The sequence below is a fragment of the Primulina eburnea genome, chromosome 12 (genome assembly GCF_022965805.1).
Source record: "Primulina eburnea isolate SZY01 chromosome 12, ASM2296580v1, whole genome shotgun sequence".
In the NCBI taxonomy this organism is placed as follows: Eukaryota; Viridiplantae; Streptophyta; class Magnoliopsida; order Lamiales; family Gesneriaceae; genus Primulina; species Primulina eburnea.
The window spans coordinates 34,789,783-34,925,580 of record NC_133112.1 but is presented as its reverse complement, the minus strand read 5'-3'; the positions used below and the strand labels follow the sequence as shown (position 1 = coordinate 34,925,580).

At 32.7% G+C, this 135,798-nt stretch overlaps 14 protein-coding genes and 1 pseudogene across 20 annotated transcripts; 10 read left to right on the top strand and 5 right to left on the bottom strand.

Annotated features, from left to right (window-relative positions):
- Positions 1-718: 718 nt before the first annotated feature.
- LOC140807279 (uncharacterized) lies at positions 719-4,547 on the top strand. The gene is made up of 5 exons (XM_073164068.1): positions 719-1,145; positions 2,181-3,114; positions 3,635-3,730; positions 3,823-3,959; positions 4,216-4,547. The coding sequence occupies exons 1-5, from the start codon at positions 889-891 to the stop codon at positions 4,388-4,390; spliced, it is 1,599 nt and encodes a 532-aa protein (XP_073020169.1). The 5' UTR covers positions 719-888; the 3' UTR covers positions 4,391-4,547.
- An 835-nt stretch (positions 4,548-5,382) lies between these two features.
- On the bottom strand, positions 5,383-8,923 carry LOC140808165 (glycerol-3-phosphate dehydrogenase [NAD(+)] 2, chloroplastic). Of its 2 annotated transcripts, none has more exons than XR_012112829.1 (9): positions 8,505-8,923; positions 7,838-7,974; positions 7,578-7,683; positions 7,202-7,403; positions 7,020-7,107; positions 6,644-6,791; positions 6,024-6,173; positions 5,785-5,947; positions 5,383-5,673 (listed from the first exon to the last, which is right to left on the bottom strand). XR_012112829.1 is itself a non-coding variant. In XM_073165213.1 (9 exons), the coding sequence occupies exons 1-9, from the start codon at positions 8,865-8,867 to the stop codon at positions 5,659-5,661; spliced, it is 1,359 nt and encodes a 452-aa protein (XP_073021314.1). In that variant the 5' UTR covers positions 8,868-8,922; the 3' UTR covers positions 5,383-5,658. The 2 variants fall into 2 exon arrangements, 1 of the variants encoding a protein (XP_073021314.1); XM_073165213.1 differs by having other exon boundaries at positions 5,785-5,934; positions 8,505-8,922.
- Positions 8,924-31,009: 22,086 nt separating this feature from the next.
- Positions 31,010-35,086, top strand: LOC140806559 (uncharacterized). Its single transcript, XM_073163108.1, is given in 4 exon segments — positions 31,010-33,046; positions 33,419-33,818; positions 33,820-34,749; positions 34,751-35,086. Coding segments are annotated over 4 exon segments (2,844 nt in total). The 5' UTR covers positions 31,010-31,658; the 3' UTR covers positions 34,877-35,086.
- Positions 35,087-46,599: 11,513 nt separating this feature from the next.
- On the bottom strand, positions 46,600-48,262 carry LOC140807961 (RING-H2 finger protein ATL74-like). Its single transcript, XM_073164928.1, has 2 exons — positions 46,803-48,262; positions 46,600-46,765 (listed from the first exon to the last, which is right to left on the bottom strand). Exon 1 carries the CDS (start codon positions 47,468-47,470, stop codon positions 46,886-46,888), a length of 585 nt encoding a protein of 194 aa, XP_073021029.1. The 5' UTR covers positions 47,471-48,262; the 3' UTR covers positions 46,600-46,765; positions 46,803-46,885.
- Positions 48,263-54,226: 5,964 nt separating this feature from the next.
- Positions 54,227-57,085, top strand: LOC140808221 (transcription factor RF2b). The gene is made up of 4 exons (XM_073165290.1): positions 54,227-54,796; positions 55,535-55,667; positions 56,052-56,136; positions 56,345-57,085. Exons 1-4 carry the CDS (start codon positions 54,327-54,329, stop codon positions 56,719-56,721), a joined length of 1,065 nt encoding a protein of 354 aa, XP_073021391.1. The 5' UTR covers positions 54,227-54,326; the 3' UTR covers positions 56,722-57,085.
- Positions 57,086-65,545: 8,460 nt separating this feature from the next.
- Positions 65,546-67,329, top strand: LOC140808035 (expansin-A4-like). The gene is made up of 3 exons (XM_073165030.1): positions 65,546-65,752; positions 66,277-66,589; positions 66,678-67,329. Exons 1-3 carry the CDS (start codon positions 65,614-65,616, stop codon positions 66,979-66,981), a joined length of 756 nt encoding a protein of 251 aa, XP_073021131.1. The 5' UTR covers positions 65,546-65,613; the 3' UTR covers positions 66,982-67,329.
- Positions 67,330-69,224: 1,895 nt separating this feature from the next.
- LOC140808177 (uncharacterized) lies at positions 69,225-71,937 on the top strand. Of its 4 annotated transcripts, XR_012112830.1 has the most exons (9): positions 69,225-69,470; positions 70,000-70,048; positions 70,142-70,244; positions 70,340-70,435; positions 70,530-70,604; positions 70,809-70,878; positions 70,992-71,066; positions 71,179-71,250; positions 71,542-71,937. XR_012112830.1 is itself a non-coding variant. In XM_073165230.1 (8 exons), the coding sequence occupies exons 1-8, from the start codon at positions 69,348-69,350 to the stop codon at positions 71,614-71,616; spliced, it is 663 nt and encodes a 220-aa protein (XP_073021331.1). In that variant the 5' UTR covers positions 69,225-69,347; the 3' UTR covers positions 71,617-71,937. The 4 variants fall into 4 exon arrangements, 3 of the variants coding, with proteins under 3 accessions (XP_073021331.1, XP_073021332.1, XP_073021333.1); XM_073165230.1 differs by lacking the exon at positions 70,992-71,066; XM_073165231.1 differs by lacking the exons at positions 70,992-71,066; positions 71,179-71,250.
- Positions 71,938-72,563: 626 nt separating this feature from the next.
- LOC140808068 (reticulon-like protein B16) lies at positions 72,564-76,308 on the bottom strand. Of its 3 annotated transcripts, XM_073165083.1 has the most exons (6): positions 76,171-76,308; positions 75,947-76,090; positions 74,989-75,169; positions 74,759-74,900; positions 73,607-73,676; positions 72,564-72,815 (listed from the first exon to the last, which is right to left on the bottom strand). In XM_073165083.1, exons 2-6 carry the CDS (start codon positions 76,086-76,088, stop codon positions 72,646-72,648), a joined length of 705 nt encoding a protein of 234 aa, XP_073021184.1. In that variant the 5' UTR covers positions 76,089-76,090; positions 76,171-76,308; the 3' UTR covers positions 72,564-72,645. The 3 variants fall into 3 exon arrangements, with proteins under 3 accessions (XP_073021184.1, XP_073021182.1, XP_073021183.1); XM_073165081.1 differs by lacking the exon at positions 76,171-76,308 and having other exon boundaries at positions 75,947-76,164; XM_073165082.1 differs by lacking the exon at positions 76,171-76,308 and having other exon boundaries at positions 72,564-72,812; positions 75,947-76,164.
- Positions 76,309-77,764: 1,456 nt separating this feature from the next.
- On the top strand, positions 77,765-81,752 carry LOC140807336 (UDP-xylose transporter 2-like). The gene is made up of 7 exons (XM_073164145.1): positions 77,765-77,907; positions 78,488-78,672; positions 78,769-78,836; positions 79,307-79,439; positions 80,671-80,832; positions 80,921-81,190; positions 81,316-81,752. The coding sequence occupies exons 1-7, from the start codon at positions 77,787-77,789 to the stop codon at positions 81,430-81,432; spliced, it is 1,056 nt and encodes a 351-aa protein (XP_073020246.1). The 5' UTR covers positions 77,765-77,786; the 3' UTR covers positions 81,433-81,752.
- Positions 81,753-82,914: 1,162 nt separating this feature from the next.
- Positions 82,915-85,244, top strand: LOC140807185 (superoxide dismutase [Mn], mitochondrial-like; annotated as a pseudogene).
- A 115-nt stretch (positions 85,245-85,359) lies between these two features.
- Positions 85,360-88,222, bottom strand: LOC140807184 (uncharacterized). Its single transcript, XM_073163923.1, has 6 exons — positions 87,597-88,222; positions 87,173-87,373; positions 86,988-87,081; positions 86,554-86,754; positions 86,362-86,424; positions 85,360-85,885 (listed from the first exon to the last, which is right to left on the bottom strand). Exons 1-6 carry the CDS (start codon positions 88,178-88,180, stop codon positions 85,748-85,750), a joined length of 1,281 nt encoding a protein of 426 aa, XP_073020024.1. The 5' UTR covers positions 88,181-88,222; the 3' UTR covers positions 85,360-85,747.
- A 4,864-nt stretch (positions 88,223-93,086) lies between these two features.
- LOC140807274 (21 kDa protein-like) lies at positions 93,087-93,919 on the top strand. The gene has a single exon (XM_073164062.1). It carries the CDS (start codon positions 93,147-93,149, stop codon positions 93,744-93,746), a length of 600 nt encoding a protein of 199 aa, XP_073020163.1. The 5' UTR covers positions 93,087-93,146; the 3' UTR covers positions 93,747-93,919.
- Positions 93,920-98,459: 4,540 nt separating this feature from the next.
- Positions 98,460-99,282, top strand: LOC140807458 (21 kDa protein-like). Its single transcript, XM_073164305.1, has one exon. It carries the CDS (start codon positions 98,514-98,516, stop codon positions 99,111-99,113), a length of 600 nt encoding a protein of 199 aa, XP_073020406.1. The 5' UTR covers positions 98,460-98,513; the 3' UTR covers positions 99,114-99,282.
- A 3,741-nt stretch (positions 99,283-103,023) lies between these two features.
- On the top strand, positions 103,024-103,794 carry LOC140807459 (21 kDa protein-like). The gene has a single exon (XM_073164306.1). The coding sequence runs from the start codon at positions 103,067-103,069 to the stop codon at positions 103,664-103,666; it is 600 nt and encodes a 199-aa protein (XP_073020407.1). The 5' UTR covers positions 103,024-103,066; the 3' UTR covers positions 103,667-103,794.
- A 9,365-nt stretch (positions 103,795-113,159) lies between these two features.
- LOC140807126 (alpha-galactosidase 3) lies at positions 113,160-119,634 on the bottom strand. Its single transcript, XM_073163831.1, is given in 16 exon segments — positions 113,160-113,593; positions 113,964-114,104; positions 114,466-114,524; positions 114,698-114,788; positions 115,115-115,197; positions 115,287-115,351; positions 115,802-115,885; positions 116,013-116,078; positions 116,151-116,209; positions 116,636-116,708; positions 116,848-116,896; positions 116,899-116,950; positions 117,246-117,280; positions 117,359-117,415; positions 117,757-117,815; positions 119,239-119,634. Coding segments are annotated over 16 exon segments (1,293 nt in total). The 5' UTR covers positions 119,451-119,634; the 3' UTR covers positions 113,160-113,485.
- Between the last annotated feature and the right edge of the window lie 16,164 nt (positions 119,635-135,798).

Here is a 135,798-nt window from a genome sequence, read left to right as displayed (position 1 = left end):
AGTGACTTCGGACGAAAAAAGACAAAATTTTTAAAAAAAGAACTGAGTTATATTTTGACAAAATTAAAAGACTAAAATCTAAAATATTTCAACTTACCATACTAAAATTACAAATTTCCCAACATAAAATGAGAAACTACATAATAATAAAAATACCTAAAGGTAGTGGGAGTTTGCTTACGTGAAGAGACAATGGAAGATAAGTTGAATACACGATCTTCTTAACAATGGGTTTGATTTTGATTTTTGTCTAACCCCAAATGGTTAAAGATTAAGGCAGAGTAATTAAATAAGATAATCTTCCTAACTGAATCCATTTGAATTTTGAAATTGTTATATGTACGATGGGTGTTGCAGATTGAATTATAAAATACATTACAAAATTATTCTTTCATTTTACTTGGAAAACTCTTTCAAAAATACATTTAAGATATTTTTGTCATTTCAAATATATTTCATAATCCAATACGTAATTCTTATTAGACAAAAACTTGTGTAAAACGGTTTCACGGATCGTATTTGTGAGACGGATCTCTTATTTAGATCACCCATGAGAAAGTATTACTTTTTATACTAAAATTATTACTTTTTATTATGATCCGTGAAACGGTCTCACATGAAACTCACCTATTATACATGTAGCATGATCGTTGATTTTTTTAATTATAATTTTAATTATTTTATTAACTTCATCAGTTTCATTAAATAAGAGGCACCGATGATGATGTCAAGGGAAATGAAAATGACACCTAAATTTTAGCAGATCGTCATCTGCTCTTATATTATCGACAAATCACCCTCCACTCCCTTTTTCTTCACAGATTCTTGATACCCATTTCATTTGTTATTTGCATTGATTCGGACGGCGGAGGAAAAAACAGTGGGGAGATGTTCTTTAGCAGAGTGATTCCATGTCGAAAAATGGGCATTTTTGTTGGGGTTTTGCTGTTGTTTTGTACGTTGAGCAAAAATGGGGTGAGGGGTTCGATCCATGAGTATAAGAATGAGAAATTCATTCCTCGCTTTGATTCCTTCTTTTTCCATGGTGGGAGTGAAGGGCTCTACGCTTCCAAGATTCTGGACCCTTCTAAAACCGCTCCCGCTGATGATAAAAATAAGCCCCTTAATGGCAAATCCTTCATCAGGTATAAAGATTTACTGGGTTCAACTTAAAATTTGAGTGAGTTTTTGTTTGTGGTAAGTTTTGCCCTTTTTATGTTGCCATTTTTTTAAAAAAATTTAGCATGATTACTTAGAGGTATGTAAATGGCTTTTAGATGTCTGGTTTTTTTAATCTCCTAGTAATTTAGAATGTGTTTTTTTTTCTGGTGATGTGTGTGTGTTGTGTTAATTGTTTTGATTGATCTCCATGCATTGATTTGATCTCTATTTACATTTCAACTGAAAGGTCTGATTATGAAGAAGATTCTGTTTTCCTTTCCCTTGTGTCGGATTTGGAAGGTCAGTAGAAGTTTAGTGTACCAAGATTGATGAACGTTTTCACTTCATAGGGTTTTAGACTGTGAGTTAAAATGAGGATCATAAATAATGGTGAATTTGAACGAGCCGCATTTTGGCATATGAAAGTATTTGATTTGTGGCTCGCTAGCTGGACAGTTGACTGTTGAGGCAAGTAATCTTCCTCGCAGATAGGACGAGACCGCGTGGAGGAAATGGAGCTGAGAGTATGCTATAAAACATTTAGTGTCCAGTCGTTATTTGTTTAGATTTGTCGCAATTAATTCGTTTGTCGGTTTTATGTTGTCGTCACTTAGGTGCGTCTTTGACACATCATTAGGATTTTCTATTTGGAACTTAGGTTGTTACGGTTAGTTTATTGGAATTTTCATGTAAACATTTGTTCAGTTGCGAAGCAAGACGTGGCTGGCAGGGCGCCGCCTTCCTCCATCTTTTAAATTCTTCTATATGTATATATATATATATATATATATACACGAAAATGTGGTTGTGTCCCCTTTCCTCCAAGTTTTTCAAGTTTTAATTGCATCTACCTTTGTCTAACTTTTGGCTTCGCTACTGTTCCTATTGGCCTGCATTGGAGCCCAAAACCATGATTGCAGTGCTTCATGGTTGTGGGACCCGACCATATGGTTTTTAGTTCTCTCTTGCGATACATATTTAAAACTGTAACCTATTTTCGCATATACCACATGCTTCAGGTTTGAGTCGATCACATTTAGGAGACCAAAGGACGTCGCCAGCAAGCAAAATAACATGCATTCAAGTACGGGAGTGGTGGAGGCCATAATAGTGGAGGTCAGAGATAGAGATAAGATTGGTGGTAGTCATATAGGTTCCAATGCAATTTGTTGCAACCCTACTCTTGCCAAGGATGGGTTTTGCAAGGTGGGAGAGGTTATCATCCGCCAAGACCCTAATAACCCAGATTGGCCGAAAAGGCTACGAACTTCGTTTGGGGGAATAGATGTTGTGGCTAATATGGATCTTCAAACTGTTGAGATAAATAAAACTGGGATGTATTATCTTTACTTTATGTTTTGTGATCCAGAATTGAAAGGAACAATAATAAATGGAAGGACCGTCTGGAGAAACCCCGAAGGCTATTTGCCTGGGAAAATGGCACCACTAATGACATTCTATGGCTTCATGTCTCTAGCATATCTCGCTCTTGGTCTCATATGGTTTGTGCGATTTGTACAACACTGGAAAGACATTATACTGTTGCATTACCAAATCACTGCTGTAATTGGTTTGGGAATGTGTGAAATGGCATTTTGGTACTTTGAGTATGCAAATTTCAATGCTACTGGAAGTAGGCCCATGGGGATTACGCTTTGGGCAGTTACCTTCAGTGCTGTTAAGAAAACCGTCTCTCGGCTTCTTCTCTTAGTGGTCTCGATGGGTTATGGTGTTATGCGACCAACTCTTGGAGGCATAACCTCGAAAATTATTCTTCTTGGTGTTGTGTATTTTGTGGCATCAGAAGCCCTAGAGCTTTTTGAGCATTTGGGAAATATCAACGACTTTGCAGGAAAAGCCAGGCTTTTTTTAGTGCTACCGGTGGCACTTTTGGATGCTTGCTTTATTCTTTGGATCTTCTCATCATTATCTAAAACTTTGGAGAAACTTCAGGTATTAATGTCAGCATCCTTTGGTGTTGGTCGCCACTGCATGTTTGGTATGTGTGCATTTATTAATTCATTTATCAGGGATTCTGGTTTCGGGCTGATAATTTTCCTCTCTATCATTTGCCCTTCAATTTTTCGGCAAATTAGTCTTTGATACTTCTCTCCAGGCTAAAAGAATGATAAATCTGCTATGCATCGAGTGTCCGAGTTTTGCTTAATCTGTTGTAAAGGCTATTTATGCTGTTCAAAATACTTGTTATTGAAATAAATTCTCTTTAATTCTTCTACGTTCTTGTGTGCAAATCATCAACTTTGTGATCCTTCCCAGACATTTTTCCCCTTTTCTTTTGCTTTATTTAATTTTTTTTTGTATCTCAATTTTGATCCTTTATTGAAGTGGAAAGAGCGTGAGTTCCTTGTATTCATAGTGGGAATGATGGAAAACTGCTGCTGTTATGTCCTGTATAAAGTATATTAAGTTGCTATAATTCTGATTTAATTTTGCTTCTTGAATTCCGTTTAAGATTCGAAGAAGCATGGCCAAACTTGAGCTTTATCGAAAATTTACCAATTCTCTAGCAATATCAGTTTTGCTTTCCGTCGCTTGGATCGGCTATGAGGTAATTCTCTGTTATATTCCCCTCCCCCAATTTTGTTTAATGTTATAGTTACTAAATAAACTTGTGAGAATCAACTAATTTTCGCAATGCAGTTGTATTTCAATGCTAGTGACCCTCTAAGCGAACTGTGGCGAAGATCCTGGATCATCCCTGCATTCTGGACCATACTCGCCTTTTTATTATTGGTGGTTCTATGCATACTCTTGGCTCCTTCTAATAACCCAACTAGGTAAGTTCTATGTCCTTTCTATTTTCTTTTCTATTCATAATTTGTTGGGAAGCACCAATTATCACGATTTTCCTATATACCACATTGTCTCGTCGATCTAGGCATGGTGTTTTGGCTTCTGACAGTATACAAATTTGAATTGCCATCTTAACACTTGATATTATATTGGTTTTAGATGTTTTGAGATCCACTTGATTTAGTTCATAAAATGCTCATAAAAGGTGTGTAATTTTTCTCTTGTTCGTTTAAAATATAGGTATGCCTATGAGACTGGTGATGATGAGGAGGAAGGCATAGCTCTAACAAGCACAGCAGTACTAATGGCCGGAGACATGGCGTCCAAAGTGGAAAGAAAAGATAGGAAGACATCAGTTGCAGCAGATAGTGTCTTTGGACTTGTCGAAGATCTCGAGGAGGACAAACGAGAGTGATAGCTCTTGTCTAATAGTTTCCTTCAACTGCATCATCTTGTTCATATAGTATGCTATACCAGATCCTCCTGGGCCTAGATCTCACCTCCTTGTAAAAACTAAAGTTAATAACTTGTGATGAATTTGATACATGAAATTACCTACCTTTGACCCCTTATGTTTGTGGTACTGCATCATTTTGTTTTTCTGTAGGTGGTTTTCTCAAATCGCTGGAATGGCTCCTTCTGTAAATCACTACCAAAATGACTAAATTTACCCCGATGAATACTGCTGTTATTTCAATCCTGGATTTTTGTAAGATGCCGCTATTATCTGAAGTATCATAGTGTCTTACAGCATCCCCTTGTCTCAACATAACATATGTTAAACAACTGTCAGGATTATCATGTGTATTCGCCTATGTGGCATCGAATGGCTCCGCGAGATATTTATCTATAATTTTTTTGTAAAACGACAATGATTTTATTCTATTATTGATATAGAAGCTGACATTATGTTTTAAATTCCCACAGGTCGCTCATTGAAACAATTGCATGTTAGATTTACAAGGCCATACCAACATCACAATGTTACCATAAGTTAAAAGAATATTTTTTTGGCACATTGTTTGTTCTATTACTTTTTTTATCCGTTTGCTCGTTCTATTGTCGCCATGACTTGAACAAAAATTTATGTAGAGTCAAGTATGGATTCCACATATTTTGATCAATTATAGTCGTCGCATGAGCAACGAGGAGAATACGTCACTGTAGTCTTTCAGTAATCATAGTAGATTTAGTTCAACTTACCTTGAATCCTTACATTATTTCCTGATAAATCCAATTATCAAGATTACATTTTGGAAAAGAAAATTATATGGGATCAATGCTATTTTAATCAATAATAATCGTTCGATCAGCAGTGAAAACAATACCTGCGCTATAGCATCTCATTAAACTTAGTAGTACATGAGATGAAAGAAGGTTCAATATGGTGTCGTATAATGCATCAAATCGAAAATGATCACGAATTGTTCTTCAATTTTCATGTGCACCATCCAACTATACAGCAGGATACCACATTGTATAAATCGAGAAGCCGATATTTCATGTTCTATACATCTCTTAACATTTTCCTTTACAAGATGTACAAACAACATGATAAGATTCATTACAAAATGTAGCAGAAAAAAGTTGACCGCAGGTCTTACTCAAAAGTTAGGATTTCTTCAAGCCTAATTCGTGTACTTCACACAGAAAATTATGTGGAGTGGCTTGCTAGCTCTTTTACTAAACTTCTTCAACCTACAGAACAAAAAATTAAGTGCTTTCGTGTCATAGACCACGACAATGAGAGTGGCAACAATCAAATCCTGGAGGAGTTGTTACATTCATAAATTATGTTCAATAACAAACCTGTGGGAGATTCATAAGTTCGAAAACGGCTTTTGTTGGTGTCAGTTCATTGTCAACAATTCGAGCAACTGCTGTCAAAACTGGCATTTTGACTTTGTATTTCTGTGCTAATGCAATCACAGCTCCTGCAGTGGAGACACCCTCAGCCACCTACAAGATATAACTGTTAAAACTGCTATGTATTAGCAAGAGTTGAAATATTGCTTGGCTTTGCTATGCAACCCAAAAATTTTCAGCACCTGATTCATGGAACTGAGTATATCATCAAGCTTTTCCCCGGATCCAAGACGAACCCCGACTGTTCTGTTTCTTGAAAGATTCACGAAACATGTGAGCATGATATCTCCAGTTCCGGATAAACCAGTCAGTGTTGTTGACTTGGCACCCATCTGAAGTGAGAGAGACATATCAACATCGAATAGTAGATATCTTAGCGACTTACGAAAAGTTTAGAAGAGTTCAGTTGTCACAGAAAATGGGACCCAACATACGTGAAGAAATACTCCTCATATATCACATACAGTTGGCTATCCATAAAAGTCCCTATAAATTTAATGTAGAGCCATACATATTTCGGAACATCTTCTGGTTTATGCCATACAGAGAGTGATTTTTTTTATATACCACATACTAAACTCTCGGACAGATAGCAAACTATGAAGTTTTCTTAACTATCACTTAGCCAAGAAGACAGATATCTCGGCCATATGCTTACTTTTAACTCCTGAAATAACCAATGGTACAAACACATGTTGAGAATGGAAAATTATATTCACAAGATGATTCCAAATACCTGTTCGGAAAAAACTGCATCAAAGTACAATACCAACAATGCTCGGGTGGAAAAGAGTCAACTAACCTTTGTTGCCAACCACCTTATCTCAGAGCAACCTTGTGCAACAAGAGCTGCCATAGAATTATTGCCAAGATTTAGTCCTACCACAATCCCAGCAGCTATTGCGAGTACATTCTTAAGAGCACCCGCCATTTCCACACCTATAACGTCACTGAAGCATCAGGGGTTACTGCTGGGCAAAAAGCAATATGTTCGTGAACATGTTTTCACACTTCCTATCAAAACATAAATAAAACCCAACTTTTCTCAGTTCTCACTTTTCATTTGGTTTGGCATGAGGACATACTGAACTTGAGTGTGCATGTTCGAATGTTCCAAATGAGCCCTATGAAAATTTGAACAAACAAATACAAGGTGATATTTGCTATACAAGTACTACCTTGATGTGTTGATTCTCAAGGTTCTCGAAGCAAGAAGTTGCTGAACAGCATTTGCCATCTTTTTGTCTTTCGAAGCCACAACCATTGCTTGCAAACATAAAGCAGTTTCTCCATTACTTTAAACCAAAACGTGAAACATTGATTCTGCAGAGGTACAGTGACTCGAAACCTAGGGAAGTACCTGTTGGCAACTTGTTCATCAACTCCAGCGCAAATGAAGGTCCTGACAGAACCACATAGGGCTGGCGTGGATTTCTCAGAGATCGAGGGATTATTTGAGACATCATTCTATATGTATTGAGCTCTAGACCTTTGCTGAGAGAAATGAAAGGTAAGCCTGGATCGACATAATCGGCAATGCTCTCGAGGAATAAGGCACTGAACTGCCAATAGGATAAACCAAAAACAGATAACTGTAAAAAATAAGGATATTTTGTACGACAAAATTCAAATTTTAGTTCAACCGTGAAAACTGGACTGCATATTGAGGTACACTCTCATTAACAACAGAATGTTAAACGCGAGTAATTGAAGTTTGATGGGATCTACAAAGAAACCTGGACAGGCACAGCATGGAAGCAAAAGTCAGCACCCCGCAGAGCATCTTTGACATCCGTTGTTGCAATGATGTTTTCTGGCAACTTGTGTTCCGGAAAATACTTACTGGAACAGAAAAAAATATGGTCGCTAAAGTAGAAGAGGAACATAAGAGGAGATGGTTTATAAAAATAGTTTCACACTTTCACCTAAATTCAGGGATTTGGGGAATTGATTTTTAAACAACTGGATAATGGAGAACTAGCATGAGAGTATTTACCAATTTCGATGATTGTTGTTTATTGATTCACAAATTTCACGGTCTCGTACAAGTATATTAACTTCTAGCTGAGCCTTTTTATCAGCAACATGGGCAGCCATAGCTGTTCCAAAAGATCCCCCGCCAAGCACCACCACCTAATGCCAAAATAAATCAAGACACGCTGAGTCCTTCATTCAAACCAAAAATCCTATCAATAGGCATGACTATCCCGATCGGAACTACCAATAGATTTAGATATTTCACCAATATTGGAGAACACAAAACATGAAAGTACCATCACTTCTTACAATGCATAAAACAAAATACACTCCATTAAGTCACATTTGATATATCTGGTTTGAATTTTCGCAGAGGCCGACGAGATTAATGCTGCTGCTGAAGCTCAAAATGGGTATTCACAAAGAATGACTAGAGAGCCTGATTCTTTACTTTCATACAGACTGCAAGACAATGCAGTTCTTTCTTTAAGCATTTGATTATAAATATGTATCAAACCAATAATTGCTGGTCGACAGCCCTTAGGCTAAAAAAATAAGAAAATGGTCCACGAAGTGCCATTCATAAAAAGCCAGCCAAAAAGGTACAACGAAAACAGATGGACAAAAGAAAGTTCGAAATTTTCCCAGCAGGAAATAAAGAATTTAAAAAAAAAAAGGATTGAGACCTTATTGGTGCGTTCAAGAACGTCGGACTTGGCCTTCGACCTCCAAGAACGGGACCAGCGGACCAGCTTCTCCCACGCCAAGCCAACAACCTTGCGCCGGTCCTTGCTTCTCTCAAGCGCGAGATTATAATCATGTCCAGAAGTATCAGCCGTAAGCGGAAGTAAAGGCGACGGCTCTGGTACTGAGTCGACAATTTCGTCGCCAGCGGCGCAGAGGTGGAGTGGGGTGGCATTGGTTGGAGTGCGGAGAATAGGTAGGAAATAATGTATGGGTTTTGAGTTATGGGGCTTGTAAGAGTTATTGTGGGCGGCGGGCAGTGTCGTGGAGGGTGAAAATTGCGGCGGCTCGAGCAGAGAAGCCATTGGTGAAGCTTGAATTTCTGGGATTTTTGGGGAGTTTTTTATCCACACTCTTCCCACGTGTATGTTGTTTTCTAGTGGGAACATTTTATTATTCATTATTTAATACTTTTTTTTTTAAAATATTATTTAACACTTTAACGCAGCGTTTGGTTGGACGGATTAGGTGTGATAGATTATTTTATAACATATAATCTTGCGTTTGGTACGATTTTTATTTAACCAGCTCAATCCTTCCTATGAGTGATTAGGTGGTATTACGTGTGATAAAATAATACATCCTTCCTCCGTAGGATTATTAATCCCTCTCCTCTATCCCTACTCTCTTTCCAATTTTATCCTTCTTCCTTCATCGCTATTGAACCACCTCGGCTGCCGGACCGCCGCCGCCCTCGCCGGACCTCCGCCGCCCTCGCTGCCGCCGTCGGAACACCGCCGCAGGACATACGCCGGACCGCACCGCACAGCCGTCGTCGGACCTTCGCCGGAACGCCATCGCCGACTCACCGCCGTCGTCGGACCGACGTCGTCGCCGCCACGTCGGCTGCCGGATCCGTCGCCGGAGTGGAAGACGAAAAAAAAAGAGGAAGGGCAATTTTGTCATTTCATCAAAAATTTCAAAATTATTCTACATTTAAAAATCTTACCAAACATACTACCATATATTACATATCTACGACAATCATTTTTTTTATCATTTACATACTAATCATTAGTTTATTTTATCATACAACCAAATACAGCCTAAATTTACGTAAGGATTGACAAATTTTAAATTCATAGATTTTATCTTAAATTTTAAATATTATTTTTTACATATTTATATAATATTGTATATAAATAAATATAAATGTAAAATTCACCTAATAATAAAGTTGTTTGAAATTCATAATACTTTATACAGTTTTGATATTCTGCACACCTACCGTGCACACCTTTGTGAGCACCGATGAGGTGTCACTCACCCATTGGATGCGTAATTTTTCTATATTTCATCACATCCAATGGGTGAGTGACACATCATCGATGCTCACAAAGGTGTGCACAGTAGGTATGCAGGATATCAAAACTAATACTTTACATTATTATTTATATTATTATTATGTAAATTAATAAGATTTGAATTTATGATTTGATCTACTATTTTATTATAAAAAATAAAATTATTCCAAATTTATTATTTTCAAATTCATCTCAATTTTCAATTTTTTTATTAAAAATTATATCGCTATACGAATATTAATAATAAATTGATATTTATTATCATAAATGACTTAGTTCGTACATGCTTTAATTAAAAAAATCAATGTTAGCTCTAACCTAAATTGCTAAGTCCGACTGTTATGATTAAATTCAACTATATATACATTTTGAATAGACACACATTAATTTTTCAAGATTATTTTATTATTAAAATTATAGTATCATTGGTTTTATAAAACAATTAAATCAAGTACTTCGAAAACAAAGAAATACATTACACTTGCACGAACATAATATTTATAAACAAAAATTTATGTGAGACGATCTCATGGGTCGTATTTTGTGAGACGGATCTCTTATATATGTTATACATGAAAAAATATTACTTTCTATGCTAAAAGTATTACTTTTTATTGTGAATATCGGTAGAGTTGATCCGTCTCACAGATAAGATTCATGAGACCATCCCACAAGAATCCTACTTATATTCATATATTATATTGTTATTTTTTGCTCATACTGCTAATGAGTGATCTTGTATAGCTTTGGGTTTAAACGTATAACTAGAGATCGGAAGAAACATGTAATTGGAACACTACAAAAAAGATGCTAGCGACAGTCAAAATCATCACTCAAATCGTCGCTAATTAAATTAGCAGACGGTTTTGAATTCCATCTGGAAGTCGATTGCCGTCTTGGTGACGGGTTTTTTAAGAATATTTTCGATATTTTCAAAAACATACAATCGATTTTATGTCTATTTTAGGAGTGATTTTAATGAAAAAATGTCGTTAAATTTAATGAAGAAATTAAAAACCATCGCTAAAATAGTTTTAATTTAAAAAAATCTTCGCTAAATTCAGCGACTAAATTAACAAATGTCGACGATTTTTGTGAAAAATAATCGCTAAATTTAGAGGCGAAAATAAATTTTTTTGCCGTTAATAACGATAGTTCTTTTTAAAAAATCATCGTTGAATTATTTATTTTAATTTTTTTAATACTAAAATAATATTTATAATTAATGAAAAATTTATTTTTAATATTTAAAATTAATTATTAATATGTTTTTATATAAAAAAAATGTTCATTAATGAATCTGAATATGTATCAAACATTAATAAATTAAGTTAAAAATTTTCCAAAAATTATCATCAAACTAATATATATATATATATATATATATATATATATATATATATATATATATATATATATATATATCAAGCAAATCTAATTGATATTATATAAATATATATATAATATAAATTTCAACTTTGACTAATATATAAACTAAATTGTGCAATAAAGATGTATTCAATTTCATATCTTTGCAAATTGTAAATCAACGGATTATGTCACTCGTTCATATTGCAAATTGTTCTTCCGAATGAATTAAAAATATAAAATTTTATAGAAGTTATCTAGGCTTCAATATTTCAAAAAGAATAGTAACACAATCAAACATGAAGCAAAATTCGAAGATTAAATTAAATTAAGCGACGTTCTGGGAAATGATTCCCTTCAATCCCAATAAATATAAACTTTAGCTACTAAACATCGTCATGAAATTATCAAAACAATTATTAAAACAAAATTCCAAAACCAAAAGTATTAGAGGAAATCATGCCCATATTTCTTTCATTTTTTTTTATCACAATCACCTACAAAGCAAACCGAAACACACAAGAACAGCCAATATGCATAATATAAATAAAAAAGAACTACAAATAAACACAACATAAACGATTACCACAGTTTTTAAATCAATACTAACAATAGAAACAAATTAATTTAATCGTCACTAAATTAGCAACTGTTTAGGTGAATTTGTCGCTAATTTTATCACGTTTTAAAAATCGCGATATTTTGCCCACTGTTTACAAAAAAAACATAGAAAAATTCAATTTATCCATGATTTTTTGAAAATCGTCGTTAAATAAAATTTTTTTTTTAAAATGAAAGTGTATTACAACTGTTTAGCTACTAAACAGTTTAGCTAAACGATTACCACATTTTTTAAATGAGTACTAACAATAGAAACAATTTAATTTAATCGTCACTAAATTAGCGCATGTTTAGGTTAATTTGTCGCTAATTTTATCACGTTTTAAAAATCATGGTATTTTGCCCACTGTTTACAAAAAAAACATGGAAAAATTCAATTTATCCATGATTTTTTGAAAATCTTCGCTAAATAAATTTTTTTTTTTTAAATGAAAGTGTATTACAACTGTTTAGCTACTAAACAGTTTAGCTAAACGATTACCACAGTTTTTAAATCAGTACTAACAATAGAAACAATTTAATTTAATCGTCACTAAATTAGCGACTGTTTAGGTTAATTTGTCACTGTTTAGCGACTGTTTAGCTACTAAACATCATCATGAAATTATCAAAACAATGATTAAAACAAAATTCCTAAACTAAAAGTATTAGAGGAAATGAAGAACAGAACAAAAGTCGCGTGAAAATTCTGAGTTCCTCCTGCCTCCTCGACTCCGGTCTTAATTTATCTCGTGCGATGGCTCTCTACGGTGAAGTTGATATGTCAAAAATCACTAATGATGCTCATAAATCGTATATTTGGGCTTCCATGTAGGTAGGAATCAAGAAACATGGAAACAAATAGATCAAATCATGTTTTATCGGATCGCGCTAGGGTGGTCAAAATCACTCGTCCCAGCGCGAGCTGCTAGCGTATTTTCTTTACTTGAGCGCCTTGGGGTGTCCAAGATACCAGCTTTAGCGCGAACTGCTCGACGTCCATGATTTATTTTCCAGTCGTATGTGCCATGGGGCAGTCAAAACTACATGCCCTGATGCAAGCAAGCTTTGCACAAATTTCACTAATTTTCATCCTCAGCGAACTGGGACAGACAATTTCACCCATCATAGAACGCAATGCTCGAATATCTAGCCCATATTTCTTTAATTTTTTTTTTATCACATTCACCTACAAAGCAAACCGAAACACACGAGAACAACCAATGTGCATAATATAAATAAAAAGAACTACAAATAAACACAACATAAACGATTACCACGGTTTTTAAAGTAGTACTAACAATAGAAACAATTTAATTTAATCGTCACTAAATTAACGACTGTTTAGGTTAATGGGATGCTGGTCTTGGGTATTATTCTAAAGTTATATTCAATTATCCTTATTCATGTCACTCCTTTCAAAAATATTAGGAACCGTAAAAATAAAAGTGGATTGTTGAATTCATATTTGGAATTAATAAAAAAAATTAGGGTAATATAATTTTAATCAGAATCATAGCACCATACAAAAAAAAATCAAGTCCGTTTAGGGGGAAAAATCCTGGTATTTTAGTTTAGGCAAAAACTTGTGTGAGACGGTCTCACGGGTCGTATTTGTGAGATAGATCTCTTATTTGGGTTATCCATGACAAGGTATTACTTTTTATGCTAAGAGTATTACTTTTTATTGTGAATATGTGTAGGGTTGACCCAGTCTCACATATTAAGATCCGTGAGACGGTCTCACATGAGATCCACTCTTTAGTTTATTTCATTTTGTAAATAAACCAAATAAATACTTTGAAATAACCGGGTTTTCATTAAAGAAATCTTTTAAGTAATTCGGTTTGATCGATTATCTTGATTTAACTAAAATTTCGTTCAGATAGATAATATAAAATTCACAAAAATATATATGAGATTATCTCACGGATCAATTTTGTTGGACAATTTTTTTAACCAACCGGACCCTAGTACTCTCGTTCTCAACAATGACTGGCCCATGTTCTTTTGGGCCAGCTGTAGCTCGATCTGATTTGGGCTCTTTTGCTATACTTGGACTTTTAACTATTGGCTCGATTTTATTTTCTTTTCGTTTGGGGGGGCAAACACCAACTTCATATGCTTGGATCAACAAATTAACATTGATCAATATATATATAGACATAGACGTGTGAGATTATTTCATGAAAAATATTGATCCGATCGATCTTCTCGTGAATATAAACATGTGATATTGTCTCGTAAAAAACTTACTCACGGCCAGATATAAACCACACAATTTGGGTCAACGACGACTATTTGATTATTAGTGAAGATAAAATACATCCATTAGAACTTCTCATTAATCATTTATACTCGTCTTCATGAAATCGCGGGAGGACATAGTCATACGTACTGATTACATCGGGATTCAATGGTTAGTTAACCATTCCATTTATTATTTGTGCGGACCAAAATACTATTTTAAATAAAATGAATTCTACATTAATATCATTGCTTTGAAATATGGGAAAAAAATTCTTTGTCGCAGTGTGTCTTTTTTTTTTCTTCTAAATGAGTTTGAATTTTACCCCATTGGCTGCATCACGTGGACCTACCAAATAAACATATTCGAAGCTCGATTCGAAACTCGAACTTTTATTATTTTCGATTCGAACTCGATTCGAACTGAGGCTCGAGTTCGAATTCGATTCGAACTTTTCAAATACTAAATCGAATAATTCGAATCACTACTAGAAATGATGAACGTGTTCGGTTCGATTCGATTCGAACATTGAATATATATATACATACATACATATATATATATATATACATACATACATATATATATATATATATATATATATATATATATATATATATATATATACTTAATAATATTTTATTTATTTTTTAAATATAATGCTAAGGTTCGCGAACAGTTCGTGAGCAATCGAACAATATAATTTTAGCTCGAATTCGATTCGAAAAATATTCGAACATGTTCGAGTTCGGCTCGAATTCGAACCAAATATTATTCGAGCCGGCTCGAAAAGTTCGTGAACGTGTTCGGTTCTTTTACACCCTTACTCAGAACTAATCAACATATTTTACTAATTCAACTACATATTCTTTGCACCATTTTTGTGACAATGCATGTGTATCAAGTATTAATGTATTATACCAAAATAACATCAATATTGTTGTTAGAATCTAATTTCTACAAATCAAAACGAAAATGGATTTCCAACTCGATAGTTTTTCTAATCTATTAAGCAAATACGATGTCAAAAACAAAAACAAAAATGAAGAAAAACTACTGGAAGTTAGGAAATAAACTACCGACATAATTTATTTTTACAATAATATGTAGCCTGTAGGAATTTACAAAACATGAAAATATAATAAAACTTGATTAGAAACACTATAAATTGTGAAATTTGCTAAAATCTGGAATGACAATATAAAATATTCATGAACTAAACTAAGAAATTGTAGGACCGAGCGCTTGCCGCTTTACCAAAAGTTATAGCTAGTAGTAGTGGTGCAACTCAAATCTTTTAAACCGCACAACAGCTCAAGCACCACGACAAGCGCTTTACCAAAAGTTATAGCTAGTAGTAATGGTGCAACTTAAATCTTTTAAACTGCACAGCAGCTCAAGCACTACGGTTCGATCGCTCTACCAAGCAAGGACAATTATTGCACCTAACAGAAATCATACTAGAAGTTTGCAAGAGTTCTGCCACATGCGTTGTGTTCTTTGAGTTGTCTTTCGATCTCTTCCTTTTCTTCCGCTTCTAGAGAATTATTTCTTTTAATTTCTTCCATGATTGCAACCACGATCTCACCTGTTTGAATTCAATTGATGGGCTTTCCCTGTGTTACTTTGCCCACTAAAATTTTTCGGGCTTGGACTTTTCACAAATTTGGCTAATTTTATTTTTATCGTAAACAAATGTCCTTAGCAAGCATCGACCCAATGAACCAAAACGTTTGTATCTAATATCAACGTCTTTCTTTATATAACTCGTGAAAGATCATAAAAAAAATAATTTATAATCTATAACATAATTATTTTTTACTCAATTATTATAGAATTTAAGTCGAACTTAACAAATAAAATACATAAAATCTTATATTTCGTACCAGTTCTAAAAATCATGAACATATGATAGCAAATAGAATATTGGTAAAAGGGGGGATAATGATGAACGGTGGACCTCTTGAGTTTTAATGGAATTTAAAGCATGATGGAGGAAAAAGGTGGAGGATTCCTTTTAACATTTCTGTACCCACTAAATAAATACTCCCTTCTTTCTCTTCATAGCCGCCACCCACCCACCCACCTACCCCGCCCATCATACCACCCACTTTCCTCCATTTCTTCTTTATTATTTTATTTATTTTATCTTGATGTTTTATCATTTTTCTCTTTCTTACTGCCCTTTTTTCCGGTTTATGTATATAGTATATCCAAGTTTGGCAAAAATTTATCAGATACGGTCTCACGGGTCGTATTTTGTGTTACGTATCCCTTATTTGGATCATCCATGAAAAAATATTATTTTTTATGTTAAGAGTATTACTTTTTATTGTGAATATCGGTAGGGTTGACCCGTCTCATAGATAAAGATTCGTAAGACCGTTTCACAAGACACCTGCTCTCCAAGTTTTTAACAAATAAGATTTTTTTTCCAAAATACTTGAAGCATAAACATTGCATGTGAGAAAAATTAACGATTAATTCGAAATCTAGAAATTTGAGAGGGTGATTATTTTTATTTGAATGTAAAATCGAAAAGATATGTGTAGATTGTTTTGGATTGAAAATTGAATAAGTGATGTGTGTTGTGAAAAAGTAAAAATTTATGGTAAAAAGTAAAAATCTCAAACACTCAAAATTTACCAAACTACACACTTTATAATATTTTTCTCTCTACTCAATTGTGTTTTTCTTCACAAATGAGAGATCTATTTATAGGAAATCTTTACACATAATCCAAAAATAAAATACATCATTACCTACATCATCACACACTAATTTTCAATATTCAACACCTATTTTTCAACATTCAACATTCACATTTTCAACACAAATATTTTTCACATTTTAAATAATATTTCAACACTCCCCCTTGTGATGATGATCATGATACGATGATGTCTTCATTACGTGTTTTGTACTGCCTCGTTAAAAACCTTACTTGGAAAAACTCATTGGGATAAAAACCATAGTAAGGGAAAAAGAGTGCAGTCACGTAAACTCCCCCTGATGTTGACATGAACAATTCTTCACAAATTTCGTAGATTGCGCATCCCAATATTATATATGTGCTTTCTGAATATTTACGTAGGAAGTGTCTTTGTGAAGAGATCTGATGAGTTTTCACTTGATTGAATGTGACGAACATCAATACATTTATTCTTCTCAAGCTCCTTGGTGAATGCGAAGAATTTAGGAGGAATATGTTTAGTTCTGTCGCTTTTTATGTATCCTTCTTTCATTTGAGCAACACATGCAGCATTATCTTCATATAGTATCACAGGTTTCTCATCGAATGATAATCCGCATGAGATTTGGATATGTTGGGTCATTGATTTTAACCACACACATTCACGACTTGCTTCATGTAGTGCAATAATCTCAGCATGATTTGATGAAGTAGTTACGAGCGTTTGTTTCTGTGAACGCCAAGAAATTGCAGTGCCTCCACGAGTAAATACATATCCAGTTTGGGAACGTGCCTTGTGTGGATCAGATAAGTATCCAGCATCAGCATAACCAATCATACTTGAATTAGCATCTTTTGAATACAAAAGTCCCAAGTCTGTCGTTCCTCGTAGATAACGGAATATATGTTTAATTCCGTTCCAGTGTCTCTTTGTTGGATATGTGCTAAATCTTGCCAACAGATTTACGGCAAAAGATATATCAGGCCTTGTACAATTTGTAAGGTACATAAGGGCACCGATGGCACTTAGATATGGTACTTCTGGACCAAGAATATCTTCATCATCTTCACATGGACGGAATGGATCCTTTTCTATGTTTAATGATCTAACAACCATTGGAGTACTTAAAGGATTTGCTTTATCCATATTAAAACGTTTAAGGATCTTTTCTGTATAATTTGTCTGGTGAACAAACATTCCACATTCTTTTTGTTCAATTTGTAAACCCAGACAATACTTGGTTTTTCCAAGATCCTTCATTTCAAATTCTTCCTTCAAGTATGACACAACTTCTTGAATTTCCTTATTCGTTCCAATGATGTTTAAATCATCAACATATACAGCAATAATTACGCATCCGGATATTGTTTTCTTAATGAAAACACAAGGGCATATTGAATTATTTACATATCCCTTTTTCATCAAGTGATCACTTAGTCGATTATACCACATTCGACCTGATTGCTTTAACCCATATAATGATCTTTGTAATTTCACAGAATAACATTCCCTGGGTTTTGAACTTTGTGCTTCAGGCATCTTAAATCCTTCAGGGATTTTCATATATATATTACTATCAAGTGATCCATATAAGTAAGCTGTAACAACATCCATAAGACGCATTTCTAAATTTTCAGATACCGCCAAGCTAATCAAATACCGAAACGTAATTGCATCCATCACGGGAGAATACGTTTCTTCATAATCAATTCCAGGCCTTTGAGAAAAACCTTGTGCAACAAGTCGAGCTTTATATCTTACTATTTCATTTTTCTCATTTCGCTTTCGAATAAAAACCCATTTGTATCCAACAGGTTTTACACCTTCAGGTGTAAGGACTATAGGTCCAAAAACATTACGTTTATTTAGCGAATCCAATTCAACCTGGATAGCATCTTTCCATTTTACCCAATCCTGTCGATTTTTACATTCACCAAAAGATTTTGGTTCATGATCTTCATTATCATTTATGATGTCGATTGCCACATTATAAGAAAATATATCATCAATTTCTTCTATATCTTTTCGGTTCCATATTTTTCCAGTATTAATGTAATTGATAGATATTTCACGATTCTCGTCAGTTTGTGGTTCTGACAGAACATTTTCATCATCATGTGTTTCTTCAGGAACATCATTATCTATTTTGTGATCATCATGTGTTTCTTCAGGAACATCATTCTCTATTTTGTGATCATCGTGTTTCTCTATGAATTTTCTTTTTCGAGGATTTTTATCCTTGGAACCGACTGGCCTTCCACGCTTCAGGCGTTTAATGACATCATGAGTATTTTCAATTTGTTTCTTTGGAATTTCAATTCGAGCAGGGGCATTTGCAGCATGTATATATGATTTAGTTACCCCTTTTGTGTCTGCAAATGCATCTGGTATTTGATTTGCTATTCTTTGCAAGTGTACAATTTGTTGTACATCATTTTCACATTGTTTTGTTCTTGGATCCATATGTAACAATGATGATACATACCACGTAATTTCCTTTTCGGTATGTTTCTGTTCTCCGCCTAACATTGGGAAGATTTCTTCATTAAAATGACAATCAGCAAAACGTGCTGTGAACACGTCGCCTGTCTGAGGTTCAAGATATCGAATGATTGATGGACTATCATAACCGATATAAATTCCAACCTTTCTCTGAGGTCCCATTTTCTTTCGTTGTGGTGGTGCAATAGGCACATACACCATACATCCAAAAATTCTCAGATGAGAAATGTCTGGTTCTTTACCAAATGCAAGCTGCAATGGGGAGTATTTATGATATGCACTTGGTCTGATACGAATTAATGCAGCAGCATGTAAAATTGCATGTCCCCATATAGAAATAGGGAGCTTTGTTTTCATAATCATTGGTCTAGGCTCTAGCAATCATTTGCAGACGTTTAATCAATGATTCAGCCAATCCATTCTGTGTATGTACATGAGCAACAGGATGCTCAACAATGATTCTCATAGACATACAATAATCATTGAAAGTCTGGGAAGTAAATTCACCAGCATTATCAAGTCTAATTTTCTTGATTGTATAATCGGGAAATTGATTCCTCAATTTTATTATTTGAGCAAGTAATCTTCCAAATGCAACATTTCGAGTTGACAATAAACATACATGTGACCATCTGCTGGGGGCATCAATCAATACCATAAAGTATCTGAATGGTCCACATGGTGGATGGATTGGTCCACAAATATCACCCTGAATACGTTCAAGAAACATTGGTGATTCAGTTTGGATTTTGGTTGGTGATGGTCTTATAATAAGTTTTCCGAGAGAACATGCTTTACATTGAAACTTATTATTCTGAAAGATCTTCTGGTCTTTCAATGGATGACCATGTGTATTTTCTATAATTCTTCGCATCATTGTTGAACCAGGATGTCCTAATCGATCATGCCAATTAATCAATATTGAAGAATTATCAACTACCATGTTTGATTCAATTGGACTTATATATGTATAATGCAATCCAGTAGGTAGCATTGGTAGTTTTTCAACTACATATTTCTTTCCTGATTTATATGTGGTAAGACACATATATTTCTCATTCCCTTCATTCATTGTTTGAGTATCATACCCATGGGAATATATATCATTAAAACTCAACAAATTTCTTTTCGATTGTGGTGAATATAAAGCATCATTGATCAAAACTTTTGTACCATTAGGTAACAAAAATTGTGCTTTACAACAACCTTTAATCAAGTCTACAGGACCTGATATTGTATTCACCATTGTTTTTGTTGGTTTTAGTTCCAAGAAATATCTTTTATCTCGGAGGATAGTGTGCGTTGTACCACTATCAGGTATGCAAACTTCATCTTTGTTCATAGTATTTTCCATATTTGAACTTCAAAAAAATATGCAATGAAATAAAATTACCGACAATACATTTATAAAAATACAATACATATGCCAAAATATAACACACGATAAAATATTATCATACAATTACATGAAAAATAAAATGTTTTACATATTTATTCCACCCGCAAATTGATCATTGTCTGAGAAATCAATCAGAAAATCTCCAGCATCAAAATGAGTTGAATTACTCAAAGGTTCACTGTTTTCAGCGAAGTTGGTCTCCTTTTCTTTCCCCTTTATTGATTCTTTATAAAGTTTGCAAAGGTGCTCAGGGGCTCGACAAATACGGGACCAATGTCCTGGATTACCACATCTGAAACAAGAACTTTCAAATCTTTTTGAGTGATTTTCATTTACACTCATGTTCTCTTGATGCCTTTTCGGTGGATGATTTGAGACGTTCCTTTGAGATGAGTTATTGAAGTAACTATCTCGATTATTTTCAAAACCACGGCCGCGTCCACGACCACGACTATTTCCACGTCCCCGACCATGTCCACGACCACGACCACGACCTCGATTTCGTCCTCGACCAAAATCTTGTCTATAACTTTGATTTTGGTTGCCAGATTTAAATTCATTTTTGCTTACGACATTTGCTTCAGGAAATGCCGTTGAACCAGTAGGTCGTGCCTGATGATTTCTCATTAATAGCTCGTTATTCTTTTCCGCCACAAGGAGACAGGCGATAAGTTCAGAATATCTCAAAAATCCACGCACTCTATATTGTTATTGTAGAGTTATATTCGATGCGTGAAAAGTGAAAAATGTTTTCTCAAGCTTTTCCAATTCTGTAATCTCGTGCCCACAAAATTTCAACTGCGAGATTATTCTATACATCGCCGAGTTGTAATCGCTGACTTTTTTAAAGTCTTGGAATCTTAACGTATTACATTCATCCCTAGCGATCGGAAGTATAACTTCCCTTATATGTTCGAATATTTCTTTTAATCCCTTCCATAAAGCCATGGGATCTTTTTCAGTCATATATTCACATTTTAATCCATCGTCGAGATGTCGACGCAAAAATATCATGGCTCTTGCCTTTTCTTGTGATGTGCATATGCCATTTTCTTTTATGGTCTCATTTAGACCTAATGACTCAAGATGCATTTCTACATCGAGAGTCCATGGCATATAATTTTTCCCAGTAATGTCAAGAGCGATGAACTCGAGCTTTGTCAAGTTTGCCATGGTGGTACTAAAAATCACGATGCATTTTATTAGTTAATAAATATTGCAATACAAAGTAACGGATAAACAATAAGTACAAGTATTTCTAAAAATAAAGAAAACGCACGAGGAGGATATTCTCCGATAAATACAAGACTCGTGAGTATGATAACCAAAATAATTAAAAATATCCTTGAGAAAGCCATCTTCTTTTTTTCTTCGAAAAATTTGATGATGAATAATTTTTAGAGAAGAAGAGAAAGTTGGAGTGATTGAATGTGTTTGTGAGATGATATTTATAGGGCAAAAACTAGCCGTTTGTTATCGTTTATGACCGTTGGTGTACAAAAAATAAATGTATGTATTTGTATAATTTTATGGTAATAATATGATGTATATAATATTAGACATGTTTAAATAATTATGTATATCATATCATAATATTATAATGAGTGTCATAATTTATTTTGTTTAAAAACCTTATAGGCTTTTATACTTGTCGTATCCCTTACCGGGAGTGTGGGATGTCGTCTTAACATCCTCCCAGGATTTATAACAAGTTTATGAAAAATTTATTTTTATTATTTCTAATAATAACATTATATTGTATATTAAATAAATACACAATAAATAAATAACAGTAAAATAAATATTATTACTTTTTGTTTAAAAACCGTATAGGCTTTTATACTTGTCGTATCCCTTACCGGGAGTGTGGGATGTCGTCTTAACATCCTCCCAGGATTTATAACAAGTTTATGAAAAATTTATTTTTATTATTTCTAATAATAACATTATATTGTATATTAAATAAATACACAATAAATAAATAACAGTAAAATAAATATTATTACTTTTTGTTTAAAAACCGTATAGGCTTTTATACTTGTCGTATCCCTTACCGGGAGTGTGGGATGTCGTCTTAACATCCTCCCAGGATTTATAACAAGTTTTATGAAAAATTTATTTTTATTATTTCTAATAATAACATTATATTGTATATTAAATAAATACACAATAAATAAATAACAGTAAAATAAATATTATTACTTTTGTTACCTTTTTCTTCTGTTTGGAGCTTGGAATAGTATGTAGGACTTTTAGAGCTTCGTGCTGATAACGTGTTGTGAAAAAGTAAAAATTTATGGTAAAAAATAAAAATCTCAAACACTCAAAATTTACCAAACTACACACTTTATAATATTTTTCTCTCTACTCAATTGTGTTTTTCTTCACAAATGAGAGATCTATTTATAGGAAATCTTTACACATAATCCAAAAATAAAATACATCATTACCTACATCATCACACACTAATTTTCAATATTCAACACCTATTTTTCAACATTCAACATTCACATTTTCAACACAAATATTTTTCACATTTTAAATAATATTTCAACAATGAGGATTTATTAATTAAATATCTAATGTATTTGTACGTAAAAAAAGAAGAAGATATAAGGTATATATTGGAATTTTTAAAAAAAAATATTCAACAACATATGAAAAATTAGTCACTTTAGAAAGTTTAATTTTAACTAATAGTATAGATAGATAATAAAATATATAAGATCCAAAATATTCATCTTGCCATTTTCGTGATAAAAATATTTATTGAATTTGTATAATCAGGATGTTCCAAATTTATTAATTTATCCTTTTAACTTGTGTAGAATCCTTAAAATTTGAGATACAATAAGATTTGATAGTTTATTTGAATACTAATTAATTAAAATTATGCCATAACGAAGTTCAAATTTGGCACGATGCTTGAGCTTATTGGATTTTACACAAAATTCATCAAATTTTAGTCAGGGATTATTTGCCATCATTAAAAAAAAATTATTCTAAGTTTTTTTTTTCTTCTTAAAACACTTTTTTGCATGTTTTTAAAACTCGGATTCTGTGTTAACTTCTGCTTAATTAAATTCAAATCTAGTAGCTAGTGAGATGTTGATTCTACTTCTAGAAAAGTGATTCGGGTAACAAGTTAGTATTATAAACAGCTATTTATAATAATAAAAAAAAAACTACATGTTTCAGAGTTTCAGCATTTCATTTTTATTTCCAAACATTATTTTTTTTTATAATTTATAAATTTAATTATTTATTTAAAAACATAATTGATTGCAAACATCGTCTTAGCCTCTATCGATACTCATCCAAGTGTTCACTTACAGTCGGACATCCTCTGTTAAAGGTATGAATGGAGTAAGAAACTACATGGATTGAAAGAGCTTCTCTTTTGATTCTCATCCCATTTTTAGGATACAAACTACCTCAAACTAGTTACTTAAAAGGATGTCGAAAATATTTTGTATGTTGTCGAACATGTATGCGCAAATATTTATATTTCGGTAACATAAATAATATTTTTCACTCATTTCTCTCTATGCATAAATATATTACACAAAAACTCTTGTGAGACGGTCTCATGGATCAATTTCGTGATACGAGTCTCTTATCTGTGTTATCCATGAGAAAATATTACTTTTTATGCTAAGAGTATTACTATTGTGAATATCGATAGGGTTGACCTGTATCACAGATAAAGATTCGTGAATCTCATAAGAGACTTACTCGATATATTAATTAAGATTTTTTGTTTTGAGCCCCACGAAAGAAATAAATTAATTCATGTCCTACTGTAATTAACCTGAATTATATCATTATAATAGAAGCCTCACAAAAAATCTCAAGCAATACCCCTACACGATTGTTGGACAAAGTTAGTTGTTCATCACTTTGCTAATCCACAAACTTTTGGTCCTCCAACAATGAATGGATTTTAGACGAGACATCGTGATTTGAGTAGGTATTTTGTGAGACAATTTTACGAATCAAATTTTTTTAGACATGTCAATCTGATTCATAATTACAATGAAAATTAATATTTTTAGCATAAAATATAATATATTTTCATGAATCAATCGAATTGAAGATCCGTCTCAAAAATTGACCCATAAAATAATCTTATCTGAGTTTTTTTTTAATATAATTTGGAATATAAATTATAACATTCTCATTGCCCAAAAAATGCATTAAGTAGGTTTGGTGATGTGGTCCATGTCCCTTAAAATTTCCAAATTTAAATCGCCAGTGGACCCACTCATGACTCGCAGCTCATGTCTCTTCTTTAACATATATTTATCAAAATATGAATATTTTGTTCTATTTATGACACAATTTGTTGAATTTTTTTGTAGAAAAATTAATGTAATGAGTATTTTTTTTAAACAGTATAATTAAAACTACAAATGCAGTAAGTGATTCAAAATCTCATTTGTAATTAGGGATGCAAGGAGCGTCACCTCATGAACATTTTGAGCTGTTTTGAAAATTATTTGATTCGTGTTAAAAAAATATTTAATTTTGTTAGAACTTTTACTATGTTCAAATTATTTTCAAGTCAACCAAGCTTAAATTATTTTGGTCCATGTTTCATGACCGCTTGTGAATTCTAATATTTTATTAATACAATCAAACTATATATTACATAAATATGTTTCGAACATTTCGATAGTCTTTTCAAATAATAATTCGATTAGTTTGCAAATATGATCGAATATTAGATCTCTAATAAAGACACAAATATTGAACTATTCGAGAGTTGAGCAAAAATTCGAGCGATGAATTTTCCTCAGTATTTGGTTTGATTATGTTTGTTTATATCCCTGTAGAACCAATCGCTTTTCATTTTACCAAAAGTTATAGTCAATGGTAACAGTCAAATATTTTAAATCCCACAACAGCCTAAGCATCATTATTCGATTATTCTATCCGCAAGGACAATTATTGCACCTCAACAATCCACCTCTCATAACCTTGATTTTAATATCAATTGTATGATCAGACGCTTACTACTAAACCAAAAGTTATATATGTTAGCCAATGCGTAATTTTATTTCCTTATACTTATGGCAGCACGAAGTTCACTTGCTTATGTGCTAATGGGTAGGTCATGTCCACGAGTCGAGGTAAGTACGTGTCTAACTGCTGATGATGTCTTATATCTCTCAGAGATTGGTATTACCCCTTCCTTAATATCGGCCATGTTTGTAGGTAAAGATCCGGTGTCATTCTTTTACGGTCCACCTAGCCAACAGATCAAACAATGCAATGCCAGCAAATTGACTCACGAGAACTTCCAGGATATCACATATCTCAGTACTACCCTCGCTCACGCACGTTTAATATAGAGATATGTTTATTGGAAGAGTTGAACTATGACATCGCTATGATATCAATTGTTAGGATCGAGCACTTGTAGTTTTACCCAAAAATATATCTGATAATAAATCTGCTACGCAGATATTTTAAGTCGTACAACAGCCCAAATGTCATAGTTCGTTTACTCTATCAGACATGACAATTATTGTATCTCAACGATCGACATATTATGAATAATATATATATATATATATATATATATATATTATTTTCATTTAAAACATTTGTGAGTAATTAATAAATTAAATGACAAAAAGCTGCAATTGATAAGACGAGACTAAGCGAATGTTATGCATACTTTTGAAGGAGTTAATTAAAATACAATCGATCGTACTTCAGAGGAGCAAAGTGAAATTTGCCCTAAGCATTTTTCTGGGTCCATGAATTTTCTTGGAGAGATGTTACGGTGTTTATATATTGAACTATACCGGATCAAACTGCTAAACTAAACTAAACTAAACCGCATGGTTTGGATCAGTTTTTATTCAGTTGTGATCGGAATTGGTTTCATAATCAATCGAACCGAAAAAATCAGTTTGGTTCAAGTTTCAAACTATATATTTTAATATAAAAATTATGTAATAAATTTTGTTAATTTAATACAATTTTTCTTGGATATAAACATATTTATTTGATTTTAATTTTTATTTCATTATCAGTGAATCTCTATTAGTCCAATTACATTGATGATTTATTTATTGCAAATTTAAATGGAATCCCATTAATTGATAATTTATTTATTTATCAACAGAAAGTTTAAAAATAAATTTATAAAATTTTGATAAATTAGATTTTTAATATTAAAGAAACAATTTTTTTAATAAAAATCTCTTATTTATAGAATTTTTTTAATATAAAATATTTTAAATATATTTTGAATAATTTTCTCGAAAATATACACAATATAAATGTGCATAAATCGACAATATATATTTAAATAAATGTTACTTTATAAAATTTGGGAAGAATATTTAAAATTTGTGAGCAAGTTATAAAAATTTATTAGTAAAAATAAATTTTTTTCCTTTTATGATTCAAATCCCATAAAATCTTAATGAAATCTAATCAAATTCTACCAAATATCAATTTCATTTTGCAATTTCATCTTTTCCAAGACTAAACTGATATTTACAATTCCAAATCTCGCCGAATTTACTTGAATTTCACGTTTCAGAACACATTTAGGGTACTACCCCACGTATGCATCTAAAAGTGGATATTTATGAATACCACAAAAACTCATGTGAAGTCTTACGAATCAATTTTGTTAGACGAATATCTTATTTAGGTCACCCAGGAAAAAATATTATTTTTTATGCTAAAAGTATTACTTTTATTATAAATATGAGCATAGTTGACACGTCTCACAGATAAAGATCTGTGATATCATTTCACAAGAGACGTACTCTAAAAAAACATGTGATCCAATAAAAAAACCAATGGACCATACATATATTGATAAATATTCACACTTAAATGCATCCTTAAAATAGTATCCTAAAGGGTCGGGGTGAGGGACGCCTAAGATGAGCGATTTCACTTTTTGGAGCAATTAAAATAGTACCCTAAAGACATCATCTAATTTCTCAATTAATTATGGATAATACTCAAATGAATTATGTCTGAAACAACCTCTGTTTTCCCCAAATGTTAAACTTTGTTATTTTCCTAAATACATATATAGAAACTTCTTCTTCTTGAAAAAAAAGAAGAGGAAATTTGGCATTGTATTATTTTTCTAAAATAGCACACAAAAGCTAAAATTTGCAATAAATAAAACATTACACCATTTTAGTTTTTAAATTCAAAAATAAATTTCTCATATAATTATATTTTTTCAGTCTTACACAACGAATGTGTATTAAATGTTTTTTTAGAACTGTTTCCTACCTATAAAAATTAAATATATCAAATCCTCACCCTTACAAAATAAAGTTATCGGACAAAGTTAAGACTTTTTACTCTATTAAATTAAAAAAATTGTGAATTAACTCTGTATTTAATACACACGTTGAAATGTTGGACGTCGCACTCACGACTCTTTTGCGAGTGGGATGACCTACACCGTCTAAAGCGTAACAACATGACATATTATCATCCAAATGAGTGAGTCTCATGTGAGACCGTCTCACGGATCATAATTTGTGAGACGGGTCAACCCTACCCATATTCACAATAAAAAGTAATACTCTTAGCATAAAAAGTGATAATTTTTCATGGGTGACCCAAATAAAAGATCCGTCTCACAAATAATACCCGTGAGACCGTCTCACACAAATTTTTGTCCATCCAAATAGTGGCATCCTCTTATATCCATCCATAGATTAGCATGAGATCCTACACTACTACAATATGAAAAATAAAGTTTTGCATCGCTAAAAGTGGTAAGTGCTTAATCAAAGATATACATATTGTGAAATCGCTCTAAATTTGTTAGGATCAAAAAATAGTTCAAAGGAAGGGAAATAGATTTTTTTTTAAATTTCTTTTAGGACTTGAGCTGATTTCAGCATTTATTAGTTGTTAAAATTATTTCTTGAAATACTAAGTTTAACTAGATCACTTCAAATGATTTTAAGTGCAGAAAATGATCAGAATAAACTTAGTGATAAAGTATAAATTCAATACAAACAGCAATTAACAAGACGGTTAGAAATAAACGAGCTAACATGATGAAATGTGTAAAGTAAATGAGACAAAATTTATCAATGTTCATATATAAATACTCATATGTTACACGATCTTCTACTTAGGAAGAAATCCATTAAAAGACTTTGGTTTTACAACGTTTTGCATGTACTTATTTGGACTAGGACTATCGTTGTCTAAATCGAAACTCTAAGTGATATCTCAATATAAATTTGGTTGTTTAAGAATCATCGGTTAATCAGAAATCAATACAACGACCAATGGTTATCTTCGATGGTTTGGAGTTGGTAGGGTAGCAAAAAATGATCCTTAAAAGATATGATATAAACTGATATATGTATGCTAAGTGAGAAGGAGTGTGCTCTTAGTCTTTTATATATATATGCTGATTGAAAGCTTGAGTCTTGTTAATTGAATCATTGTAATCTGTATTCTGAATCTACTTATTTTTACTTGAAAAGCTCCAATGATCGGAAAACTTTTCAACGATCGTCTGTATTAAGTCCGACATAATGACATTGTCAACTTCTCTTCACTGTAAAATGTAATAAATACTTCTTTGTTTTTTACGTGTTCGGCTCGTAGATTGTGAAAGTTGATTGACTTTTTTACACTTTAGGAAACTTTTATGTGAATCAGGAGTTAATAAGATATTATGCAATAATACTTTAACTGATAATATTGAACGACTTGAGTTGGATTATCCATCTCGATTAGGAATGACAATGGGATGGGGGTGCCATTTTTATCTTCATCCCCGTCTACATACCTGTTATGTTCTTCGCTTTTTCGGGTTCGGGGAAACCATGGGGATGAAATCCTTATCTCCGTCCTGTTCTCATTTCAAAAATATTAACTGGGCTGGATGAGAGTGAATCTCCGAACCAAAACTTATTGCTATCTATTTCTATTAGTGATAATATTAATATTAATAGTATTATTATTGTTAATAATTTAAATAATAAAAAAATAATATATTATTGATATTATTATTTTCGGAGTGAGTTCGAGAATGAGAGATATCGTTCTCATACTTGTGTCAAACTATTTCGGGGATTTTAAAAAACCTTTGAACCCAAAAAAATTGGGGACCACTATCACCGTTTTAGATATTTCTCATGAGACTCCAAACCCGTGAGAAAAATTAACATCCTCAATATCGATCTGCTAAAGTTTGGCCACTTGTAATGTGATTAGACTTGTGCACTTTACTAATGACACGGTCTGGTTAGCAAACAAATGACCTTCTAATAATTTATGCAGCTTGAGCTTCTGATACAATGTTAAGAGGTATGACTTTGTCCAGCAGCGATGGTCTTGTAATTACATAAAAGTAGTTGACAGCTAGACATGAAACAATTCGAGAGTGTTTTTGTTATTGCCAAAACTTATGGTGATTTAATCTTAAAAAAATTATTATTCGATATATTAAGAACAAATCTAAAATAACATTTTGACTCGGTCCCGACTCGGGAAAATATGTTAAATTTATAAGATAATAATTTTTCTCAAGACCTTATATAATATTTTAGACTGTACAACAACAAAAAACGCTATGACTCGATCGCTCTCATAACAACACAATTATTGCACCCTCAATACTGTTGTTATTTTATTTTTCTTTAAACTTAAATTTAGCTGGATTTCATCTCTAACTTTTCTATTGAACTCATACATGCAAATGACTTGAATTTACATTTTACAATGAATTTTATTTGGTTAGTCCATACGATGAATATTTTTTAGTTATTAAAAATATGAATATCATTTTTTAGTTTTATTTTATATAATATATGTAGAACAAAATTTATTTATTATATGAATTCTAAAAATATGATACGAAGATTAGTAAAATGCAATGATTTTTTAAAGCAATTTCTATTGTATTGTATGTATGTATATCAATATACATCCCCCAAGCACAGGAGAGTTAACATGATTTTGGGTGATATGAGTTGATATATCTTAAAATCTCAAGATCGATCGTCGTGTGAAACATATTTTCACTTCGATGTTGTAAGAATAACGTGGATGTTGGTATATGACATCATCTCTTTCGGATCGATTTAACTCCTTGGCTGATTCAAGAGGTCTTTGGGCTGATATCGTGAGGTTTATTACTATTGCAAACTTTATTGGAAAAATATACATGTATGAAAATTGGGTTAATCAATTTCCAAATTTCTCGATTTCCCAACTGACTTGGGTTGAATTCATTTTACAAAAAGCTCCACTCTTAATATTTTTTGTTTTTTTTCCTAAAAGAAAGAAAAAAGTATGCCAAATCGCTGTCAAACTAAATGTTAGATAGATAAAACAGAGATGGATTTAAATGCTTCACTGACTTCCGTTGGCAGTAAACGCCATTCTATCCTCCACTATTCCCGGCGTACTCATCGGTGAAAGCTAAAACTCTGCTGAATCTCTTTTCTCAATCTTTGATCTCATTTCTTTCCATCTTTAGATCCAAACTTCACCTTGTCGCTTGCTCGCGCCACCCAAGTTTGTTGTTTTCGCTATACCGACGCTGTGTTTGCATTCTTGTAGTAGTGTTGCCACTTGGGACATTTTTCATTATGTTTCTTGGGAGGTTTTGGGGGGTTGTCTTGTAGTATTGTCGCTGTTTGGTTGGCATTATAAGCTGTTTTTAGCTTCCATTTTTCTGGGTTATCTACGTTTTTCTTTCAGGTCGTAGTTTCTAGCCGTTGAGAGTCATATCTCTCGAATTAGGTGTGTGGGTACGACGGTTTCGAGAAAGGTTGGTTCTTGAACCGTTTGGATGCTTTTTAAAACCTGAGTCGTTTCAGGTGCTAATTAAAGTGGGAGTATTTCGCAGTTAATAGGTCTCTGCTTTTCTCAGAAAAGGAAACAAGTACAAATAGTTTATTGTGTTTGTTTCACCGAACAATGCGTTGAGTTTTCGGCCTTCCTTCTGTTGATTTTATGAAATGAAGATCCTAGTCCAAGTTTTACTTTTCCTTTGTTTATCACCGTTTTTGGTGAAATCTTTGAGCCCATCTTTAAATGATGATGTTCTGGGCTTGATTGTGTTCAAGGCTGATGTTATAGATCCAAATGGAAGGTTGAATTCTTGGAATGAAGATGACGAATACCCTTGTAAATGGGATGGAGTTACGTGTAGTCCCAGATCCAATAGAGTGACTGAGCTTCTTCTTGATGGCTTTGGGCTTTCAGGAAGATTAGGCAGAGGTCTCCTTCAATTGCAGTCTCTGCAAAAGCTATCTCTAGCAAAAAACAATCTTACAGGAAGCTTAAGCCTCAGTTTAGCGCAGCTTTCTGATCTGAGAATCTTGGACTTGAGTGAGAATGCCTTATCCGGTTCAGTTTCTAGTGATTTCTTCGGCCAATGTGGTTCTTTGAGATCGATATCACTGGCTAACAATCAGTTTTCAGACCAAATTCCCGACAGTTTAGGGCCGTGCGCAACACTTGTTTCGGTAAACTTTTCGGGTAATAGGTTTTCGGGCTTGCCACCTCAGGGGCTTTGGTCGTTGCCTGCTCTTACGACACTTGATTTGTCCGATAATATGTTGGAGGGTGAAATTCCAAAAGGCGTTGAAAGTTTGAGCAATTTGAGTGTTATTAGTTTGAGGAAGAATAATTTTTCTGGTGGAGTTCCTGACGGAATTGGGAACTGTTTATTGTTGAGGACTATATATTTAAGCGAAAATTTACTATCCGGGGCGCTTCCTAGCACAATGCAGAAGCTTACACTATGTACTGAACTAGTTTTAGGCAACAATGGATTTACAGAAGAGGTGCCTGAATGGATTGGAGAAATGAGTAGCCTTGAGGTGCTCGATATCTCCGGAAATGACTTTACTGGCCGAATACCGGATTCTATTGGGAAGCTTAAGTCTTTGAAGATTCTAAATATTTCCAAGAATGCTCTATCTGGGAGCTTGCCTGAAGCTATAAGCAGCTGTGTAAACCTTCTAGCTTTCGATGTTAGTAGTAATTCATTAACGGGGAATCTTCCTTATTGGGTATTCAATATTGGTTTAGAGCAACTTCTAATTTCTAATAACAGATTGAGTGGAGACTTTGGTAGTGTTTTTTCTTCGTCAACCGAAAATTCTCGAAAGAATCTGGTGATTTTGGATGTTTCCCAAAATGATCTATCCGGTGAAATTCCATATGCTATTGGGGATTTAGCCAGCTTACAATTCTTGAATATGGCACGGAACTCATTCAGCCGCAGCATTCCTGAAAATATTGGAGGATTGAAGATGTTACGCTTTTTGGATTTGAGCGAAAATCAGTTGAATGGTAGCATTCCTATCACAATCGGAAAGTGCTCTTCCCTAATGTTTTTGTAAGTTTTCTGCTCAATCTTGGAACGTATTCAGAAGTAAAACCACTTGGTTCTCTGTCGTTCTGTCTGTTTGAGCATTCTTTGTGGCTGTAATAAATAATCTCATGTATAGTTTAGAAGTTTTGAGTAGTTTAAGTTGATTGAATATCTGTTTCTAGCATTTTATTTCCAGGTTTGTCGCATCATTTGCTTTATACATGCTAACCATAAATCTTCTTGCCATTTGCCATCTAGATTCCTCCCGGGATTGAAAATATTAGACTAGGATAAGTTTTTGATAGATCACAAACGATTCTATGAGCTAATGTGCATGTAGTGTTTGTTGCAAAAATTTTCTGATAATTTCTTTGCGGTTTTGACCAAATTTGCCAGGTCTCTTGCTCATAATGAAATAACCGGCGCGGTTCCTGCATCCCTTTCTGATCTTATTTACCTACAAATTGTCGATCTATCCTACAATGAGTTAACAGGCAACCTGCCGAAGCAGCTGGTAGATCTAGTACATCTTCAGTCATTTAACATTGCACACAACCAGCTACAAGGCGAACTTCCTTCTGGTGGGTTTTTCAACACTATTTCACCTTCTTCTGTGTCTGGAAATCCAGGACTTTGTGGGGCTGCAGTTGGTAGAAGCTGCCATTCGGTCATGCCTAAACCAATTGTACTCAATCCCAACTCTACCGATGACACATCTGACATCATCCCTCAAAGTTTTACTCGTAGGAAGAAAATCCTAAGCATATCTGCTCTAATAGCTATTGGTGCTGCTGCCTGCAATTGTGATAGGTGTAATTGCTATCACTGTACTTAATCTTCGTGTACGCGCATCTGCATCTCGCTCTGCCGTAGCTCTTGCTTTTTCAGGTGGCGATGACTTTAGCCAATCTTCTTCTACAGATGGCGATTCTGGGAAGCTCGTTATGTTTTCTGGTGATCCAGATTTTAGTATTGGGACACATTCTTTGCTCAATAAAGATTGCGAACTTGGTAGAGGCGGATTCGGAGCTGTCTACCAGACCACACTTAAAAATGGGCGCTCAGTCGCCATCAAGAAACTCACTGTATCGAGTCTGGTCAAGTCCCAAGACGATTTCGAAAAGGAAGTTAGAAAACTTGGGAAGATTCGCCATGGCAATCTTGTGGCACTCGATGGCTACTACTGGACACCATCACTACAACTTCTTATATATGAATTTGTCTCTGGTGGGAATCTGTACAAGCATCTGCATGAATCATCTGCTGGAAAGTACCCCAACTGGAACGAAAGATTCAACATTCTTCTCGGTGTGGCTAAAGGGTTGTCACATTTGCATGAAAGAAATGTCATCCACTACAACTTAAAATCGGCCAATATACTAATAGACAGCTCCGGAGAGCCAAAGGTTGCAGACTATGGTTTAGCAAGGCTTCTGCCGTTGCTAGATCGGTACGTTTTGAGCAGTAAGATTCAAAGTGCCCTTGGTTACATGGCACCCGAATTTTCATGCAAAAATGTGAAGATAACCGAAAAATGTGACCTGTATGCGTTTGGTGTGCTGGTTCTTGAGATAGTCACAGGAAAAAGACCAGTTGAGTACATGGAGGATGATGTTGTAGTGCTATGTGATATGGTTCGAGGGGCACTGGAAGGAGGAAGCATTGAGGAATGTGTTGATGGGAGGCTAGAGGGGAAGTTTCCATCAGATGAGGCGATTCCAGTTGTTGAAGTTGGGCTTGATTTGCACATCACAAGTGCCTTCAAATAGGCCTGACATGGCAGAAGTGGTTAACATATTGGAGCTTATTAGACATCCCTCGGAAATCCATGGTGAATCCGCAGATCTTTGCTGATTTGCTAGAAGTCAAGCCAAGGCATTGACAATGGCCGCTCGGTGAAGAAGAATCCGGTCAGTCTTTCTTGCATTAAGTATTGTTTTTTGTTATCTAAACAAATTTTTTGATGATTTGGTTTAAGTTTATGAATTGTATTCAGTGTATGCTTGGTTTCCGGATTCGATTTCACCAGCTTCTATTCGAAAATCTGTTGGATATTTCTTTTAACCGAGTCTTGATTTTTTACTACTGTTATTTTGAGCTGAGTATGATTGTTGCTTGATTGAAGCGACTAATCTGCTTCATTCTTTGCTAGTTTAGTTTTGTGCATAAAGTATTTATCACTTCTTGTTTTTCTAAATCAACACTTAATGCAGTTAAATTTTGTGATATAGAAGTATTTCATAGATACCGCGGATGTGTTTCTTTGGTTGAGTGTATAGTATTCGGTAGAAAATTTTAAGCATTTTGATGGCTTATAAAATGTTGTAAAAACTAACATATCTCTAATGTTATAATAACTTTTCAAATTTTAACGAGACAGATCTCATAATATATTTATGTGTAGGTTTCTTTTGAACGATCTCACGGATAATAATATATTACCGAGTATATTTTTTGTGTAATGGTCTCATGTATTTAGATTCGTGAGATAGGTCGATCATTTCTCATAATATATTTATGAGTAGGTTTGTAATGCACATGGGCTGTTCCCGATCGGGCTTAAGTCCCCTCACGGTTATCCTATTACCCATTACTCATAGAACTTCTCCAACCCAGACACCGGCTGTCAAGATCTATATAAGTCCAGGAGGTCTTGGGTTCTAATCCTGGGTAGGTAAAAGCTCCGGTGCCTGGGCTGGAGAAGTTCTATGAGTAATGGGTAATGAGATAACCGTGAGAGGACTTAAGCCCGATCGGGAACAGCCCATGTGCATTACAAGGTTTCTTTTGTACGATCTCACGCATAATAATATATTTATGATCATGTTTTTTGTGCAATGGTCTCATGTATATAAATCCGTGAGATAGGTCGATCATTTCTATATTTACAGTGAAAAATTATATTTTTTACTAAATCAGTATATATTATATACTATATTTTTGACATAAAAAATATTATTTTTCACCCAAATTATCATAAATTATACAATATTTCTTTATAAGACAAATAAAATAATGAATTTTTGTAGTGAAAAAGGATATTTCAGACACAAAAAATAATATTTTTATGGGTTTAATATTTTTAATTTAAATCAACATGTATTACATAATATTTATTCGTAATCTAAGTAGCAACAAATTATAAAGAAATAATATTTTGGATATAGTAACAACAAAATAATATTTTGGATATAAAAAATAATATTTTTCATGAGTCGAATACTTTTAACTCAAATAAACATATATTAAATAATATTTCATAATTTAACTAACAAATAATGATACTTTTGTAATGAAAAATAATTCTTTTCAATATACAAGTGATACTTTTAATAGGTCATGTCAAAAATCTATTTCACGAAGTTGACTTAAGAAAACATCTCATAAGAATTTTTATGATAATGTTATTATTCACAACATAATATGATTTTCTAACTACACCGATGATAATATTTATCTTACCGAATATATCAGTATCATGAAATTTTATTATTTTATTTTATCCAAATATCGTCAACACATTATTTTTTAAAACAACACCTCAAAAAATAAGAACTTAGAGTTTACAAGCCTCTAAAACGGATTATATTATAACCCATTTAAAAATATGTTCTGCCTTCTCTTATAGTACGGGTTAGATCTTCTTTTCAATTCAAGAAAGATTAACAAGAAATGCAAAAATTTGTGTGAGACGGTCTCACGAGTCGTATTTATGAGACAGGATTTCTTATTTGGGTCACCCATGAAAAAAGTATTATTTTTTATGCTGAGAGTATTACTTTTTATTGTGAATATGAGTAGGGTTGACCGTCTCACGGATTATCCGTACACGGATTATGATCCGTGAGACGGTCTCACATGATACTCACTCAACAAGAAATTGAATGATCGAGATTTGACTCATAGATGAACATGTATATATATATATATATATATATGTATATAAATTGTTTATACTCTTGAATGGTGGCACGAATATGTGGCTTTAGAGATTCGAGTCTCTAGAAATAGTGTTTTAATTGTTCATTTATGGGAGTTTCAATGAATATTTTGAGTTATATCTAGAAAGTATCTTAATTGAAAAATTGTTGAGAATCTTATAATATTCATAAAACAACTAAATCTTATAAGATAAACTTTATGATGATTAAACATGACAATAGATACATCCATTAGTAGGTGCTATTCAAGTTCATTATATATATTTTTATTTTATTTAATAAACGTTTGTACTTGCATTTGTTTTGGTTAATATATAAGATTAGATAAAGATAAGTCATGTTGTGATTATTAAAGTGAGTGTATAGGATATTGGATAATAAGAAATTGGTATTGATATGCTTATTTTGGTTGATTTTATCCTTTTACCAGTATTCTGTGCAAGTACGATTATATAATAGGTTCTGTGGTAACTATTTCGTATTCATTTTCGTTTTTAGGAAAATGATTAATTCAAATTGTTATATAAGTCTATTGTAGCTCATTATAAATCTTTTTAAACTTTGATTTTTAACTAATGTGATATAAAGATATTACAATCACATATTCTTCAAAATACGACGCCTTTATTGTGGCATGTCTCACGATCCACTAGCTAGAGATGACAATTTTTCCCTCGGATTCAGGACCTCGCGGAGAAAATCCGAAACGGAGACGAGAATCTCTGTTTTTCTTGGTTCAAGAATTTTTTAAATCTCCAAAATAGTTTGGGTTTGATATGAGTGTACTATCCTTATTCCCAAATATGTCTCGAAAATAATAATAATAATAATATTATTATTATTATTTAAAAATATTAAAAATATTTTTATTAAATAACACCGATATTAATAACAATATTATTATTAATATTGATATTAAATTAATATTAATTTTATCATTAATAATAGAATAATAATAAGTTCGGGGTCGGGGATTTCTGCTCCAGCCTCATTAATATTTTGATATAAGGATGGAGATTTGATGAAGATGAAGATTCGATCTTCGCAGGTTCGGGGAAAGCAGAGATCAAGAAGGTATGAGTGTGTAAATGAAATTCGAGACTGAGATGGGGATGACAAACCCGCTCCGCCTCCGCCATGTTGTCATCCCTACCACAGATGGTGGTGTCATCCCTAGAAATCGTCTATGGTGGTGTTTTTTCAAAAATAATATTTCAAAAACATCATGAATGATTGAGTTTCACAAAATCACCGTAAAACTCTACCATCAATGACGGACGCTGCAAAATATTGTAGCATCCGCCAATAAAGACATTGGATGCAATGAAAAGCTACAGCAACCTTTTATGTGATTCTCAGCTTTCTACGATTCACGACTTAAATGAATAATTCATGATAAATATTAAAATTCTTCTCGCATTTCATATCAGATTTCATTGACTCTATATTTCCAATTGATCCAATCCATTTATAAATTGTTTTTCTTTATAAAAATTTAAATACACGATTCTATATATCTAATTTCTCTAATCAGTTTCATGGATACAATGAAGGTTCTATTATATTTTGGTGGTGATATTATTATTGGGAACCAATTGATAGAATATAGTATTTAACATGTGATATCGGTTCGAGTATTACGATCTATTAGTTTATTGGAGTTAGTTTAAATTGCGAGTACGAAGTTAAACACTAATCCAATGAAGTTTACTATCAAAGTGTTAACTAAATATTCATTCATAGAGAAATCCTTTTGGAATGAAGTACTGTAGATTTACAATGAACGTGTAAATAGGTCATAGAGAATTTACTGCCTTTAAAATGTGATAGTCGAAGCTCATATACTAGAAAGTCGAGACATATGTTGTCATTATTTCATTGTATGTGAATATCTACTCTAGTCACCAGCAATTTTCAAGACCCAAATAATTGAAACATTTTGTAACATGATTGTTGCCTCGCCACATTTAAATATATTGTATGTGGCTCATGGAACCAATGTTCAACTAGAATAGTAATAAGATGATTATAAAAAAATAGAAGCCACATTTTAAACACCATATTATCTCATTATATTTTAAATACGTCAATACATGATTGTGTTTATTATTCCAAGGATATAACACTCAGATAAAATTATCTGAACGCTTCATTCGTAAAATATAAGCAATTTCAAAAAACACTGATGATGAGATATGTGTAGTTTGTAAATGCAGAACACTCAATTTTGTGGATCTTAATTTGCAAGCATCCTGTGACAAATAATATTAAAAAAATAAATTAGTGTTAAAAATATTAATATTTAATACAAATAAGAAATAAATAAAATAAATATTACTAACTAATTTATTAAATATAATAATAAATTTAATAATTACCCATACAAATATTAATTGTGAATTTAATAATTATTTATTATTAAATTATGAAATGATATTTTATTCTTACTTGTTTTTTTTAAAAAAATATTAGTAATTTAATTAAATCAAATTATTTAATAAGCGTATGTCCGTGTTTAATGGACCTACAGCGTGCAGGTCCATGTCTCACGGACATGAAATGCGATATATTATATTATATTAACATAATTATTTGAGAGTGAGTTTCATGTGAGACCGTTTCACGAATCATAATCTGTGAGACGGGTCAATCCTACCCATATTCACAATAAAAGGTAATACTTTTAGCATAAAAAGTAATACATTTTCATGGGTGACCCAAATAAGAGACCTGTCTCACGAATGCGATCCGTGAGACCGTTTTACATAAGTTTTTGCCATTATTTGATGCGTTTGAATCAACTTCTATATATTCTCTTTAGTTTTGTTCCGATTCAGACGACGTAAGTAAGATTTAAACATTTGCGTAAAATATTATTATATTGATAACTGATAAGTGACCATATCATAATTATTTTTAATAATTATTAAGTTTATTGTTATATTTAATAATACTTATTATATTTGTCCTAAATATTAATATTTTTTAATACTGATTTATGATTTATATTATTTGTTATTGGATAACAGCAAATCTAGACCCAAAAGATCCGAGTGTTCTGCATTTGCAAACAACACATATCTTATCAGCAATTTTTTTTGAAAATGTTTATTATAGTGTACGAGTTAATCATTTAGATAACCTTGGCTGAGTGGTATATGAGAAGAATATACATAATCGTGTGACGACGTATTTAAATCATATGATATTATATAATGTCTTACAATGCGACTTCCGTGTTTTTGATAATCACCATGAGACACATATGTTTCACTTTAGATGTGGCGTGACAACAATTACGTTTGAAAATGTTTCACTAATTTGGGACCTGAAAGTTGATGGTGACTAGGGACTGGAGTAGATTATTCATATATAGTGAAATAATTACAACATATATGTCTCGAATTGCTTGGATGAGCCTATACCATCCTATTTTAAAAGCAATCACTTGTCTATTGCTTCATTACATGCTTATTGTAAATCTATAGTGATTGATAATGATAGCTTGGAGGTAGATGTTATTAAATATAGTTGATGTGTGACGTTGATGAAATAATGTTTTCAAATTATCAAGGAAGGTCAGCCAAATTTATGTTTTTGCAAATACTCCAGGATATTGATCGAGTGAAATCCTAAGTCGGGGCGTACGGTATTAGCTTTTCTTTATAGTGAGTTATGTAATGCAATACATATAGGAAAGTCTATTATAGTTGAGCCTTTATATATCTCGCAAGTATATATAATGTATTTTGATTATGTATTTATATTTTGATTATTACGTATAGGAAAGTCTGTTGTAGTTGAACCTTTATATATCTTGCAAGTATATATAATGTTTTGATAATGTATTTATATTTTGATTATTTAATATATAATTTGGTTTAATTTTAACTTTATTTATTATTATTGATAGATATAAGCCTGCAACATGATTGAAATTTTCAAGTGAACATTTGTAGAAATATGAAGTCTACGAAGGCCTTTTAAAACACTATTTAAGAACTCCAACATGTTGGTATCATCACCCAATGATGCAACCACCATCATGAGCTAGAATTCATTTCTCCTTTGAAATTCCAGCCAAATACTTGTGCACCGAAATGTTTTTGTTCTTGCCCGCCTCAACTATCGTTTCAAACTTATAAATTTTCCATTGCATACCCGCTTTCCAGCATAATCTTTCAAGTGCACGTCTTTGAACTTAGCACTAAAATTTTAGTATACGTCTCTCAAACAAAAACAATATAGACTTCAACTACTCGTACAATTCCCTTATGCCTATCAGAAATTAGGCACATATAATTTACATCACAAACAGTTCGGCCGAGATTCTCCAAGAACCGTTTCCATGAGTTAGTTTCTTCATTCACATTGGAGAAAACTAGTGGTTGAACTTGATTATCACATCCAGACTTACAATGATCAACATTTTATGCTTATATTGTGCGTACTAAAGTGTACAATCGACACTACTGATTTTGCGATAATGTTGGAACTCATTTATGCACAACTTGAAAGCCCAAAAAACATAGTTCAATATTTTTCATCATTTAGTTGTTTGATCTGATTTGATTTCACTCCACAATTATTCTCAAATTGTATTTTAGGCAGAGAACATATATATTTTTGGAAATAGTTTTACAAGCTCTCATCTGTACCATAAACAATCTTCATCATGCATTGAAAACTTCACCATGAATTCTTATACGAGATTAAATATTCAAATTTATCTTTCACTTGCTTAATTATATATTTAATCTCGAACCAAAGATCATACCGTAAAATGCCCAATAATGTATTTGCCACCATTTCACTACTCAAGTTGCGATGATCTGTACTGACATTAGAAGAGATACATGTATGCAGGGGCTGAGCCAGGAATCTTAAATACCTGGGGCTGGCTCCATCATGTGAAACAGTAATAGATTCAATTAAAATTGAACCGAATATTTTAAAATCGAATTAACTGAAATTTTTTCTTATAACAAACCGAACCGACCGAACTTTACTACGAAAACCTAACAAACCAAATCGAAACAATCGATTATTTCGATCAGTAACACAATTAACCGAAATTTTATAATTTTTTTAAAATAATCGTGTTTTAAATAAAAAAAATTGCAATATAAAAATTAGATTAAATAAATTTACATTTTATTTATTAAAAAATATTTTTAAATATAATACTATTGTATAATAAATTTTACTAGAAATTATAATATTTATATATTTGTAAACTTTATTCGACCGCTCTACCTAGTAGGGATAATTATTGCACCTCAACACCGAATCGAATTTTGAAATTAATTCATTTCGATATATTATTTTGGTTGAAATTGATATTCTATTCAATTATAGACTGTAATTGATGTTTTCCCGTTATTTTTTGATATATGTTCTTTTGGTTTAAAAATAACTTGACAGTTTTATTTTCTTCGTTCTCTGGGTTGCTTAACTAGAAAAATTCAATATTTTCAAAATTTTATAACAAAGAATTATTTTTCAAATTTCATACTTATTCAATTTTCGATTATTATAAATTGAAAAATCACAAAACAAGTCCAATACTAATTACACATCAATAATCATTATACATTTCAACCAATTGATTATTATTTCGAAAATATGCAACAATAGATTTTTAGATTAAAAATTCAAATTCCAAAATTCATATACATCATAAGATAATATTATTGCAACTTGAATAATCACATCTAAATATTCAATATAATTTTAGAGTCGTTGAATTTTTTTTTATCTCAAAGTTGCATAATTTCATAGCATACGACAATAAACAACTCATAAACAGTAATGAGTTATGATTTATGAGAATTATTTTATTTTTAATTTAAAAACATGAGACTAAAAAAATTAAAAAAAAAATAAAACTTATAAAAAATTTGTTTTAATTTTAATATGTGCTGAAAATATAAAATATAAAATTACTATTTTTTTTTATAAAAAAGTAGGTGGGGCTGGAGCCCACCCTAGCCCCTAGGGTGGCTCCGCCCCTGCATGTATGTGACCCACCATATTTCGTTAATTTTTTATATCCGCCATCGACTTGAAAGAAGCTCGAAGACCCCATCAACATGTAACCATATATGAGGTGTTTTTGCACCATAATTTTCACAAAATATGTGTGCTCTCAACAACACTATTCTCTCGTCTGACAACTCTAACGTAGTAATTTTTCATAGATGCAATCAAATTAATCTTATATTTAAAAATCATGTTTACATATAACTTTCTTTTTCTAGGTTATAATAGCTAGATCACAAATCATAAGGTATACCAATAGAATTAGGAATCTCCTCCCTTAATACATTATCAAAGAAACATAGCATCTCAGACATGCCTATCTTAAATGGTACGACTTTTTTTTTAACGTGTCGCTAGGTGGTTCGAGTGATGATGTCCCATCATAGGAAATGCACATATATTCTCTTTTCTATCATCATTTATCTCATCTTCATCGTTATCATGTTCTTCTCCATACTCAGCATATGACATCTTGGTTTCAGTATCTCTCCTAAATGCATCGTGATTATTGTCGCCAACACCTGAAAAACGATCCTCCGTATCAAGTGCATCATCAATTGGATCCCAACATGCTCCAACATTTTCAGCCCAAGTTGATGTTGTATTTACCGAACATGTGGGATTTTCTTCGGACGTACATTTGATATATCAATCACACAATCCACTTTCATGCTCCAAATGTATATTGCTTAATCCTTCAGTGACATGTGAAATATATGATTCCACCTCATGAAAACCCCGTAAGTAGAAGTGCCTGGTTGGTTATTGCAACCATCTTCGGCGACTTGTGGAATGTATGATTCAGGTTCATTCATCCCGAAATCTTAGTTAATTGGCTATGTTTCTACATACAAATGCAACATTTGCGTATTTTTACATTGCATTATAAAACTCTAAAACCTCGTTAACATGTACTTTATTCCAAAACGATTCTATGAAAAAATATTTAGTTGAAATTATGATAGTAAACTTCATTGGATCGATTTTTAACTTCTTACTCACAACTTGAACAAACTCCAATAAACTAATAGATCGTGATACTTAAATCGGTCTCACATGTGAGATACTATATTCGACCGATCTGTTCCTAATAATAATATCACCAGCAAAATATAAGAGAACCCTGATTATATCCACTAAACTGATTGGAGCAATTGGAAATATAGAGTTTACGAAATCTGAGAAGAAGCCCAGTCTTTATGATGAACTATTCAGTCAAGCTGGGAATCGCGGAAAGGGTTGTCCAAGATCTTGCATCTTTTCGCAGTGCCCGCCATTGATGATTGAGTTTTGCGAGAATTTTGCAAAACTCCACCATCCATGGTACTTTTGAAATATTAATTTTTTAAAAATTTTAATTTTTAAAAAGCTCAACAGGAGGTGGCCCTGTAATATAGATATTTGTTCCAAAAGAAGAGATGACTCCCAATGACATAACACCTTCCCTTATATAGCACTTATTTCTCATTTTTAAGGCTGGTGACCATTTATGATACCATTTCTCATTGTTCACGATGGCGACCATTTCTGATACCATTTTGTCACCTTCACAAGTCGAGGTATGAATCGAAGATTATGATATTGATAAATAATAATGAAAATATGATTTTTGCGCAGGCTGAAATCAGCAAGGTTTGTCTAACCAAACATCATGATTTGGTTCAATCTAATTGACGAACACAACTGAATGATTAGCTTAGCTGACGAGCTCAACTGACAGCAGACCTCAAAATTAGTAAGACTCATGAAAAGTGGTTAGCAAGGCGAAAATAATCGTTTTAATATCACAAACAATACAAAAACTTTCCAAACAATCATATTCTTGTTTGTAACGTATATATCATTCTTGGAACCTATAAATACAACATCTTGACGATCAAATACAAGTTTTTTGGAAGGAGATTCAAAGCATGGACAATTTACATGAATAAATTAGCTAGAATGAGAGCAAACTCAAGTGTGATGATACATTTGAGAGATACATACACTATAATGGATTAAATCCTCACACAATCACTCACATATATACATGAAAGTTGAGCTTCAAATTTAGATGAGTGAGTCTTCACATAAAGACATTAAAGATTATGTTTGTAGTCTTGACATAATAGACATTAAACATTATGCGGATTGTGAGATTGTAGCCTACAATCGAGATTGTGCTAGGAGTTTCAATTAGACAACATATATGTCTTAAGTTGAACTAGGTTTGTATGAGGAGTTGTATAAATAAAAAAATTTTCTAATAGATCCTTCACAAAAGGAAGAATGAGTGACACATGAGTTGTTTATCTCCTAACATCTATAAACAATATCTTTTCTATTTATTTATTGCATTTAGTTATTGCTATTGTTTTTAAGATGGATTATTGAAGCATTTTACGTATTATATTCAAATACCCAAAATATTGCACAACATTATTTGATAAAATGCTTCAATAAAAAAACTCTTACACATATTTTTTAAGTGTTATACTAAAATATTTAATCCATTTCTACTAAGTATTATTTTGAGTGTCATCCGCTTGGTTTGAAAATCAAACCCGATTTAGTTAATCCGCGTTCAATATTTCAAGAACCGAGCTATTATAACTTAACAATTTATCTCTCAATCGATCCTATCACTTTAGAACAATGAATTAAAATTGAAAATGTCTCACAATAATGAATTGTGGATATTGGAAATCGAAATCATAAATCATAAATTAATAATAAATTTTAAAATTGCGGAGCTTTAGTTAACAAGTAGTCAAACCAGTATCTCCCGTAAGTGATTTCTATACTACATGATTGATATGGAGCTTTAGTTAACAAGTAGTCAAGTACCCAAAACGCACCGTTGGAAGTTTTCACAAGATTTTGGGGAAATATTTTGCTAAAATTTTAATTAGTTTCAAGAACTTAAATATTACAAAAATAAAATCTATATTGCTTTTTTCTCGTTTGATTAAAAAATTTACCATGTTGTCCTAAAACTTACATTTTGAGTTAGTTCTATCAAAGTGCTTGAAGCTTCATAATTATAACCATATCACATAAAGTTTGGCTAAACATGCATTTTCAAGTACCTTTAACAATCAAGTTATTTACTTTCAGGTGTCAAATCCAAGTCAAGTAAAAATCGTTTCAAGTATCAATAATGGTTCACAATAAAGTAGAATTATAGGTGAAGTGGACATAGTCCTCTTTTTGGGTAGTAGAATTAGACGGTCTTTTAAGGACACGATCTCTTCAATAATTCTCAATTTAAAGATCAATTTAAGTAGCATTGTAAAATCTATCGACCAAATCGAATAAATTATTATTATTTTATTTAACCAACCACTCTAATTTTTTTTCAAAAAGAACCACACTAAATTGACGGTCATAAATTTAAGATTTGACAAAAATTTGTATGAAACGGTCTCACAGATCGTATTTTGTGAGACGTATCTCTTATTTATGTCATCCATGAAAAATGTTACTTTTTATGCTAAGAGTACTATTTTTTATTGTGAATATCGGTACGATTGACCCGTCTCACAGACAAAGATTCGTGAGACTGTCTTGCAAGTGACATATTCTTAAGATTTATAAAAAAAATTATTAAATTAACAACCGACTTTTCAAATTAAATCGATTCGTGCATATTAGCATACACGTTCGAACCTATTGGTGCATTTACGCTTAAGAAAAGAGAGAAAAAAAGAAAAACACTACCAATGCTCAAACAAATTCACATGACCATTGATTTGTAACATTTTCATCCAAATTATACAAACTTGAAATAAGTGTATCACGCCGTGTTAACCAACAACATCAATCTTGTGCATTTTAAGCCCATGATTTTTCATTATTTTTTCATCTGTCCAAGTCATATTGATCCTAATTTTCAATGCAATTACACTTCTTCAGCAACAGGAACATCACCCTGCCCTGATACATTTCCCGCCTGCCTTCCACCCGCGACCTCAGCCTCCACCACACCACCCAATTCCCCCGGCTCCTCTGCCACGGATTGTCGGCAAGTTGGGCACGACGAATGTGAAGCCAGCCAGATATCCACACATCTAACATGAAAACAGTGGTGACATTTAGGAAGCACCCTTATTTTCTCCCCATCCAAGAAATCACCTAGGCATATGGGACAGTCGGTGAATGCTACCCTGTCGCCTGAACCATACACCGCCACCGGAATCTGGCGGATGGTCCCCTTTCTTAGGCCTTTCCTACCAAAAACAGGCAGTGTTTCATCGGTTATGTCCAAACTCATCCTACTAAAACACCTCAGCACACATCTTACAATAGAGTTTATTCCTAGAGCACATATCAACGCACACAACAAGGCTGCAAGTATAATCACCATATTGATATCGAAATTCACCCCTCTGCCACCCCCATTGCGGCTTCTATCACCACTATTCGGCGGTGCGCCGCCATTTTTTGCATCGAGGAGTAACCGATGGAAACAAGGATACAGATTCATTACAATCGAATCACTGCAAGTGAATAATCTCAACCCCGAGCAACCGGACTTTCATTCACACTATTTTAACTCCCCTTTTCAACACTACCACACAAGTACAGAGGCAAATCGAACCACAAAAAAACGGATAGCAAAGTATTCATATATGTTATATAATCACTTATTTTCTTTCTTTTTTCCAAATTTCCAATCCCACTTGAATCTTGAAAAGTCTACTCGACGCTACTTTCAAAGCTTAGAAAGGCCCAAAAAACAAGCTTTTGCAAGAACTGAGAAAATCTATGCAAGCACAAAACCACCCACTCTTGCTTTGTTTTTGCTTCTTTTCCACTTGAGCAATTGTTCAAACATGTGGTGCTGATTACGCAAACCTTGTTCGGCCGAATGGATAAGAGAGGAAAAAGGGAAATCTTCTGACAAGCAGACTAAAAAGTAGCCAAATCAACCAACCCTCGTACACAAACTTCTCAAGAATCAAACTTTGATCCCACCAAACAGACCCAAAAAGGAAATCCCCCAGAATTGTAGAGAGAAAACTATTAGACCTCACAAATGCTGCACCAATAACTCAAGGCCGACATTTCTTTTGCTCCGAAGTATCTTTCGTCGAACAAAGAAAGACGAAGAACTTCAGCTTTTTGGAGATGTTCGTAGGATTTAAAGATGCTATAAAGAATTCATGGTGCGAAGACAGACACTGTACAAGAATGAAGATACCCAAGTGATAGTGATTTAACGTCAGTGGTCATTTTAGCTTAGTTTTTCAGTCTTAAACTTGAAAACTTAGTTTACCGAAAGATGGAAGGAATCTTGTTGATCAGCTTGATATTATCGACTTTTATAATAAAAAATAATATTTTTTTATAAAATCGAATTCTCACGTGTCTTAATCTGTGAGATGAGTTAACCCTACCCATATTCACAATAAAAAGTAATACTTTTAGCATAAAAATTAATACTTTTTCATGGATGACCCAAATAAGAGATACGTCTCACAAATACGACCGTAAGACCATTTCACACAAGTTTTTGTCAATACACATTAATTTCATAAAATTAATCTACGAGACAATTAAATTAATTTTTTTGTTTTTACAGAAATTTCAATATTAATCTTTTAAAAAAAAGTTGTATATAGATTTTAATATATAATATTTTCAAAGTTTTAAAATTGTCATATTATTCGTATTATATGCTTATATGGCCTACTCAAAATTTAAACATTGTCCCACTTGTATAACCATAGGTTTTCTAAGATGAACACTCTCGGAGATTATGGCATGGATGGATGAGTTTTTGCATTTACAAATGATAATAATAGATACATTATTCCGCTCTATTGAACAAGATAACTTGAAATATTTTTAGAATATGTCTCTTGTGAGACGGTCTCACGAATCTTTATCTGTGAGATATACAGTCTCACAAAATACGATCCGTGAGATCGTCTCACACAAGTTTTTGTCATATCTTTAAGGGTTAATATCTTTTTTGGTCTAATAATTTTTTTATTTTGAGATGTCAGTCCACTAACTTTTCATTTTTGATACATTTTTCAGAGTCTTTTTATTTTTTTGGTCTTGATACATTATTTCTTCATATTTCATTATTTTGGTCCATTTTATCTCAAACTTTTCAAAAAAAATGATGTGTGCCTGATAATTTATTTGATTAAATAACTTGATCCCACTCAACAACAATGATTATCTTAGCTTATTTAAAATAAAAAATGTCAAAGTTTGGCACCAAATCCTTCTCCCACTCTGGCACTCTTTCCTGTGTATTGCTTGTGAAGCTATTCCACAAGGCCCATGGATTTATCATTACCAAGATTTGATCTTTAAGATTTGGTCTTGAGGTTAGATCCTACATACATGTCATTTTTCTTTGAGGGAATCTTATTTCTTGCATAAATTTATATTATAATTTATATCATCACCAGCCATGACATAATGACAAAAATCAGTGGATTATCCATTTGATATATTCAAAAATTAACTTTTATGAATTTAGCACATGTTGGACTTTATCTACTTTTTTTCGATAATTAAGACTTCTACGATAGATTGATATAATAAATGTTACTGATGTCTGGTCTCTACTGACCATGTCGCCAAAATCTATAACAAAATAGAACATGAAGTCTTGTTGGATCCATATCAAATCATCCAACTTAATATGCCATTGCAACTTCTCAAATGATATAATTCTAATATATGTTGCAAATGAGTCTCACATTTTTGGGTTGTGATTTAATATGTGAGAGGGGTAAATGAGTAAATTTGCCAAGGCAGGAGACAAGTCATGCATATCCTCAAAACTGATAAGACTCCATGCAATTCATGTCATGTCTTCACCAACTTTTCTAACATTTAATGATCAAAATTAATATAGTAAGTCTCTTATGAGACAATCTCACAAATCTTTACATATGAGATGAGTCAGTTCTACCGATATTCACAATAAAAAGTAATATTTTTTTCATGGATGATCCAAAAAAAATATTTGTCTCACAAAATACGACCTGTGAGACTGTCTCACACAAGCTTTTGTCAAATTAATAAATACATGACTTTAATTATTAGTTGAAAAAATAAACCAATATGGAAATAAGTTGGAACCACCATCATGTATCTCATAAATTTTCCTACGGATACTTAAAATCTATATTAAATTTTATATCTACTGGAATATATGTTAAGAAAGATTTCGTGTATAATTATATTGGTATTTTGAAATATATTTTTTAAGTGTTCCTAAAATATTTCTTTTTGACAATAACTATTGTTTGTATTGTTTTGGAAAGATCAACAAATCAGCGCGTGATGTCCGAAACACCAATATAGCAACACATGAAAAATCTCATTCATTCAAGATTTACATAACTCCAATTACCGAAAGCTTCCATGTTTTATTTAGAGATTTCTGGTCAATTTCGTGATTTTCCGACTTGTACTTTGTTAATTGTCCCACATCGGTTAGATAAATAACCTTTGAGTGGTATATATGAGATTGGATAAACCTCCCCCCTTGAGCTAGCTTTTGGGGTTGAGTTAGGTCCAAGTTCCAATCTTAACATGGTATCAGAGCCCAGATTTCACTGTTATGTGTTGGACTGTCTATAATTAGACCACCCGTTTTGCCCATAATTGGGTCATTTGTAAACTTCACGCTTCAGATGTTCATTCCTGGACGTGAGAGGGGTGTGTTAATTGTCTCACATCGGTTAGATAAATAACCTTTGAGTGGTATATATGGGATTGAACAATCTTCCTCTCTTGAACTAGCTTTTGGGGTTGAGATAGGTTCAAGTTCCATTCTTAACATACTTTTAAAATTAAATTTTGATGGCTTTTTCAATGATGCATGGCTGCCGAAATATCGATACGACAACACATGAAAAATCTCATTCATTCTCGATTTATAACTTTCACGTTGAATATTTTTTGAATTCCAACATATCATTACCATATTTTGAAAAACTAAAATGATAATTATTTTTTCTTCGATCGTTCGAAAACCATGTCTTTGAAATCTAGACCGACATTTATTTATTATATTTTTTTCAATATGATAAAAAAATATTAGTTTACTATCTATTTATCACAATATAATTTTTATATAAATATAATTTTTTTAAAAAAATTAATTAATAAATTAAATTAAATAACCTTCTAATAATAAAACGTGTACCAAATACAAAATTTATTAATAATAATTTGACTTAAAAACAATTTATGTTAAGGGTAAATTTGACTTTTTAACTTCATCATGTACTAATTTGTCAATTTATAAATATTTCATATACCAATTAACTCATTTACAATAATTCATATACTAATTTATCAATAGTTCTTATATCAAAATAAATTTTACTCTATTATTGCTATGCATTTGCTCTTGATTAGAAAGCCCGATATAGCTCGTTACGATAGTGCTTAATGGTAGTTTGAAATTTCCCACGAGTAAGATAGTCATGCCTCCTCATTTGGGATGTAAAATTAATTCCATTGAGTGCATTTATTTCAAGCTTTATTATTTTTCTCTCGATAATATTTATTTTATCCATTTTTATATTTAATGGGGCATATGATAAATGATTAAATAACATTATATATGTAGAGAAGAATAATATGGTAATTAATCATCCTTATTAGGGGTGGGGAAAAACCGAATTTTCGATATACCGAGGTTATCGTACCGAAATATCGAATTTATCGAAATTTTGGTATATCGAAATTTTCGGTATAATAATGGTATGAAATTTGAAATTTTCAGTATATACCGAAATGCTAAAATAATATATATAAATTAAAATATATAATATTTTTAAATAATAAAGTTAAATTTTTTAAAAAATATAAGGTATTTTTTTAAAATATTTTTAAAAAACATTTATATCAATACCGTACCAAAATAAAAAATTAACTTCTTTTTGGACTCATCATGTTGGAATGGTCCAAATAAAAAATCAGTGAAATAACTCGACTTATAGTTGAGAATTTAAAATGTTGAAAGTCTTATATTTGTCGTCTAACCTTACAACTAGCTAGAGAATTGGATGCTGGGTCTCGAGTTGTTAAAAAGTTGTCAGGCTTCAGAAATCACACAACCTCATACATTGTTGCAAAGATAACGGATGAAGAAGTCACATATATTACGGTTGAAGTTTATTGGTGTTCATTGATGTTTTGGATCTCCAGACACATGTTGCAGTTGTTGTTTATTATCTTGATGGATTTGTTTTGTATATAACTTTCCTAGTTCCTTTGACTGTCTTGAGGGATTTGTTTAGAATTGGTGATCACTGTATTGGAATTACGAGAGAATGAAATTTTTATATATACTTATGGTATGATAGTATTTTACCGATACCGTACCGAAACTTCAGCAGACTAGCAGACCGAATTTTCGATACGATATATGATATCCAAAACTTCGATACAGTATACCGTATGGACCACCTCTAATAGCTATAACAACTTATACGTAGACTTGATAATGATCCTTAACTTGAAAATTTCCGTTCTTAAATTGATTATTCCAATTTAAAGGTTAACTGATATCACTAAACACATAAGCAATGTCCGACTCCACATCAGCATTTTCTGGAGCCACAACAACATTCCGGTGAAAAATGACTAAAATTGAAAAACATGTAAGTTACATAACTAAAATCGTGAATTAATCGATAACATGACCAAAAATAAGAAGATATATATACAATGTATAAGATAAATAGTGTAATTTTCTCAATATATAATATCTATATTGCAAAATATCATTGATATTTTCTTGAGGTGTATTAATTGTTCATGTTAAGATAGCGATCGAATCGTCACGCTTGGGCTGTATATGATTAAAAGATTTTGAGTCGTACCATACCACTAGCTATAACTTCTGGTAAAACGAAAAACACTTGATCATACTGTTTTGATTTTGAAACCAAAACCGAAAACATAGTTCGAAGGGTTTCGATTCGATTCATGATTCCAGAACACTTTGGTCGGGTCCAACATACCATACAAACATGTGCGAGCGCGCACACACACACCCATGTGTGTGTATATATATATGTATATATGTATCATGTTGGTTCACGTGACTCTCTTGCTGAGATCACGTGAAATCATTCACTCATTAATATTTTTATGTTCGATTTTTAAGCTTTCTATCAAAACAAAATATTAAAGTGCCCAAAGCGTCATTTAGTGCAACCATCTTCATTAATGTCATGTATCGTATAATGTAATATGTGCAGTATATTTTAATACTCTACATTGTATTATACAATAAAGAAAAGTAAGCTTTTATAAAACAATTATAGGCTATAGCCTACCATGCTCAGCTTCAGTTCTACTATTATTGAAGCTAAAAATTAATTATATTATATTATTTTATATTTTTATTTTTATATTATAAATTATTTATTATCGCATCTAATGAATATATTTATTAACAAGCTGCCAATGATTTATAAGCTTTATTTATCTTTGTTTATACAAATTTATTTTAAAAAATAATTAAATTAATCTCAATGTTTATTATTATGCCCGAATTATGCTTCGATCTATTTTGTCTTGCATCTTTCTGATATTTTAATTGGTTTTTATTTTGTTTCCATATTTAAACTTATTTTATATAAATCTCGTGTGAACACTACATTCTAAATTATAACAATCCTATATATATTTTAAAAAAAAAACTAATGTGAGATCGTCTCACAGTTAAATTTTGTAAGACAGATCTTCATTCTGACCCAATCAATGATATTTTTTATGTTCATATTATTATTTTCCATTGCGCATATAGATCGAGTCAATTTTTCTCATGGATATAGATTCATGACACCATATAACAGTGACAAAAACTTGTGTGAGACGGTCTCACAGGTCGTATTTTATGAGACTGATCTCTTATTTGGATCATCCATGAAAAAATATTATTTTTTATGCTAAGAGTATTAATTTTAATGGTAAATATCGATAGAATTGACTAGTCTCATAAATAAATATTCGTGAGACCGTCTCACAAAAGATCTATTCTATAACAGTAGACTTATTCGTTTGAGAAACTTTTTCGAATCTTGAAACCAATTTTCAAAGTAATTTCTTTGTGATATTTTCTTATAATTAATTTTAGAGCCTTTTTCTAACATTTAACGAACACGATTTATATGATTCCTCCAACTTTAAAAATCAAATTTCATAATAATAATAATAATAATTTACTGTTTATTTTTTCGTCAACTGCTATCCTAAAAACAAAAGAAAAAACAGTTACTCCTCAAGTCCTCCCACCAGTCTTTTCACTACTCAAACCTTTGAACTACTCTAATCAAAATCCGTGTGCACAAATGCAAGATCCCAACTCCAAGCATTCTCTGAACCAACTGCCGCCGTTCTCCGCCGCAATGAGGCCTTCCCACCACAGAAGGGCCCACTCCGAGGTGAACTTCCGGCTGCCGGAGGACCTAGATCTGGTGTCCGACCCTTTTGATGCGCCAGCTGGGAGTTTCGAGGAGCTGGGATCCGAGGAAGATCTGTTTTCCACTTACATGGACATTGAAAAGCTAAGCAGTGCCGCCTGCGCCGTCGGCGGATCTGGGGTCGGAGAATCTTGCTTGGGCAATGCCGGCGGAGGAAGTGTCCCCCGCGAAGCGGAGGAGGTGGAGAAGGCTGGCGGTGTCAGGCCGAGGCACAGGCATAGCAATTCGGTGGATAGTTCGAGTTTGCTGATGAATGAGAGTAGTATCGAAGCTAAGAAAGCGATGCCTCCTGATAAGCTTGCTGAGTTGTGGACTCTTGATCCTAAACGGGCCAAAAGGTAGAATCTTTCTTCTTTTTTTTATTTTGTTTCTTTTATTGTTTTCTCTTTGATTTCTTCAATGTATGAGTCGAATACCAGTGGGATTTAGTCGTGTATAATTATGGGGTTATATTGATCTTTGTGAATCTTGTGCTTGGTCTACCAAATTGACGACTTGTTGCAGCAGTTTTCTTACCGTATTTGCTTTACTTTCGAGGAAGAGTAGCGCTCGCGGGTTCCAAAATAGTTAGGCAAAAACTTGCGTGAGACGGTCTCGCATAAAAGCCACTCAAATAGTTAATATTTGCTTTTGTCAATGGTAACGTTGTAAAGAAACGGAGCTTAGATTTTTCATTGGACTGGCTACGTGGCAATGGCAAAAATTAAATGGATTCATACAATGCATCAAATCTTATGTCTAAATTTTTGGAGATGTTAATCAGAACTGAATTTTTCTTAACGTATGCTCATGATCGTGTTGCGGACATTTTGGCGTGCGAATGATGTTCTATTAAGGAGATGTTGAGTTGAGTTTCTGATTTAAATATTAACTTTGATGTATTCACCTTATAATCTCAAGTTTTGATAGGATAGGTCAGGAGACAAATATTCAGGTATTCTTTGTTTAGTTTAGTCACCGGCGAATGAAAGTCGGACAGACATATGTGAGTCTCATTCATAGAAACACACAAACTATAATCAAAATATGTCACGCATTGCTTAACATTAGTGTAACAGATTGACCATATTATGCAGGATTTTGGCGAATCGGCAATCTGCTGCTCGATCAAAAGAGAGAAAGGCTCGCTATATATCTGAACTAGAGAGAAAAGTTCAAACCCTTCAAACTGAAGCCACAACTCTATCCGCGCAACTCACGTTGTTCCAGGTGTTTCTTCTATTTTAGCTACCATGGAACTTAATGCTGTTGATTGATGAAAATGTAAATTGAATGGTGCAATTCTATATGTTACTTTGTTAACATTAGAAGTTACTGTAAATCAAACCTTCATGTTTGTGGGGTGACATCCAGCTGGAAAGATCGAAGAAACACAGAAGTTCTTATACCGAAAACAATGTCTTTTGATGTTGTTTTATTTTGAATCAGAATATGCCAGGTTTCCACTTAAAACAGCTCTAAGATTCCATCATCCACCATTTAAGTGCCAACAAGCTTCCATAACATACATGATCGTTCAATCCCGAATACCAATGTTGCTTTCCATCCTATATATAATTTCATGATTATAAACTGAAATACTTTGTCTTGCAGCGGGATACAACAGGGCTGAATAATGAGAATACAGAGCTTAAGCTTCGGCTACAAGCCATGGAACAGCAAGCTCAGTTACGTGATGGTAAGCAGTCCCTCAACCAGGAGTGAACTTTTGGATTCATTTCCTAGTGATGAAATAGTTGGTTGTCTGAAAATACAATAATATTTCAAATAGCTGTGTATTTGTCCAGTAGGACTGTGTCCCCGAATCTTGACTTGTGTCCATAGTACTGCTCTGCGTTTATTTTTACCGATGAAATCGGTTATAATAATAGATCATGTATTTGCAGCCCTTAATGAAGCCTTGAAGCAAGAAGTAGAAAGACTCAGAATCGCCACTGGAGATATCTCGACCTCCTCAGACACATTCAGCTTGCCAATTTCCCATGCTCCATATAACTCATCGGCCTTCTTTTCGAGTCAACCTCAGGCTGGTACAAACGATCTCCGAAATTCACAGATGCCACAGTTTCATTCCCTTCCGGCTGGCATGTCTGCTCACCATTATGCAATGCTCTCCACAGCTCAAGTACAGGGTCTTACCGACTCCTTGCACCACGATTCTCTCGGTCGTTTTCAAGGTCTCGATATCAGCAGCAGAGGTTCTCATATTGTCAAGTCAGAAGCCCCTTCGATTTCCGCCAGCGAAAGCAGCAGTACGTTCTGATTCGGGTCTTTTCCAATTTGCTCAAGTTTAACATCCCGAATCATCATTTTTCTCATTCTTTTTCCTTTCGTTTTAACTGGGGTCTTAGTGTATTTAGGACATGTTGTAGGTTCCTTGGTATTTCTGTGCTTTATAACTTATTCGTTTGATTTGAAAAATAATCTTGGGATACAAGTTCGTGATAATGTTGATAGCTTCGGTTCATCTTGTGATAGTGTATCATTTATCGACTGAGTGGGGCTTGGTCTGCTAATCAGTATGTCATTTGTAATGAGATTTAAGACATCATTTTGTCTTAGTCAAACTATAACATTCTGTGTCGTAACATCAGTAACTTTAATGTTATCTTCCTATGATTTTCCCACATTTTGTGGATAGTCTCAACAATACTCGCATTCCCAGAGATTGAAAATCTTCTACTGATCTGCATTCGCGAAATTCGTCGACTCGAAAGCCAAAACAGTTACCTGGTGCTCTTACTCCTGCTGATGGAGCTGGTGTAACTATCAGAGGTGGGATCATGGTGGATCCAAGATTTTGAACCTTGTTATCTTTTCTATCCATTTATCTTCGGTGTCATGAATCTTGGTTTCTTTGATGCGTTCGTCATTAAATTATATTAGTACTTGTGTGTGCTACATAAAATTATTTTTATATATAAAAAGAAAATTAAATTTACTTAAAAGATAATAATTTATTTAAAATATAATTAAAAATATTATTTATTTTATAGTCTTAATAAAAGGATCGAAAAATTTAAAACAAAATTATTTTAGGAAAATAAAAAATCAATAAAATGATACAATGATTGTTAATATCACAAAATTACACAAAATTCTGTCACTAAGATGATCTCTCGCTTAATATGATAGTATAGTATAGATACATACTTTTTTTAAAAAAAAATAATTTATTAGATACAAATTACAGTTTAAATTCAATTTTTTTATATATAAATTATTGTTCAAAATTTCTAAAATAATGTAATGTTTATATTTTTCAACTTTTAATTTATTTGATAACAACAATAGCATATAACAATTAATATCAAGCATATTACCGTTTGGAATTGAAAGATATGGATACCAATTTTTTTTAATTTGAATTGTTACCGAACTCGAGCCAAATGCCAGATGAAACAAAGACATGAATTATAATCTTTCGCACCGAACGATACCTAAGATTGATAATATACTAGATTTTAATGTTACAGAATGTGACTCTCAAAAATTATATTCATGAAAAGGAGACTTGTGAAAAAAAAAAACATTGATTTTCTTATCCAATGTAGAAAACTAGTAAAATAATGATATCAAGCAACATTATGTAAGAAGGAATCCCCTTTGTCTAGGGCACAAAATGGCCTTTGGACCACTCAATAACTTCCCTTGTAACCTTGCAAGGGGCCTGTGGATGCCCCTTCCCACCCCAAATCACAATCAAATTGCACATGGCAGACATAAGAGCCTTCAACTCAATTTCATCTGCCTCACACACACACACACACACACAGACATATATATATATATATATATATATATATATATATATATATATATATATATATATATATATATATATATATATATATATTATATCACACACAATTCATACCTTACGTTACATTACGTGAGACCGTCTCACGGATCTTAATCTATGAGATGAGTCAACCCTACTCATATTCACAATAAAAAGTAATACTCTTAGCATAAAAAGTAATATTTTTTCATGGATGACCCAAATAAGAGATCTGTCTCACACATATGACCCGTGAGACATTCTCACGCAAGTTTTTGCCTAATAAATTTCAAATAACGCAATTGTCGGGAGAATTTGAAATCCATCATAATTAACATAAAATATTATATAAACGTGCGAATGTGAATTTGAAGTTCATGGTCTTACTGATATAAAACAACAAATATATATTCGATCAAATTCATGAATCCAAACGCTAAACATATAACAAGTTATGTCAATTAGTGATGGAATTAGGACGATATTAAAGATCGTTAATCCACAGGGAAAGAAACTTTGAAACAACTGATATGTATGACAATAATTTTTGAGTTCCGGGATAACACGATTTTTTTTAAAGAATGAGATAACATGATTTCGATAATTTTTAGTCGGCGACAAAGAAACTAAGAAAAAAACTATGCTGTTAACTTAGTCATTGTCACGCCCCGAGCCCGACACGTTGGTGACTTGAAAATGACCCTATAATAACTATTTCGTATCGTCATCGCTTTACAAACAATGATTAGTCCAAATTGTAAATAACGTCTATTGTGCAGTCACGCAGGCGCGAGACCGAACTCGAGACGTGACAGCATATTGGCTACATAAATTCTTTTTATATTAGAAAGAAAAATTAAATTTACTTAAAATAATAATTATTTAATATATAATTACAAATATTATTTATTTTAGTCTTAATAAAAGGATCGAAAAATTAAAAATCAAATTATTTTAGGAAATAAAAACCAATAAAATTTGTCACAATGACGATTGATCGCAACACAAATTATTTAGGAAATACAACCATAAATAATGATATCAAGCAACATATATACGATGTAATCCCTTTGTCTAGGCACAAAATGGCCTTGGACCACGGAATAACTTCCCTTGTAAACTTGCAGGGGGCCTATGATCCCCTTCCCACCCAAATCACAATCAACTTGCACTGGCCGACATAAGAGCCTTCATCTCAATTTCATCGGCCTCATCACCCACACACCTACTATTAACTTAGTCATTGTCACGCCCTGAGTTCGGGCCCGCGTCTGCGTTACTGCACAATCGCCCCTTAACAACTATTTCGTATTCGTTCTCGTTTACAAAATGATTAACCTAGTTGTTATAGAAAGTCTATTGTCCATTCACGAGAGTGGGTCCGACCGGGACGTGACAGTCAAATTGTGCTTTGGCTTTCTTTTTTCAGCTCGCCTGAACATTCTTCAACTTTGTCGTTGGAACTAAAATGAGGATTTTGTTGAATGGAGAGAAAAGGATATGATTCCCTAAGTACATGCACCCAATGATGCTGGTCTATTTATTGTTTCCTAAAAAAAAAAACTCAAAAACAGAGTTTTACCTAGCTTAGAAATGAGGAATCACGTTTTAGTTGGATAGGAATCGGATTCTGGATTGCTTCACTTAATTTTCACGATTATGCAGATTTTTGGACCCATAGGCTCGCGAGACTCGTGCGTATTTTCCTCACTTTTCCGAGCTTCGGACAACATTACACGACAAATAAAAATTCAACCAACATCCTAAATGTGTACACGTTTGGAGCTCTTTTGTAAGAGTGTCAATTCAAGTGGATTGAGTGGGTTGGGTCGGGTTGAGCAATAGTACTATTCAAAAATTGCTCATCAAACTAATACAACAGTTTGCAAACCACATTGGATAAGCCATATATGATAAACTTGTCCAAGAAGATGATGTTAGAAGAAATCAAATTCTCAACCTTTCACCAAACTTGATTTTTATTTGTAATAATAAAAAAAATATTATATAATTTTAAATACAATTATTAAACAACTAAGTTAAATTAGTTAGATTACTTCTCTAGTTATGCATTAATTTTTTCATTGGCCAATAAATTTTAAAAGAATAAATTTCAGTCAAATCGATTCAAACTCGAGCCGAAATCATACTAAATCATGATTCGATCTCATTTCTATTTCTAATTAACTCGGAACTGTCTGTTTTAAAAACAGTGATCAGATGCTGTAGTAACATATAAAAATATCTATTATGTAGTAAAATATTCAATGGATTTGGATCAACACTTTGGTCGCACCAATTCTTTGTACAAAAATGACACTGTTCGATCGCAATATCAACCATTATCTATTCTTATAATATATTAAGTAATAAAAATTATATAATATTAATTTTATGAAATAAATTGCTTTTCAAAACTGTTTTTACGTGTTATTTAATTAATCGAATAGTTTAATTGTTAGATTAATATTTAAGTTTTTTTTTTTGCATTTTTTTATACTTATAAATTTTCAAAAAATAATATAATAAAAAACAATAATTGGTGAAGGCTGCATGAAGTCTATGAGAGCCTCATACTTCGTAAAAAGTATAAATTATTGATATGAAAACATCCTTGAGATACAAAATCCGAATAATTTTTCTTTTTCTTTTTTTTTTTTGAGTAAAGAATAACTATTTTAATATGAAACAAATAGACAAAACACATGCCAAAATGTTAGGTGTGAATTGGCCGGATGTTGTTTTTTGTTATTATTATTATTATTATTATTATTATTATTATTATTATTATTATTATTATCACATCAAAAATCAATTTCATTTATATCGAATTTATGAAATTTTCTGACTAGAAATTAATTTATTATATATATATATATATTCTAATTGCATGTGCATGTAACGTGGTAGGCCCTATATTTATAATATTTTTCAACCAAACCTCTTTTAGTTATACCTGTAATATGCTAACCAACTATTAATTGGCCTATGATTATGACATCGTACTCAAAAGTTTATTTTTTGTATAAATTTTTTTTTCATAATTATGAAATCGATAGACTAATTATAACACGTCACACGTGGCCATCGAAAATTATTGACAATTTTGTAAGTACGTGACTGAACATACACATTGTGTAATATACATATATTTTTGAGTTTTGTTGCATCATTTGATTACCTAAAAATATTTATTGTATACTATTATTGCTTTCTATATTAACCTGTGTCTATAAATCAGATTTAGTTTTGAAAAACTTTCATCAATGTGATAAATTTGAACAAACTCTCTTGCTTGAGGTGCTCATCTTTTGAAGTTAATTCGATTCAAACTCGAAAAATCTTAGGTATGAACCTGTTACATATATAATACATGTTAGGAAGAACCCTATGAAGCCCATGAAACGAATAGAGAATATAATTTAGACATAAAGATCGAATCGTGATGCTTATAACACGAAAGAATAGACCATAAATTTGATTTTAAAAAAGTATACATATTTCATAAATATTTTATCATGTGTTAGTTGTCCAACATCGGTTGGATAAAATATCCGTGAGTTATATATATGAGCTTGGAAAATCCTTCATCTTTGAGCTAGTTTTTGAGGTTGAGTTAGCTACGAATTCTAATATTAACATCATGTCATATATAAATTGATTTAAAATACTTAATTTCACTTATAATATAACAGACCAGCCATTGTTCTTCCACACACACACACACACATATATAAAATCAGAGTTTTTGTCAAAAATAATAATTTCCCACCAAAATGTCATTTCTAAATGATAACGTCAATTATTGCTGCATTGATTATATCAATTCATTTAGTTTAAATTTGAATTTAATTTATTTTTATATTAATTCAAATATAATTTATGTATTATATGTGTTTTTATTTTTTTATTTAAATTGAAATTAATCTCTATTGAAAACATAAACTACATTAAATATTTTTCATTGATTATATCAATCAATTTAATTTGTGATATGATTTTGTGTTACTATATATGTATGTATGTATGCAAAGTTTTTGCAAACATAATAATTTTCAGTCAAAATATCATTTTTAAAAAACAAAGATATATCATGAATATTGAAATATGTGTACTGCAATAAATGGTCATTTCATTAGCTTGCATTGATTATATCAGTTCATTTAATTCAATTTTGAATTTAATTAATTTTTATATTAATTCAAATGTAATTTATGTATTATATGTTTTTTTTATTTTTTATTCAAACTGAAACTAAACTCTATTGAAAACATAAATTATATTAAAAAATTGCATTGATTATATCAATCAATTACATTAAAAAATGTAAAATAAATTTAAAATACAATGATTGCAATGTTAAATATCACTCATGAGATAAATCATTCAAAAATATATTTTGTTATTTTAAGTAATTTTCTGTCCAAATTACTTACTATAAATGAATATAATATTTAAATGGTTAATTTAATTTTCTAAAAATGAAATTGGTTGAATATTAAAAGTTATCAGTATAACAAGGTTTTCCAATTGACATTATATTACCATTTAATAATAATAAAATTTTAATCTCAAATGCATATTATTCGAGATTACCTTAATTTGAAAGAATTAATGTATTGTAGTTTTCTTCCAAAACCATATGTATATTGTATATCTTGAATTGTCTTTTTAAACATTCAAATAAGAGAGCCCAATAAAATTAAAAGAGATAGAATCAAAAGAGTTTCAAATGGACATTAAATTATATTCAATAAACATGTATATTACCCTCAATAATCAGAAATGTTGACACCCAATGCATGCAATTCGAGATTTCCATAATTTCAAAGAGTTAATGTATGATATAATTCTGCCAAAAGCATCCAATGTATAATTTTTGTCCCTTGAGATGTCATATTTGAATTTTAAATTATAAATAATGCAATATTACATATTATATGAAAAACCAATTTTATTCTATTTATCTTACTAAATTTATCTACTCCAAAATTGAATTCTGAAATGACTCATCTTTTCAGCACCATATCTGAGTTGAATCCTTCCAAGATGTAATTTTCGTTTATATTTAGATTTGTTTGTTGTTATGAACTACATAAATATGGAAACAACGAGACATTAAGTTTGAAATCTGACATTCAAAATCACAACCTATTTGGATAAAGATATTGATGAAAAGATTATTGTTATCATTCAAATGTGCCAAACACGTGTCATGTCACAAAATTGTTTGTGAATGTAGATTTAGATGAAATTATTGAATTTTAAAAAAGTATTTCTCATTAATTTTATTGAATTTGATTTAAAAATATTTTTTATCACATGTTAAAAAATAATAATATACAGCTTTTCAAAAATTAAAGAATTAAATATGTATTAAGGTTGGTGGTCAACATCAATACACTAAACATGATAAGCATCATGTCATTGACATAGACTAATTAACACAATCTAAAATTTTGATATATGATAGTGATTATTAGCCAAAAAATTATTCGACATACGTTATATTTTTAAAAAAATTAAAATTAGCGAAAAAGTAGTTTTTATAATTATGTTATTTTTTTCAATTTAAATGTCTATTTATTTTTCACTAATTTTTAATAATATCATCTCGTGCATAGCACGGGTTAAATACTAGTAATATTTAAATATAAGCTATCACATGTTATGCACTTAACAAAGTATGGCTCTAAAAATTTCATACGATCAACATTATCACATTACGCACAGTTACAATGTTGTGCGGGTAAGAGATACAATTAATAATTTTCTTATAAACTAATTTATGTTATGGAAAAAACATTAAAATATACCAATTTTGACTTATACATACATTTATATGTAAAATTAATAATATTTTTATAAACTTATTTATGTTATGGAAGGAACATAAAAATATATCAATTTTGACTTATACATACATTTATATGCAAGAAGATTTGAAGTCGGCAAATCAAATCATATAATCACCGATATAAAACAAATGAAGAAGAGAAAACAAAATCGAGCAGCCGGAAATTACCTCAATTTTGGACGGACGATGCATGCGTTACTTTAATTTTAGACTTTTTTTAGACTTTTGAGACACACATTTCTTCTTGACATTTAGGCTCCCGATCTCAATCATTGATGGTATAAGAATGTCTATGAATAGCAACGTTTGATGTCCACTAGAAAACAACTCATAAGAACAATTTTACATCATCTACAGAGGGTTGGAGTGATTAGAAGACTTGAAATCGGAAGAAATCAGAATAATTATATTCAATAGCTGGAGGTAATACTCGTTCTGCAATCGTATATTTAATTACTCATCATGTTCATCGATACATAGAAACTTGATTTTGGTTTGAGAAAAAACTCCTAACAATATCTTCATACTATCTCACAACTTAACCAGTATATTAAATGTCAATACGAAGAGAGACACAAAACATTAATTTACCTTTTTAAAAGTCTCATTAAAAACTCTTTGCATGAGAGTTTGAGAAAATTGTCGGATTCCATATTATCATAAAAGAGTTAATTATTTGTTCTAGCCAAATAAGTCACACGATTATTTCTTTTTTAATCGTATTTCCCTTCTTCTTTTTTATTGTAATTTTCTATTCCAAGAAAACAAGAACATTAGAAACGAAAATCCCAGTTCCTAAAAAAAGTTTAAGATTGTGTCACGAATTCGTTTAGATTTCCCGATACGAGAAATCAGAAATTCAACGACTTATGATCATCCCAAGATTAAAAATAAATAAATAAATAAATAAAGTTGTATCCCGAAGTAAATCTGTCACGCCCCGAGCCCGAGCCTGCGGTTGCGTGACTGCACAATGAGCCTCTATAGGAACTACTTCGTATTCGTCTTCGCTTTACGAAAATGATTAATTCAAGTTGCTATAGTAGTCCATTGTAAGCCATTATAAACTAATTTTAAATATTTCATTTTTCAGATGTGAGACAAAGGTATCACAAAATCACTAACTCAAAACAAATTAAGTCGACGTGCGGCATAAAAGTTATCAATTTATGGACAAAACTCAAACAAATTTAATAATGAGATAGGAGATATAGATACAAGGAAGATGCTAAGAATGCATGTGCTTGTAGGGTCTTCAAGCTTAGCCTTTGGTAGTTCAAATAGGAACAAGTGCATGTGCATCCCAAAAATATTTTGAATCACTTCTTGTGGTTCCAACTACAAGAAATTAATGCCACAAAAATTGTCACTTTCCACCATATGCTATATTATTTTTTATAAATATAGCTCAATTTTCCTCTATATAAATAAATCCCAATTTTCCAAATCTTGTACAAGTCCTGATCACCACGAAAATTAAACTCCCCTCTCCTAAACATTTCAACTTTCTACCCAAAATGGCTATTAAAATCTTCTCCATGGCTTCACTCTTCTTGGTCTCGTCCTTATTTGGATTTTGCCTACGAGCTACTAATGGTGACTGGGAAGGCGCGTTCGCCACCTTCTATGGTGGGGGCGATGCATCGGGCACAATGGGTCAGTTGAATCGAACCACGTTGTGTTCATTTCACTTTCTTGTCCAAATATTGAATATAGATATTATATCAAATATTCTTTAGTCTAGCATTGTCTCTTCTTGGGTCTAAATGTGTTAATTGTCCCACGTAAGTAGGATAAATAACCTGAGAGTTGCATATATTGACTTGGACAATCCTCCCCTTGAGCTAGCTTTTGGGATTGAGTTAGGTCCAAGTTCCAATCTTAACATGGTATCAGAGCCCGAGTTCCACCGGGAGTTGCATAAATTGGCTTGAACAATCCTCCCCTTGAGTTAGCTTTTGAGATTGAGTTAGGTCCAAATTCCAATCTTAACAAAATGATAGTAATAACTATTTTTTTTTTAATGTAGTCACCGTTTGCACTCTATTTTCCTTTACTTACGTTTCACCATTTTATTTAAAATTGGGATAATTTTATTCATAAATTGGAGAGCAAAAAACATAACTCGAGAAACAATTATAAAATCGAAAGCAATTTCTAATATATATTTTCTTTTTCAGGAGGTGCTTGTGGGTATGGCAATTTGTATAGTCAAGGATATGGCACCAACACTGCAGCACTCAGCACTGCTCTATTCAACAATGGCTTGAGCTGCGGGTCGTGCTACCAGTTAACATGCTCGGGAGGCGCCAAATCGTGCATACCGGGCACGATCACGGTCACCGCCACCAATTTCTGCCCGCCTAACCCGTCTCTGCCGAACAACGCCGGTGGGTGGTGCAACCCTCCCCGCCAACACTTCGACTTGGCCGAGCCGGCCTTCTTGCAGATCGGTCAGTACCGAGCCGGGATCGTCCCGGTTTCATTCCGAAGGTAAAAAACCAACATCACCACCACAATTTTTCTTGAAAAAGATGCGACATAAGGCCTAACATGTTGATAATATGTTGTCTTTTAACAGAGTCCCTTGTGTCAAGAAAGGAGGAATAAGGTTTACTATCAATGGTCACTCCTTTTTCAACCTAGTACTGGTGAGTAATGTAGCAGGCGCCGGGGACGTCCAGTCGGTATCGATCAAGGGTTCGAGAACCGGGTGGCAGCCCATGTCGAGGAATTGGGGCCAAAACTGGCAGAGCAACTCGTTCCTTAACGGCCAACCGCTCTCGTTTCGAGTCACGACGAGTGATGGCAGGACTCTTATTAGCAACAATGCTGCCCCGGCCAACTGGCAATTCGGCCAAACATACGAAGGGAGCCAATTCTAGTTGGATTCAAATCATAAATATATAATATTTCATTCGAAAGAGAACTATATCAGGCTCGAGTCCGACTCGAAATCGTATCATGGGAAGGGGCTAGTGGAGCTGGGGGTGACCGGGTTCGCACCCGCTTAGGCCTAACATACATTTTTATTTAAGTTACAGGAATCTTTTTTCTTTTTCTTTTTCTTTTTTTGAATTTTTTGGTGAGAAGATATTAAAATTATGGCTAAATTTGTATGAAGCCGCAAATGATATATTTATTTAAAATTGTAATTTAGTCCTTTTTCCGGACAAAACTGAAATGGGATATATATAAAATAAGATTGAAGTTATAAAACTTTATTTGATTGATTGAATTTTTCCTTTTAATGGCTCATTAAAATGCTTCCAATTGACCTCCAATTGGGTATTTCAGACTTTATAATATTAACAAAGGTTTGACAAATATTTTTAATATGAGCATATAAGATGTCTAAATAAGTTTTTCTTGTCCAAACTTACCTCTAATGTCTTACTTTAATTTTTAAAAGACAAATATATCTTTAGATATAACTCTACCACAAAATTCAGTGACACATATACTAAAATACATTATAACATCACATATATCAACAACTCGGGTTAGTAAACGGCCTTCATATTTAAATAGAAAATTATATCATGGACCGGAAATCCTAAATTCGGTCATATCATATGATGAAAAAACACGTAAAATATTTGAGAGCTGATAAAATATTGAGCAGGAATCGTGTGGGATGATTTAAAAAAAAAATAGATTAGTGAGACGAGTCAACTCGATCTATATTTAAAGTGAAAATAACATTTTCAGCATTAAAAATAATATATTTTCATGAATTGAATAAGTTGAAGATCAATTTTATAAAATTAACTCATGGGACTGTCTCACAAGATTTTTCTGTTAATTGTTTATAATAAATTTAACCAAATAACATATTTTAGGAAAAAATATGTGGATAAATTATTTTTTAAAATATGTGAATTTCCACCCAAATCATAATCATTATTAATGACTATGGGCCACGTTTGGCACTTGGATTAGTATAGGATTACACTTTTAGTCAAGCGTTTTTTAAGACCACCGCTAATGGGCCCGAGAAATGTACACTGTTCAAATGTGAAAATGCAAGAAATAAATCTCAAACTGAAGAAGGTATTCTCAGTCCTAATTTCCACAGTAGAAGAAATAGATTGTTTTTTCCCGAAATTACCCTTTGCCCTACTTTAAACGTGGTTTCTCATTTCTCGCATATTTGTTTTCTTCTGGCCGCCGTCGTTGTTGAATGAGGTTTTTCACAGATCGTCCATAGAAGTCTAGTTCGTCCTCGCAAATTGTCTCTCAAATCCTTACCATTATCAAAAGAACTTTGTATGGTTTACAACAAAAAATCAACTGTCCACAAACCTACAAAATTTTCTTTTCCAAAACACAAAGGTATGAAAATTAATGAACATAAATGAATAGTTAAACACTTTCGTTCTCTTTCACACGTAGAAAAGATCGGAAATTTTAAAAAAATATTTGCATAAGATTTGTTTGTAACCCATCACCTTAACTGTCTTTCACAGATTTACTTCGGTTCTACATCAGATGTGCGATCTAACAAATGCCAAGAAACAATGTTGAGTGAGAGAATAGTTGGGTAGATATGTGTTTCGGGTCAAAAATAAGAAGCCTGATATGTACCGTGATAGGGATAAAGTTGGAAAATTAAATTTTGTAAAAAAAAAAGGGCGTGAACCCCACCCCCGAGGGCCCCAGCCTCAAGCCCCACCGTGAAGGGAGGTAAATCAAGATAATGCACCGACAGCAGGTATCCAGAAGAGAGGTTGGCAAGAAAAAATTAAATTTTGTAATAGTATTTATCTAGAAAAAATAAATGGAATCAAACAGAAATGAAGTTAAAAAACTGATACTAAACTTTCTTATCCCTATATCTTCCAATGATTAATCTTATCCTGTGTATCTCAAAGGTGAATAATAACTGTTCGTATGAGCTTAGTTCAGTTGGTCAGCAGCAGTGAATTTTGAAGTAATAATCAGGGATCGAGTCTCGCAAACGGCAGTGTGGGAGTTAAATTTCGTCCAACGAGGGGGAGTTCCTTGTGTGTGGCGTAGCATAAAGTCTAGTTGCTGCTGATTAACTGAGTCACCATGATTTACTTCCTTTCACAATCTTATCGGACCGAGACGGCTGACGTGAGCGATTTAACCTTTCTGGAGCAAGGTGAATAATAACTTCCAGAAGCTACGCCGGGCTCATTCAATCGCTACGCAGGTTCGGTCTTAGCAACCACCAAGAACTGCTCCAGCGGGAGGTCCCCGGCCAGTTGCCCTTAGGTTTTCGACGATGTCTTACGGCGGAGCTGATAGCCGTCGGATGGTGGAGTTTCCGATCTGGGAGTCGAGTGTTCTCAAGATTCTGAGAGGTGACATCACTGAGTGGTCTGTCGACGGTTCGTCGGATGCCATAGTAAGCATCTCTGTTTTCTCTCCTTTTTCGATTACTCGTTTTTGTGATTTTATTAGTCAATCCCGCTTCGCTGTAGTGTGATCGGGCAGGAGAAATTGTTCTTTATACATGATCCATATCTGTCGAAATCACTTAACACAGATGGAAAACAATTGAAAACTCTATGGTTCTATATTATCTGATGAAGCTAATCGCCTGAGGCTATGCATGGGATTGCTAGTACATTAACTTTAGCATCGTTTGGCGCACATCTTTTTCGTCTGAGGATTGACTCAAGTTCTATTTGGATCAAATTCTACAAATGATCAAAGTCACGACATTCTGTTATCATCGATATTATTGATTTAGCATCCCTATATTATACATTCTTCATGATCTCATCACACGAACCAAACCGTGTCTTGTTTTATGCGCACCATCTTTCAGCAATGTTTTATTATCTGCCTAAGTCAGGATATTAATAGTATATAGTTGTTATGTGTTGTAAGATTTATTAGATTCATTTGATTGTTTGCATGGTTTTTGACAGGTGAATCCAGCCAATGAAGGTATGCTTGGAGGTGCTGGTGCTGATGGGGGTAATAATTTCAATTTCCTTTTTTTTTGTGAGGAATGTACTCCTTGGGTGTCTTCCTCATGTAATTTTTCCTCCCTCCCATAAATTTTTGCAGCAATACATAGAGCTGCTGGTCCAGAATTATCCAAAGCATGCTATAAGGTCCCAGAAGTACGGCCTGGAATTCGCTGTCCTACTGGAGAAGCAAGGATTACCGCGTATGTCCTCATAGATAGTGTAATATGAATAAATTCAATGTGCTGTGTATCATGCACCTGCTTTCACTGACATGCTAACATTTTAAAATGTCCAGGGGCTTCCGGTTGCCAGCTTCTCACGTTATTTATACAGTTGGACCAATTTATGACATAGATAAAAACCCTGAAGCCTCTTTGAGAAATGCGTATAGGTACATACTTGAATGAATGACAAGTCCCCTCCTTGGAGGTTTGATCTGTGTTTAAAGTGTGGTTTTTTTCTTTTTTTACCGGAACATGATGCAGAAACAGTTTAAGCATCGCCAAAGAGAATGGTATCCAATACATTGCATTCACAGCAATATCATGCGGTGTCTACGGGTATATTTCGCATCATGATATTGTTCAATCCTTGTGAGCATACTGCAATGCTTCTCTTAACATGGGGCAGCTTTTAACCCATGATTGCGTGTAGTGAAATGGGAAACCTAGGTTTGGAAAAATGATGTCTCCCAACTAGCAACGACATGCTGTTTTCTTCCATAGGTTAGTTCCTTGTCCAATACTTGTTACACTTGAATTCAGGTATCCTTATGATGAAGCTGCCACAGTGGCCATTTCTACAGTCAAAGATTTCGCAAAGGACTTTAAGGAGGTAGTTTCATACTTTCTTTCCTTTTTGCATTTTATTAGTTGGTTTGGATCCTCCACTGTACTTATTTTGTTGGGAATCTTGTATTATTTGTTGCATAATGGGCTATAAATAAGGCTACAATTTGTGATTCTGAGTGCTAAGTCGAACCAACGCCCTGCTAACCAACTTAGAGATTTGAGTTAATGGAGGTAACTCTATCAAGTGGGAATTATTTAACTTTGATGCAATCAATGAGAAGGACTAGCTCAAATAAGAAGCCAGTTTCTGGTTTGATTTATGTTACAGTTTCGTTTAATGCAGTTGAGTGGGAGCTCAGTTTCCAAGTTTTGGGGTCGTTTACTTGGGAATAAATCATCAAGTTCCATAAAGGAGGTAAAAAGCCTTTTTTCCTAATCATTAAACAACATGAATCTTGTGAAGTAATTCTAGGATTGGAGAAACTTTAACTGCATGCTTGCATGTAATGAATGAAAATAGTGTGTGAATTTCAAACTTCCAAAGCTAGCATTCGTTTAAAACCTCGTGTAGTCGTGTTCATATAAATGAATAAGAGATTAAACACTGTCATGTGACAGCTTTCTTTCATTATTTTGTAATAAATTGATTGTGTTGAAGCTCTATGAATGAGAGAATACAATCATCACCAGTTGCATTGTCTTTCAGGTGCACTTTGTTCTGTACTCGGATGAGATTTACGATGTTTGGTTGAACAAGGCCAATGAATTACTTCAAAAATGATCATGTTTGATCTTTAGCTAAACCCAAGGGTGTATGCAGCAGAGGCAAAAAGCAGTTCACTGAGTTTGCTTGTTTAAAATACCACGGGGAGGGCCAATTGATCGTCGAATAAATGCTGGGTTGATCGTATGACATCCCTTGATTATTAATCAATTTTATGTTCATGCCGTTTGTTGCCGAAGATATAACCTTACAACTGCACCCACACACTGCAGGGTGAAGGTGACTTTTATAGTCAGTTCATCTAAACAAATCTACCTGAAAATTGAAGAAAGCTTTGGTAATGCTTTTACAATGATGAAGGTATAGTGTTTGTGTGAACTCTGATCCTCAGGGCCAATATTCAAAATAATTTAAAAATAAATAATTTTGGTCAGATAGATAGTTCGATAGTCCTAAAAAAGGAGCGTCTAACACGGTTTCTTGAGCCAATTCAAGAGCTTGGCTTGGAACCAGAGGTGTAAATGAATCGAATCGAATTCCTGACATGTTTGAACTTTTTTTATCTTGAAATCAAATTATATTTTTCGAGAGTAGTTTGTGAATCTTGATATTTTATTAATATAATACAAATAATAATTTAATAACTTTCAAATATTTATTTTTAAGTAATAGTTTAAAAACTTAAAAGAACACTTTGAACAAAAAATTTCTAGCTACGAATCGAGTTTATATATATCTATTTTGAGTCTTAATTTTTTCATCACGGTTTGATTTAGTTTGTTTACACTTTTGCTTGAAACTCGCACTTTTGGAAGAAATTTTTTAGCTCAAATTTAGATATTTAAAATCTAACGCACAAGGTTGCTAGTTTTTCATTATTTCAATCTGAGTGAAAGTAAATACTTTGCTACAATTGCCATTAAATTTTCTAACATGTGTGTTTTGATTTCAGTATGCATCAGAGCATTTTGCTTTTGTAATGTAAGCGTTGACAATCAATCATATGGTAAAAAATATTGACATCAAAATATTCTTAGAACCTATTGAATGTTTTATCGTATGTTTGCCGTGTGTTTATTCCCTGACTCAAGGATCTTTGTCCTTGGACAGTGTCCGTGGCAATCTGCTATGCAAATTTTCATCCACAATTTTGTAATGCTTCGAAAATTTACGATGAACCATATCGGCATATCGATCTACATGGTCTTGAAATTTGTCATATAGAGCTGGAACTGTGACAGAAATAATGATCCCTGCTGCCAAATAGTGAAACGTCAAAGTAGCAAATCGAAATACACAACAATTCAAAATCCCAAGGGAAGTTTTGTTACAATAGCAAAAACAACTTTCGACAACTCACAACCAAGCTACCAGAATTTCGAAAGATTTAAGAGCCATGTCGCTGAGGGATAATATTTTACACTGATGGAATTTTACCAACATATCTGACGAATGACTAAAAAAGCTTGAGAGGCATCATGATACATATGGAAACATATAATCCGTGTGTAGAACATTTGGAACTGCCACAAACGCATGTGGCCTCAATTATCTTCAAAGTAATATTTTATTATATTTTCCTTTGTTAATTTACTTCAAGACAACTGGACCTATCACATATAATTATAACACTCTAACTCCACTGTTAACACTAAAGTAACAAATAACCATTATATTGTTCCTTAACAAAACAATCGTATGGAATAACAAAGTGAAAATATTTGCATCATATCATCTTCCACTAACTAAAGAGTCAAATTTTCTTCCAAAAATTTGAATACTTGCTCAAATGTCAGCTTCCTAGTAGTTCTGAAAAAGAAGATAATAACACATGGGAACTAACGATTTGGTATTGTGTATGCAACATAGGAATAACACTGTGGGACACATCAAAACACGTGTCAATCCTACATGAAATATATGGGGGCCACATTTATTCAGTGTAACATGTTACTCCTACTCCCAATGTAACATAGAAAAGAACCCAAGGATCCATAGGCATCATAAAACATTGAAGAGTTGAAAAGCCAAGGATAAAACATCATACCTATGTATGCGAAAGTGAAGAAAGATAGCAGGCAACCAATCACAGACAAAAGCCATAAAGCAATCACGACCTGCAAGATTCAAAAATTCTTAGTTAAGTTTCTGTTTCTCTGAGTGATTGATCAAAATTTCAGGGTTGATAGAGAAACAATTATATCCATGCTAACAGTTCTATAAAGCAGTTCGAGTTATGATAATCAGTAGGAGGTACAAAGAATATATTGGCAAACCCTAGTAAGCAAATTAATATGACCGTTAAGTCCAACTACTTAATGGCCTCTCTAATATAATCAGAGAAAATTGACTAGGGAGTCAAAACATCTCAAAGCTAACACACATTCAGAACTAAGTCATTTGTATACATTTATGGCATCATGTCTGAAGTTGGAATTTGGCAGAAATAGAGACCAATAATTCGCCGATTTTCAAAAGCTGACAAAATGATCAGAGCCCAGAGGAGTGTTTTCAAAGGGGAAAAGTGTTGATCATTCCATCCTCTAAAATTTCACGGAAAGAAATGAATAAGAGTTACTGTTAGAAAGCAGCCATATCCGGTAGGATTTGAAATAATAAATCAAGTTTACTGCTTGATGTCAACTATAATGATTACGAGGTATCTGGTGAACAGTCCAGGGACAGACATCTAATCTAATCCAATATAATTATATAAATGTATTACTCATTGCCGCATATTGTTCCTCAAAACCAAACAAAATATGTAAAACCTATTCAAAAGTGAATTCACGTAATTGTTTTGCTAGTCTGTTGTATACGGCAAAAAGCTCTCAGCAACTTCAGAAGCGGATGATAAGACTTTTAAGAGTATTTAATAAAAAATGCTACTATCCAAGAAGTTATATGAGGATCATGCTTTGCATACCCCTACCAAAAACATTTCCCTGCATTTAAGGTATGACCCATCATGCCTTATGCAATTGAGAATTGACTGGAACTCATAAATTTAGATCCTCTGCTTTTGTCTTTATCACCACTGTTTTATGGATGAATTGACAGTAAACATCTTTTTTTTTCCATCAACTAAAGAAAAAGAAGTCCTAAAGTGTGGGTGGTCAGGGAAAGACTTTTCACAATTGCAGTTCATAGTGTAGAATGTTGCACTCTTTCAGTCTTTATAAAATTAGTTATCACTAACCTTGAAGAAAAGTCTGAAGTCCTTGCCTAGAGTTATGTCATGAGCCATAAGCAGCATATAATTGATTTTGACACGAAATGATGCTGCAGCATTATTGACCATTTCTTCTGACAAGACTAGTTCTGGTAGTGCCTGGAGTGGTCTGTTCAAAAAAGGTTTCACGTGATTCCTATTTGAAACAACGCAAACCTGATTTTATAACATTATAGATACATATACAAGCATCGTACTTGTTTCTAAATACCGCATAATTTGCCCGAAGAAACATCAGGACAATTAAAATCAGCAAGACATCAGAACAAAGTGGTAAGAATGATATCCCTGAGCGCTCGATTAATAGCCAGGCAATAGTAGCAATTACTACTACACCAAATGAAACATGTCGCCTTCTCCAGAGCATAACATCAGCAGCTAAAGCCAGAGTGAAAAAATGGGTGAGATGAGGCGATGGCTGAAGAAGAGAAAGCCATTGTTAACAAAGATTGCATCCATAGAAGCATGACAAAAATGTTGCAAGCTTCTGCACCAAATCAGTTAATGAAAAAGGATGGAGGGCTATAATGTTTTATACACAATGCAAGGTGCCTCTTTGTATTCATCATCCATCATGGTGCATCATAGAGGCATTCCCTTTTGTGTCTAGAATATGTACCTTCGGAATCAACATCCCTGACATTGTACAAAATATTGAAGTATGCAACTCCTAGAAACAGAAAACTAAATTGCTAAAATAAAAAATTGCTCAACTACCTACAAACTCAAGCAAAAGAACTGAGTGCCTGACTTCACATAGTTTCTTCTTTCAAATATCGTCCAATTTCCTCACTAATTTACATCACCTAACAGAAACCCAGTCAAATGACCACTATTTCTAATACAATGGTTGATCGATCTCTATAAAATTCGGATACTTCAGCATGAGCACCTGTTCGCAGAACAAATTCGAAATAAATATGTTAAACACTTGAGGTTGAACACCTCCACAACAATAAAATGCTTTCAACAACTGCAAACATACGGACTGAGCAGAGATAAATTCAGCACCGATCATCAATGCCGGTAACTTTACTAAATAAAACGCATGCATAAAAACCAGCTGGGAGACATCAGCAAGCAAACAAACAAACAAACAAGCAAGAAATGAACACAAATTACTTCGTATCACGTTCATTTATTCATCGTAATCACCTTTGCCACCGCCCATCATCTGATGAACAGTTGCTTGACGACCGAACAATTTGTACGATGAGCTCGTCGACGTCGGATTACCGATTCTCACCTCTTCGTTCGGCTCCACACCGCATACATCTTCATTATTTGAATTCTCCATTCCTGAATTTCCAAAACAGAAAAAAAAAATCGAAAAACCATAGCCCAAACCAAAAGAAGAAAAATTCATCCGTAAAAATTACCGTAAAATCGAACACTGTATTGAATCAATCGGAGAATGATTGATCGAAGAGGTTTGTTGAGGTTAACTTGTGCATTGGAACGTCCGCTGCTTAGCGTTTGACTAAAACCGTAAGAAGATTCAAAGCATACGACGTCGTATCTTGGGGGTCAGTCTTTGTTCGGGTTTCGGATTAAATAGGGTTCACCCGAACATATTTGGGTTTTATTGATTTCTTGATCCGACCCGATATTTATGCTTTTACGAAAATGTATCACGGGCTCAATGAATTCGGGTTCATTCCATCTAGGAGCACTACCTTTATGATAAAATCAAGAGTTTAAATTTAGTCATACATACATATGGTCCACTAATTTTTTTTTAAAATCACATATATGTATGAATCTTGTCCATCCAAACTATGTGAGATTTCGGTTAATTTAGAGGTCTAAAAACATCAAATTGGTTAACGATTTTTTTTAATCAAGTTCGAGGAATATTTAATTTGTATTTAAATTTATTTTTTTCATAATTCGCGAATAAAATTTGAATCAAATTATTTTATTTAATAGTTCGCGAACTAGTTACAAGCTTTAATGTTATATTAATATAATTATATATTAAATATGTATTTTGAGAAAAAATGTTAACTCTTCGAAATGAACTCGAGTAATTTGAACTTTAAATATTTCTCATATTCGATTAGTTTATACCTTTACTTGAGTTGTTGTAATATAGTGTACTTTTTTTATGTCTTTATTAATTTGAGTCATGCTACATATACAATAAGATTTGTACAACAATTTTTATAACAAAAAAAAATTAATTTATCGAAATCTCATCATAAATACAATACAAAATCTCATAATATAATTGTTATAAATATCGATGTATTATATTAATTTTCAAAGTTTATCAATCTTTACAATATAAACCAAATTTATCTTCTATGTTTAGTTTGATATTTATGGTTGAACTTTATATGATATTTAATAATATCACAAAATATAATTAAAGTACAAAACAAATTAATGATATAATAAACTAGAATTCTCAATCAGCGAATCAATGCTCCGACGATGGTGACACGAATTATGAGATTTCTTTGAACAGTTTGTTGAAATCCTACATTTCAATCCTACATTTCTTTGAACAGTTTACAAAACAAATTAATGATATAATAAAAATGAACGATGGTGTCACCATAAATAGGTTAAAAAAATGAACTTGCTCCAAAATTAATGATTAAAAAAATGAACTTGCTCAAATTTTAATATCAGACTTTGATATTAAAAAATATAACAGAGAAAATTTGACTGAATTTATTGCAGAATCTTCTTTCTCTCTCTCGATTCGATCTGTATATATATAAATAATTGTTGATGAAATCATATGCACGCTAGTTCAACAAACTGTTGGTGAACAATCTACAGTGACTGCCCAGCTTTTGGACCTAATTTAAACCTGTCGTTTCCTAATCACAGATCCGGCATTCAATCATTCAGTCGATTCAGCTCAGGTGCGGATTTTTTTTATTCGGAATGTCCTTGTTGTAGTTTTTGGCGATTGTTTTGATTTATTGGGATTTTCGCTACAGGGGAAGGAGGAGAAGTAGAAGAAGAAGAGACGAAAGGGGAGATGGGTGATAGCAAGGGGTTTCAGCTGGGGACGATTGGGGCGTTGACTCTGTCGGTGGTTTCGTCGGTTTCCATCGTGATTTGTAACAAAGCGCTTATGAGTTCATTGCACTTCATTTTTGGTGGGTTTTTTTGGTTATTAATAATGTTATTTTAATTTCGGGTGAACTTTGTGAGAAATGTAGGATTGAGTGCTTCAAATTCGAATGTTCTGTTGTTTATTTCCGTTGCTAATATGTGGTAAAGCTTTGAAGCAGTCGAACTAGCTTAATTGAGGAAGTGAGCATTTTGTTTTGTGCATGAATCTGAATGCTTCAAAAGAGTCGGGAAAAACAGATCTCACACCCCTTAAGATCGACATGATATATCCCATCAATCGTACATGATCCCTGAAAAATTTCATATAAATCTTGGCGCAAGGAATAGTTTGTGTACTTACAAGCCTGAACTATTTATGGTATCAAGTTTTCCTTAAAACTTGGTGTGAAGTATAGATCAATTTACGAGGACTTGACTGATTAAACTTGGTTATCTGACTGGTTGCTTGTAAAGTTGTTTGAATGTTTTTTTACTTTATGGAAGTAGTAGAAAGGAAAGGGAGTCACTTTTCATTATAAATAGGTTTTGTGAGGGTTAGGATGCATTAGAAAAGATACAAGCACATATATGGAATAACATCGCTTCAATTTCCCCCCTATACAGCTACAACTTTGACAAGCTGGCATCTACTGGTTACTTTCTGTTCTCTTCATGTGGCACTGTGGATGAAGCTTTTTGAGCACAAACCAATAGATTCACAAACCGTGATTGGATTCGGCATTCTAAATGGAATTTCGATCGGATTGTTAAATCTCAGCTTAGGTTTCAATTCTGTTGGTTTTTATCAGGTAAAATTTTCTTGTTTATGTTTCTTTACCAACAGGTTCAACCCTGAGCTGCTGCATTCTCTCTGACTTAAAGGTGTACTTTTATTACTTGACCAGATGACTAAGCTGGCAATTATCCCATGCACGGTACTATTGGAAACCCTTTTCTTCGGCAAAACATTCAGGTTGGTGCTCGCATATCTTGTGGAAAATTATTTATATTATAAAATATATCTGCATGTTTGTCCTTTTTACTTCATTACGGTTGAATGATACAGTTAATTTTTTTTGGCCGTGCTCAGTAAAAATTGTTATGCGAGCTGAGTGGGTTGTTCTATCTGTATTTTCACTTTAATTGATATTGTTACTGGGAACTATTTTCTGAAGGGGCTATTAGTTAGACTATGTGGGGTGCTAGACTAGTGGATTGTTTGAGTTAGCCATTACTGTGGTTCAGCTAGTTTGTCCTATGATGACTTTGTACATGGCAATGGACAAAATCATTTTCTTACATCCGTTCTGACTTCTGTGCATCTGACTTCTTCTAAGAAATGTGATTTTTTATCATCTGATTTGCATACAAAGTGATTTGTGGGACATGTTTTCATTGATCTGTTCTGTCTCTAATATTTGTTTTGGGTTGTGACAATTGCAGTAAAAGCATAAAGTTTTCTCTCGGAATTCTTCTTTTAGGTGTTGGAATTGCCACCATCACTGATCTGCAGCTCAATTTTCTGGGATCGTTTCTATCTTTTCTTGCAGTTGTTACAACTTGTGTTGCTCAAATTGTATCCTTTTTCTATATAGATTCATTCTTTATGTCATTCATTCAGATTAAACCTTGGCTCTTTAAAACTAACTCTTCCAATGCTACCACTAAGTCTGAAAATTGTGTGAACTACTGCCAGAAGAAAAACATGTAGTAGGATAAGACACGAGCATATTTCTGGAGAAATGAGCTATCAGATTGCACTCAGAGACGTGATATATGTAAAACTTGTTGAAACTTGCTGATACTAATATGATGATGAACTAAATATGAGTATAAAGCCACTGGGCGCCCTTGGTGGCCTAGGCTACTGCTTATAAGGGGATATAAGGCGAGCGTCGTGTTTCTCCCTTTTTGCTGCCATATGAACTGAATAGGAGCATATAAGGGCATACTCAGCGCAAAAGGCTCCTGCTTATAAGGGGATGTAAGATGAGCTTTATATTTTACCCTTTTGTGAAGACTAATTCCTGTGTAAACAAGGAAGCATTTAACTTTGGCCACTATTTCCTTACCTGGGTCAAAAAAAAATCCAAAATCTGGTGACAGTTAGCTGAAATTATAACCTTAATGATTCTAGTACTTAAGTTAGAAGCAGAAAGGAAAGATGTTACAGTACCATCCCTTTAATTTAAACTATTTTGCGTCATTGATCTTAAACATAAATTGACGGAAGAATTCAGGAACTCTTGACTATTCTTCGTCAACGTCTTGAAACTCATCTAGAGCTCGCTTTCACTACAATTATTTTAGCAGAGACTGTGAATCTGTTTCTTCATCCTACAACACAATCATCGACAAATAATCTTCAGGGTTTAATCTGTCAATGAGTTGGGATGTCTCCCAAGCTGCAAAATTTGTTGCAAAATTTTTTTCCAACCATCAAATCCATCAGAATGATGCCTTGGGACGTTTCATGTTCATATATGGTTTGGCTTTTCTAGAAGAATGTGTTTAAGGACTGTTTTCATTCATCATGAAAACTACAGTACTAGGCATAGAAAATAATCTTCAGATTTAATCTTATAAGGGCCAGGATATCTTACCTGAAACAAATCTTGTAAATCTAACTTTTTTTCCTACGATTGGATCCGGCAGAACGATTACCTTTCAGCATTTCATGTTTTTTATGTGGTTTGGTTTTTCTATGAATATATTTTATGGGCTCGTGACATAACTATCTTTACACAATGCATCGCATTAGATTTTTGGATTATTTGATTGTTTGAGATCTTAACAGTTTATTTTAGATGACTAATACCATCCAAAAGAAGTACAAGATTTCTTCAACCCAACTTCTGTATCAATCTTGTTTTTATCAATCTGTCACCCTGCTTGTCTCCGGTCCATTTCTGGATAAGCTTTTAACTGGCTTAAATGTATTTTCCTTCGGATACACCCCACGAGTGTTGGTAAGTAAGATACGGCTTAATATCTCTATTACTAGTTTTAAATACCAAATTGTGTAACTAGAATCAGAATTCAATTGTTGTGTTGCAGGTGTTCATTGTTATATCCTGCCTGATCGCGATCTCTGTTAATTTTAGCACATTCCTCGTGATTGGAAAAACGTCTCCTGTCACTTATCAAGTTCTTGGGCATCTCAAAACTTGTTTAGTATTAGCATTTGGTTATGTTTTGGTTGGTGATCCATTCAGCTGGAGGAACATTTTTGGGATTTTGGTTGCTATGGTTGGAATGTTTCTATATTCTTATTATTGTACTATCGAGAATCAGAAAAAAACTGAAGAAGCACCAACACTGGATCAGGTATGAGATACTATCTTTTCGTCCTCTCAAATCTAGAAGATTGTTTGTTACTCTGTTTTGAAGAGTAGACACCTAATGGTTACATCCTGTCCATTGTTTTGCTTCTTTTGTTTTCCTCTATACAGCTGAAGGAATCTGAATCGGATCCCCTTTTGCATGTGGAGATTGGAGCTGTGAAGTTTAACGATGTTTCTGCCCCGAAGGACACAGTTTGGGAATCAGACAAGGATCTGCGTGCTTGAAGGTCTATGTTTCGATACAAAAACTTTTGAAATTTATTACGCTTCACTAAAGCCTCCCACATGTCAAGCATTGGCGTGAATCAAGGAGTACTTCTCTCTTCTCCATCTGCTTGGACATTTCACATACAAATGCTGCAGTCTTTCGTGAGATTCTTTTTATTGACCGTATTACGTATTAAGATTCAAATAACTTGTTTTCCCGACTCAGAGATATTAACATCTTTTGTAAAAATGTCTTTTTGTCACCTCAAAGGGGAAATATAAATTTTGTGCACAATATAGGTTTTATATAATATACTTACTTCAATTTGGTTTGCTTCTGTCACATTGTTGCATGTTCTGATCTTCTATTTTCCTTGTGAATTATCACCAAGAACTACAGGTGTCAATTCGGGTGGGTTGGGTCGGATTGAGCAATAGTACTATTTAAAAATTGCTCAACCCGACCCAACCCGAAAACACTCAACCCGAATCAACTCGATTAACCCGATTTCGAAATTTTTTTAAAAGAAAATAAAAAATATTTTAATTTAAATACATAATAAAAAAAAATCTATTTCGTATATATGATTCAAATTTGAAAGTCTAGAAAAATAAAATATATTTACTAAATTAAATAAAATTGTTTAGAAAATAAAATATATTCAAAATAAATATTAAATTATGAAAATTTATGATATAAATATACAATAAATATTTTTTCAGACATACAATATATAAAAATGTATGTAATATTTATTAATTATATTTTTAAAAAATTAAAATTTTCGGGTCAACTCACCCGGGTTGACTCGAACCCAACCCAACCCGATCATTTTTTCGGATTAGCTGTCGGGTTCAACCCGATCTGACTCGAACATGAAAACTCCAAACCCAAATTTGATTTTTTTCGGGTTGAATCGTGTCGGGTTAGTGAGTCGTGTCTGATTTTAAAACTCCTACAAAAAAATATAGTCTATTATCCTTATTTATGTCTTAATAGAATGGACAAATTTAAGCTCAATGAAGGGAAATACACAGTGGCCCGCTGAGAATGTGTTTTTATATCCCCATCCCAAGTTATATTAGCTCCAAATGTTTATTTATTTAATAAAAATTAAATATTGATATTATTTTAAATAATGAACTTTAATTAGGTCGATTACTATCCTCTTCCCTAGCTTCTAAATCATATGTAAAAAAACGTCTTTTTTAAATCGATTCAAACCATAACCAAATCAGATTGAAACCTAACCCAAAAGTTCGGCTCAGGTTCCACTTTTTATTAAATCGAAGAATAATGTTTCATTTATAATTAAATTTGTACATTAATTTTTATTACACAAAAAATTCAATACAAAAATTATATTTATCTTAATAAATTTAATATAAAATCTCATAAAATATAATTATTATAAATACCCCTAGACGATAATAAGTGGAACGGTCGATTTTAGAACAACGTTAACCTATAATTAACTACTATTTGATATTCAAATTTAGTATAATGACATAAAAGCATTTATCCTTAAACGTAGCCACGTGTTGGCGGCGCTCTTAGCTGACGGCAGAGACCATTTTCAACCTGAGACGGACTCAATCTTCTCACAGCAATTAGTCCCTCGGAAATGTCTCTTCGAATCCTAGCCGGCGCTAAAACCCTAGCCAGGAGTGGAGTTCTGGGGCTCCGCGGACTTCAGACGTTCTCCTTGCCGGATCTTCCCTATGATTATGGCGCGTTGGAGCCCGCAATCAGCTCCGAGATCATGCAGATCCACCACCAGAAGCACCAACCAGACTTACATCACCAATTACAACAAGGCCCTGGAGCAGCTCGATAGCGCTATCTCCTACGGCGATGCGTCCGCCACCGTCAAGTTGCAGAGCGCCCTCAAGTTCAATGGAGGAGGTCCTAAAACGTTGTTCCGATATACTTGATTTCTCGATTCATATTTGTTAGTTTCGGTTGACTTCCGGTGGGATGTCATTGGAAAATGATCTCAGAACAGTATATTATGATTGTGAAGCTGGAAATTTGAATATAGCTGCATTTTCTGATCATGGTGGAAGTTGATGATTGTTATTGGACTACTCAAACATGAGTTTGGGAGGCCAGACTTTTACTGCAACAATTCTAAGACGATCATTCTAACTTATTTTAGCACTCTATTTATTTTATTTTTTGAAATCGTTTCCAGGCCATATTAATCACTCAATTTTCTGGAAGAATCTTGCTCCTGTCCGTGTACGTTCTATGTTTGGCATCTTGGATTGTTAATCTCCTTTCATCAGTAGTTCTGTTTCATAAATTTATTAAATATGTTACTGCAGGAAGGTGGTGGTGAGCCACCAAAAGGCTCTTTAGGTTCGGTTGTTGACAGTAACTTTGGATCATTGGAAGCTCTTGTACAGAAGATAAATGCAGAAGGTGCTGCTTTACAGGGGTCTGGATGGGTGGTGAGTATATTTTACTTTTGCTTAATTATGCGTTGCTTGCAATTTAATCGTAAATATGAAAACAATCACGCTCAAGGCCTCCAATGTTACATCGGGAACCTTGTGTACTTCGAGTTTCAGTTGCTCGGGGCTCTATTTGGTTGGTTTCTTGCAATACAATACAGATGTTTTTGGAGTCTGCTTTTCATTTTAAGTTGTTTCATGCTTATTTTTCCTATTTGATGTTTGCTCAAATTTCGCCAGTGGCTTGCTCTGGACAAAGAATTGAAGAGACTGGTGGTCGAGACTACTGCTAATCAGGTAAGTGACGTACTCTATTTCATCAGTGTATTGTGTGTATCTTATGTTCAACACTGTAACTGCTTAGTGACAAGTCTGCTTTATCCTTGTGTATATTGAGGTTTAAAATGGTCCGTTTAAAGTTGAGTTCATTTTGCTTTAGGAAGATTTACTTACTTGCATGTATTGTATGTGCAAGCTATCCCGAACTTGCCCTGCATTTTAGAATACAACTGCTTGTCATGCAGCAACGTGATGCAGGGTTTTGGATTAATTTTCATATGATCATTGATCAAATGTTTTTCGAGTCTTTAGACCATCATTACTATATTAGGAAGAATTGCTGGGAGAGTGCACGTTCTTAGTCGGAAATATGGCAGTTCTTAGTCTCCCCTGTTTGTAAACTTATGTCTGCTTGGTGAATTTTTTGGTGATCTTCCTGTGCAGGATCCACTGGTTACTAAAGGTCCAAGTTTGGTTCCTCTGCTTGGTATTGATGTCTGGGAGCATGCATACTATCTGCAGGTACTTCTGACAGTCATAAAATATCCCCCGAGCCAAGTGGAGCATGCCCATAAGTTGATATTTTGAACCCGCCTCAAGTCAGTTTATGATGCTTTCTCAATCTTTTCTACTAGAATATTTTGAAAAATTCTGACGATTACCATATCCTAGAATAGAATAATTGAGAGAAAGATATTGTGATGATAAAAAAATCGTACACACTAAGTATAAGCAATTATATCAAAAGGTGATCTCTCATGTAAGATTCGAACCTAGATGAAGAATGCGAATAAGGTCTACAGTTTCTAAGCGTTGGAAGTTTCTTTTAATTCTCATTATTTCATTGGTTGTCTTGGCTACTGACTTCGCTTTTTGACGCCCCATCATATATTTTTGGCGCAGTATAAAAATGTGAAGCCAGACTACCTGAAGAACATATGGAAAGTCATAAACTGGAAGTATGCTAGCGAAATGTATGATAAGGAATCCCCATGATTGGATGAGCTCGATACCAGTTCTACAAAATAAATGTATGATCCCGTTTGTACTCGTTGAAACGCATTACACGGTTCATAAAATAATCGTTGATGTAAGCACTCCATTTATTTTCTGCATTTGGTGATTGCATGTTTAAGTTTAAAGGCAAACAAAGACCTGCAAAGCAAATTGGAAATCATTTTGCAGTGGAATGATAATCAGGCCCATCCATGAATCGAATGAAACCCTAAAATATAAGACGATGTTTGGTAGATAATTTGACATATTTATATATTAAATTTACATTTTTCAGCAAAAGACAAATTTAAAGAATAAACTGAATTTTTTCTTAATGTTCCTGTATTTGCCCAGGTCGGTCACACTGGGCATAACCTTGGTTGGGCACTTGATAATGATGAATGAATCTTCATGATTCTTTTATCTTTTAGCCATGCACTCTTTCAATGCTTCACCTTTGATGGAACCCATGGAGTCTGGTCAATCTGGCTCAGGATCTTGCACCTCAGGTCTTGATTGAACAATGCTCGATCATAGAATACAGGCTTTGTCATGCCTTCAAATTGAAATGAACCGGTAGCGCTTTCCTTATATTTAATTGTTAAGCTTCAATGGGCAGACAGAATTTGTTATCTTCAGTGTGTTGGAGTTGCTTCACAATCCTGACACAATCAACCATGGAACAATTTGTCTTGATTGCATTAAAGGCAATGTGTGATCTAACAGCACCGTATCCTTCCTGCACTTGTGCCAAACAAATTAAAGATGAGAGTCATGGAATGAGAGGAAACTGGTCGAGTTTTCTGATTATTTATCGATGGAGAAAACAATTACGTCGGTTGTTGTACCATTTAACAATTGCCACCATTTGGCATGAGTTCCAGTTAATTTGGTTATTGGGAGGATCGTTAGAGCATCAATTATTCTTGCTAGTGGAACAATCAAAATGTGGTACCTAGATTGACATGCTGTTTGAACTTTGAATTTCAGTGTTAATCCTAGTCATAAATTCCGATATAATGGTACGTGACTGATCCTTCATTTTCCCTAATCTTCGGGTTGAGAAACATCTAATTTTTTGTAAAAATTAGTACAAAATTAGTAGCCAAAACAATCAAAATTAAAGTGGCATTTGTATTGAGTAGCAGTAGAAATATTTGTCTTAGAAAATTCAAGGGAAAATTTTGCAGGTAGAAATATTAGAAGGCCAGGTACCTTGTGCAGGGTGCTTAATAGCGTATCCAGGCGAGGCGAATTAGCTTTAGCTCGACTCGTCGCCTGAAACATTGTACAGAAACCATGAGTGGACGAGCAGTAAGTGAAAGTGAAAGTGAAAGTGAGTGAAACTGGCAGTACTGTCGCACGGTTTAGACAGTTCGTATTTTGATCGACTGACTTCAAGCATACCTCTTGTAACTTGATGTATCCAAATGGCAACAAGGGGTCACTTTCATCGATCATTAGTTTGATCAATGTCTCAAGATTTTTCCCAGTTCCATTGCTAATCCAACCCCATTTCTCAGCCAAATCGCGTATTTCAGCTAGAAAGGTTGCACAGTGAAGAGGTCCTGTCCATAGCGGCCCTGAAACAACAAGCGAACCTGGAACCTAGGACAAAATAATAAGCGCAATATTTCAAGATTAAACAAGAAATGCCACAGTTCTTGAGAAATAGTGTTTTCTTAATACCGAGTCTCAGTATTTCTATAAAACAGTTATAGTAGGAAAGCAAAAACATGGGAATCTTAAGCAAACACAACAGTCCATTATGTTGAGCAATAAAAGAAGATTCTCTGGATTCGTTAACATGGCCATGGAAGATGGTAAGTTGTCAGGCTTACATTACTGCAAGTGCATAATATGTGGCCAAGTTCCTTCCATGAAACTTCCCGAGAATTTCCACACTGAGTGCAGTAGCTGATGAAGCCATAATGCCTGGTATTCGAATATAATATAATCAACCATGAGTTTAAAAACAGATGATACGATTCATATACAAGACAGACGATTCGCAACCAGTGAAGACCTGTTTTTGGGAAGCTTCCCACGTCTAACTTGGAACATCACTCGAAACACGGGACCGTGGAAGGAGTAGTATGAGAAAAGCGGAACGACGTGATAACCCAACACAGAAGCCTCCCGAACAGCCCCACCTATAAGCATTCGTAGGCCAATTTCATTCGAGTATGGTGTTGGCCTAATGTATGCTCCGTATGCAGCCAACGAACTAGAAATCAAGTAGTAAAAGCCACAAACTGACTTTAAGAAATCAAGCAGAATACAACTACCATTCTCTAGTGAAATCCAAGAAATAATTCTGCATTTAAACTTGGATATAATTTTAGATAGAATCTTTTATTTTCGAATAGGAAGCAGACCTCCAGCGAGCAGAATGATCGGCTTAGATAAAAGATTGAAAAACTAACCGAAATTAAGCTAACGTGACTCACTGTTGAGGCCGATGACCACCGGAAGTAAACCCATCAGTGGAAGTAAGATACAAAAGCCCATTCAACTTCACGGCACGCATAGCATCCCGCAAGAAGCTCGACTCGCTCCCGAACGAGTCTATATCAATCAAGTCAAAATAATCCCTCTTCAAAAAGCACTCGGCAAACACCCGGTTCGCATCCGAATGCGTCACCAGCCACCTCTTCCTTTCCCTCCCCGCCTTCTCCAAATTCCCGGAGATAATTGTCCCGCAGTCTTCGTTCGCATCGTTGGCCAGTACGAAGTCGGCGTCCGCTTCCACCAGGTAACGCAAGGAGCGGATTCCGCAGCCGCACATTGCGTCGAGCACACGGAGGGCATTATGGGATTTCTTATAAACAGCAGCGGAAAGCACGGCGAGGTCACGGCCGGTGGCGCTCTCCTGGCGGAAGAATGTGTCGCCGACGTCGAAGGTGAGACCCCTTTCGGTTTCGGGTCGGTTCATGCAGCATTTGGGTGTCGGGCTTGGTCCGAATAGGGTGAAGGGTTTAAGATGATAAGAAACCATGGATTTGTACCTTGTGATCTGGGCTTTTGGAGTCATTCTTACAAAAAGTTTCACTCTTTATTCATTTAGATTTATTTACACTTCCCTTCACCTCCCATTTAAGAAGTAAACAAACCGAATCAAGTCGAATATGACGAAATTTAAAAGATCGAATTTGATTTGAATTAGTTCTATTCGAGTCCGAGATCAATTCGAATTGTTATTCGAGATCTTATTAGTTCATCCAACATCATCGCATCTACCCCTTTCACGACGAAGTCAAAAAATAATCCTCATCGAGTCTATAAGAAGTATTCCATTTTTTTCGTCGGGTCTGAGTAATAGCGCCCTAATTATTAATTTATCTTGCATCTGAAACCAAAATAATCATATTATGACTTCAAGAATTCAATTTCATTGACATAGTCGATTCTAATGATAATTTGACTAAATAAGAAATTTTATTAAAACTCAGTTTCAATTCTGTAGTGTGTAGTGTGTTTTTAGTAAATTCAACCACTGCTTGCATTTCACTGTCAATTACTCGAGTTGAAGCAAAAAAACAAAAATCATATCTTTACTGTATGAAATAAAATGAGTATGTCTCTTTCAGACGGTCTTACAGATCTATTATGTGAAACGAGTCAATTTCATTCATACTTGAAGTGTAAAATAATATCTTTAGCATAAAAAAATAATATTTTTTATGAATTGAGTTGGGTTTGAGACTCATCACACAAAATTTACCTGTGAGACCGTCTCACATTAGTTTTTATGGAAATGAAATTGACATTGCAACAAATTCTAACTAAATTAAAATTGAACAAAGAGAATTTTTTTTTAAGTTCAAATAGCATATAGACTGAAAAAATATATGAATGTGAGGCTATGGAATCGCATTTCTTCTAATCAATCTATTGACACAAAAAATTTGTAGATCAAAACCATCAATAATTTCCTTAAACATAATTGGTCTTCATCAAAAATTTCAAGAATGGGCAGTATTTCAATTAAATATAAGATAAATTTGCTTATAGGGGAGGGTAAAAGGCAAGGCCGATCCTAGCAATTTTTGGGCCTGAGTCTAACTTTTTTTAAAAAATCTCTCATCATGTGTTCATATTTTTTAGTTCCATAACAAATTTTTCGAATTAAATCAATATATTAAATTAATAAAAAAAATAAACGAATAAAAAGATCAAACATGTCCAAAATGATAACTAAAAAATCACTTATAGAGCAGATTTATACATTTCGCCAAACAGATTGTAGACAACAGATGGAATTGTCGGATACTATAGCAATACTACTGGTCTAGTGCTAAAATTTTTGTGCTCGATGAAGCAAAACAATCTTATACGAGAAAATAAAAAACGAAAACCAACCTCCAAAAATAGTCAGATACGGTAAAGAATATAGCGGAATATTCGTGATTATCTAGAAAGATTGAGAAACTTCATGGTTTAGATTAATGAATCTCGATTCTAGGAGCGTCTGTGCCGCTTGCTGGCGACAAGAAGCGGTAGCGAACGTTTTTTTTCAATAGGTTCTCTATAGTCAATTATTTCATACGAACTAGTAGTGTTTGGGCATAAGAATTGCGCGAGCTAAAAGATAGAGTCAAAAATATTCTTGTCCACTAATTAAACTATGAGTAGGCAGAGCAATTTTTTTCTTTTATGCGGGTTAAGAGTTAAGAAATACTAGTTACTCTGCACACGCGATGTGTGTGTACAGTCTTTTTTATCATTATCGATGGACTAAAGTGAAATTTGACAAATTATGGAGGGATTAAATTGATATTCGAATTGTTGAAATAAAAAAAATAAAAATAAAAGTGTGTGTTGAAATATTTTTTAAAAAAAAAACTAAATGTAATATTATTATCATATAAAAGCAAAGTTGGAAGAAAAAGTTGGTGTCCTTCCAAGTGACCAATCTCAACTTTAATAAAATAGAATGATACATGAAATATTAAATTGAAATTAAAAAAAGAATAATTGTTATTTTATAATAAAAATATGGAGATATCAACCTCCCAAAGTAGTTATTACAATTTCATATTTTTAATAATATAATTGCAAGAAATATTGAATATTGACAGGAAGACGATGACTTATTATGAAAAAACCCAAAATAATATATTTATGTTGGAAAAACATATATTTTAATTATAATAAAATTTTCAAAAAATTATAGGCCCCATAAAATAAATGGGCCTGAATCAATGGACTCTTATGCCTCTACATTGGCACGGCCCTGGTAAAAGGGTTAATGAGATCCTACCTATGTGAGCATTACCCTCATTTTATTTCAACAGATAAGATCTTGTTACACATACAATTTCAAATAAAAAATTGGGTCTTATATATGCATGGACAAATCTTGACCATCCATCCTATCATGGGGACAATGTCCATATGAGTAGGATGAAATAAACCGGGTAAAAGTTAGTTGTTGATAATCTTGAGATGCAAAAAACTGGGAAAATTTTGGGAAAGAAGATGAAACGTACGTAGACTGAAAGTTGTATAAAAAAATTAAGATAATAAATATCTTGAGATCACAAACATGCATGCATTAAGACCATGATATACAACCAAAGTTCTCTCCATGGCCCTATCTTATATACAAGTCATTATTTTAACAAAAGAAAAATCTTTGATATTTTTCCAACATGGAGTCTAGAATGTGACAAATTTGCACTTGCTCTCCAAGTTGGCCACTTGCCCATGCAAATATGCAAGTGGGTATCAGTCCTATTTGATCGTCAGAAAATTCGGTAGATCGGATTTTATTTATGTGGGCACTATTTTCGTTTAATTTCAACGAGTAAGATCTTGTCACACATACAATTTCAAAAAAAAAATGGGTCCTATATATATATACATGGGCAAATTTTGGCATCCATCATATCACAAGGACAATGTCCACATAGATAGGATTAAATAAACCAGGAAATTCTATCATATATGTGTGTACTATTATCTATTATTAAGATTTGACTGATTTAATGTGAGATCTACAGCTTTTTATATAATCCCAACATTCATAAACGAATAAATCTAAAAAAATTTGTTGGGTATGAAATATATAATTTTAAAGAATTATGAACTTCTTTCATTTTATAAGGCAAGAGCAAAATTTTGTCTATTAAAACTATTTCGATCGAATGGTTACTTCGATTGGATGCCACTTACAAATTTAGAAACTTTATATAAATAAAATTAAATTTGCTAGCTGTTGGATCAACATGTGAATTTATTTCCATGTTCAATCTTTCTCATTTTCTCACTGTTATAATCAAGGTTTGATGAAAAATAATTAGTAACCGTTGGTGATTTGTCGTTACAGCTAATTAAAAAAGTTGTTACTAAAAGTTTCAGTCCATCGTAAAAAAGACTTCAAATCCAATTAATTTTTTACAAAAATTTAATAAATAAAATCTTCTAATTGAATATTTTTATTGGTGAGATAAAAGAAGGCTTATAAAGATTTCGTCATCGAACTTTCACAAATAAATTTACTCTCTTATTTTCTTTACTTGTTGTTTTATTAATCTCCTAAGTTTGATAAATCGGAGTTTGCCCTCCAAACCATATATTCACCTTGCCCGATTTGAGTTATTTACGGACTTAGTATATACTAATTAGTTACTCAACTGATCGATTTAGATCAAGAATACTCTTGGTCGGTTTAGATCAAAAATCGTCTAAACTTTCTAATCGACCCCAATAGTGTGTGTGAATATACACACATAATTAATTTAAGATAAATCTCTTACAATAAATAATATTTGATATGTTGATAAAGTTTTTTAAAAAATACTTTTGAACCATCCAACTTCATATTCCAATTTTTTCATCCTATTTTAAAACAATTTCTTAAGTTTCATTTTATTTTGTTTTTGTTTTTTTAAAAAACAAAGTACTTTCTCCTCTATTTTTTTTAGTTACTATGTTGTACGTTTTTTATATGATTGATGGGAAGATATTAAAAAGGAAAAATATATTGCTTTCCGATTCGAACAAAGGACATTTTGAAAAATATCTTCTTTTTTATATTTGGTGATTAATTGAAAAATATCTTCTTTTTTATATTTGGTGATTAATTGAAAATATTTATTAAAGCAGTTGCACGTTTACATCATGATCTTCCGTTGTTAATTTACTAATTAAATTGGCTGATTGGAATTTCGTATATCAATTTTTTTTTATCACCGAAATTAAGTTTAAAATAAAATAAATATATAATTATTAATTCCAAAATAACTTATGTCTATACTTCTCCTATTGGCTATTTGTTTTTCTACAATCATGATTTTTCTTACTAAAAAATATATTTTTAAACTCAAATTGATTTTCCTAAAATTAAGATATCAATTTTTCCTAGATAAAGAATGTGATTTGATTATCATTTTAGGCACGTAATTTAATTTGAGTGGGTATCATGCGACACCGTCTCACGGATCCTAATCTGTGACATGAGTCAACCCTATCTGTGAGGCGAGTGAACTCTATCGATATTCACAATAAAAAATAAGACAAAAACTTGTGTGAGACGGTCTCACGAGTCGTATTTGTGAGACGGATATTTTATTTGGGTCACCCATGAAAAAATATTACTTTTTATGCTAAGAGTATTACTTTTTATTGTGAATATGGGTAGGGTTGACCCGTCTCACAGATTATGATTTGTGAGACGGCCTCACATGAAACTCACTCAAAAAATAATACTCTTAGCATAAAAAGTAATAATTTTTCATAGATGACCTAAATAAAGATTTGTATCATAAAATACGATGTAATTTATGTGAACAACTAATTTTGGTTACTTTAATATTAAAATAATTTAAAAATATATATATAATTATAATAATTAATTGAATTGAATGTAACTTGAGCAAGTGGATGATATCCGATTCAGTGAACGAAATTCCCTATAAATAAACGAATATTAGCTTCCCATGATTCCACAGCAACAAAAAACATAGAGAAAAATAACAATTAATTAATTAATTAAAATGGAAAGCCACTTTCGTGTATCACTATTAGCAGCTGCTCTGATCTTAATCTCTCCATCTCTTCACTTGGCCTCCGCCGCCAGGCCCGCCGCCGGAACCACCAGCACCGAGTTCATCAGAACTTCATGCAGCGCTACGGCATATCCAACCCTCTGCTTCTCCTCCCTCTCAAGCCGTGCAAGTGCCATACAGCGGAGTCCCAAGCTGCTTGCTCACGCAGCTCTATCTGTCAGCATAGACACCGCCCGCGCCACCTCCGGAGACATGGTCAGGCTCTCGAGAGGCACCAAGATGACCCCAAGGGAAGTGGGCGCCATGCGCGACTGCATGGAGGAGCTGGGTGACTCGGTGGACAGACTCAGCAGCTCCATGGCGGAGATGAACCAAATCAACGGCTCCAATTTCGGGTTGATGATGAGCGACATTCAGACGTGGGTCAGCGCCGCCTTGACGGATGAGGACACCTGTATGGAGGGCTTCGCCGGAAATTACATGGCCGGCGGTGTAAAGACAACTGTAAGGGGGAAGATTGTGAATGTGGCTCATGTAACCAGCAACGCTTTGGCGCTCATCAACAGCTATGCTTCTCTCCATGGTTGATCCTTAAGCTATATATCCGTAGTGTGATATAAAATTTTGGGTGATCTGCGTGGCCTTTTTCAATTTGCATTATATTCTAATTTGATATCAACATTTTGTTCTGTACTTTTTTATGCCGAAGAATGATACATTTACATATATAAAAAAAAGAAGAAGATAAACTTTTATTACAAGGGCTTAAACTTAAATAGGGAAAAAGATTAGTCTGTTATTCTCAGTTGACCATTTACCTTCTTGCTCTTTCTTTATTTTGGAAATTGTTGGACATGTTTATGATAGTTGTGAAAAGGTTTTTAACTTTAGATTGACAGAAATGTGGCACATCATATAAACTTCTCTCACGTGGAATAAACATGTTAAACAAGTGGCATCGACCCGACCATGTGCTGCCCAAATGGCACTGCCACACAAGCATACTTTGTCCATATGGCACTAACGTGCCTGCACGTACGTCACACCTTTATGGTATATGGAGGTGTAATAATTGTCTTTGTTGTGTAGAATCATGACGTTTGGACTGCTATGTGTTTTAAAACGGTTTGAGTTGCACAATTAATATCATCTATAGCGTTTGGTAAAAAGACAAGCGTCGTTCCTACAATTGACATCAAAGTCAATGTCATATATTTGATTATCATTCATTACAAAGAATGTAATTATTGGGAAAGAGAATGTTGAGGTAAAATAATTGTCCCTGATGAGTAGAGCGATTGAACCATTGCGCTTGGGCTGCTATGCAGTTTAAAAAAATTTGAGTATATGATTTGAAAAGATTTGAGTTACACAATTACTATCAACTGTGGTTTTTGGTAAAATGACAAACGTTCGATTTTATATGACCCTAGATGACAATTGCTATAAATTTAACTTGTAGTCCCAATATATGGACCATCATGGCTCAAAGTTCAGGCTAAACCAATAGGGTTCAAAACTCAAACTAATCCCTAACTAAAGCCAACAAATCAAGCCACCCAAAAGCCCCAAATCTGTTTTGAAAAATTGATATTCTAAAAATATTTATTCGAAATGTAGATTTCAATTTTCCAAATATTTTCAACTTTTGTTGAACGAAGTCCACTCAAGCTATTTTTTCAAGAATAATTTAGCCAAAAACCCAATTATTTTCCAACAATACTTAGCACTCGTATTCGTGGAACTAGGGAAAAAAAATTCATCCCATCCAGTCAAATATGATTAAGACATTTAGCTACGTAGGGCATCATGCATGCACTTTGTTCAATTGGAATTGAAATATAATAAAATAATAAAACTGGAACCTGCATAAACTGACAAATTCAATTTGGCTTGGTCGATGTACTCAATTTGCAAATTTTTATATAACTTCTCATGTATGTAGACGAACCAAACTGTTTGTGAGCTATTCAAAGCTCGATTCGGTAAAAGCTCGTTTAATGAGGCTCGTTAAGATAAACAAACCAAGCTCAAACTTTATAGTATTTGGCTCGTTAGCTCGTTAACATGTTCGTTGGTAAGTTCATGAGTAATATTTTAAATGAAAAAATAATAGTTTTGATATTTGATTTATTGATTTTGCATATTATTTTTGAAATATATAAAAAAATCTATTAAAGATTAATATATTTTTCTTTAAATATATAATTTATTTTTTAATTAATTTAATGAAAATTTAAATGTATAATTCATATTTATTAAGCTTGTTTATGCTCGATAAAAGCTTGAATAAGCTCGCGAGCCATGCATATATTCGTTAAATAAAGCTCGAGCTCGGCTCGATTATAAACGAACCAATTAAGCTCAAACATTCAAGAGTTCGGCTCGGCTCGACTCAATTACATCCCTATAACTTGTCCATATCATTTTCATGTTTTTGTCCATTTTTAGCAATATGGTTTCATGAATATTACTGTTACTCTTTTAATTATTCAAATTTTGGTTTTAGTGTAATATTTTTTTTTGTAATTATTGAAAGGGAGATTGTTGGGTGCAATAATTGTCACTGCTTGGTATAGCGATCGAACCTTGGTGCTTCAGTTGCTGTGCGGTTTAAAAAAGATTTGAGTTATACCATTACCACTAGCTATAGCTTTTGGTAAAGCGGCAAACGCTTGGTCCTACAGTTATATTAAGATCAAAATTTTGATTAATTAGACTAACATAAAATTTAGACCGAATGACAAAATCAGCTTAATTATCCCAATCTGGTCTCATTAAAGTTCGACGTTTAAGCATCAACATATATGGAGTTTTCGACGATATTAACACTTGCATGTAGGCAAGTAGCCCAAGTCGGCCTGTCGTAATAATAGGAAGATACGTATTATTATTTTATAGCCATAATAATATAAAAAAATAATATAAAACTAATAATATTAATATCATGAATAACATCAATAATGATAACAAGTAAATATTGTGGGCTCAGTTTCTTGCTCTCTCTTTATTTTGAGAAATGATTTTTTAGTATATTAGTTTGTTCAATTTTGAATTTTGAAAGTTTGGTTTTGGTATATTAATCTTTAATTTTTAATTATTTTGGTTCAACTTGACATCTAACAATTCTATAGTTTTTTTATGTTAAATCAATATTTATCAATGTCATGTCAATATATTCTAGTTTCATAACTTCAATTTGACAAAAATAACAAAAATTTTCATATTTATATGTTGGAAAAATAATAAGCAGTGAATGAAATGAAGTGAGAGTAGTTTTACATTGAAAAACGTGCAAAAAATAATCTTCTTTATTAGCTCCAAATTTGAAATAAGGGTTTGAGCCCCGAGTTTTTGGAAGAGGAAGACGTTGATAGGACTGGTCTCGGTGAAACACACGCTCGCGGGGCTAGCCGACTCGATATGTTATTAATCATTTTGGATAAATTTAATTGCGAAATACTTTTATTTTTGCGAAATAAAGGTTGCACCCATTCAGAAATAGTGTGTCCCTTAGCCTATCACAGAAAACGTTCGGTTCGGACCAAACAATGTGTCCGTCTGCGTTTGTATCAAACAGTGCGTCCGTCTAGCATAGTGCATCCTTCCAGAAGGCCATGTTTGATCCAGTGCGTCACTTGGCCTTTCATAGAAAGTTGTGTTTATATCCAGAAGGTTGTGCTCCTTATACGCAGTTGGTGAACTACTACAAATAATCCTTCCATCTGCATTGCTCATATTTTTTCTCTCGCATCTTTGCTGAATTTTTTTATCGTTAGTTTTTGTGTTTGAAAGTTTTGCATATCTCGTTTGTTGTAATCAAGACCTTGATTCAAAATCATATGTTCACCTTGTCGGATTTGAGTTATTTACGTACTTAACACATACTAATTAGTTACTTCACTAATCGGTTTAGATCAAGAAAACACTCTTGGTTGGTAATAGTGAACCAAGCCAGTTGATTCAACAATCATCTAAACTTTCTAGTCGACCCTGATAGAGTGTGTGAATACACACACAATTAATTGAAGATAAATCTCATACATTAACTAAATTTGATACGTTGATTAAGATAAATCTCTTACAATAACTAATATTTGATATGTTGATAAAGTTTTTTAAAAAATACTTTTGAATCATCCAACTTCATATTCCAATTTTTTCATCCTATTTTAAAAAAAATTCTTAATTTTCATTTTATTTTGTTTTTGTTTTTTAAAAAAACAAATTACTTGCTCCTCTATTTTGCTTAGGTACTATGTTGTACAAAAACAAATTACTTGCTCCTCTATTTTGCTTAGGTACTATGTTGTACGCTTTTTTATATGATTGATGGGAAGATATTAAAAAGACAAATATATTGCTTGCCGATTCGGACAAAGGACATTTTGAAAAATATCTTCTTTTTTATATTTGGTGATTAATTGAAAAAGAGTGAGTCTCATGTGAGATCGTCTCACGAATATTAATTTGTGAGACGTGTCAATCCTACCCATATTCACAATAAAAAGTAATTTTCTTAGCATAAAAAATTATACTTTTTCATGAATAACCCAAATAAGATATCTGTCTCACAAATTCGATCCGTGAGACCGTCTCACACAAGTTTTTGCCTGATAATTATATATTTATTTTATTTTAAACTTAATTTTGGTGATAAAAAAAATTTGTTGTACGAAATTCCAATCAGCCAATTTAATTAGTAAATTAACAACGGAAGATCATGATGTAAACGTGCAACTGCTTTAATAAATATTTTCAATTAATCACCAAATATAAAAAAGAAGATATTTTTCAATGAATAGGTCTCATGTGAGACCGTCTCACGGATCTTAATCTGTGAAACGGGTCAACCCTACCCATATTCACAATAAAAAGTAATACTCTTAGCATAAAAAGTAATACTTTTTCATGGATGACCCAAATAAGATATCCGTCTCACAAATACGACTCGTGAGACCGTCTCACACAAGTTTTTGTATTTGTTTTTCTGCAATCATGATTTTTCTTACTAAAAAAATAAATATTTATACTCAAATTGATTTTCCAAAATTTAAGATATCAATTTTTCCTTACATAAAGAATGTGATTTGATTATAATTTTAGGCACTTAATTTAATTTATGTAAACAACTAATTTTGGTTACTTAAATATTTAAATAATTTAAAAATATATATATATATATATATATATATATATAATTATAATAATTAATTGAATTGAATGTAACTTGAGCAAGTGGATGATATCCGATTCAGTGAACGAAATTCCCTATAAATAAACGAATATTAGCTTCCCATAATTCCACAACAAAAAAAAACATAGAGAAAAATAACAATTAATTAATTAATTAAAATGGAAAGCCACTTTCGTGTATCACTATTAGCAGCTGCTCTGATCTTAATCTCTCCATCTCTTCACTTGGCCTCCGCCGTCAGGCCCGCCGCCGGAACCACCAGCACCGAGTTCATCAGAACTTCATGCAGCGCCACGGCATATCCATCCCTCTGCTTCTCCTCCCTCTCAAGCCGTGCAAGCGCCATACAGCGGAGTCCCAAGCTGCTTGCTCACGCAGCTCTATCTGTCAGCATAGACACCGCCCGCGCCACCTCCGGTGAAATGGTCAGGCTCTCGAGAGGCACCAAGATGTCCCCAAGGGAAGTGGGCGCCATGCGCGACTGCATGGAGGAGCTGGGTGACTCTGTCGACAGACTCAGCAGCTCCATGGCGGAGATGAACCAAATCAATGGCTCCAATTTCGGGCTGATGATGAGCGACATTCAGACGTGGGTCAGCGCCGCCTTGACGGATGAGGACACCTGTATGGAGGGCTTCGCCGGAAATTCCATGGCCGGCGGTGTAAAGACAACTGTAAGGGGGAAGATTGTGAATGTGGCTCATGTAACCAGCAACGCTTTGGCTCTCATCAACAGCTATGCTTCTCTCCATGGTTGATCCTTTAGCTATATATCCCTAGTGTGATATAAAATTTTGGGTGATCTGCGTGTCCTTTTTTAATTTGCATTATATTCTAATGTGATATCAACATTTGGTTCTGTACTTTTTTATGCCGAAGAATGATACATTTACATATATAAAAAAAAGAAGAAAAACTTTTAATTTATTACAAGGGCTTAAACTTAAATAGGGAAAAGGACTAGTCTCTCATTCTCAGTTGACCATTTATATATCTTCTTGCTCTTTCTTTATTTTGGAAATTGTTGGAGATGTTTATGATAGTAATTGTGAAAAGGTTTTTAGTTTTTAACTTTAGATTGATAGAAATGTGGCACATCATGATATAAACTTCTCTCACGTGGAATATACATGTTAAAACAAGTGGCATCGACTCGACCATATGCTGCCCAAATGACACTGCCACACAAGCATACTTTGTCCATATGGCACTAACGTGCCTCCACGTCACACTCGTATGGTCTATTGATGTGCAATAATTGTCTTTGTTGTGTAGAACATGACGCCTGGGCTGCTATGTGGTTTAAAACGGTTTGAGTTGCACAATTATCACCAGTTATGGTTTTTGGTAAAAAAAAAAAAAACAAACAAAAGTACGGTCTTACAATTGGTATCAAAGTCAATGTTATATGTTTGATTCTCATTGTATATAATGAATGTAATTATTGGGAGGTAGATTGTTGAGGTGAAATAATTGTCCCTGCTGGTAGAATGTTCGAACCATTGCGATTGGGCTGCTATAAGTTTTAAAAAGATTTGAGTATGCGATTTAAAAAGATTTGAGTTACATCATTACCACTGATAAAGCGAGAAACGCTTGATATTGCATGACCCTAGATGACAATTGCTATAAATTTAACTTGTAGTCTATGGACCCATATGACTTAATCATGGCTCAAAGTTCAGGCTAAACCAATAAGGTTCAAAACTCAAACTAAGCCCTAACTAAAGCCAACAAATCAAGCCACCCAAAAGGCCTAAATATGTTTTGAAAAAGGCAAAAATTTATATGATACAGTCTCACGGGTCATATTTTGTGAGACATATATTTTATTTTGAGTATCCATGAAAAATATTAATTTTTATACTAAGAGTATTACTTTTTATTGTGAATATCGGTAGGGTTGACCCGTCTCACAGATTAGGAACCGTGAGACGGTCTCACATGAGACTCACTCTTTGAAAAATTGATATTTTAAAAATATTTATTCGAAATGTAGATTTCAATTTTCCAAATATCTTCAACACTTGTTGAACGAAGTCCACTCAAGTTATTTTTTCAAGATTAATTTAGCCAAAAACCCAATTATTTTCCAACAATACTTAACACTCATATTCGTGGAACCAGGGCAAAAAAATTCATCCCATCCAGTCAAATATGATTAAGACATTTAGCTACGTAGGGCATCATGCATGCACTTTGTTCAATTGGAATTGAAATATAATAAAATAATAAAACTGGAACCTGCATAAACTGACAAATTCAATTTGGCTTGGTCGATGTACTCAATTTGCAAATTTTGATATAACTTCTCCGTAGACGAACCAAATTGTTTGTGAGCTATTCAAAGCTCAATTCGATAAAAGTTCGTTTAATGAGGCTCGTTAAGATAAACAAACCAAAAATTCTACTAGTGAACGCTTGGTCCTACAGTTATATTAAGATCAAAATTTTGATTAATTAGACTAACATAAAATTTAGACCGAATGACAAAATCAGCTTAATTATCCCAATCTGGTCTCATTAAAGTTCGACGTTTAAGCATCAACATATGGAGTTTTCGACGATATTAACACTTGCATGTAGGCAAGTAGCCCAAGTCGGCCTGTCGTAATAATAGGAAGATACATATTATTATTATTTTATAGCCATAATAATATAAAAAAATAATATAAAACTAATAATATTAATATCATGAATAACATCAATAATGATAACAAGTAAATATTGTGGGCTCAGTTTCTTGCTCTCTCTTTATTTTGAGAAATGATTTTTTAGTATATTAGTTTGTTCAATTTTGAATTTTGAAAGTTTGATTTTGGTATATTAATCTTTAATTTTTAATTATTTTGGTTCAACTTGACATCTAACAAGTCGGTAGTTTTTTATGTTATATTCTAGTTCCATAACTTCAATTTGACAAAAATAACAAAAAATTTAATATTTATATGTTGGAAAAATAATAACCAATGAATAAAATGAAGTGAGTTGTTTTACATTGAAAAACGTGCAAAAAATAATCTTCTTTATTAGTTCTAAATTTGGACCAAGGGTTTGAATCCCAAATTTTTGGAATGTGAAGATGCTGATATGCCTGGTCTCGGTGAAACACGCGCTCGCGGGACTAGCTGACTCGATGCGTTATTAATAATTTTGGATAAATTTAATTGCAAAATACTTTTATTTTTGCGAAATAATGGTTGCACCCATTCAGAAATAGTGTATCCCTTAGCCTATCATAGAAAACGTTCGGTTCGGACCAAACAGCGCGTCCGTCTGCGTTTGGATCAAACAGTGCGTCCGTCTAGCATAGTGCGTCCATCCAGAAGGCCATGTTTGGTCCTGTGTGTCCCTTGGCCTATCATAGAAATTTGCGTTTGTATCCAGAAGGTTGTGCTCCTTATACGCAGCTGGTGAACTACTACAAATAATCCTTCCATCTGCATTGCTCATTATTTTTCTCTCGCATATTTGCTGAATTTTTTTATCGTTAGTTTTTGTGTTTGAAAGTTTTGCATATCTCGTTTGTTGTAATCAAGACCTTGATTCAAAATCATATGTTCACCTTGTCGGATTTGAGTTATTTACGTACTTAACACATACTAATTAGTTACTTCACTGATCGGTTTAGATCAAGAAAACACTCTTGGTTGGTAATAGTGAACCAAGCCAGTTGATTCAACAATCATCTAAACTTTCTAGTCGACCCTGATAGAGTGTGTGAATATACACACACAATTAATTGAAGATAAATCACGTACATTAACTAAATTTGATACGGTGATTAATTTAAGATAAATCTCTTACAATAACTAATATTTCATATGTTGATAGAGTTTTTTAAAAAAATACTTTTGAATCATCCAACTTCATATTCCAATTTTTTCATCCTATTTTAAAAAAATTTCTTAATTTTCATTTTATTCTGTTTTTGTTTTTTTTTTTTTAAGAATTACTTTCTCCTCTATTTTTCTTAGGTACTATGTTGTACGTTTTTTTATATGATTGATGGGAAGATATTAAAAAATACAAATATATTGCTTGCCGATTCGAACAAAGGACATTTTGAAAAATATCTTCTTTTTTATATTTGGTGATTAATTGAAAAATATCTTATTTTTTATATTTGGTGATTAATTGAAAATATTTATTAAAGCAGTTGCACGTTTACATCATGATCTTCCGTTGTTAAATTAGTAATTAAATAGGCTGATTGGAATTTCGTACATCATTTTTTGTATCACCAAAATTAAGTTTAAAATAAAATAAATATACAATTATCAATTCCAAAATAGCTTATGTCTATTCTTCGCCTATTGGCTATTTGTTTTTTTTACAATCATGCTTTTTCTTACTAAAAAATATATTTTTTTACTCAAATTGATTTTCCAAAAATTAAGATATCAATTTTTCCTAGATAAAGAATGTGATTTGATTATCAAATTAGGCTCTCAAAATACGACACGTGAGACCGTCTCACACAAATTTTTATCATTTAATTTATGTGAACAACTAATTTTGGTTACTTTAATATTAAAATAATTTAAAAATATATATATAATTATAATAATTAATTGATTTGAATGAAACTTGAGCAAGTGGATCCCGATTCAGTGAACGAAATTCCCTATAAATAAACGAATATTAGCTTCCCATGATTCCACAACAACAAAAAACATAGAGAAAAATAATAATTAATTAATTAATTAAAATGGAATGCCACTTTCGTGTATCACTATTAGCAGCTGCTCTGATCCTAATCTCTCCATCTCTTCAGTTGGCCTCCGCCGCCAGACCCGCCGCCGGAACCACCAGCACCGAGTTCATCAGAACTTCATGCAGCGCCACGGCATATCCAGCTCTCTGCTTCTCCTCCCTCTCAAGCCGTGCAAGCGCCATACAGCAGAGTCCCAAGCTACTTGCTCACGCAGCTCTATCTGTCAGCATAGACACCGCCCGCGCCACCTCCGGTGACATGGTCAGGCTCTCGAGAGGCACCAAGATGACCCCAAGGGAAGTGAGCGCCATGCGCGACTGCATGGAGGAGCTGGGTGACTCGGTGGACAGACTCAGCAGCTCCATGGCGGAGATGAACCAAATCAATGGATCCAATTTCGGGTTGATGATGAGCGACATTCAGACGTGGGTCAGCGCCGCCTTGACGGATGAGGACACCTGTATGGAGGGCTTCGCCGGAAATTCCATGGCCGGCGGTGTAAAGACAACTGTAAGGGGGAAGATTGTGAATGTGGCTCATGTAACCAGCAACGCTTTGGCTCTCATCAACAGCTATGCTTCTCTCCATGGTTGATCCTTTAGCTATATATCCCTAGTGTGATATAAAATTTTGGGTGATCTGCGTGTCCTTTTTTAATTTGCATTATATTCTAATGTGATATCAACATTTGGTTCTGTACTTTTTTATGCCGAAGAATGATACATTTACATATATAAAAAAGAAGAAGATAAACTTTTATTACAAGGGCTTAAACTTAAATAGGGAAAAAGATTAGAGTATTATTCTCAGTTCACCATTTATCTTCTTGCTCTTTCTTTATTTTGGAAATTGTTGGACATTTTTATGATAGTTGTGAAAAGGTTTTTAACTTTAGATTGACAGAAATGTGGCACATCATATAAACTTATCTCACGTGGAATAAACATTTAAAACAAGTGGCATCGACTCGACCATATGCTGCCCAAATGGCACTGCCACACAAGCATACTTTGTCCATATGGGTGCCTCCACGTCACACCCATATGGTTTATTGTGGTGCAATAATTGTTTTTGTTGTGTAGAACCATGACATTTAGGCTACTATGTGGTTTAAAACGATTTGAGTTGTACAATTACCACCAGCTATAACTTTTGGTAAAAAGACAAGTGTTCGGTCCTACATTGATATCAAATCAATGTCATATGTTCGATTCTCATTGATTACAATGAATTTAATTATTGGGGGGAGATTGTTGAAGTGAAATAATTATTCCTAATGGGTAGAGCGATTGAACTATTGCGCTTGAGCTGCTATGCGATTTAACAAAATTTAAGTATGTGATTTAAAAAGATTTGAGTTACATCATTATCATCCACTGTTGTTTTTAGTAAAACGACAAACACTTGATATTGCATGACCCTAGATGACAATTGCAATAAATTTAACTTGTGGTCCCAATATATGGACCCATATGACTTAATCATGGCTCAAAGTTCAGCCTAAACCAATAAGTTTCAAAACTCAAACTAAGCCCGAACTAAAGCCAACAAATCAAGCCACCCAAAATGCCTAAATCTGCTTTGAAAAAGGTAAGAATTTGTGTGAGACGGTCTCACAGATCGTATTTTGTGAGACATATATTTTATTTGAGTTATCCATGAAAAAATATTATTTTTTATATATAATAAGAGTATTACTTTTTATTGTGAATATCGGTAGGGTTGACCCGTCTCACAGATTAGGAACCGTGAGACGGTCTCACATGAGACCCACTCTTTGAAAAAATTGATATTTTAAAAATATTTATTCGAAATGTAGATTTCAATTTTCCAATTAATTTCAACTTTTGTTGAACGAAGTCCACTCAAGCTATTTTTTCAAGATTAATTTAGCCAAAAAACCCAATTATTTTCCAACAATACTTAGCACTCGTATTCGTGGAACTAGGGAAAAAAAATTGATCCCATCCAGTCAAACATGATTAAGACATTTAGCTACGTAGGGCATCATGCATGCACTTTGTTCAATTGGAATTGAAATATAATAAAATAATAAAACTGGAACCTGCACAAACTGACAAATTCAATTTGGCTTGGTCGATGTACTCAATTTGCAAATTTTGGATAGAACTTGTCCTTATCATTTTCATGTTTTTGTCCATTTTTAGCAATATGGTTGCATGAATATTACTCTTACTCTTTTAATTATTCAAAGTTTGGTTTTAGTGTGATATTTTTTTAAATACTTTTAGTTCGATTTTATATGCATCATGTTCATCATGTTCACATTATTCATTGTCATGTCAACACTTTGGCGAAAATCATATTGAAATTGCAAAAATAATATATTTGTTATTGTTGGGTGTAATAATTGTCCCTATTTGATAGAGTGATTGAATCGTAGTGCTTGAGCTGTTGTGCGGTTTTATAAAAAAGATTTGAGTTGCACCATTACCACTAGCTATAACTTTTGGTAAAGCGGCAAACGCTCGGTCCTACAGTTATATTAAGATCAAAATTTTAATTAATTAGACTAACATAAAATTTAGACCGAATGACAAAATCAGCTTAATTATCCTAATCTGGTCTCATTAAATTTTGATGTTTAAGTATCAACAAATGGCGTTTTCGACGATATTAACACTTGCATGTAGGCAAGTTGCCCGAGTCGGCCTGTCATAATAATAGGCAGATACATATTATTATTTTATAGCAACAATAATATAAAACTAATAATATTAATATCATGAATAACATTAATAATGATAACGATGATAAGTAAATATTGTGGGCTCAGTTTCATGCTTTCTCTTTATTCTGGGAAATGATTTTTTTAGTATATTAGTTTGTTCAATTTTGAATTTTGGAAGTTTGGTTTTGATATATTAATTTTTAATTATTTTGATCCAATAATTGATTTGACATCCAACAAATCAACAATTTTCGATATCATGTCTATATTTTTCGAGTAAGTTTCTTGTGAGACGTTCTCACAAATTTTTATCTGTGAGACGGGTCAATCCTACCGATATGCACAATAAAATGTAATACTTTTAGCATAAAAAGTAATATTTTTTCATGGATGATCTAATAAGAGATTCGACACACGAAATTGATATGTGAGATCATCTCACAAGAGTTTTTGTGATATTTCTCAATGGTTACATCAATATATTTTAGTTTCATTAACTTCAATTTGATCAAAATAACCGTTGACTAAAAAGTTAATATTAATATACCAAAATCTTGTACGATTGATCTAATTATTATTTTTAACTCAAAAATAGTTTTAAGAAAAGAAAAGAAAGAGAGATTACGTACACAAAGACTACGGATGGACACAGCTAGAAAAAGACAGTCCCATAAATAATGGTATAAAATAAATTATTGTGATTTTTTTCTTAAAAAAATATAAAATTTTCACTAGGGTTGAAGGATTTGTTAGCATTTACTCTATTTTTTAAAAAGAATTTTTGATAAAATTATTATTAAATAAATAACCTAATATCTTCACAATTTTTTAAAAGCACAAAAAATTTAAAAATTAACCTTCTATTTTAGAATGTGAAATTCCCATTTGCAATCCAAGATGGTCCACCACAGTATAGACAAAATTCTAAATCACAATCCTAATTAAATACGTAGTCAACAATAATAAAAGAATATTTCTCAGGTCCAAGTATAAACACATTGAATAAGCAGGTTTAAAAATTAAATATGTTTGTTATCAATTGTGGTAAAAACGGTTTATTTCATCCTACTCATGTGGTGGATGAAATGTAAGGTTTAAAAAGTAAATATGTTTTTTTTTTTCAAATTGTATGTATGTGTGGCAAAATCTTACCCGTTGAAATGAAGTGAGGGTAGTGCCCACATAAGTAATATCTCATATACCGGCAAAAACAGTCAACATTTGGACACTCGAAGCTCTTTTTACAATTTCCACGAGCAAAAATAAAAAAATAATAATTACTTAAACAGTAAATTTAGGAGTTTTATATCGTATCGTACCGAAAATCTTATACCGTATACCGTATCGAAAATCTTATATCGTATGCCATACCGAAAATTACGGTATAAGAAAATTCATACTGATACCATACCGAAATTTTCGGTACATATAACTAGCATACCGATTATATCGAAATTATATGGTATACCAAGATTTCTGTATGGTATCAGTATTTACCATTTTATACCTAAAAAAACCTTACATTTTAAGATTTTTATAAATTTATTGTTTTAAAAAATTATATATTTTAAAATATTTCTATATTTTTTTGGTATTTCGGTATTCCGGTATATACCGAAATTTTCAAATTGCATACCGTTATCGTACTGAAAAATTCGGTATTGTTACCGTACCGTACCGTGCCGTACCGAAATCTTCGGTATAATGAAAATTCGATATTTTTTCGGTACGGTAATCTCGATACACCGAAATTTGATATTTTTTCCCACCCCTAAGTAAATTACCATGAAAATATCAACTCCAATATCAAATGTATACATACATATACAAAGTGTTTTTCAAAATTTGTTATTTTGTTTATTCAAATTTTGTAATTTTTTTTTAAAATATTGAATCGAGTCGAATTGGACCCGGACCCTTCGGTTAACCGAACCCGTACATGGACTACCGGTTCCGTAATCCGGTGGACCAGTTAAGAGTCGAGATTTTCTAGACCTGAACCTAATCCGGCCCGTGGACATTTCTATCAAGTGGGGGATAATTTCAATTTTTTATTTAAATATTTTTTTTATTGTTTTAAATATAATTATTGTTTTTTGTGAGGAAAAAAAATTTAATGCTGCTGATAAAACCTCTCCAAGTTGATTTCGAACTTGCTATCCAAGTTGACCACTGGTCCACACACACACACACACAAACAGGTTAACATGCATTGTTTGTGCTTTAATTGATTGAAAAAGATTGAAAAAAGTTGGACGTATATTGACCCTAGTCGGCTATTATATCTATTTTATCCCGAAATTGCAAGGAATAAATAATTTAATTTTTTTTTATGAATCACTATTTTAATATGATAAAATCTTCTGCTACACATAATTCACCATCTTATATTTATTATATCCATTAGATTTACTAAAATCAATTATCATAAATTCCTGGCTAGAGGTAAATTTTGATGATGGAATGTCGTTTATAAATGAGTAGGTATCCTGCAAGACGGTCTCACGAATCTTTATTTGTGAGACGAGTCAACCCTACCGATATTCACAATAAAAAATAATACTCTTAGCATAAAAAGTAATACTTTTTCATGGATGACCCAAATAAAATATCCGTCTCACAAAATATGACACGTGAGACCGTCTCATACAAGTTTTTGTCTCATTAAATTTGGAAATATTATGAATAAAATTTATATTTAAAATAATATTCTCTTTTGGTGAATTTCTTTCCATATTTACACTTACATACCTTGATTTCATTTGGAACTGTTTATAAAATAAATTTTCTTTAATTCATAAATTTGTTTAAAATTATTGGGGGCCACCAAGAAATGGTTTGATATTTATTGGTATGCTTTATATCCAATACAAAGGAAATCATTTTATATATTTTAATGGGCCTCGTTGCCTTTTCAAAAAATATTTTGACTACATATTCGATCATTTATCAATATAAATAAATAATATTACATTATATTGGCTGATTGGAATTTCGTGATTATATAATTGATACCCCATGGATAGATGAGTCCACAACCCCTGGTCTATCCATAATTCAAATGGAAAGCAGGCTCATGACATGTTCATGTATTTTCTTATAAATATAAGGTTTGAGTGTTTAATTTATTCATTCACTATATTACTTTTCAGCAGCAGGCTTAGCTGCTCCCTTTTATATCATCGGTCTCTGACTTGAGCGTCGGAAGAGCTACGTCGGGACACCCTCCCGATTCTCTTCTAACGGTCTTCTTCATGATTTCAGGCTCAGGGCAAATCCGAAACCTGCATTTGAACTAGTGTCACTTGTTGGAATCGGACCTTAAATTTTTAGTGAGTATAAGTGATAGTAAAGGAATTATTCATTATTAATTATTTGATTGACTTTGGATATTGGAAATTATAAATACTTTATTACGCTTAAATTTGTAGTAAACACGTGCAATTTGTAATGCTAAATGCTACGTTATGCTTCTTCCAGTGTTCTAACAATCGGTACGTTGATAGTTGTTCATGGCACGAATCAGGAATTCATTCTTTTAATTCAATCATTTATTTATTTACCGTAGTCGATCAGTAATCAATCACGAACCAATAACATTTCAAAAAATCAAATATACATAACGATATTACCTATAAGTGATACGGTATGATGCAATATATATGAATAGTTAACAAAAATTTAATTTAAATTAGCCAAATGTCAACGGATTTATTAGAAATAAAATATAGTAAGCCTCACCTCAATAGCTGTCTATTTGATCTTGGTTTTCAATCCAAAGAAACGATAAATTCCTAAAATATATAAATTTAAATGATATTTCATGAGTTTGGGTTGAAAACAGGTGTTTGAAAATTTTGAAGTCGTTTTTGTACAAAATTCGTATTGGAAAGTGTTGGTTAAAGCTTTAAGAATTCATAATAATTAAAATCCATGTCGTAAAATCATGAAACTTTCAAAATGGTCGAGAATGCACAATAAGTGTTCGGCCATCGCGTTCGCGAATGCGATCATTGGAGTGGAACGTGAGTTTCACTCCCCTCCGTGCTGGCGGGTGGGCGAGCTTTGGCCTCCGTGTGAGGACCTGAAATTCCAGCAGTAGCAGCAGCTGGCCAATTTCAGCAAAAGCCTAACAATTCCAGCAGCAACTCATTTTTCAGAAGATGACATTTTCCAGCAGACAAAATCCAGCAAACCGAATCCAGCAGACAAAAGAGCGAATTCCAGCAGACAGTTACTGATTCAGCTTAGACTTGTAACCGAAGCATTTATCACGGAATAAAGATTGTTAATGGCAGATTATGGCCATTAAATGAGAAGCTAACAGTCAGAATTTCACCTATAAATAGCACCCTCAAACAGCTGAATTGGTTTACCAAAATCTTGAGTTATCACTTGAAATTAGAGCTAAGAGAGTGCATTTTCGAAGCTGTAAAATCCAGTAGCAAGGCAAACAGATTTCCAGACCTCCACCAAAATTATTTAAGCAAGTTACGGTAAGTGGGCTTATGTATAAATATCTTGAAAACCGTTTGATGATTTCTGATTTAAAGCAAAGTATATTCTTGAATCCTGTTATCTGATTTCGAAGCACTGAAACTTAGTGAACTAATGGTAAGAATATATATTCTGAAAATTACTGATTACTGATTACTGATTACTGGCCTCACCCCTTAGAGGAGAGAACATATAGGAGACTGATATCAGTTTAGCCATGAAATTCACGAACGTGCTCAGTGCTTACTTGTTAAACTTCTGATTACTGATTACTGAATACTGATTACTGACTACTGATTTCTGAATACTGATTCCTGTTCTGAAAGTAAAAGTTTCTGTATATTCTTGAAATACTGTTCTGTATTAAAATGATTTTCGGAAACTGGGAGTTATTCCCGCTCCTGCTTACTAAGTGGCAATCATATCACTCACCCACCAAACCCATCTCAGATAATAACGAGGAAGAGTTGATAGAAGAAGAGGAGCAACGTCAGTTTTGGGGCTGGTGATGAAGATCATTGTTCTTAGTTCTGATTTATGTTTTATATTCCGCTGCAGCTGTTCAGACATTGTAATTTTATGGTTTTACATTTTCGCTGTAAAACATTTATCCTTGAGTTGTAACAGACAACGATTATCATGAATAAAAGACTGGTTTTTCCGAAATTCTGTACTTCTGAGGCTTGTTGTTTTCGAATGTAATATTTGAGAGCAACGCCGGTGTCAACCAACCCCCGTCCCGGGGCGTGAAACTCCGTGCACGGCCAAAACTGGGATTTTAATAAATTAGCAAGTATAAAATGAGCTCTAATGATTTTTTAAATTCCCATGAAGATGACTTTGGTTTTATTAATTATTTGTAAAGTATACATGAAGTGCAAATATCAAACAGTAGATTTGAAATCTACAAATTACAACTTGTAGAATATATTAAATCTTGATGATAGTTGCCCGAACCAGTTTTCGATCCATGTTTATTTAGCCAGCCATGGGAAGTCTTATTGCTTAGCATTTGTACATAGCATGTAGAGTAGAGGATGATCGTGCATGGCCGTCGTTTACGGAAGTGGAGTTGGCAGGGGGATTGGGCAAACCCTAGGCTGAGGAAGTATCGGAAGAGGTAAAATGGGAGCGCATGGGAAGCAAATAAGGAGTGGTGCTGTTGGTGTTCGTGGAAGCGGACGTGGGCAATAGATAGGTATAATGATTATTTGGAGAGGTGACCCTGGAAGATATAGTATGCAATAAAGGAAGTGGGTGGAGGTGGAGGTGGAGGTGGAGGTGGAGGTGGTGGTGGTCGCGGTGGCGGTGGAGGTGGTGGTCGCGGTGGTAGTGACAGTGGAGGAGGCAGCAGAGATGGCGAGGGTGGCGGGGTAAATAATGCAGCATTTGTATTGACACTTAATGTGATCAAGAACAATGTTAGAATCCAAAATACGAGGCTTGTGAAGTTTGCCATTTGTCATGGATAAAAGAGATGAATGTAGTGAGTACTATTTATAGACTTCTTTTTATCCCATTTCAAATTATTAAATTTTCATAAAAACGTTGACATTTTGATTATTAAAGTGAATATAATTTGTTTTATATAAAATTCTGTCCATTTTCAACTCTTTGTTTTAATATTTTCCAAGTACATGCCTAGCTCTATGTTTTTAGATCTTTAAATGTCCCGGTTTACTTCATTAATTATGCCAATAAATGCATCTTCACAAAGGCCAAAACCAATAACTATTCAAATGCTCTTGTTTTGGGGGAACATACTTCAACTTTCGAGGGTTTTCGCCGGTACTTATCTCGACATCTTTATATATATTTTTGTGACGCAAGTGACAATCCATGAAATTTGCTCTTTGGATTTGTTGGAGTGTCGATTGTTCGCCGAATTCAATTGTTTGCCGATCACCCGGACTCAATTGTCTGCCGGTCACCTGAATCTTCGCGAATTGTGTAATTTTTATTCATGGCTGCATCACATATTGAACAAAGTTTGTTCAAATTATATATTGATTGCTAGCTTTAGTTTAATTTTTTCAATGGTCAATTCATGTGATTGATTGCGAACCTTAGTTTTTCGAATTCATTCTCTAATGGAGAATTATTGCGAATTGTGGTGATGTGAGAATTATAAAAGCGCCTTATGTTTATGGATCCATCCATTTTAATACAGGTTTTCAAGAAATACATATTATTAATGGTCGCACAATAATCTTATATTATTACACAAAAACTCTTGTGAGACGGTATCACGGATCAATTTCGTGGCTCGAATATCTTATTTGGGTCATCCATTAAAAAATATTACGTTTTATAATAAGAGTATCACTTTTTATTGTGAATATAGATAAGATTGACATGTCTCATAGATAAAGATTCGTCAGACCATATCACACAAGATCTACTCATATTATTAAACAAACTTTGATATGTCAATCTTTCATAATATTTGTTAACTAACTTTGTTGACTGTATTTATTATTAATTTTTGTATTTCTTTTTTTATTTTTTTCTCCAACTTATATCTAATTTATCTAAAATGTAAATATCTCATTAAATATTATTTAATAAATAATATATAAATATCATATCTTAATAAAATAATATATTTTTTTATACAAAAATTATCAAATAAAAAAAAATACATGACAATCATCCCTTTCAACAAAACACTAGTATCTTTTAATAACATGTTGCTAATATATATATATTTTTATTATATTTATTAAAAGCTGTTTTTTTTCTTTCTTTTTAACGCTAAATGTCAAATCTACTGGGCAATTTTTGTCATTCATCATCGTCCGGTACCTATAAAATTTGTAATGTATTACACAATGTCTTCTACTTTGCACAGACAATGCGTGTGCCTGAATCATCGGTGTTTATCATACCTGGACATGATTCAATTAATCCTTATAATTAGTTGAAATATTTTGTCTAGAATATCATATATCATAATTCATACACGTACACTAAACAAATATCAAGAATCCATCAATTTGCACCCAAGGCAATGCTTAAGCACAGGAAACCAGTATTTATACACGAATATCACACAAAAATCATAATACAGTAGAGGTTGATTCGAAGCATGTGGAAAGGAAATACACTTACCATACCAAATCCCCACATACCCTTTTTTTTCTTCCGTTTTTAATGAACTCGAAGAGGACAACGATGACCATTAAAAATGATTACAGGATTTGAAACTCACTTTAGCTGGCGAGTTAGCTTGCAGAGTGCATCTCAATCGATGGAGCAAAAACGTACATTTCACAAGAGTGGCCATCAACTCGAGCACTGAACGAGGCCTTGTTTTGTGAAACGTATTTGTGCTGCATTAGATAGCAGAAGAAAATGAACGGGAATATTTGCAAAATGAGAGCACAACAAGAAACCAATCCCTCTAAGAGCTACAAGGATATTGTGATTATAACAAATCAATTCTCACTCACATACGAAAACGTTCCGCTGCTTAAAATTGACCAGACAGATGAACAACGCATGTTTTGGCAATAGTATTATACAATTTATTCAACTGGGCATCTACTGTTATACCGAAGTTATAGTAGATGATAGTAGTGCAACTAATTTCTTTGAAACTACATATAACAGCCCAAATGCCAAGTTTTTAGCGAAATGCAACAAAAACAGCGAAATAGAACAATCGAGATAATTGTTGGGTATCATAAAATTCTAGAATACCTTCCACAAATCTTTGATAGAGACACTGATAGAAGATTGAAGTCCAAGTTTGTTCCATTTAACAGTGATTATAGCAGATTTTGAACATCGATTCCATAGAACAACGGCCAGACGTTGATCAGAAAGTGGACCGGCCCAAATCTGGATAACAGATATGATTGCCTAAGTATGTAACAGAATCATAGCAACCAAAACGTCATCTGAAAAAAAAACCGCAACTATTCTTGTTGTTAATTATATAGATTGAAACATGTAAGCCTTTGTTCCTAAACTTCGAGAAACAGATGTCCCAGAAATTTGAAGTAAGATGTCATCAAACGGGATACTTCACCTTGCTTTCTGTTCCTACAGGTATCTGTTTCAGAAGTTTATGTGCAAAAGTTTAAAAATTCCCAAGACTACGACAAAGACATGCAAGGGACTAGACCCTCAACTTTCCTTAGCTTGTAAACAGAGTCGGAAAATGGGAAAAACACGTAAAAGAAGTCCAGGAATGCCGTACTTGATAACAATCACCAGGTCCATAGGAATAAACTTTCCTTCCTTGAACCCCTAGTGAATCTGTAATCAGAATAAAATTTCATTTGTTTATGCAACAAGAAGCAAGTGGCAATGATTTTGCAAATAAAATATATGAGTCAGTAATAAGAACTGCAGAACTGCCAACATACATTTTAAATTTGTCTTGCCATCCGTCTTAGAGAGAAAGACAGAAGCAAAAAGATATATTTTACCTTGGTTTACAGCAATAACCTCCTCGTTACTAAGAATTTCAAATGCCTCTGTCGTAATGTTTCTCACATCACAACCAATTAAAAGTGGGGCCTGCAGAATCAAGTAAACTTTAGATTGTGGCTGATGGAAATGTCAATATCATTTCATATTTCTGGCAACAAGAATATTTCGGATGATTGTTCATAGAAAGTAGAGATCCACATATTTAAGCTGGAAGAAAACTGCGGAGATATCTAAAGAGCATAAAAAAAATTTTGATTCAGAGGAACAAAAGATCCATGAAACTTTAAGATTAGCCAAGAAAAATGCAACTATGGTGACCTCACCCAAGAGCTGCATAACTTTTTAAGGATTTCCTTGGGCCTTGATACGAAAGTGTTTACTAGAATGCAATCTTGAAGTGTTATAAAAAGAACCTTCATCAGAGCCCAAATGCTGAAATGTGCTCGATACTCTTCGTAAGTCATGCCACCATTTCCAACTTCTAACATGTCTGGGTCTGAACAAATCGCCAAATGAGAAGTCACAAAAAGAATCAGTAAACTTTGTTCCCAGTTGCATCTACATAACTAAGATTTGAAATGTTACCATTCCATCCTCCAGGCCCTGCATATGCTGCCCACTTGTCATTGAGATCAGCAATTGTTGTCATGCTAATGAAAAACACAACAGAAGTTTGTTGATGCAGCAGCTTTCTCAAACATCAATGTAGGTGTTGGTAAATATAACTATATGCACATCTTCACCCGCGTCCCTCCCGCCACCCCCCTCCCCTTCCACTCCATAAACCTCTTTGCATGAAACATGGGATTAACAGAGATCTATGGTAAGATAAAAGGTCATATGTTATTGCAGTTCTACCAGCAACATTTGTATCTGTTCTTTCATCAATGGGCTTTATCCTCAGGTTTTAAGGTAATGAACTTTTGGGTTTCTCTAATTTGAATGTGTGAACGGTACATTTTAGGAATGCTTGTAGTTAATTGGTTCGAGGCAGATGAACTTTTGCTAATAAGACATGTTTTAACATGTACATAAAAATTACATGAGCACGCACATCTGATATTCGACAGACAACAAAAGCTAAGGCCTCAATTCAATACCTTGCCCACGAATCATTGATGTCATCTGTTGTCCTCCAACTGTTTCCAATTTTTCCTGCCCACAAGGCAGGGTCGTCCACACCCCTATAAAATTTTTAAAACCAAAATGGTATTTTTAGATTCTAGATAACTTTTAAGATGCTAAAAAAATATGTGGGGGAATAAACAAGGTCCATGTATGAAATCGGAAACTGAAAGTGATAGAGGATACCATTCACAAATTGAATAGAATATTTCACGTCCAGTTGCATTGAGGGCATCACGCATCGGCGGATACCTGACAACAGTGGATACATGATTAAAACAGGATATGGATGGCAAAATGTAAAAACCATATTTGGATGCTTACCTTTTTTTTGGTTCAATGCCTAGATTGAAACAATTGTCATACTTCAAGTAATCAACACCCTAGAGGCAATGAAAATGAGGCATCTATAAGCCACGGCATAAGCACGTGTAGTTGCTAAAAAAGAGAAGCAATGGCAAGCAGCATGAAAGCTATAAACCAAGAGATTTATTATTTATAGTTATTTTTAATCAGCAAAGAAAAAACTTAGAAGTTTCACAACATCAAGTAAGTTTTAGCTAACGTAATAAAGATATTGATTATTGTTCCAAAAACCTTACAAGGTCTGGTCCACCAACTTGAAGTAGTGGACTAGGTAGTTCTTTAACTTTGGGAATATTATGAGTTTATTGCAAAATAACCACAAGTAAATAACAGGAAATCACATTCTCTTAAAAAAGCACAATGTATTTTAATAATGATAACAGAACGATAAATAGTGAGAAAAAAGAAAGTTACAAAAAATAAATAAAGAAACATCAGCTCACCCAAGTCGCAAAAAGTTTTGCATCATCAGATTCATGAAAAAGTGACCCGGGTCGTACTTGACAAGTGAAAGCCCTGATAAAATTCAATTCAAGAATCACTGAGATAAGCAAAGATATCAGAAACACTTGTAGTTATCACTTAACATGAATATGTATTGTTCGTATATTCTTAATTGTGTTGTCCTGATCAGACGCTAAAGATTGCTTCCTACCCCGCATCTGAGTAGATACCCAGCTTGAGCCCCTTAGCATGCACATATCAGCAAGAGCTTTAACTCCCGATGGAAAAGTTTCAGGATCAGGAACTAGTTGACCCTGCACAGTAATCCAGGTTCTAGCATGATTAAGCTAACCATGCAAACCATCTAGAACAAGATCTTTATGGTCTTGAGAACAAGGTCCAGCACTTTCGGGTGCTTTATTCACGTCTTTCGTTTTTGGGCATGAAGATGTACACTTCCAACAACTCACGAATAGAATCCGAAATACGGAAGACACCTCTAAGACGAGCTTTGGTGCAGGGAAAAGAAAAAAAAGTTTTCTCGAGGTAGGCTAAATCTTTGCATATATTTCAAAAGCTAAAATTCATTTAGCATAGTTACTTATTCACCTTGGAATCCCGTGACAGCTTAGACCAGCAATCATCTGCATTTCATCATATTGAGCATCAAGAACATACCAAGTCATGAAATAAGTAAAATAAGGAAGACCAGTCATTTTTACCTATATTCACGTAGATATATCCTAACTTGGCCAAACCAGTAGAAATAAGAGCATCAGCTGTCAACAAGCACAAAGAAAAAGGTCAAATCTTTCAGGCACCCAGAAGACTGAACTACAAAAAAAAAAAAGAGAAGTTAATTGAAAAAGAGCAGGCAAATGCTAAAAAATCCAAGAATAGGCGAACTATCCTGAAATAGAAGATAAATGTTAGATTTCTCAAAACAAACAGCAGTACTTTGCAATGCTCGTTAATTCATCATATAAAACACAGAGATCTTTAAATTTTGAGTTAAAATGTCATAAATTACACATACATAAAAGATTATTTATACATGGCTTTAAGAAATAAGGATCCTAAAACACAAATTAGCATATCAATAACAACAGCAAAAGAATACCTGTTTCTTTGATAACTTCTTCATTGATATCACATGCAAAGAAATTCCAGCTATTCCATCTGCCCAAAAGATATAGTCAAACAATCAATAATAAATGTACCATTCCTACAAAGCAGCAATAACCTAAAACTCAAGCTTGTACCATTCCTACAAAGCAGCAATAACCTAAAACTCAAGCTTGTTCCATTACAATCAAAGGGATGGTGATACCCCATTAAAGCTCGGGTCATGGATGGCCCGGAATATTGTATGGATAGCCCAAATCAAGGTAAATCTGCAGGAAGGGCTTGGGTTATTCTTGGACTCAGGCAATAAGAGAAAACTTACACGAGTCACGTTCCAATTTGCTGCAAAGAGTAGAGCATGGATAAAATTTAGACAGGGTCCTATAGCCCGGACATGGTACTATAGTCCGACCAGAGTACTTTCGTCCGACCAGGGTCCTATCGCCCGACCAGGGTACTTTCGCCCGACCAGGGTCCTATAGCCCGAACATGGTACTTCCGCCCGACCAGGGTACTTCCGCCCGGACATGGTACTTCTGTCCGACCCGACCAGACCAGCATGGATCACCATGCATCATTAGCATTATAATCAGTGCCCATGACAAGACCCGAACAGTATGGGTCGCCATGCCTATTGACAGATGATAGGGCATGGGCAATTGTGAGAGTACAGGGCATGGGCAGTTGTCCAGATGACAGATCATGGTGGGCGTGTGTCAGATGACAGTCATCAGGAACAGTGTCGCATCAGGGCACTTTAATCAATGGTCATCTACTCCCCTATAATAACTATGTTTTGCTCATTTAACTAGTACATTGGCAATCTAGCTGCATTCATAAATTCTCTCTCTACTTGGTGAACCCTTGTACTGACCTTGAGTGTCGAGTGACAACGCAATGGACTTGAGGCGTCCGAGTGACTACGCCGGAAACGCTCTTCTGCGGCTCGCTAGTCTGCATTATCTGTTGATGTGTGTGTCATGTATTGGTCTGACCCGGGAGTCATCCCACTAGGACATGCCATATCAGGCCGAGGTATTCCACACCAAGGAAGGCAGACCTTGTCAGATCACCCGGGGCAAACCAGGAGAGGTGCGCTTGAGGCACTGGGTGCAGGTAGAGGCCAGGCCACGACCACACCGTGATCATCTTCCATCAAGACCGCAGGTCATAGCTCATCACATCATGTCGAAATCTTTTTACATGGAAAGTAGCCTTCTCGTGCTGCGGATAGGATTGCCTACCCAAGCTCACCCAATCTAACCGGACATCATCAGGGAAGTCCTACAATTCTTAACTCCAACTGAAAGGCATATGCGCCAAATCAATCACAACAATCTGAACTTATTTCTCCCTATTAAAGCCTCAATTTCACCAACTGGAAAAACACACGAACATTCAAAGAATTAAAGGAAAAATAAAAAGCGCACTGACTAAAAAGAAGAACAAAAATAAGTAAAAGGGATTATCTAGATACCCCATCTGAGGAGTCTTCCCCAATCCATTGCTCAGCTGAAATATTCCATATTTTGAAGTGTCAAAAATATTGCTGATGGGTTTTTCTTCGCCGTTCAAATAAGGGTGCCGAGGTCGCGCTCCGGCAGCCACTGCCCATGAAACAACAAATACGTACAAAATTGGTGTAAGCATACATCTGCTGGAAAAATGGACCGTATTACTTCTTGCCATTTATGAACGAGTAGATTTCTTAGCTTTTTCCCTCTATGTGTAATCTTCTTGGCAAGCGGAAGAAAAGAATCGAGTATAAATGTTTAGAACAACGTGAAAGAGAAGAACAATCACTCAAATCAAATACAATAAAGGAAGCAAACAAATTTTTCCAAAAATAAAAATTAAAAATAGTGTTTATGCTGTGCGGATAACTAATAAGACCATGTCCTTCGTGAAAGTCCAATATTTTATTGAATCTTTTCTATACTTCGTTTGGATCATATCATATAATATTGAGACGTGAAAAATAATCCGTTAATACTTATATCTATTGCTTTGAATTGTAAATTTACTATTTTTATTAAATAATAATCATTAATATATATTTATGTTTGTTTTTTATGAATTAATTAATAAAATCTAAATTAAATTGAAGATGGATAAAATTTAGCTTTCATTTTTTGGAATGAAATTTATACTCCATTTTTTATTAAAAAAAACTATATCTTCAATTAAATTTAAAATAATAAAATATTAAATACGTGTTTTTTTTATTGTTTTTTTAGCATTTAATGAATTCAAAAATAAATTTATGAAAAATGAAATTTAGCTATTCTTTTTGGAACGAAATTTACACTCTATCTTTTTTTTTAAAAAAAATATATTTTGTAGGACCAAGCGCTTACCGCTTTACCAAAAATTATAGCTAGTAGTAATGGTGCAACTCAAATCTTTTAAACCGCACAGCAGCTCAAGCACCACGGTTCGATCGCTCTACCAAGTAGGGACAATTATTTTGTACCCAACAATCTCCCTCCCAATAATTGCACTCTTTGCAATCAATGGGAATCGAACCCATGACCTTGGCTCTGATACCAATTGTAGGACCGAACGCTTACCGCTTTACCAAAAGCTATAGCTAGTAGTAATGATGCAACTCAAATCTTTTAAACCGCACAACAGCTCAAGCACCGCGGTTCGATCGCTCTACTAAGCAGGGACAATTATTGCACCCAACATATTTTTAATAAAATTTTAAAATAAATTGAAGAATAATACAATTTACATTCATTTTTTAAAAATAAACTATATCTTTATTTTAAAAATAATTATTTTTGTTTGATTTATCTTTTTTTTTCTTTTGTTTAATTTATGAACTCTATCTTTATGTTTCTTTTGTTTGATTTCTATTTTTCCATTAATTAATAATTTTAGAATAAATCAAATGAAAATGAAGTTTACGCTCTTGTTCAAAATTTTATAATTCTCCAATTTTTGAGTAGATCTTTTGAAGATGGTCTTGTAAGACGGGTCGACTTTTTTCAATAGTTAATGTTAATAATTTTAAAATAAATTAAAGGAATATGATATTTACACTCTTGTTCAAAATGTTTTGGTTTTCCAATTTTGAACAGGTCTTCTGTGAGACGGTTTCATAGATATATATATCTGAGACAGGTCGACTCAGTCATTTCTTGAGTGAAAATAATGTTTTTTCATGATCCATGTCTAATAAGAGACATGTTTCACAAAATTGACTTACGAAACAGCCTCGTAGAAGTTTATGTGTCAATTTTATTTTTAACTTGAGTTAAATAACATCTATCATAACGTAATAATGATAATTAATACACGTGTCTTTGTTTGTTTGATTTTTCAATCTATTAATTAATAGATATAAAATAAATTGAAAAAAATGAAATTTAGCCTTTATTTTTTGAAATGAAATTTACATTCCAATTTTTTTTTTAAAAAACTATATCTTAAATTAATTTTTTAAAAATTATAATAATAAAATAATATTTTTTTTGTTTTAATGGCTTCTAAAATAAATCGAAGAAAAATAAAATTTAGCCACCATTTTTGGAATGAAATTTAAATTTAACTTTCATTTTTTGAAATGAAATTTACACTCCATTTTTTTTTAAAAAAACTATATATTTAATAAAATTTAAAATAATAATAATAAACACATGTTTATTGTTTTTTTCACAGCTATTAATTAATTCTAAAATAAATGAAAAATGATATTTAGCCACTATTTTTTAAATGGAATTTATACTCTATATTTTTTTAAAAAAGCTATATCTTTAATAGAATTTAAAATAAATAGAAGAATATAAAATTTACATTTCATTTTTTAAAAATGAATTATATACTTATTTTAAAAATAATTATTTTTTTGAATTTCTCTCTTTTTTTCTTTTTTTTTTTCGATTTATTAACTCTATCTTTATTCTTTTTGGATGTCCCTTTCTTCGATTTCTTTTTTTGCCCCATTAATTAATGAATTTAAAATAAATCGAATAAAAATGAAGTATGTACTCTTATTCAAAATGTTATAGTTCTCCAATTTTTTAGCAGGTATTCTGTAAACCAGTCTCATGGATATATATATCTGAGATGGTTTGATTCAGTCTATTTCTGGAGTGAAAAACAATGTTTTTTCTTGATTCGGGCCGTTAGGAGACATGTTTCAAAAAATTAACCCATGAAACAATCACATAGGAGTTTTATGCCAATTTTTATTTTTAGTTTGAGTAAATGTCACGTCCCGAGACCGGGGTTAGTCGACACCGGCGTTGTTCAAAAATCACATAATCACCAAACAACAAGCCTCGTAGTTCAGTATAAACCAAAACCAGTCTATTTCATAATTAACTCAAAATAATCTTGTCTTACAGTGATAAATTCCAAAACGAAATAAAATGTGCGGAAATGGTGTACAACTTGAATCGAAACTTAGGAAAATCATAAGCGAGAAATCTTCATATCTCAAAACTTCCTCACCAACTCCAAAGCATGTCTTATTTCATCCTCGTCTACTTGATCTTCATTCTTATCTGGGGAGAAATGTAAGGGGTGAGTGTTTGGGAAACACTCAGCAAGTGAGGGCCGATCGATTACCACAAATACATATAAATATAATTTAAAACACATATTGCAACTGATTTTCAAAACATAGTATCTTATATCAGACCAGAATCGGAATCGAAATGCGAAACAGAGATTATCAGACAATTCAGAACAGAACGAATCAGAACAAACGAAAACACTGTTATTCATCTAGTTTTCCATGGTCAAATTGTCCTCAATATGTTAGTCCTCTAAGGGGTGAGGCCAAAACACAGTTTTATACCCACTGATGGGGGCCGGAACACAGTTATATACCCACTGATGGGGCCAGAACACAGTTTTATACCCACTGATAGGGGCCGAAACACAGTTTTATACCCACTGATGAGGGCCATATAAATTTACAATCATCGTTCCATATCCCACTCGAATCATAACAGTGTACTACAGAATCAGATGTATCGAACAACACTTATCGGAATTTCTGAATGAACTCAGCAGAATCAAAGAACATCGAAAACAGAAGGAACATATCGTACATCGATCGATATTTTATGAAATATATAATAACATTTTTCGAAAACGATTTGACACACAAACAAGCATGTCATGAAATACTTATACAAAGTTTAAATTACAAAGAAATACATAGCAAAAGCCCACTTACCTGATTTTGTTTGGATTAAGGCACTAGAAGGACATGCTAAAAGAACTTCGTTCGAACAAGGTTGCGGTAGAGCTTCGACTAGGCCGCTGCAAATGCTAAATTTCGAATTCTTGAAGTTATGGAGAGGGAGTTTGCTTCTTATATAAGCTTGAATAATCAACTATAAAGGTAAGCACGTATCACTCCAAGAATGTCGTTGATTGCTTAATCAACGTGATGATTGCACTTTTCTCTCCCGAATGAACGTGGCCTCTTCTTGTTTCAAGATACACAACCGAGATTCATGAGTGATTTTGGTTTTTCTTAAGTGCAAATGGAGAGTGATTTTGGCTGCATGAATCTCTTCCAAGATTGATGCACTTCCATATGGTGATAAATGGTCAATAATGAAGAGACAATGATTATTGAAATTTTCATGATGATGATTGTATGGAACTAAAAAATGTTGTGCCAAAAAAACGAGCTGAAATTTCCTATGACATATATAGATTTTCTCGTTGCAAGATTTCGGGTCTTCACATCCCTCCCTCCTTATTAGGAGTTTTGTTCTCGAAACTTGAGTTAACTCGATGTAGATAAGATTGATAAATTCGAAAATTAAATCCATGTTGAATGATCCATGGTTCGAGTTCAATTGATTCAAGGAGAAATTTAAACTTGAGTTCTATAATACGAATACGATAGGTTTCAAAACACAAGTAGTGAGATGTAAAAAGAAATAATATAGACAAGAGTGTCCTTATTCCAAAATACTTATGAGAGCTTAATCTAATCAGTAACGTTTCTGTCTCCTAACTCCTCGTTAGCTTCTTCTCCTTGTGCATTTAGTGGTTATTGCTCATGCTCGAGTGCAATTTGTTGGTTGGCGATTTCTCCACTCAAGTTTTGGTTGTTGAGTTCAAGTTGTTGCACATAGTTTTCCATTTCATGATGATAGGCATTGAATTCATGTTCAAGTTGGTCACAAAACCATTTCTTAGTGTGATAGTGGTTGCACCAAGCTTCGGAGGTGGCAAACATTTGTTGACCATACTTTTGCAACTCTTCTTTGTAATCTTTGAGTTGTTTTTCCGCAAATTTCTTGTCGAAAGTGAGTTGTCCAACTTCTACTTGAAGGCGATCCCTAGCTTTCTTCAACTCCTCTTTGTCATAAAGCAAACTCGTAATGGTACCCCTAAGTTGCTCGATTTCGAGCTCGAGTTCCCTAACGGTCTTGGCTTGCGTCGTCATTTGCTAACACGGAATTGAGAATCTTGCTTGAAGGGGGGCACGAAAATATGAGAGGATTGTGATTTTTTTTTCGAGAGTGACTTTCTTCATCTATGAGGAGACATTTATATAGCTATTTTGGAGAAGATGTAAGGTAACATTTTATATAGGCCAATAATTTATTTTAATTGTTATAATTAGTACTTAATTGGGTGCTAAATTTTAGGTCAATGAATGTCTCTACATTTAAAGAGGCCTTAAATCACACGTAGATTATAGGATGCAATTTTTGAAACTAAGGCTACGGTGGATTCATCTTTTTTTTTTATTATTATGGGTGAATGTGAAGACTAAATTGTAGTGTTTAAGGTAGCTTTCAAAATTTAGAGATCAATAATGACGCTACAAAAATTGAAGGTAGGTAAATGATGATGCTTGATTAAAAAAAGCATCATTGAATGAAGAATTTTTGAACAATATATGAAAATTCTAAAATATAGGTAGGATTGTATAGGAACAAGTAGATGAATAAATAAAATTCTAGAAAGAGACATGATATATAATCTACCCAAGAAATGTATTATAAATTTAGTTATTAATAAGTAATTGACAAAATAAAAATTGGGATGTGAATTATTCCTTTGTTCAAGAAGAATTAAATTAGAGATTGAAGGCCGAAAGGTGATATGTTCGATCAATTACATTGATATGTACGTTAATTGATTTGATTGCAATTAATTCTATTAAACAAGAAATTAGTAACAGTTTAAGACCATACTAAAACAAATGAATATTTATTATTTGACATTAAAAATAGAATTGAGAATGATGTTTCAAGCTAAGAACATATATTTATATGTATAGATATATTTGCTTAAAATCTTAAATATAATTTGTTAACTCTATTAAAAATTTAATCATGAATATCACCTTTTCACTTAACTGTCAATCTAACTTAAATCCGAAAAATCAGGACTTAAAACTTTCTATCGATGATTTAATACAGATATTATTCCCAAAATTAATCTAACTTAAATCCAAAAATAACAATCTCAAATTTTCTATTGACCAATTAATATAAAGACTAGTTCCAAAATCGATTTCATATAAATCTCAAAAATCATATCTTAATTTTTTTTTCCGATCATGTGATGTAGAAACTAGTTGTCAATCATTATGATTTTGTATTCAGACACTTGCACTAATATAAAACTTAAAATTAAAACTATGACCCAATATTGTTAAACTAACTTAAATCTCAACAATAATATCCTAGAAGGTTGAAATTCCAATCGTCCGATTTACATAAACAATATTTCCCAAATTATTTATTTTTTTAAAACATGCCTATGCATATGGATAACAAATTTTCGGTGAAGAATCGATGGAATATTAAAAAAAAAAAGTCAGAATATTTTCATATGAATTAAAAATAATTCATGAGGATCAAGGAACAATTGGCAAAATAGGATTTCAATTTTCTACGCAGAGTTGTAATTTCTACGAAAATTTCAAAAATTGGCAAAATCTGAGCGTTGTTACGAGGGGCGTTCGAAGTCATTTCCTGAAAAACACTGGAAGGCTTACAAAATGATAAGGCCATCAAACAGTAAATTTCAGAGTCATCTCGTTCGAGTTTTAATTCAGAAATGGTTCAAATATGGAAAATTCGATAACTGACGTATGGTTTGAAGATTATACGTCGAGAGAAATAATTAATGGAATCGAAATCTTGAGTTTCCTATGGGAAGTCACAATTTTCAAATAAAAAAATTGGGGTGGATATGAATGACTAAGTTTTTGTCAAAATCTAACTTCGTCAAATTTTGTCTATTGAAATCCCCAGCCGGATTATGAACCTGGCGGCTCTAATACCACTTAAATGTCACGTCCCAAGACCGGGGTTAGTCGACATCGGCGTTGTTCAACAATCACATAATCGCCAAACAACAAGCCTCGTAGTTCAGTATAAACCAAAACCAGTCTATTTCATAATTAACTCAAAATAATCTTGTCTTACAGTGACAAATTCCAAAACGAAATAAAATGTGCGGAAGTGGTGTACAACTTGAATCGAAACTTAGGAAAATCATAAGCGAGAAATCTTCATATCTCAAAACTTCCTCACCAACTCCAAAGCATGTCTTATTTCATCCTCGTCTACTTGATCTTCATTCTTATCTGGGGAGAAATGTAAGGGGTGAGTGTTTGGGAAACACTCAGCAAGTGGGGGCCGATCGATTACCACAAATACATATAAATATAATTTAAAACCCATATTGCAAACTGATTTTCAAAACATAGTATCTTATATCAGATCAGAATCGGAATCGAAATGCGAAACAGAGATTATCAGACAATTCAGAACAGAACGAATCAGAACAAACGAAAACACTGTTATTCATCTAGTTTTCCATGGTCAAATTGTCCCCAATATGTTAGTCCTCTAAGGGGTGAGGACAAAATACAGTTTTATACCCACTGATGGGGGCCGGAACACAGTTTTATACCCACTGATGGGGCCAGAACACAGTTTTATACCCACTGATGGGGGCCATATAAATTTACAATCACCGTTCCATATCCCACTCGAATCATAACAGTGTACCACAGAATCAGATGTATCGAACAACACTTATCGGAATTTCTGAATGAACTCAGCAGAATCAAAGAACATCGGAAACAGAAGGAACATATCGTACAGCGATCGATATTTTATGAAATATATAATAGCATTTTTCGAAAACGATTTGACACACAAACAAGCATGTCATGAAATACTTATACAAAGTTTAAATTACAAAGAAATATATAGCAAAAGCCCACTTACCTGATTTCGTTTGGATTAAGGCGCTAGAAGGACATGCTAAAAGAACTTCGTTCGAACAAGGTTGCGGTAGAGCTTCGACTAGGCCGCTGCAAATGCTAAATTTCAAATTCTTGAAGTTATGGAGAGGGAGTTTGCTTCTTATATAGTCTTGAATAATCCACTATAAAAGTAAGCACGTATCACTCCAAGAATGTCGCTGATTGCTTAATCAACGTGATGATTGCACTTTTCTCTCCCGAATGAACGTGGCCTCTTCTTGATTCAAGATACACAACCGAGATTCATGAGTGATTTTGGTTTTTCTTAAGTGCAAATGGAGAGTGATTTTGACTGCATGAATCTCTTTCAAGATTGATGCACTTCCATACGGTGATAAATGGTCAATAATGAAGAGACAATGATTATTCAAATTTTCATGATTATGATTTTATGGAACTAAAAAATGTTGTGCCAAAAAAAATGAGCTGAAATTTCCTATGACATATATAGATTTTCTCGTTGCAAGATTTCGGGTCTTCACAGTAAATTAACATCCATGAATAACGTAAATAATACGCGAATAATAAATTTGAAAAATCTAATAAAATTGTGAATTTACATGTATGTCCTTATTTTCGTTAAATAATATTAATAAATATATGTTTTTTAGTTTTTTTTTTCAGATATTAACGAATTTAAAATAAATTGAAAAAAATGATAGTTTATTGTTGAAAAAGATATTAATAAATTTTATAATAAATTGAAGAAAAATAAAATTTTATTTTTGGAATGAAATTTAAACTTCATTTTTTTTTTAAAAAAAAACTATATCTTTAGTGTAATTTAAAATAAGCGACACAATGTGAGCAGCTTAACACATGAGAATTTTCCAGGAGTTCATCCGTCCCAGTACTACTCTCATTCATGCACGTTTAACCCAACAAAACTGAATGATAGTGAAAGATTAATCTTTTAGTTCAAACGTTTCTTGATCTTCCGGTCAAAAGTTATGTTTGTATCTAAGACATGACTTTTATTTCTTATAATTGTGATTTACAATGCAAAGTCATATACTAAGCTAATGGTGAACATAAGTGGATTGCACTGAAGTGGTGTCAATGGGCCAAACTATAAAACTCTATGCGTGACAAACACAAATAATTGATTGGTGCCATAAGGGAACACTTCAAAAAATTCAAAATAAGTTTAAATTGATTTTATGTGTAATAATTACTCTTATAGACATGAAAGTGATAGAAAATGAGGAATATATAAGAATGAATTCAAATCGTTTTTATATGAAACAAATTACTTTTACATAGACTATATTATTTTTACAATTTTAAGGTTGTGATATTAAAATAGGTGTCAGACTGGTAATAAGAATACAATTCTGGTTATGGATAACATTAATAAATATTATTATATTTAGACAGAATATTGCAACAATATATATTGTATATGTATATCAATCCTAAAACAACTCAATTATTCGTTTTCAAGAACTCAAGCAAAAATCAAATCTGAACTTTATCGAGGTATTGTGATTAGATTAATTGTGAAAAATAAAATATAGTGAGAGTAACGTGAGAATTGTTCTCCTCATATAATCCTTGTATATTCGAGCAAGTCAAGTGAAACTTGTGTTTGAGTCTGAAGGAGAACAACTCCTCAATATTATTCACATGTATGGGCCAGACATATGGTAGTCTCTAGAAGATGGTAGAAAGATCAGTTCCTAACAAACTAACAGCTTTTATTCCCTTGTTGTTATTCTGTTAACTGTAATTGTTTTCTTCTCTCTTGTATATAAATACACTCATGTAATCACTATTACGTAATGAAAGGGATATATCACAAATGTTCTCTAATTGATTCCTACTGCCTAGTTTTCTATTTCATCTGTCAATTTCACTGCGTTAATTTGATTGGCAGGATTTACTAGTAGAGGGTTAAGATTTGGATTGGGAATGGTATGAACACTGGATTCAGTGTGAGAGTTGGCTTCCGCCATTGCTGTGCTCTGATACCAAGATAGAAAACTAGGCAGTAGGAATCAATAAGAGAACATTTGTTATAAATCCCTTTCATTACGTAATAGTGATTACATGAGTGTATTTATATACAAGAGAGAAGAAAACAATTACAGTTAACAGAATAACAAAAAGAGAATAAAAGCTGTTAGTTTGTTAGGCTCTGATCTTTCTACCATCTTCTAGAGACTACCATATGTCTGGCCCACACATGTGAATAATATTGAGGAGTTGTTCTCCTTCAGACTCGAACACAAGTTTCACTTGACTCGACACGTGCAACACACATGCATATATTCTACTTATTATAAAAATGTGAGTTTTCATTGTTTGTTTACTAAATGCTCTCATGTTTTATGTATGTCTTTTGGTACACTGTATGCTTGTCTTTTGATATCACTAAAATTATTTTGTCATTTGTCTATTTAACTTTGACTTTTTTTTTTTGTTTTTTAAATTTTTGGTTGGGGCTTTAATTCCATAGTTGCATATCGATGTTCAATTTTGCATTAAAACTACATTTGACAGCATCCACTAATTCAAAACATAATTTGAAAGCCGTATTTCGACTCTAATGTTTTCGAGATGCCGCTAATAACCGATGAATGACAAGTGTTTTTCTTTGTATGGATCATATTTCAATGGAAAGTTGATGAGTCGATCCACTTACACGTATTGTTTCTATAACTATATGGTATTTTTTTAATTTTGTCACTTGTCAAATATTTAGCTTTGAATTATCTTCTTTCTTCATTTTTTGGTTGGAAGATTTAATTACATAATTACATCTCGAGTCTCGAGGTTCAATCTTTTTATTATATTTGTTGCTCTGGAGATTTGGAAGTTTTCTGACTTTCGTTATGTTAAAAAAACAACCAGATTTAAATATTATAGTTTCAATTTAACAAAATGATCATTATTTTCATTCTCATGTGAAAGTCTTGATTTTAGTCGAATGAGTTAATATACTTCTATTTCACAAATATTTTTAATTAACATATTTAATGAGCAGTAAAAATTTTTTAAATCATATTTTAATTCCATTCGGATATGTGATATTTTATCGACAAAAATTTGCTTGGTTTTTTTTTTATGTAACTAATGCATATTATTTTTCTTATAGTATTATAACGTAGATATATTTGATTATATTTTTTTCATTTTATTATAATTTCATACGATGATTCAGGTAATTTGAATAAGTTTTTTTTGTCAATCAATACATATTTCTGAATGCAATATTTAATTTTTTTCTTCATTTTTTCCCCGAGCAATTAAAATTTCTATAACATGTGTTCAAATTTTTTCCCCCAAAATTGAATATGTGAAATTTTTAAATTTGTTTTAAATTATTACTATGTTAAGTTGATATTATTTAAAGAAATCATATGATTCTTATGGTTTCTCTATGTTTTATAGATTTTTTAAGATTTCAAATCAGAGTTTTTCTTTTTCATTCAAATGGAAATGTATATACAATGATTTTCTTTATTATTATTAAGCAATTATACGTTGTCATAAAATATTGAGTTGTTAATTGATACTTTTTTTTTAATATTATTGATTCCATGAAAATGTTGAGAAAATGTTATGTATTTCAAAAAATAAAAAATATTGTTATATTTTTTATTTTTAATTCTCTCCATTCCTTTTTTTTTCCTCTCATTTTATTTTGAAACATGATTGTAAATCAAAGTTTATACCCATGAATAATTAGGCTATGACTTCGAAGTGAATTTCATTTATTAAAAATAGAAACTTTAATTTGCAAGTAAAAAAAATTAATTTATATTTTAGATTTGCTATACAGATATATGTCAATCTTTTTCACCCTTTATTATTTATATTTAGACATGATAAGATGAAATTATATCATATGATTTTAAATTATATAACTCTTATGATTTCTCTATGTTTTAATTTTTTTTTTCAGATTTCAAATCAGAGTTTTTTCATTCAAATAGATATAGATATATATATATATATAATTATTAAATATTATTATTAAACAATTATACATTGGTGTGGAATATTGAGTTGTCAATTTATAGATTTTTTAATATCATTGATTTATTAAAAAAATTGAGGAAATATGATGTGTTTCAAAAAAAAAAATATAGTTATTTATTAATTCTTAATTCTCTTCATTCCTTCTTTTTTCTTCTCATTTTATTTTGAAACATTATTGTAAATCAAAATTCATACCCATGAATAATTAGACTATGGCGTCAAAGTGAATTTCATTTCTCACTTTTTATTATTTGTATTTAGACACGATAAGTTGGAATTATATCATCTGATTTTAAAAATTGATTTGTCTGTTTCGTTTATGATGAGTTATTATTTGTTCATTGAATTTTTTTTATTATTTTGAGACATAAGTGTCCAACATCTTTGAAGGGAAAATTTAAATTACCATAATTTGATTTAGAGTAAAGCATAATCTAAAATATAAGGCAACGTAGACCATGTGAGGGTTTAGTGTTTGTCATTTGTCTTGTGAAAGAATAATAAACATATTTTTTGGTGGAGTATGTAAATACGTCGAGATGTGAAATAAATTAGAGTTGTGTGACCATAATATTGGACTGATATTTTTTATGATTTAAATTATATGTATGTGTTCAAAAGATGTAGCTGAAAACTTATTAAAGTATTAGTTTAGTTCATTTATAGGGAAAATATTTGTCTAAACTAAAAAGAACCTTAGATAATCAAACAAAAACATCACAAGTTTTATTTCAAATCAGACAAATTAATTACTAAGAACAATGATGTATTGTCAATGGTGGTGAAAAAGCTGAAGCAACCAAGTGAGAATTAAAAAAAAGAAGGAAATAAAATGAAGTGAGACCTGAAGTGTGAAGACTCAAATAAACAAAATAAGAAAGTCATAAAAAAACAAGGCAAATATCAAATAGATTAATCAACTTCAAATTACATGATGGAAAAGAAACAAGAAAATAAGATATTTAATTGAACAAAGAAGCAGAAAAAATAAAAATAAAATAAAAAAGTGATGAAAAATATATCGAATGGTTCAAAAATCAAACAAGGAAAAGATTGGAGAAAATAAACATTGTTATTTGAAATGACAGGTAAACTGTGAAATGATAGTTGCTATTGAATAATTTGCGGAAAATTTATGTGTCTACGTTGATTTGCAAATTTACGATCAATATTCATAGTGCACTCAAGTTCGTTTGTGCTTTACTACTAGTATTCTAATGTATACAGCTTAGACGAATGCATATGTTACTTCGTGTTAAGTCATTTACGTTTAAAAAATTAGCAAGAAGTGTTTTTCTTTCATAGTTGCAAGGCTGCGCTTTCATAGAAAAGCTTTTAGGTAAAAAAGAAAGAGTTTTTCTTATAAGTTTCGCATCCGAGTATCAATGTCGTATTTGAGATTTCGAAGTCTGAGTCAAACTTAAAAATTGAGCCCTTCAAAACAAAAGGTTATCGTTTTCATAAGGAGAAGAAAAAGAAGAAGAATCGTTCAATATATAACAGCATCATCTATGTTAGATAATTTTAAATTAAGAATTATATAATATTTTTACCAATTTTTTTCCCAGTTGTGTGATCATGAACATGGAAACTAACTCTCTCTTATTCAATATTTTCATGTTAAACATCGTCGATAATATTAACATTATCTTCTTCATTCAGTTCGTTCACAATAGGAGCTTGAATAACTTATTTTCATCATTATCATTCGTAGATGAATCAAATTTTTTAACATTATTATTGTTTTGATTTTCTCGTTTCACATCCGTCAAATTGCCAATTATTTATTCTCTCTTTATTTTATTATTGTCATATTTATCTATATCTACAATGTAATATGAGTTATTTTTTTCTTTCCAATTTTCTTTTTGCTACCGAAATTTTTTTTATGTCATTGATTATTGATTATATCTAACAAAATAAATAAATAAATGCTATCTATTATAGCTACAAATTATATTACTTAGAAATTTTGAATGTATTGTTAAATTAATATGTATGCAGATATAATTGTTTAACTTGTATAATTTAATATTCATTTTATCAGCAAAACTAGCCATGTTGAAACATAAGTAACCAAATCAAAAATTGTATCTTAAAAAATACATGAGAAATTTTATATCTATTAATAAACTAGCTATCGATCGTTTCTTATCAAATGTAAAACAAGTAGAAATAATTTTTAAAAAAAAATTATCAATTTTTGGCAATAATACATAACACATAAACATAATGATAATTCTCCAAGGAATTCTCAATATCAAATTTTAATTATTAATAAAAAATTATAATACTGAAATTTGATTACCCAAATTAATGGTTAGTGTGAGTTCATACTAAATAATATGATGAACAAAAAATTCTATTGGAGATTTAAAAGTCAACTTCAACTTCAATTGTTCCCTCATGTGTTGTTTTGATGAGTATGTCTAATGCTTCTTTAGTTCTCATGTCCCAATGAATTTGAATCGCCATTAGAGCTCCCAATTAGGGGCTTGGAGTTACTATTCGCCCGTTCGAATTTACTAAGAAAAATGACGTGCGTTGCACGTTGAAAAAAGTTGTTTTGGTAAAAATTAATTATCGAAATGAATTAATGTTATATCTATTTTTTATTTATTTCGTTTCAACGTCGATATGCAAGTATATTTGTACATGGACATTAACAGATTAAATTTTATTATATTTACATCTACTATAAAATAGGGATAAATTGAAAGATAAATATTATCTAGCCTTTTGTAGAATATTGCTTTGATTGAGAATTTGTGCAAGGGTACTTTTATCAGAACTTTAATTTGATGCGACAGTTTCTTAAATTTTCGGTAATTGTAAGAAATAAAAGTATTGTTTTAAAAATTATCAACTATATCTATTCTTCTTCATAAACGTCTTTCATATGTAGAGTCGTTCAAAATATTTATATAATATTTTCAATTTATTTTTCCCAAATGAAAATTTTTAAATATCTATCTAATTATTATAATATATATCATTATTTTAACAAATATATTCAGATATCTCTAATTATCTCCGACAATACATATGATATTTTTCAATTTTTATCATATCTTAATAATTTAGCTTTTAAAAGAAACATTCAGTTTCAATTTTTTTGTAAAATATATACCATGAAAGACAAAGTTTGTGATTCATAATAAAAACTTTATCCTCACACATTTATATTTTATATAAATATAATATAATTATAGTAAATTTTAAGGTTCTAAAAAGCGTGAAGCGTCCCGAATCGCGGATGTCTAGCTCCAAGCTTTTCAAGCTTAAGCGAGATTAGCACGGACTTAAGCGTGAAAAATGTTTTTTATTTTAGTGTAATTGTAATTATATCAAACCAATAAATAGATAAAATAATATATAAATATGATAAATTTAAGTTTGATGCATTAATTCTCATATTTATAATAAAAATCTCAAAATTAAAATCTTTATTTGTTTTTATAACTAGAATACATTAAAAATTGCTAAATATTTGTCAAATCATTGTCAGACACGCTTAATCATAATAAAACTAAAAAATAAACATCTAAATTATAAACTTAATTTATTATTTTAAAATAAAAACATACCTTCAAAATAAAAAAATTAAAAATAAACAGATGTGATTAGTTGTGTTTAAGCGCACTTAATTAAACACCTTAATTAGGTCAAACTGTAGTTTGACCGCTTTTTTCGCTTTTCTCTGAAACGGGACGTTTTTGTCAAGCTTCAAGCTTAAACGGGCTTAAACGGAGCTTAAATGAGCTTTTTAGAACACTGATAAATTTAATTTAATTTTAATTACTGCATAAACTCTATCTAATTGATGAGTTGACATTAAATATTTAGTGGATTATTATTTTTATTTAAATAATATTAATACAATTTTAATCCAAATTCCGATACATTTAATTTTTATCCTTAAAAATTTTAATGTGATTCACGATACAATCACAATATATAATGTGGTTGCCTCTATCACATTTCACAATAATCTCGTTTAATATATATTTTATATTTTATTGCATAATATGTTCCAAATTGAAAACTCCACTCTTCAAACTTATAAAATATGTTTTATTTCATAATTTAAATCTTATTATTTTAATAGCATTTTCAGAAACCAAATAATTGAGATAATTATTTCAAACATTATTATCAATTTATCATTTAACAAAACAATACATTCTACTTAATAAACTCCTTACACATATAGACTTATTCAAATATATATCATACATTTTCAATTATAATTTTCAAAATGAACATTTTAAAATCTCTATACAAATATTCAAATATATATCATTAATTTAACAAATTCTCTTCAGATATCTCTTATTATCTCAAACAAAATATATGATATTTTAGAATTTTTTTTTGATATTTTAATAATTTAGTTTGTTAGGATCGGGTGATTGGTTAGAAGGGTGAGTTGAATAAACAATCACACTAATTTGTCCAAAATTCGGTTATGTTAATAACTTTAAATTTTGTAATTCTCGTCAAGTCAATGTCCGTTGACTAATGAGATAAGTTCTATGTGGAAGGAAGCTAGGACGGAAGATTGAACACTCAAAAATAGCTAAGTAAAAAAAAAAATTGGGTTATCAAAAGTAGACTGTCTGAAATGTAAATAAGACAAATATGTTTCTAGATGTTCGAAGATTTGAACAACTCCTACGTCACGCCTTCTTATTTGTGGAAATGATTTTCACTAGGAGACTTTGGAAATTACAACTTTTGTAACAACCCGATTCAATCAGGCTTTATCACTACCTAACTGAA

Bases quoted from the DNA above. Each gene is read 5' to 3' on its own strand.
- LOC140807274 (XM_073164062.1), top strand. From the start codon at position 93,147: ATGGAAAGCCACTTTCGTGTATCACTATTAGCAGCTGCTCTGATCTTA.
- LOC140807336 (XM_073164145.1), top strand. From the start codon at position 77,787: ATGGGTGATAGCAAGGGGTTTCAGCTGGGGACGATTGGGGCGTTGACT. The intron at 78,673-78,768 runs GTAAAATTTTCT...TTACTTGACCAG, and splicing joins ATTCTGTTGGTTTTTATCAG to ATGACTAAGCTGGCAATTAT. The intron at 79,440-80,670 runs GTATCCTTTTTC...AGTTTATTTTAG, and splicing joins CAACTTGTGTTGCTCAAATT to ATGACTAATACCATCCAAAA.
- LOC140807458 (XM_073164305.1), top strand. From the start codon at position 98,514: ATGGAAAGCCACTTTCGTGTATCACTATTAGCAGCTGCTCTGATCTTA.
- LOC140807279 (XM_073164068.1), top strand. From the start codon at position 889: ATGTTCTTTAGCAGAGTGATTCCATGTCGAAAAATGGGCATTTTTGTT. The intron at 1,146-2,180 runs GTATAAAGATTT...CACATGCTTCAG, and splicing joins AATGGCAAATCCTTCATCAG to GTTTGAGTCGATCACATTTA. The intron at 3,731-3,822 runs GTAATTCTCTGT...TTCGCAATGCAG, and splicing joins TCGCTTGGATCGGCTATGAG to TTGTATTTCAATGCTAGTGA.
- LOC140807961 (XM_073164928.1), bottom strand. From the start codon at position 47,470: ATGAATCTGTATCCTTGTTTCCATCGGTTACTCCTCGATGCAAAAAAT.
- LOC140808165 (XM_073165213.1), bottom strand. From the start codon at position 8,867: ATGGCTTCTCTGCTCGAGCCGCCGCAATTTTCACCCTCCACGACACTG. The intron at 7,975-8,504 runs GTCTCAATCCTT...TTTTGGCATTAG, and splicing joins TTCTTGAACGCACCAATAAG to GTGGTGGTGCTTGGCGGGGG. The intron at 6,792-7,019 runs GTAGTACTTGTA...CTGATGCTTCAG, and splicing joins TTGAGAATCAACACATCAAG to TGACGTTATAGGTGTGGAAA.
- LOC140808068 (XM_073165081.1), bottom strand. From the start codon at position 76,157: ATGAATTTTTCTTCTTTTGGTTTGGGCTATGGTTTTTCGATTTTTTTT. The intron at 73,677-74,758 runs GTTAGTGATAAC...TGAATCTTGCAG, and splicing joins ACTTCAGACTTTTCTTCAAG to GTCGTGATTGCTTTATGGCT. The intron at 72,816-73,606 runs GTATGATGTTTT...ACTATTTGGCAG, and splicing joins CTTCACTTTCGCATACATAG to CAGGGATCATTATTTCTGTC.
- LOC140808035 (XM_073165030.1), top strand. From the start codon at position 65,614: ATGGCTATTAAAATCTTCTCCATGGCTTCACTCTTCTTGGTCTCGTCC. The intron at 65,753-66,276 runs GTCAGTTGAATC...TTTCTTTTTCAG, and splicing joins CGATGCATCGGGCACAATGG to GAGGTGCTTGTGGGTATGGC. The intron at 66,590-66,677 runs GTAAAAAACCAA...GTCTTTTAACAG, and splicing joins GTCCCGGTTTCATTCCGAAG to AGTCCCTTGTGTCAAGAAAG.
- LOC140807459 (XM_073164306.1), top strand. From the start codon at position 103,067: ATGGAATGCCACTTTCGTGTATCACTATTAGCAGCTGCTCTGATCCTA.
- LOC140808177 (XM_073165230.1), top strand. From the start codon at position 69,348: ATGTCTTACGGCGGAGCTGATAGCCGTCGGATGGTGGAGTTTCCGATC. The intron at 70,049-70,141 runs GTAATAATTTCA...AAATTTTTGCAG, and splicing joins AGGTGCTGGTGCTGATGGGG to CAATACATAGAGCTGCTGGT. The intron at 70,605-70,808 runs GTATATTTCGCA...ACTTGAATTCAG, and splicing joins ATATCATGCGGTGTCTACGG to GTATCCTTATGATGAAGCTG.
- LOC140808221 (XM_073165290.1), top strand. From the start codon at position 54,327: ATGCAAGATCCCAACTCCAAGCATTCTCTGAACCAACTGCCGCCGTTC. The intron at 55,668-56,051 runs GTGTTTCTTCTA...TTTGTCTTGCAG, and splicing joins CGCAACTCACGTTGTTCCAG to CGGGATACAACAGGGCTGAA. The intron at 56,137-56,344 runs GTAAGCAGTCCC...ATGTATTTGCAG, and splicing joins GCAAGCTCAGTTACGTGATG to CCCTTAATGAAGCCTTGAAG.
- LOC140807184 (XM_073163923.1), bottom strand. From the start codon at position 88,180: ATGACTCCAAAAGCCCAGATCACAAGGTACAAATCCATGGTTTCTTAT. The intron at 87,374-87,596 runs GTGAGTCACGTT...CTTGATTTCTAG, and splicing joins GGTGGTCATCGGCCTCAACA to TTCGTTGGCTGCATACGGAG. The intron at 87,082-87,172 runs GTCTTCACTGGT...TTCGAATACCAG, and splicing joins GGGAAGCTTCCCAAAAACAG to GCATTATGGCTTCATCAGCT.